General features: G+C 46.5%; 2 protein-coding genes across 4 annotated transcripts; one reads left to right on the top strand and one right to left on the bottom strand.

Annotated features, from left to right (window-relative positions):
- Nucleotides 1-26136: 26136 nt before the first annotated feature.
- On the top strand, nucleotides 26137-49401 carry MUC20 (mucin 20, cell surface associated). Of its 2 annotated transcripts, none has more exons than XM_004465840.3 (4): nucleotides 26137-26235; nucleotides 43012-44334; nucleotides 46839-46930; nucleotides 48992-49401. In XM_004465840.3, exons 1-4 carry the CDS (start codon nucleotides 26178-26180, stop codon nucleotides 49058-49060), a joined length of 1542 nt encoding a protein of 513 aa, XP_004465897.2. In that variant the 5' UTR covers nucleotides 26137-26177; the 3' UTR covers nucleotides 49061-49401. The 2 variants fall into 2 exon arrangements, with proteins under 2 accessions (XP_004465897.2, XP_004465898.2); XM_004465841.3 differs by having other exon boundaries at nucleotides 26138-26235; nucleotides 43081-44334.
- Nucleotides 49402-57837: 8436 nt separating this feature from the next.
- MUC4 (mucin 4, cell surface associated) lies at nucleotides 57838-118884 on the bottom strand. 2 transcript variants are annotated; one of them, XM_058295647.2, is made up of 25 exons: nucleotides 118753-118884; nucleotides 83558-91318; nucleotides 82652-82777; nucleotides 81425-81558; nucleotides 80398-80562; nucleotides 79261-79416; nucleotides 78075-78205; nucleotides 76400-76488; nucleotides 74499-74684; nucleotides 74171-74296; nucleotides 73287-73403; nucleotides 72677-72885; nucleotides 72055-72145; nucleotides 71438-71605; nucleotides 69927-70028; nucleotides 69377-69610; nucleotides 67670-67807; nucleotides 66078-66259; nucleotides 64335-64494; nucleotides 63188-63367; nucleotides 62710-62783; nucleotides 61547-61611; nucleotides 61215-61450; nucleotides 59421-59583; nucleotides 57838-58380 (listed from the first exon to the last, which is right to left on the bottom strand). In XM_058295647.2, exons 1-25 carry the CDS (start codon nucleotides 118832-118834, stop codon nucleotides 58185-58187), a joined length of 11271 nt encoding a protein of 3756 aa, XP_058151630.1. In that variant the 5' UTR covers nucleotides 118835-118884; the 3' UTR covers nucleotides 57838-58184. The 2 variants fall into 2 exon arrangements, with proteins under 2 accessions (XP_058151630.1, XP_058151629.1); XM_058295646.2 differs by having other exon boundaries at nucleotides 63188-63370; nucleotides 118753-118883.
- Between the last annotated feature and the right edge of the window lie 24743 nt (nucleotides 118885-143627).

Genomic DNA, 143627 nt, shown 5'->3' with positions numbered 1-143627 from the left:
AGAGGAACACACAGCGAATGGACACAGAAGAGCAGACAACTGCGGAGGGCGGGGGGAGGGAAGAGAAATAAATAAATAAATACATCTTTTTTTAAAAAGAGGCAATGAATAGGGAAGCAGATGTGGCTTACATGATAAAGCCTCTGCCTACCATATGGGAGCACCTGGGTTCGATCCCTGGGGCCTCCTTGTGAAAAAGAAGATAAAAAAGCATGCCCACATGGCGAGCCAAGTGCTCACGTGGCAAGCTGAGTGCCCGCACAGTGAGCCAGTGTCCGCCAAAGTGAGTCACACAGCAAGACAATGATGGAACAGAAGAGAGACGAAGAGGAGAGTCAAGGTGAAGCGCGGCAGAGAGAAGAAACTGAGGAGGCGCAATTGACAGGGAACCTCTCTCCACATCAGAGGTCCCCAGGATCGAATCCCGGTGAATCCTAGAGGAGAAAGATGATAAGAGAAGACAAAAAGAGAAATATATACAGAAGATCACACAGTGAATGGACACAGCAAAAACTGCAGGGCGGGGGAGGGGGAGGGGAAGAAGAAAAAGAAGGGAAAAAGGAGGCAATTAAGAAGCAGAGACTGATCTGCAGCTTATAGGCAAAAAACCTCAGGTGCCCTGGAGGTAGTGGATTAAGAGGAACTTTAGGACCTCCCGGGGGCTGAGTAAGGAAAAAAATCTCCCAGCACAGCCCAGAGTGAGAATCTCCGGGCCTTGCTAATAAAGCAAAAGAGGACACAGACAGGCTTCAATTGAAAGTTTAGACTCATCAGTCCTCATCAGGTGTTGGGGAGCATTGCTTGCCTCTGTGTCTCCTGGTTCAACTCACCAAATATACTGGCGGAAAGACTCTGAGTTCTGGGCTTCTAGGTTCTTGGCTTATGTCACATAAAAAATTTAAGGACATGCCATAAGGTAGGCAAGGGAGTAAAGAGTTTATTAAGAAATAAGAAAACAATAAGAGAACACTATCCCAGATGTGGACTGCGGGCATGTTGCAGAGCCTTTTAAAACCTTTACTCCCAAAAATCAACCAAAAAAAACCACCAAAAACAAAAAACCTTTACTCCTCCATCTTCATAACGTTAGGGAGGGGCCCCAGCTGTTTGCTGCTCTGATTGGTTGTCCCACCTGTCAGTTTTCAGGGAGCCAATGCTGAGGCCTTTTGAGGATATCTGAGGCTTTCCCTTGACCCCAAACTAGATTCTCATTCCAAATGGGATCCTCGTGGCCAGGGTCTCGCAGGATCCCTCAGGAGTTTTCCAGGCTGGGGGTCTCACAGCTATGTGGTCTGCCGGGCCAAGCCATCTTCCTTCTTTCCCTAGGCAAACATGCCCTATAGGTTCATAGGAATGACAGTGGTTTGTTTTTGTTGTTTTTTTTTCTTTTTCATCTTTTTATTAATGAAACTGCTCTAATATTAGTTGAAGTTATGAATGCACAACTCAGTGACTATACCAAATGCCATTGATTATACACTTTACATAAATTGTATGGTTTATGAACAATAAAAATAATAGGGTGGGGGAAGTGGATGTGGCTCAATCGATTGGACTCCCATCTACCATATGGGAGTTCCTGGGTTCACGTCCCAGGGCCTCCTTGTGAAGGCAAGCTGTCCCACACCAATGGAGAGCTGATGGCCCATGCCTGCGGAAAGCTGGTGCAGCAAGATGACGCAACAAAGGGAGACACGCAGATACGGAAGAATGTGCAGTGAATGGACACAGAGAGCAGACAGCAAGCAAGCAGCAAGGGGGGATAAATAAATAAAATAAATCTTAAAAAAAAATTGGGTGGGTTGGGAGAAAAATACACCAAATATGAAGTATAGTTAGTAGCAATACTTTGATGATGCTCTTTAATAATTCGTTATAAAAGTTTCACAGAAATGCAAGAAGTTTGTTGTGGGGTGATATATGAGAGACCTGGACAATGTTAAGCATGTTTATTGGGTAAGTCCACAATTTTTACTCTATACTTGTTGTTTATATATGTTCATGAATGAGTGATATACCTCAATAAATATTTAAAATGAAAAAAAAAACAAACAAAACCAAAAGGATGCACCTAGAGGTGCCTAGAGGCACAACTAAAATGGGATAAGCCCTACCAATTACCCTCCTGAGGATGAGAGTAGCACCCTGAAGCAGGCTAGGTTTACATCCTTATGAAACAGACATTTGGAAGGCTATTTCTAAAGGTTGCATATGCTGGCAATACACATCCTGTGTCTGAATTAGCTACCATAAAATATGTAAAATCCCTGGGAGCTACTTGACTGAGATAAATAATCATTCTTCTATCTTTAAATTCCCCAAAGATACTCCTTTATACGATTATCAACCTTAAGACTGGGTGTGGAGGGGGGAGGAGTGGGATGAAGGGGGTGGGGGGTGTATGGGGACCTCATATTTTTTTAATGTAACATTAAAAAAATAAATAAAGACAAAAAAAAAAAAAAAGACTGGGTGTGGTTGTATACCTGGAAGGACCAACATCCCCAGGCACGACAAAACCCAAAGTGGGTTGGACCCTACATAGTGTTACTACTTACTTACTCTTCTCTTAAATTGCAGGGCATCAAACCTTGGATACATCACACAAGAGTCAAGCTGCAAACATTCCTGCATAGCAACACCCCACCAATCAGCCTAAAAACAGTTGTTGCCATCAAACACCGCCCCCGAAGACAGAGGATAAGTGTAATTGTGAACCATTAGAAGGACTCAAATATTTTCTTAAAAGAACACCTGCTGGGGAGTGGATATAGTTCGAGTGGTTGAACACCTGCTTCCCATGTGCAAGGTTCTGAGTTCAAACTCAAGTACCTCCTTAAAACAAAACAAAAAAAAAACACTCGCATAGATAAGCTTATTGTTACTGTTATTAGTAATATTCTTGTCTAAAGTGAGTAGGCATGGCCAGTGTTTTCATGTTTTTAATTTTTATCTCCCAAATCTTGCCTGTAAAAATACATCTGTTCCTTCAACGGGCACAGCTTATGTCACCTCTGTAAAATCAATCTAACTGTTGGATTTGTGGACAATTACTTATCTCTAGTGCTTCTGGCCTGCTTTGGCGAATATTTCAAAACAAGGAATGGACTAGAAAGGCTTGAAGTACCTAATAAAAGAAATGCAAACTAGACACGGGACACTAAATTCTATTGATGTAACTAGGGCTGATCCAGATCTATGGCCAGTAAATTTATCCCAACCAGGGCATTATCTCATTTATTCTGATAAGGTTACTACCGAAACAGCCTTAGAACATTCTTATGAGTCAGATGATAAAACAAATAATCTAACTGTGAAAGAAAAGGACGGCCACTCCCAGCTTCGGGATGGAATAGTCTAGCTCATGCCAGGATATGGTAAGTCAGATAGCACCACTCACCCTCAACAGCATAACCCATCTCAAACTCGAAGGTTAGGACACTTGTCACCTAAGAATTGTAAATGCACCATCACTTTATTAGCTAGTGATTGGTTTGGAATTGGCTGGGTGACTAAGCCTGGAATATACTGGGTGGCCCCCAACAGGACCCACTGGATTTGTGGAACAAACTTGTTAACCTGGCTTCCCCCAGGTTGGATAGGTAGACGTACTTTGGGATTGCCTTGGGCACAGGGGACTACATATAGTTCTCTTCTGTCCACATAACAAATCTACCATTATTTCAAGCTAGATGGACTTGGTCTATTTTTCACTGGTATGATCCCCTAGTAGCAATCTTCATCCCCTTCATTGGAGTAGAAGATGTGCTTCCCGGGTAGAAGCCTTAAACACCTTTATTTTTTTTTTTTTAATTTATTTATTTTTTTTTTAAAGATTTATTTATTTATTTAATTTCCCCCCCTCCCCTGGTTGTCTGTTCTTGGTGTCTATTTGCTGTGTCTTGTTTCTTTGTCCGCTTCTGTTGTCGTCAGCGGCACGGGAAGTGTGGGCGGCGCCATTCCTGGGCAGGCTGCTCTTTCTTTTCACGCTGGGCGGCTTTCCTCACGGGCGCACTCCTTGCGCGTGGGGCTCCCCCACGCGGGGGACACCTTTGCGTGGCATGGCACTCCTTGCGCGCATCAGCACTGCGCATGGCCAGCTCCACACGGGTCAAGGAGGCCCGGGGTTTGAACCGCGGACCTCCCATGTGGTAGACGGACGCCCTAACCACTGGGCCAAAGTCCGTTTTCCCTAAACACCTTTATTACTCAGGCTAAATAACAGTTACCATAGCATAGCCCTAAAGAACACAGAAGTGATTTTAATGCATAAGGCTGTTTTCTAAAACTGAATGGCCCTAGATAGCTTAATTGTCTCTCAAGGAGGGTCTTGGGCTACAGTTAAAACAGAATGTTGTACCAATATCCCTGATAAATTAAGTAATGTCTCCTCTCTTTTAACCCATATGAATAATCAGATTCAAGCTTTATTCGCTCCTACCACTAGCTTTAGTTTCTATCAATTGTTCAGTTGGTTAACTGCAGGAATTGTTCCTGGTTAAGAATCCTCCTCCAAACAGGGCTTGCAGTTTTTCTTATAATAATTCTAACCTTTGTGCTTCTTAAATGTATTATCTCCTTGTGCAATCGAATATTAGTTCAAATAATTACCACATCTTTTCCTTATTCAGAACTTTCAGAACACCTTCCTACTCTGAAGCAAGTATCCATCCCTCTGAGTCGAATCAGTATTCTCTGCACATCATGAGTCAATGTTTCCATCAAACTGCCCTGTAGCTACCAAGCCCCATCTCAGCATGAAGATGCCGGATTGAGCAGTGCCCAAATTCCCAAGACAGGAAATGTATATTTAATCAGGGGGAATTTGTATTACTAGAAAAACCCAGTATAGCTTATATATTAAGGTATCATACTGAACCTTTGTAACCAAGGGTTAAGAATTGACAAATAATTATGATTATAGAATATTATATATATATAAAAGCCAAAGGTTAATATCCGAAAATGCTGAAACTGGTTGGATTTACCCTAGACCTGCTAGTATGATGATAACTCTATAAACAGGTATCACCTCTATTTATGGTTATGCAAAACTTAGCCTCTCCCTTGTGTAATTCTAGACTGAACTTACCTTTGTTTATGGTTAACCACTCCACCCTCTTGAAGATTAAAATTTGACTTTCTCTCTCTGTTAAAGTTACACAATTTTCTTAAATGGTTGGTCTGTGTTAAATGGAAGGACATAAAAGGTCTTTTGAAATAATCAATGTATGTAAAGAACAAAAAATCTGTGCCTTATCAGAATGGCTTCATCATATCCTTAATGGTTTAAAAAAATTACAGAACCACTACCATTTTTGAAGTTAAGTCTTTTCCAAACAATTTTACTAACTTATTTATCAGTGTGATAGAAGCCTGTTTAAATATAATGTTCGGACCTGACAACTTTTAATATTCTAATAAAACCCTTTAGGATATCTTTAATTGCAACCTGTTATAAAAGAATGTGTTCTTTCACCTTGTAAAAAGTGAGGTGCTAAAAAATGTATGTTTATGAGAATTAACATTATCAATATATTTGTATTTTAATTCACAATGGGAAAACATATTCCAAATCTGGAAACTCATAATGCTTGTATAAGCTGTGGAAAAGTTTAAATGGGGTGTTATTTTGACAATGTTTGAAGTTTTAGTCACATTTTATTCTGATCAGAATTTAAAGCAAAACAAAACTATGGGGACCAGGAAGAAGAAATTTATTCTGTCAAGAAAACTCTTTAAGTTTCTGTAGAAAATTTAACCTGACTAGTCAGCTTATTTAAAAAGCATAACTAACATGGAACCTAAAATAGTGAATGAGATTGTAATGCTCACTACAGAATTGTTGTAATACCCTGATGCATTTCGAAGTGTTTTGGGCATAAAAGAGAAAGGTATTTGTAAAGTCTCTTAAGGACTGGGAAATACATAGAAATATTAAACTTCTTCACCTGGGTAATTCCTACTGCTCTCTCAAACAATAGGAGCTCCCAACTTACTGAAATGTAGAACTCTGCCAGGTAAACCTGTGAAAAAGAAACATGCTAGTGAGCTAAGCCCTCATTCTCAAGGCTTGCACTCATATTTCTGTAAATGATGAAGCTAAACCTGTCTAATGCCTAAGAGTCATCCAAGAGAAACTCTTGGTTACTCAAATTGGCCTGCCAAACTCTCATCACCTTCCCTCTTAAGTGGGACAGGACTTCCAGGGATAAAATGTTCCCTGGTAATGTGATACTTAACTTCCAGAGATTTTTCCTGGCAATGCAGGACTTAACAACTCTCCAGGATGGACCTCCTGACAGCATGGAATTAAAGCAAAGGAGGGGAGAAAGAAAGAGAACAGAATACAGATTTAATAGCTAAGAGAGTTCAGGCAGAGTTAAGAGGTCATTCTGGAAGTACTCTTATACAGATTTCAGCCAGCAGGCAGACCAAAGAAACATTCCAGGCTCTATCTCAGAAACACTATAAAATTATTTCCTCAATGTAATGTGCTTATTTAAACCTGTAATTCTCAATTTGCTTATTGCGTTTAACTTTCAGAAAGTTTCTGAATTATTCCTATGCCAGACAAGCCCTGGAGTCCAGAGATCAAAATGACAACCAGCTTCCCCTCTACTTCATAATGTCAACTCCCCTTTTCAGCATGAAGGAGCCAGAAACACCTGACATCCAGATTATCTCCAAAACTGGGAATTTTACAGAGAGGGAAGAGTTGTAACTGAGGGCTAAGAATTAACCAATAATTATGATTACTAAATCACTATATAGATGCCTTTATATCATAAAATAGCAAAAGGGTAATACCTGAAATTACTGAAGCTGGCTGGAGTGGTCCCACCCCTGTAACCACCTCACTCTAGACTTAACCTCACTCTTGTGTGTGCTTACTATTGGGATGGTAACCACTCCACCCACCTATGTTTAATATCCATATGGAAAATTTGTGACTGACCTTTACTCTGTACTGTCCTGCCTCAGAAACTTGATCCCTGAAAATGATTGTAACTTTGTAGCTCTCCCTGGCTTGAGGTTGTCCCCTAGCTTGTTCAACCCCTTAATGTTTGTTTGTTTTTTAATTTATTAAAAGATTTATTTATTTGTTTAATTCCCCCCCCTCCCCCGGTTGTCTGTTCTCTGTGTCTATTTGCTGCGTCTTGTTTTTTTGTTCCCTTCTGTTGTCGTCAGAGGCATGGGAAGTGTGGGCGGCGCCATTCCTGGGCAAGCTGCACTTTCTTTCGCGCTGGGCGGCTCTCCTTACGGGGCGCACTCCTTGCACGTGGGGCTCCCCTACACAGGGGACACCCCTGTGTGGCAGGGCACTCCTTGTGTGCATCAGCACTGCGCATGGGCCAGCTCCACACGGGTCAAGGAGGCCCGGGGTTTGAACCGCGGACCTCCCACGTGGCAGACGGACGCCCTAACCACTGGGCCAAGTCCGTTTCCCCCTTAATGTTTGTTAATGAAGGATCTTTGTCCAGCTCCACCCCAATTATTCATAGCACCTGATGTTATAAAATTTCTGCAGCTCAGGGAGGCAGTTTTGGGCTGTCTAAGGCAACTGACCTCCTTTGCTTGCACAACTGTATAAACTTTTTCTCTCTTTGAAACCCTGGTGTCTTAGGAATTGGCTTTAAATACACATTAGGAGGAAAAAACCCACTTTCACTCAGTATCAAAATGCAGACAGAATGTACAAAAGTCTATAGGTATTGAAGGGCAGTCAAGATAGCTCTTGCTTTAAAATACCCCCAAAATATTCTTCTGTACAAGATAAACTGACCCAAGTTTGACCCAGAAAATATCCAGAACTCCTCCCTTTCTGGTCACCCCAGCCTCATGCCTAGTTCCTCTGGCAATTGGTGCCTCTGTCCAGCTCCTTTGACCTGAGAATACACAGGGAGAGGACACTTTGGACTTCCTCTAAACTATCTGCACATCGAGGCCTAGGAATCTTGGTTTTCATCCTTGGTAGTTTGTAGGTTCTTACTATTATCTTAGTCCTGGAGGAATTTGGCTTCTGGGGTGGGCTCGAGATAATGTGCAACTCTGGGGAAGCTGGGGCAGAAGTGGGAGCAGAGGCAGGCTAGTGGGACTTAGGAAAAGTCCTCTCCACTGCCAGGTTTCATTTTAGAGTGCAAAGTCAGGGTAATGGCCATCTAAGCAGTTTGCTGAAGGCAATCATTTGTCTTCCCAGGCTCCAGATATCCCAGAGAGTATGGATAGCATAATTTCAATCTGGCATGGAGCTCCTCTCACAAGCACTTGTGAGCAGAAACCGTGTCTTTATTTATTTATTTTTAAAGATTTATTTATTTATTTATTTCCCCTTCTTCCCCCCACCCCAGTTGTCTGTTCTCTGTGTCTATTGGCTGCGTGTTCTCTGTCTGCTTCTGTTGTTGTCAGCGGCACGGGAATCTGTGTCTCTTTTTGTTGAGTCATCTTGTTGTGTCAGCTCTCCATGTGTGTGGCACCATTCCTGGGCAGGCTGCACTTTCTTTCGCACTGGGCAGCTCTCCTTACGGGGTGCACTCCTTGTGCGTGGGGCTCCCCTACGCGGGAACACTCCTGCAGGGTGGGGCACTCCTTGCGTGCATCAGCACTGCGCCTGGGCCAGCTCCACACGGGTCAAGGAGGCCCGAGGTTTGAACCGTGGACCTCCCATGTGGTAGATGGACGCCCTAACCACTGGGCCAAGTCTGCTTCCCCTATGTCTTTATTAGTGCTTTCTTGCCCATACCATATCCCTCTTGGGATCCAAGAAGTAAAGTCCTGCAACTGAAGACCAAGAGTTTACCAGACAAACAGAAATATTTATCCAGCCTGGTTTCTTTCTACAATGTGTAAAGTTAACACAGAAGTCCCAGAGAAATGAGAGAAAGAGCAAGCCTTTTTAGCCTTTGTTTAACATCTCTGCCTACAAAAACTACCAGAAACAAGTTTCATAAACAAACAAAAAAAAAACATGTGGGCACATGGCTCAAGCTGGATTATCTGAACTCTTTCCCTTGATTTTGCACTTTGAACAAATACAGCAATGACCAAATAAATGAATTGGTACTTACTCATTAAAGCACTATGATGAGACTGTCATCTCTGCCTGCTAGACTCTGGGCTGCCTGTTTGCTGTCCTGTTCTATGCTTAGTTCTTTGGCCTTGCCTTCAAATTTATGGCTAGTTTAAGTCTTTTTAGTCTGTTGTTTTTTCTGCCTAAGTAAGCTGGAGGCAATTTCTGTTGCTGGCAAAGAACCCTGGTATATGCAATGAATAGGAAAAATAATCTACAAATTATCCAGTCAAATACTGACTTGAGCCATGGGCATGTGATTCATTTCACTTACCACACATATAATACCATGCTTGGGCACAGTTCCTGCCCCTGAGGAACTAACAATTTAGTTGTAAGGTAGAGCCACATAAATGAAATCTTCAGGTATAGCCTGTTTACTGTGCACCAGGCACTATTCTAAATTCTTTACACATATTGCCCATTTAATCCTCCCATGAAGTAGATACCATGATCATCTCCACTTTATAGAAGAAGGTAAGGCACAAGTGACACAGCTAGTAAGCAGTAAAGCCTGGACCAAAATACCAGGCAGTCTAGCTCCCAAAACTCCACTCTATGTTATACCAGAAGGAGTGAAAAAGACAGAGTCTAGAAGGAAGTGAAGGGGGAGATTGATGTGACCGGAGTGATCACAGAAGCCTCAAGCGCCCTCTTGTTTTGGAGCTGATTCCCAGAGGTTGGGTGAGAGTTAGATCAGTTGAAAGGAGAGGGAGGAGCATATTGGGGCCGAGGGCAGGGGTAGCACACCTGGAGCAAGAGCACAGAGTTGGAGTCCGAAACACTGTGTTTAAAGAACTATGGAACACATAGAGGGGTCTTTTGGAAGACATTCAAGGAACAGTTGGATAGTTAGGGACCTTGAATGCCAGGCCAATGACAATTACTTTGAGATGAGAGCCTCTGCAACTTTCACAGGGACTAACAGATGGGAACATTTTTTTTTATTATGTAAAATTGTAAATATATACAAAGATATTGTACCCATCACCCAGCTTCAGGATTTTTTTTTTTTTAAGATTTATTTTATTTATTTAATTCCCCCCCCTCCTCCCCCGGCTGTCTGTTCTCTGTGTCTATTTGCTGCGTCTTGTTTCTTTGTCCGCTTCTGTTGTCTTCAGCCGCACGGGAAGTGTGGGCGGCGCCATTCCTGGGCAGGCTGCACTTTCTTTCGCGCTGGGCGGCTCTCCTTATGGGGCACACTCCTTGCACGTGGGGCTCCCCTACGCGGGGGACACCCCTGCGTGGCAGGGCACTCCTTGCGCACATCAGCACTGCGCATGGGCCAGCTCCACGCGGGTCAAGGAGGCCCGGGGTTTGAACCGCGGACCTCCCATGGGGTAGACGGACGCCCTAACCACTGGGCCAAGTCCGTTTCCCCCAGCTTCAGGATTAACGACTCACAGCCAACTTCATTTCACCTACATCTCTACCCACTACTGAACCAAGATTATTTTGAAGCAAAACTCAGACATCATATTACTTTTTTTTTAAAGATTGATTTTTAAAAATTATTTCTCTTCCCTTTCCCCTCCTCCCCCAGTTGTCTGCTCTATTCTGTTCTCTGTGTCCGCTTCTGTTGTTGTCAGCAGCACAGGAATCTATGTTTCTTTTTGTTGTGTCATCTTGCTGCGTCAGCTCTGTGTGTGTGTGGTGCCATTCCTGGGCAGGCTGGACTTTCTCTCGCTCTGGGTGGCTCTCCTCACGGGGCGCGCTCCTTGTGTGTGGGCCAGCCCCACCCGGGTCAAGGAGGCCCTGGGTTTGAACCATGGACCTCCCATATGGTAGGCAGATGCTGTATCCATTGAATCAAGTACGCTTCCCATATTACTTTATCTGTACATATTTCAGTATATATCTCTAAAAGATAAAGGTTCTTTATATAAAAAATAACTGGAGTGCAATTAATATACATAAAATTAATAATTTCTTAATAGTAGGTAATGTTCAAATTTTCCCAATTCTCTCTCTTTTTACAGTTTATATATTAAAAAACCTCTTAGCATCCATACATTGTAATTGACTGATATGCACAGATGTACACAGATATATGTAAATATACAGTTATTCTGATATTCTTTTTTTACTCCTACCCTGCCTTGTTCCAAATAGGATTTAAAGTGGCCTATAATTTTCATATAATCTGGAGAGGGATAAACGTCAAGTGGGCAGATTCTGCCCTGGGAAGTCAGCAAAGTAGCTCTTAGCCCCACCTTGGGTTCAGCAACACTTCTGGAAGGAGATCTTTGCACAGGATTATTAGTTAGCCAGATGAAAATAAATCTTAAGAGAGAAAAAGGAGATTCCAGCAAAGGTCTGATCTAGGGCAATGAAGGTAGGGATGAAGAAATAAGACAAAACAAACAAAACCCCAGAAACTAGGAAGTGAAGTGGGCAGAATATGGTGATTCTCTGAGGATGGGGGTGAGAAGTCTAGACTGACTCCTATGGGTGTGTTACAGTTGGTTGCAGAAATGAAGGACATAGAAATGAGGACAGAAGAAAGGGGGAAAGAAGGAGAAAGGAAAGTAGAGAAAAGGGAGACAGGGTGTCAAGGACAGGAAGAAGAAAAACAAAACAAAACAAAGAAGCTCATTGCGTTCATAAACGCTGTTGCCTCCTCAGACATTTTGGCGGGTTTATAAATAAGTAGATGTAACCCGACTCGGTCATATTCCACCATTCATACTTGCACTTGAATTTTAACCATGTTATAGTATGTTTACCTACAAGCCGTTAGAAACTTTCACTAACAATTTTCTGAAATTTGGATCTAAAACTTTGCTCCCGTGCCTAGGGGATCGCAGGGATCGGAGGGAACGGCTCCTGGTTGTAACCACGCCCTGGAAAGCTGCCCGATGGACACACGAGAGCCCAGGGCCGTGCAGACCCGGGGAAAGGGGTTCGGGGTCCCGGGAGGGCGCCGATGTCGGCCCGACGCCGGGGTACCTCCCTCCTTCAGAAAAGCACCAAGCCCCAAACCCCGAGACAACTGCAATCGCAGCGGCCCGGGCGCTGCACCGCGAAGGACGCCCGCGCACCCCTCCGCGCTGCACCTTCCCGCCGCCTGGGGGCGCGCTCCTAGGGTTTCCCGCCGGGAGGCCAATGCTGCGCCCCCGGAGCGAGGCGTACGCTAATAATATATCTGTAGTTGTCCTGCAGTCCCCTCCTGAATCTTTCCTGTCCAGTTATTTGCATGCTCTCCTGTCAGCCACTCACTTGGCATTATCCTCAAGCCCCTTCCTGCCTTATACCTTTGTCAGACCTACAAGAAACCCCTAACTTGCACTACACTTGGGATACTATAGAAATATGCACAAAGAGACAGATTAGTTCACTATAAATACAAATGAGGGTTTAGAATTAACAAATATGATTACTAAATCATTATATAGATGCATTTTTAACTTCCAGTAAATTATAAAAAAGCCAAAGTTTGATATATGAAATTACTGAAACTGGCTAGACCCACTTCACCCTTTGTATATGGCCATTTCCAACCTGCCATTGTGAGGATTATTCCAGGCAGATCTTACCATTGTATATGAACATTTCTATTTAAAGGGTAACCACTCCACCTCCCTCTGTTCAATATTCATATGAAAAACCTTGTAACTGAACTTTGTTTGGCATCCCCTTCTCCCAGAGACCTGGGTCTCTGATCATGATTGTAACTTTGTGACTCACCGTGGCTTGGTACCTACCCCATCCAGCTCAGACCCTTAATGTTTAGTAACGAAGGAACCTGTGGCAGTTCCCCCCCCCCAGTTACCCATTAGCTCCTGATGTTATAAAATGTTAGAATTTCTACAGATCTGAGAGGCAGTTTTGGGGGCCACAAGGCCACCGATCACTTTTGCTTGCACAAACAAACACTCTTTCTCTCTTTGAAACCCTGGTGTCTGAGGAACTGGTCTTTAAGGTGTGGTGAGAAGAAATGAACCTGAATTTACTTGGTATCATAGACATGTTCTCCATTCTCTGGTAGGCTTCAGGCCTTGGTGAGGCAATACTTGTTTCCCCAAACAGTCCACTTTCCCATTCTCCATGTGGACTATTCCCAACCTTTCTCCCTTGCCCTGAATCTCTAACCGTATCACTGCCCCTTACTATCAGTGACTGATTTCATTCCCTACCTCACAGAGGAAATAGAAACCATCACAAGGGAACTCCTTCAGTGTCCCGCCACCAAACATCAATACACATCTGCACCACATCCGTCCTTTAAGTGACCCTTGAAGCCCTCTCCCTGAGATCCTGGCCCTCTCAGTTATGCTTCTATTCTTCTGTATGTTTAACTTCACCCTCAAGGGAAAGTGAGTAGAGGCATAACTGATAGAGCATTTAAAACAGGCGAAAAGTTTCCCCATCTTAAAACTCCACAACCTCTCTTCCCTCTCCAGCTATTGTCCTATGTCTCTTCCTCCTCACAGCTAAACTTCTTGAAAAAGTTGACCACAATTTCTGTCAACTATTAAATACTACTCACTTCGTTGTAATTTGACTTCCATTCCCACTCCACTGGAACTACTTTGGCCAGAGGTTTCCTGTGGCCAGTACAGACTGGTCACTCCAAAGGAGTCTCCTCAGTATGTATCTTCTTTAACGTCTTAGTGTTGAAACAACCTAACTACCATCTTCTTGCAACACTCTTCTCCTTGATTCCCTGCTGCTGTGCCCTTCTATTTTCACCCCCATGATTAGCTGTTCCTCCTGTTCAGTCTGTCCCTTGAACATTGCCATTTCTTGTGTTTCTATCTTGGACTGTTTACTCTTCTTACTCTACATACTCTCTCTGGTGGATTTCAGCTACTCCATGGGTCTGGATCCATCTATATATGGATGGTTACCAAAATCTATACTTCATTCCAACATGCTCCTGAACTTCAGGTTTGGATGGCCAACACATGACTGGACATATTGATGAGGTCATCTCACCCTGTCCTTTCAAGCTCAGTGTCCTGATCCAATCTAATTCTATTCCCTCCCAAATTCATTCCTCTTCCAATGTCCCATGATTGTCCACCCACCTTCTTTCTCTCTCCCCCTTTCTGCTCATGGGCAAGTCATTGCCAAGTGTTGTAAATGCAATTTTCAAAATATCTCTTAAATCTGACATTTTTTCTCTATGTTGACAGTCACTATCCTGTTTTAGTTCACAATCATCTATCACTTAGAATTATTTCAATAAACTAACAGGGGTCATTTTCTTTTACCACTTCCAATTCATTCTCTTCACAGTAGCTAGAGGAAAGTTTTAAAAAATACCATTTGACCTGTTTAAGACCCTTCAGATATTCCTTGATGTTCATTGGTATGGCCAGCAAGGCCCTCCCTTTCTAGCCCTGTCTTCCTTTCCACAGTCTTCTCTTACTTCTACTTTCCTGAATTTTACCCTCAAGCCATACTGAAATGCTTCACTTCCTTGATCACCAGGCATTGTCTTACCTCCAGGACTAGTTAATATGAAGATGGCCTGCAGACTAAGGGATCTAGATTCTGGACTTACTGTATCAGCAGTTTCCACCTCTCCAGACCAGATGCAGTTGTTTTTCTTCTTAGAAGTGTCCTTACAAAAGAAAGAAAGAGAGAGAGAATGAAAGAGAAGAAAGAGAAAGAAGGAAAGAAGGAAGGAAGAAAGGAAGGAAGAAAGGATGGTAGGAAGGAAAGAGTTAACAGCAATCATCTGTTACATAAGAGAGACATGATTCTTTTGGTTATAGGTGACAGAAACCTATGCCAAATTAGTTTATATAAAGAAGGGGGAGGGTATTGGGAGAATACTGGGGGAATATTTTATGTAATCAAAAGAAGAACAAAGAAACTACAGGGAAGGACACTATGGTGGTATAGAAGTAGGCTAAATGTCCTGGGCTTTGGATGGAGAAAGAATCCTCTGAGAGAAGTTGGAATCTTCATCTTGTGCTTCTACTGTGTGGAAAGCTCCAAGCACATGGTAGAAAGATCACATCCATAGGACTCTGGCAGAGGTAAATATAAAAGCAGATCAGATCAGAAAAGAAGAAATAAAATGGTCTCTATTTGCAGATGGCATGATTAATTAACATAGAAAATCCCAAGGGAGCTACAAAAGAAAACAAACAAACGAGAAACCTTTTAGAACTAATAATTGAGTTCAACAAGGTTGCAAGATATATGGGAAACGGACTTGGCCCAGTGGTTAGGGCGTCCGTCTACCACATGGGAGGTCCGCGGTTCAAACCCCGGGCCTCCTTGACCCGTGCGGAGCTGGCCCATGCGCAGTGCTGATGCGTGCAAGGAGTGCCCTGCCACACAGGGGTGTCCCCGCGCAGGGGAGCCCCATGTGCAAGGAGTGCTCCCATAAGGAGAGCTGCCCAGCAAGACAGAAAGTGCTGCCTACCCAGGAATGGTGCCAGCTGACGCAACAAGATGACGTAAAAAGATGACGCAACAAAAAGAAACACAGATTCCCATGCCACTGACAACAACAGAAGCAGACAAAGAAGACGCAGCAAATAGACACAGAGAACAGACAACTGGGGGGGGGGGGGGGAGGGAAGAGGAGAGAAAAGCAAACCAACAAAACCCAACCAAAAAAAAACCAAAACTTTGACCTAAGTTTTACAGCAATACAAAAATTAACACCAAATGGATCATGAACTTAAAAATAAAACATAAAATAAAAAGCAATTTGACCATATTTGGGAATGGAAGATGAATATGCATTATGACTGAGTAATTCTATTCCTAGGTAAACACCCCAGGAAAACTGTTGTACACATGTGGGAGGGGAAAGATATAAGAACATTTACAGCAACACTATTTATAATTATTGAAAACTGGAACTAACCCAAATGTCTATCAACAACAGAATGAGTAATTTGATGAACACTCTTATAATGCAATATTATGCAGTAATTAAAATGAATGATATAGAATTAAAGGTATAGAGAGAGACTTCCGGCAAGATGGTGGCTGAGTGAGCTTGCCTTGCCGTCTCTCCTGGGAAGAGGCAGCTGGGCACCGCTGGAGGTTCTCCGAGACCAGGCTTTTTCAGGATTTTTTCAGGGCAGGAAGTGTCTGGACATCGATTTGGTGGGAAGGTAACAGAAAGGACTGGTCTATAAGATATAATTTGGGACTTTTCAGGAGGGGGAGGCAAGATGGCGGCTGAGTGAACTTCCCGGTTACTAGCTCCTGGGGGGAATCGGCTGGGAGGCGTCGGAGACTCTTTGGGACCGGCTGTTTCGGGATTTTTCCTGGTCCGGAGGTGTCTGGACATCGATTTGGAGGGAAGTGAGCTTAACTAGCAATAAGAAATTGGAATAAGAAGAACAAAGTGACAAAGAGAAGATATAACACTTACGCAAAAACAACAGCTAACTAATCTCCAAGACTAGACAAAGAAGCTAAGGAACTGATTAAACCCGTCAAGAAAAAATGTTGACAAGACAGCAACAAAAATCTACAAACCAAACCAGTAATCAGGAAAACATGGCTGAATCCAATCAACAAACTGAAAATCAGGAAGGGGGGCAGGACTTCGCACAAGCAATGAAAGATCTCAGAACATTTATCACCGACAAATTTGATGAAGTAATGAAAGAGGTTAACAGCGTGAAGACAACACTTGGAGGGGAAATTGCAGACATGCACAAAAAAATAACAGATATGATGGAAATGAACACCACAATTCAAGAAATCAAAAATACACTTGCAGCAAATATCAGCAGACTAGAAGAGGCAGAGCAGAGAATTAGTGATGTGGAAGACAGTGCATTGGAAATCAAACAGATAGTAGAAGTGGTCAATAAAAAGGTAGAAAAAATCCAGATAGGACTTAGGGACCTGAATGATAACGCAAAACGCTCAAACATACGTATTATAGGCATTCCAGAAGGAGAACAGAAGGGAAAGGGGTGAGAAGGAGTGTTGCAGGAAATAATGAATGAAAACTTCCCAAATCTACTGAAAGAGACAGATGTACATATCCAAGAAGCACAGCGCACTCCACTGGTCATAAACCCCAACAGGCCCACCCCAAGACATATACTTGTCAAATTATCCAATGCTCAAGACAAAGAAAAAATTCTAAAAGCAGCAAGAGAAAAGAAAACCATCACATACAAGGGAAACTCCATAAGATTAAGTGCTGATTTCTCATCTGAAACGATGGAGGCAAGAAGGCAGTGGTATGATATAGTCAAGGTACTAAAGGAAAAAAATTTCCAACCAAGAATACTCTATCCAGCTAAACTAGCATTCAAAAATGATGGAGAGTTCAAAATATTCACAGATAAACAGAAACTGAAAGAGTATATCAACAAGAAACCTCCCCTTCAAGAAATTCTTAAGGGAATTCTGCAGGAAGAAAGGAAAAAACAGGACAGTCAGAGATGGAGGAGAGTGTAAAAGCAACAAGAAAGACAAAAATAGAAGGGGAAAATAAAATAATACAAACAAAATATAACAAACACAAATCCAACCAAAATATGGCTACCATAAATAACTCTCTAAACGTAATAACACTGAATGTCAATGGATTAAACTCACCTATCAAAAGATTCAGACTGGGACACTGGATAAGGAAATATGACCCATCTATATGCTGCCTACAAGAGACACATCTTAGACCCAGAGACTCATGGAGGTTGAAAGTGAATGGCTGGAAAACAATCATACAAGCAAACAACAACCAAAAAAAGGCAGGAGTAGCTATATTAATATCAGACAAAATAGACTTTAAATGCGAAACAATTGTGAGAGACAAAGAAGGATACTATATTTTAGTGAAAGGGACAATTTGTCAAGAAGATCGAACAATCATAAATATTTATGCTCCTAACAAGGGTACCTCCAAATATGTGAGGCAAACGCTGGAAAAACTAAGTGAAAGAATAGATGCATCTACAATTATAGTGGGGGATTTTAATACACCACTATCAACTCTGGACAGAACATCTCAAAAGAGAATCACTAAAGAAACAAAACATTTGAACAGTATATTAGAAGAGCTGGATCTAATAGACATATATAGATCATTACACCCAAACACAGCAGGATATACATTTTTCTCAAGCGCACATGGAACATTCTCCAAGATTGACCATATGCTAGGCCACAAAGAAAGGCTTAATGAATTCAGAAAGATCGAAATCATACAAAACAATATCTCTGACCACAGTGGAGTCAAGCTGGAAATTTGCAAGGGACAGAGACCCAGACTTCACACGACAATTTGGAAATTAAACAGTACACTCTTAGAAAAACAGTGGGTCAAAGAGGAAATCTCAAAAGAAATCAATGACTACCTTGAAACAAATGATAATGATAACACAACATACCAAAATTTATGGGATGCAGCAAAAGCGGTACTGAGAGGGAAATTTATAGCCATAAATTCATATATCAAAAAAGAAGAAAGAGCAGAAATTGAAGAATTAACTGCACATTTGAAGGACTTAGAAAAACAACAACAAAGTAACCCAACAGGAAGAAGAAGGAAGGAAATAACAAAGATAAGAGCAGAACTAAATGAAATAGAAAATAAGAAAGCACTTGAAAAAATAAACAAGACCAAGAGCTGGTTTTTTGAGAAGATCAACAAAATTGACAAACCTTTAGCGAGACTAACAAAGAAAAAAAGAGAAAAGATGCAAATACACAAAATAAGAAATGAGAAAGGTGATATCACCACTGACCCCACAGAAATAAAGACTATCATAAGAGGATACTTTGAAAAACTATATTCCAACAAAAATGACAATTTAGAGGAAATGGACAAATTCCTAGAAATACATAAGCAGCCCATACTGACGAAAGAAGAAATTGATGATCTTAACAAACCAATCACAAGCAAAGAGATAGAATCAGTCATTAAAAATCTCCCAACTAAGAAGAGCCCAGGGCCAGACGGCTTCACAGGTGAATTCTACAAAACATTCCGGAAAGAACTAACACCAATCCTGTTGAAACTATTCCAAAAAATCGAAACAGAAGGAACACTGCCTAATTCCTTCTATGATGCCAACATTACCCTAGTACCAAAGCCAAACGAAGACACCACAAGAAAGGAAAATTACAGACCAATTTCTCTAATGAACCTAGACGCAAAAATACTTAACAAAATACTTGCTAATCGTATTCAACAACACATTAAACGAATTATACACCATGACCAAGTGGGATTTATTCCAGGTATGCAAGGATGGTTCAACATAAGAAAATCAATCAATGTAATACACCATATAAACAGATTGAGAGAAAAAAACCACATGATTATATCTATAGATGCAGAAAAGGCATTTGACAAAATACAGCACCCCTTCCTGATAAAAACACTCCAAAAGATCGGAATACAAGGAAACTTTTTGAACATGATAAAGAGTATATATGAAAAACCTAAAGCCAACATTGTTTACAATGGCGAAATCCTGAAATCCTTCCCTCTAAAATCAGGAACAAGACAAGGATGCCCATTGTCTCCGCTCCTATTTAACATTGTCTTGGAAGTACTGGCTCGAGCACTGAGACAAGAACCAGATATAAAAGGCATTCAAATTGGAAGGGAAGAAGTCAAAATTTCATTATTTGCAGATGACATGATCCTATATATAGAAAACCCTGAGAGATCTACAACAAAGCTCCTAGAACTCATAAATGAGTTTAGCAAAGTCGCAGGTTATAAGATCAATGCGCAAAAATCAGTAGCATTTCTATACACCAATAATGAGCAAGATCAGGAGGAAATCAAGAAACAAATACCATTCACAATAGTAAATAAAAAAATCAAATACTTAGGAATAAATTTAACTAAAGAGGTAAAAAACTTATACATCGAGAACTATACAAGATTGTTCAAGGAAATCAAAGAAGACCTAAATAAATGGAAGAATATTCCCTGTTCATGGATAGGAAGACTGAATATTATTAAGATGTCTATCCTACCAAAACTGATCTACACATTCAATGCAATCCCAATAAAAATCAACACAGCCTTCTTTAAGGAACTAGAAAAACTAACTATGAAATTTATCTGGAATAAAAAGAGGCCCCGAATAGCCAAAGACATATTAAAAAAGAAAAACGAAATAGGAGGAATCACACTTCCTGACTTCAAAACATACTACAAAGCTACAGTAGTGAAAACAGCATGGTACTGGCATAAGGAGAGACACACAGACCAATGGAATCGAATTGAAAGTTCAGATATAGAACCTCATGTATATAGCCATATAATATTCGATAAAGCCACCAAACCCTCTCAACTGGGAGAGAATGGCCTATTCAACAAATGGTGCCTGGAGAACTGGATAGCCATATGTAGAAGAATGAAAGAGGATTACCATCTCACACCTTATACAAAGATCAACTCAAGATGGATCAAAGACCTAAATATAAGAGCCAAGACCATAAAGACCTTAGAAAGCAGTGTAGGGAAACATCTACAGGACCTTGTAATAGGAAATGGCTTCATGAATATCACACCAAAAGCACGAGCAGCAAAAGAACAAATAGATAAATGGGACTACCTCAAAATTAAAGCCTTCTGCACCTCAAAGGAGTTTGTCAAGAAAGTAAAAAGGGAACCCACACAATGGGAGAAAATATTTGGCAACCATATATCTGATAAGAGACTTATAACTTGCATATATAAAGAACTCATAGATCTCGAAAACAAAAAGATAAACAACCCATTTAAAAAATGGGAAAAAGATTTAAACAGACACTTCTCCAAAGAAGAAATACAAATGGCTAAAAAGCACATGAAAAAATGCTCCAAATCCCTAGCTATCAGGGAAATGCAAATCAAAACTACAATGAGATACCATCTTACTCCCATAAGATTGGCAGCCATGAAAAAAACAGTAGAATACAAATGCTGGAGAGGATGTGAAGAAAGGGGAACACTCATCCATTGCTGGTGGGAATGCAGAAGGATCCAACCATTCTGGAGGAGAGTTTGGCAGTTTCTCAAAAAATTATCCATAGATTTGCCATATGACCCAGCAATACCACTGCTGGGTATATACCCATCAGATCTGAAAACAAGGACACAAACCGATATATGTACACCAATGTTCATAGCAGCATTGTTCACCATCGCCAAAAGTTGGAATCAATCCAAAAGTCCATCAACAGATGAGTGGATCAATAAAATGTGGTATATACACACAATGGAATACTACTCAGCTGTAAGAACCAATACACTACAATCGCACATGATAACATGGATGAACCTTGAGAATCTTATGTTGAGTGAAGCAACCCAGGCATTGAAGGACAAATACTATATGACCTCAATGATATGAAATAAGTTAACTGCCTCAGAGAGCTAGAGTCTGGAAAAGTGGCTTACTGGAAATCGGAGGGTGGAGGAAGGATGTGAGTTAATGTCTGTAGGGGTGGAATCTGTGATGAGCTGGGGGTAAGTATGAGCACAAAGAAGGGACAAAATGGGGGTAAGGGGTTACCTTTGGGTGGGGTTTTCTGGGTTTGAGGGGGGCTGGGGATGGGAAGAGGGGTAATATGGTCCAAGAAATAGGTGGGAGGGAGGGGCAACATACAAACATGGGAGAGTGCCAGAAGTTCGTTGAGAACTAAATGTTGAGTAAAACGTATCAAAGTATAAGTAGGAGGGTTACCTGGTTAGGACGCTCAGGGGGTATGGTCTGATGCGGGACGGACTCCGGAGGGAATAGCTGAAGGCTCATTTTGCCAAGGTGGGTTCTACCATTGGGTGGGGTGGACCCATATCCTGGGGAAGACTAATGCCGTCGAATAGAGAGAACTGTATCTCTCGTGAGAAAGGACGGCTCCCAGGGCATTAGATTGGCAGGCGTTGTGGGCCCTAAGGGGAGGGGAAAATGGACGTGCAATGGATGGAACAAAGGTAAATAAGGGGGCAAAAGAGGAGTTATGTGAGAGTACACGAGGATGAATATAAAACAGCTAATATTACACCAAAAACATATAGGGGATGACAGACTAATAATGAAAACCATAAGACAAAACATAGGATAACTAAAAAATTTAGAAAACTGTACAACCTAAAGTATGGACCACATAGTAAGCACAAATGTTACTTTGTTTGAAAACTATAGTTTCGGAATCTGTACATCAGTTTCAGGAAATATGATATGAATAAGTTAAAAGATTATTGCTGTGGAAGGGAAAAGGTTTTATGGTGGATCTGGGGAAATACTGTATATTGTATATATGAATTTTGGTGATCTAAGACTCTTCTGAAGCTGACATTATGTTGGGATTCACTTTACGGGAAGTTTTGGATCACAGAGTGGTTCAACAATGGCAGCGGAGGAATACTGATATGGGATGTTATTGACAGGATATATATGGTTGACAGGGAGTTATACAGGGCATATGCCCAGGGTATATGGTAATGTCTATATATACTCATAGTGGAAACAATTAAAAACAACAGCTGGGGGGGTACTGGGCTCCTGGCCGGGGGGTCACTGTTGTGGGCCCTGGGAGAGCAGCGGCAATCCTCCAGGTGCAACGGCAAGAACCAGGAAGGAAGGAGGGCCCAACAGTGGGCCCTTGATACTAATGGCTACACTTTTGAGCCTATGCACCTGCAATAAGAACAAGGCCTAGAGTAGCATTGTGCCTGGGGGTTTCCTCCTGACAGCCTTCATGTTACTCAAATGTGGCCACTCTCACAGCCAAACTCAGCGTGTAGATGTGATGCATTCCCCCCAGCGTGGGACACGACACCCAGGGATGAGCCTCCCTGGCACCGAGGGATCACTACCACATACCAGCTGAAGAAGCAACTAGAAAATGACCTTGAATTAAAGATTCAATGCGGAACAGCAGAATATACCTGTCTACATATAATAACATGACTTCGGGAAGCGGTTTGACCTAATGTAAGGGGGAAATGGAAAGGAGAAATGAGATTATAAGGCTGTGAGTCTCTAAAAAAGAGTCTGGAGGTTGTCAGAAGGAATACCCCTATGTACAACTGAACAGAGTCCAAGAGACAGATAAGGTAGATACAACCCCAGGTATTGGTTCTTTTGAGGGATAAAGAGACCCACGGGTTCTATGGTCATGGCAGATGGGGTTCACTGCCATGACAGATGGCCCTTCTTTGGAGCTGGTGTTTCTGCGTGATGGAAATGGACTCAGAGGGGATCTCTTTTCACAAGACTTGCATGCTACTTTATTGGAATTGTAGTTGGTGCTGGGTTTAAGATATATGTAGGGGATTTGAATCTCTGGACTGATAATATGACACCCAGGCCCAGAGCCTCAACAGACTTCAGCTCCTACACTTTGACTTATTGGACTTAATCCACTCAGCTAACATGGAGTTGAAGAAGGTCAACCACCACAACATGGAGCCTAGAGTGTCTACAACTAGAAGCGGGAAGAGTGCATCCAGTACCCATGTGGAATCTAAGCCCTCACTTGACATAGGTGTGCAATGGACACAACCAATCCAATGTCCACAGAGAAAATGTGGAATGGGTGTGGGAACGGTAGCCATGGGGGCTGCTGGGTGTGGGGAACGGGAGGAAGAGATGAGATGTGGAGGCGTTTTCGGGACGTAGAGTTGTCCTGGATAGTGCTTCACGGACAATTACGGGACACTGTAGATCCCCCCAGGGCCCACTGGATGGAACGTGAGAGAGTCTGGGCTATGATGTGGACCATTGACTATGGGGTGCAGTGATGCTCAGAGATGAACTTACCAGGTGCAATGGATGTATCACGATGATGGGAGAGAGTGTTGCTGTGGGGGGAGTGGGGGGCGGGGGCGGTGGGGTTGAATGGGACCTCATATATTTTTTTTAATGTAATTTTAAAAAAAATAATAAATAAATATTTAAAAAAAAAAAAAAAAGGTATGGGCATGGGAACTTCTATATACCCTTCTCTTTTCTTGGAGCATTTTCACAGCCAGTGTTTCACTTGGATAAGTCCTACTCCTTTTTCAAGTCTCGTTCAGTCCCCTTCCTTTGTCCCTCCCTCTCATTGTCATCACTATTTGTATTGCAATGATCAGTTTGCGTATCTGTTTTACCACTAGACTGACACTTGGCTGATGCAGAACTGTGTCTGTCTTGTTCATTGTTATAGTGTCAGAGTTGGTTAAAATAGACATTCAAATAGTATTATTCAATCAATGAATGAATTTTAGGGATGTGACAAATGGTGGAAAGTTCTTCCAGTCCTGAGACCCCCTGAGTCTTTCTGTGTCCTCTGTAGCATCATTCAGAGGCAGCTAGAAAGGGAATGAGTATTTTCCATCTTGCAGTGTCCTAGAATCCTCTGACCTGGAAGGTACCTCAGCAGGTCATTTCATCCAAACTCCCACTGAGTTCAGTCTCCATCACAGCCTCCCCAAGAGCTGATTTTCCATCCTGGCTGGAGCACTTCCAGAGATTATCACTATACGGTTATGCTTTCAGCTGCTCATTACAGAAACCCTAATTAACAGAAACAAACAAATGGCAGTTTATGTTCCTCACACACCAAGAAGGCCCAAGGTAGGCCGTCTCTGCTTGTGGTTCAGCTGCTCCACAATGCCTCTGAGCCCAGAGTCTTTCTGTTCTCCTGCTCTACCAGCCTCAGCATGTCGCCTTTTCATTCGCTTAGTTCTTGTTGCTCATGGTTGTAGAATGGCTGCCACAGTCATGGGAATCACATCCCCTTAAAGTCAGGGAGAAGGGGAAGAGGGAGCACGCTCTCCTCTTCTGTTTGTCCCTTTTATCGAAAGCAAACCTCCAGAAGTTCTCCAGCATATTTCCACCTATGTTTCACTAACCAGAACTGTCACTAGTCTCCACATGAAGGAAGACTGGTAAAATAAGATTTAATTTTTCCAGCCTCTGTAGAGGAAAATGACAGGGTGTGGTTAGGAATAGATATTGAGTTGCCTCAGACCTCACTGTCTCCTTTAAAACAGAACCTCTGTCACATCTGGGACAGGAGTCTGGATGGGTCAAGGGTTATATCCCGTTCCAGAAAGTGGTTAGGCATTTCCCAATAGACCATAGGAGTTCACTCTACTTTTTACATTTTCTCATTGGAGATATTCTAGATGTAAAACCTCATTTCTATCCCCAAACTGCTACCCTTCAACATACTCCTTTTCTGTCAGCATTCCAACAATCCTGTGGTGTAGACAACATATGCCAGCTCTGAGGGGAAAGAGAGCAACCTAGCTCATTTTCCTGGCTGATGAATACTTCCTGGGGGCCTGAGTGTCTTCACTGCATTTTGGTTAAAATAACACTGGAATAGGAGCCAGGAGATTGAAGTTCTCACTTCAGCTCTATAACAGCCAAGCTGTGTGGAACTGGAGCTGTATGTACCTCAGAAAAATATGCTCTTAAAGTTATCCATTCCTGTGGGTATAAATCCATTGTCAGTAAAACCTTTTGATGAGTTAAAATGTGGCCTAACTCAACCAGGAAGGGTCTTCATCTTACAGGAGTCTCTTATAAGCAGAATGAAATTCATACAAAGAGAAAGAAAAAAGCCAGAAAACAAGAAGCTAAAAGCAACAAAACCCAAAAAAGAAGGGGGAGACCAGCAGATGCCACTAAGTGCCTTGCCATGTGGCAGAGGAGCCAAGGATCTCCAGCAGCTAGTCTTTGGGAAGAAAGCATAGCTGTGAGGATGACTTGATGCGAACTTTTTCTCAGCCTGAAACTATGAGTGAACAAATTCTTATTGTTTAAACTGACATTTCATGGTATTTGCTTCTATCAGCATAGGAAACGAAAACACCTCGGGTGCCCCTTGTCTTCCCTCGGCCTCAGTGTCCTTATCTATAAAATGGAACATTCAGACTAGATGTGCTCCAAGGTTCCTGCCACCTCTGTTATTCTGGTTTTCCTGATTCTGTCCTTCCCACACTGCTAGAATTCCCCACGCCCCTAAACTTACCTTTGCTTGGGTGAGCCAAGCAGCTGATTCCAAGCAGCTGCCTTGGTGCCACAGCCTTGCCCTCTACCAATGCCTGCTCAGGAGTCAGCTGGCTCCTCCCCAGCGGTACGAATGCCAGGTGAGCTGGCTGGGTTGGTTGGTATTAGAAGCCTGGGCTTTGGTCCCTGAAACACTTCTGTCTCTGCTTGTGTCTGCAGCCATGTGGCTGGTTCTCCTCCTGCTGTGGCTGAGCCCTGCCGCCCTGATTCGTAGGACAGGTGAGGAGCCACGCTAGCCCCTGCACTAGAGGTCAAAGGGGAGCCCGGCCTCTAGTTTCTTCCACTCATTCTTTTCTGTCCCTGGTAGGATCTCCTCAGGGCTTGTATTCATTAATTTGTTAATTGAATAATTCATTTACTCAGGTATTTACTAAGTCCCTACTATATGCTTAACGTGGCTTCTCTGTGTGTCCACCTTCACATTTACAAGATGTTCTTGAATGATCATCTGGGGAGGATGGTGCTTTGGTTGGGGAGATGGGGAATGTCCAGAGGAGGTTCCTGTGTGTAGGGGCAGCATGGGGCACTGGACTGTGAGCTGTGGGGGGAGAGGAGAAGAGGTGAGTGTGACGAGCCCAGATCCAGATGAATAGGCAGACTCACCGGGCAGCTGCCAGGCACCAGTCCATTCGGCTTGCTGAAACATCCCTGGAGATGCAGAGCTTCCTGGAGGAGAGAACTCTCTGCCATTGGTAGGAATACTTCTGTGGAGAGGGGAGCTTCAAGGGGCATACTTACGTAGCAATACATACGTTATTAAATTGCTTTATAAGCAGGGCTTCTGGTTAAGGGCAGGGCTTTGGTTTTGCTGAGTGGTGTCTGCAAGTTTGGAAACGCCACTCAGCAAAATCTTGGCTGAAGCCGGATTTCTGGGGACCATAGAGGAGGGGAGAGGCTGCTCAGAGTTCCCCCTTCCTCATCCTCCCCACACAGAACACATCCTCTTCTCTATAAAATCGTCAAACAGATCTAAAGATTATGCTCTAGAAGGGTCCCAAGCTATTAACCATGGGTTCTTTACCCAGCCCCATTTGAGCCTGTCCCTGGCCACACAGCTAGGACTTCTATTAGCTTCTTGGTTTGAAGGCAATGGGACAGACGTAAGGGAATCATTTGAGGCATCCTCCACCAGGAAGCCCTTCCTGATAGCTCACATCCCCTCTGATGAATTCCATCACTCTCTTCTCTTACTGCAAGCAGGACACTTTTTGCATAGTGTGAAAACGTTCTGTTTATCTGTAGTCGACCCCGTTAGACTGTGAGCTTCTGGGGGGTGTTTACTGTGTGTGTGTTGGGGGGAAGCAGGGGGAGCAAAATACATCACCATGACTGACCATGGTACTTGGCTCAGAGAATCACTCAATAGAATAAAATGAATGAATGAGTGAGTGAGTGAATGGGTGCTTGGTCACCACGGGGAAAGACGTCCCTTCCCTTCTCCTCCTGTCATTTTTCGGATGGTACCTGTCAGGATTATTAAGAACCGTAACACTCTCCTGGTCCAAGGACACTGTGGGGACTCTGGGAACCCGAGTTCAATTCAGATCTTTTTACATAAATTAAATAAAAATTATTTGGCACCAGAAATTCAGAGACACACTTCTTACCTTTAGGGAGTTGGAAGGCAAGACAGAGAGAAAGCAGAAACCATAACGGAGGCAGGACGACTGCTATATTAGAAGTTGAAAACAACAGGTTTTAAGACAAAGAGGAAAAGATGAATCCCAACTGGGAACATCGACAAAGCCCTCTCTAAATAGATTGACTTTATTTTTTTAAAAACATTTTGTTATGGAAATTTTCAAACATATACAGAAACAGATTAGTATAATGAGTCCAATGTAATGGTAATTTTGGTCAGCTTCAAAATTATCAACACTTTGTCCAAGCTTTTATTCCCCATATTTAAAAGCTATAACCGCAGAACTTTATCAGAACTAAAATAATTCCTTACCATCATTTAATGCCTGTGTTCAAATTTCCCCAATTGTCAAAAACGGCTTATTTGAATTAGGATCCAAACAAGGTCTCCACGTTAATATTTAACTGGCGTATTTCTTAAGTCTCTTTAAATCTGTATCAGGTACCTCTCCCTCTTTTCATGTTGAAGGAAAAGGGGTACTTGTCCTATAGCATTCATTACATTCTGAATTTGACTTATTGAATTCTTTAACATGTCCCGCTGTCCCCTGTAGTTTCTGAAATCTGGTAATTAAGGTCCAGATGAGAATCAGCTCACTTTTAGCAGGAATACTCTGTAGGTGGGGCTGTGTACTTCCTATGGCACCCCAAAGGAGATAAGTAATGTCTACTTGTCCCACCTTTTTGACCTTCCGATGTTAAAGTTGATCAGCCAGATCCTGCCTTTTTCTTTTTTTTTTTTTTTAAAGATTTATTTATTTATTTAATTTCCCCCCCTCCCCTGGTTGTCTGTTCTCGGTGTCTATTTGCTGCGTCTTGTTTCTTTGTCCGCTTCTGTTGTCGTCAGCGGCGTGGGAAGTGTGGGCGGCACCATTCCTGGGCAGGCTGCTCTTTCTTTTCACGCTGGGCGGCTCTCCTCACGGGCGCACTCCTTGCGCGTGGGGCTCCCCTACGCGGGGGACACCCTTGCGTGGCACGGCACTCCTTGCGCGCATCAGCACTGCGCATGGCCAGCTCCACACGGGTCAAGGAGGCCCGGGGCTTAAACCGCGGACCTCCCATGTGGTAGACGGACGCCCTAACCACTGGGCCAAAGTCCGTTTCCCAGATCCTGCCTTTTTAAGTCCATTATAAAAGTCCTCTATCAATCTTCCTCCAAGGGTTTTATTATTATTATTTTAGTTTTTTAAATTTTTTGAGGTATCAGTGTCAGCAGTTGAATCCCGGACCTTGCATGTGGGAAGTTGGTATTTAACCACGGAGCCACACTGGTGCCTCTGAGTTCTTTTCATTTGTTTGCTTGTTGTTGTTTTTCTTTTTAGGAGGCACCAGAGACTGAACCCAGGACCTCCCATGTGGCAAGCAGGCACTCAACTGCTTGAGCCACATCTGCTCCCTCTTTAATGGTTTTAGTGTCCACTGATGATTGTTGCTTAGACTAATTATTTCATTAAGGTTGCCAAAATGTGGTTTTCTAGTTCTGTCATGTCTTCTGCATTTATTAGCTAGAATTCTTCCAAAAAGAAGACCTTTCCTCATCAACTATTTCCTCATCAACTCTTTGGTTTGTATGGAAAAACTGGATAAACATTTGATTCATTTATTTATCATTGCCTTAGCAATTCTGTAAAGGTGGAATTTAAATGTGACCTTGAAGTACAAGGATGCTTTCTTCTAGTTAATATGGAAGGAAAGGATCTTCCAATTAGAGTAAAACTTAAGCAAAGTCTCAAGAGCAGGAGAATTCAGGGTGTTCAGAGAATGGCAAGGAGAGCAGTGTTAAGTGCAACAAGAGGGCTTTTGAGTGAGAGCCCTAAGCGTGGTATAGTGGGAAAAGCAGTGGAGAAGTCAGGAATGCTGGTTCTACTTCCAGCTCTGTCACTAATTCAAGCATGACCTTGGGCACATCACTTTTCCATTCTGAGTGTCAGCTACCCCATCTCTAAAATGAAGAGATTGCTCTAGATCAGTGACTTTCAAACTTTTCTGGCCACAGTTCATATTTGTGAATATACTCTACACTGTCAGTCAGTACATACATACATGTATATAAAATCAAACAAATTTCAAAGAAAAAACCGGTTTTACTCCTATGATATACAATGTTGAGGATATTTCCTTTTCCATTCCAGTCTAGTAAAATGAATGCTGGCCATGACTCCTGAATCGATCTTTGACTCATCAATGGCCTAGAACCCTAGTTCAGATGGTCCTTGGGGTTAATTCCTCTGCAGACCGTCTGATTGGTACCTGGTGATGACTGATGCTGGACCAAGCACTTGGGAAGAGCAACAAAGTGAAAAGGGAAATTAGCCATTTGCAGGAGGCTCTGGAGGTGACTGTGAGACAGGTGCCAGGCCAAATTCAGAGGCCACGGCCACAGCCAGCCCCATCCTCACCTGGAGAGGTTAGTCACCTGGGCCCTTGTTTACACAACAGGCTGGGCGGGCTACACCTGATTCCACAACCTCTCAAAGGCCTGCTTCTTGTTGATCTTGTCAACTTTGGAGGGCCTTCAAGTCCCCTAAACAAAGCCCCAGGCAGGTGCTAACTTAAAGGGAGGCAACTGGGAAGGTCAAGGTAACATAGAGGGCGAACACCAGCTACCCTGAGCCATGGTCCCTACCTGCCCAACGCCTTGCTGTCCCCACCTGTAAAGGAAGATGAGTCCCCTGATCCCGAGTGGACAGGCAATGATCATATAATAGTTCAGTTGAGTAACTTGAGGAATGGGGGCAGTTGGGGCTGGTGAGGCTGTTTTGTGAAGGAGACCATGGAGACCTCTCTCTAACTTTCTGGGGGTTTTCTCTGTCCCTTTTTATCACACTCTCTTCTCTTGAGTGCTGGTTTCTCTCTTACCTCCCTCCCTTCCTTACAGTCACTCCTCGGACTCCCTCCTTTCTGGTCTCCCTTTTCTGTCTGTCTCTCTTCCATCTCTGTCTCTCTGTCTCTCCCTCTTTAAATAACAGCTTTATTGAGAAATAATCCACCCACCATCAAATCCACCCTTTTAAAGTGTATAATTCAATGCTTTTTAGTAGATTCAAAAGTTGTACTACCATGATCATTATCTAATGTTAGAACATTTCATCACCCCATAAAGGAGCCATTAGTTGTCTCATGCAAAATTAGCAGAAACATAATATTGTCTCATGGTGTTCATTGTTTTGTGATGGTTACAGTGAACATGGGAAAATTTTCTTGAGAGTAGAAATAAGAACCCAGCACCCTTTAGCTAAGTCCTGTGCCTCTCTCCTCATTATTCCTTCCTGGGCCCCAGGTCACTGCCGCTAAGCCCGAATATCCCTGTCTGAGCCCAGACCTTGTGTCCACCCCCTTTTCTTCCCAGGCAGAGGAAGAGGCAGAGGCTCTTCCCTGGAGGGCTAGGACTGGCCTCTCGGGGATTTCCACAGGTGCAGGGTATCACAGCTCTAGGAGAGTGATGTTAGGGGGGTTGGGATCTAATAAACCCATCACCTTCCCCCTCAGACCTGCTGCTTCTCCTGTTTCTGTTTCTGGTTCCTTATCCTCCAGCCTCCTGGACTCCAAACCTCAGAGTCACCTTTTACTTCTTTCTGCCCTGGCCTTCCCCTTCAAGGTGCTGAGACTTCCTCGTTCTACTGCACGATGTCACTCATATTCATCCCTCTACATTCCCACTGCTGGAGTCCTAGGTCACCTCCTCTTAACCGGCCCTGCCCCAGACTCTCCCCTAAGTGGTCTCTGCCCAGGCAGAGCTCTGGTGTTGCCAGTTCCCTGCTCAAAGACCGTCTCTGGACCTCAGAGCTCTTCTTGTGTCTAAGACCCAGAGAGGGCAATGCTTTGTCCAACAACTCACTGCTCTTGGGTGACCATTCAGAGCAGAGCAGGAATGGAACCAGGACCTGCTGATCTGACTTTAAAGTTCCTTCCAGCCCTGAGAGTCTGTGACTCCATTACACTGGCCCAGCAGTGTCATGGGCACTGGGTTTCCTTGACACCCAGAGCTGCTTCTATCACAGTTCTTTCCCAGGTGCTTTCTCTGGCCAATGGCTGTGGATATAGCACTCAGGTTCTTGGGCCCTTGAGGGAGTAAGAGTCTACTCTAGGGCATTGGGAAATATATTTCAGAGTTTCATCACCTTCCCCATGGCCCAACTCCCCTAAGCTTCTCTAAGTCACCACCTCCCACTTCTGCTCCGCCCAGGCCCTGCCTCTGCCTTTGAGACCAGCACACTGACCCTCTTCCTTCTCCCAGCTGGTTCTCTCCCATCTCCATCCCAGACCCTCGAGCCTGGCTCTAACTGGGATGCAGAACTCCCTGGATGTTGAAGATGTGAGGACATTAGAGATCAGAGTTCTGACCTTGCACTGGGAGCTGTCTCCCGTAGGCCTCTGAGGGCTGGTCCCTCTCTCTAATGCTTGAGGATCCAGATAGGTGTGAGAGCCCTCACTCATCAACTCATTTATTGAGCATCTTAAGATGGATATATTTTTGAAGAGCACCAACTACGTAGCAGGCAATGTGGGAAAGCTTTACTATCTTATGTGGTCCTTACAACAACCCAGTGAGGTAGGATTATGCCCATTTTACAGATCAGGAAATTGAGGATCAGAAATGTTTTATAATTTGTCCTAGTGAAGCAGGTTAGTAAAATAGGGAATCAATAGATGGATCTGGAACATGGCAAAAAATCCACGTGGACATCAATAACCCCAAGATGGCTGCTGGAAAACCCTCCCCAAGATTCTTCCACTCAGAAGATTTCCTCCAGAAGCCAGGAGAAGCCCCGGATATTCCCCAAGGACTTTATCACTGGGCCCTCCCGGGAGAATGATGGGAGAAATAAGCAATCAAAATGGTGAACAGCTGGAACTCCTCCCCTGCCATTAGCAAAGGGGTGGGATAATCAAGAGTTCAAAAAGGCGGCACAGGGCCTAAGCTCTCTCATGCACTCCCTCACCTGTGGACCTGTGCCTGCCCTCAGTGTACCACTTTTGTCGTTTTTCCTCTGCCATGTGACCACACAAGTAAACTTGGGCATTTATAACTATAATGGGGAATTGTAGTCTGTAAATCAGTCTGCTTTATGATTTTTCACCCCCTTCCTCTCTCCTTGGGACCCCTGATCCGTTATTTTCTCCCATTTCTCTTTCCTCCCTACCTGAATAAATTACTGGCCTAACTCACCTGACATGCTCTTGAAATTCATTTCTGCAGCATAGTCAAGAACGTAGACAAACTCCCCTAACACTAGAGCACAGCACTCATAAACTATGTCTAAGGTCCAGAACTAAGTCTAGGGTCCAGATGAAACCCCGCTCTGGTGGGGGGGAGGTGAAATACCACCTTCTATGGCCTTCTAGGCCACAGAATTTGAGGGACTAAATATCACTGCAGAAGTGGTTCCATTTCTTCAAACCCAAAGTCAGTGGGTAGCAGTCACAGGGCAGGGTGCGCAGGAGGTGGCAGCGTGCCTGAGAGCCCTGGACGCCTAACCTGGTAGCTCCTAGCCGGCGCATTTGTGATCACCTGGCTGCATGCTGGGACTACCCAGGCCCACCAGGCAGGCGGCCCAGCCCTTCTCCTTGGGCTGGGGAAGCAGGAAGGTCAGTGAGACGCAGCAGGCACGTCTGCCACAGCCGGGATGGGCTCTCTCTGGGGCCTGGCTCTACCCCTTTTCTTTTGCTGCTAGAAGTGATAGTGAGCAAAAGTGTGTTCTTTTCTCCCAGTGAATCTTTAAAGCCAATTCCTGAGACACAGGGGTTTCAAAGAGAGACAGAGTTTATTTGCTTGCATAAGCAAAGGTCAGTCACTTTATTTAAAAATTTTTTTTTTCTTTTTTCTTTTCTTTTAAATCTTACATTCAAAAAATATGAGGTCCCCATATATCCCCCACCCCAAGTCAAGTCAGTCACTTTAGACAGCCCGGAAACTGCCTTCCTGATCTGCAGAAATTCTAATATTATATAACATTGGTGTGCTAATGAACAATTGGGGTGGATCTAGACACAGGTTCCTTCATTAATAAACATTAAGGGGTTGACCAGGAAGGGGTGGGCCCCCAAACCAAGGCAGTCACAAGGTTGTAATCATTATCAGAGATGAAGGCTCAGGGACGGGGTAGAGGTCAGCCACAGGGTTTTCACGTGGATCTCCAGCAGGAGGCTTGAGTGGTCACATCACAGCAGTAAATACACACAAGGGTGAGCCCAAGTTTACAGTAACCGTGAACAGGGGTGAGAGCGCTCCAGCGGGCCTCAGGAATGTCAGGTATTAATTTTGCTATTGGTAATAGAAGACGTGAGACAGGTTGGTGTAGGGAAAGGGAAGGCTTGGGTCACAGCTGAAGACCTGGCAGACTACGTCGTCGTAGCCAGCAGGCAACGTGGCTGTGAGACCCCGCCGGGACGCCCGAGGGATCCTGTGAGACCCTGGCCGTACAGAATCTCATTTGGAACAAAGGGAGTCAAATAGACCCAGAAGTTTGGGGTTTCCCAGGGCCCCTCTTCAAATACCTGTAGCAGGCTGGGCAGGGAGGTGAGGCACTTCCAGGGCTCGGCTACATTGATGGTCCGATGCGCTATACGGGGTGAAGCCAAATGCAGCGTAGGCTGAGTGGAGAGAACCCAGCAGGGAGGTCAAGGCAGGGGCTAAGTGGGAGGCAGGAGGAAAAGTCTGGGTCAGGGTCCTGGGTTGAGGAGGTGCTGCTGAGATGGCCAGACGCCTAGGCAAGTAACTGGTGCTGTCACCAGGGGGGGCAGTCTCCTTCCCTGTCCTTTGCCATCTGGATGTGAGGAGCTAGGACTTCTGTTTGAGGGAGATCAGAGCCAGCCTGGCACAGTTCCTGAAGGCCCAGGAAAGCCGCAGGCTGGGTGGCTCCCCACAAGCTGTCCTGTCCCAAGCCGGGCTGTGGGGCAGCCGGGTGCATGGCAGCAGGGCAGCTTGCCAGGCCCCTTCCACGGAAGGATGGGGAGGTCAGGCGGGTTTAGGGCTGGGAGTGTTGTAAAAAGACATGTAGTCTGGGGTCTACCACTCACCAACTGTCAAGCCTTGGAGGCGGGGGAGGGAGAGCTGACAACGGTTCAATACCTCTTACCAGGTGTTACTCAGGAGATACCCGCCCCTACGTGCCGAGGCATCTCCGTGTTTCAGAACGGAACGTGTGCATCCACTTATTGGTCTGTGGCACATCATCAGCTCATTGACTGCTGGGAGCAAGGCCATCTCGCATCTGGGCAGGGCCATGCAGAGGCGGCCCAGGGCTCCACGGCCTGCAGTTGAGCATCCCCTCCGAACTCAGCGGTGCTTCTCTCTGAACGGAGCCAGGACTGGCTTCTCGTATATTAACCCAGGGGCCAAGATGTTTTGTCTACTCGGTATGGGCCTGTTCTTATCCTTCTCTTGCCCAGGCTAAAGCTGCCATTGAGAATCCTCCTTCTTTAAAAAAAATTTTTTTCTCTATTAGAGAAGTTGTAGGTTTACAGACCAATCATACATAAAATGCAGGGTTCCCCTCTAGTATCCCACCACCAACTCCTTGCTTTGTGTGGAACACTTATTACAACCGATGATAGCACATTAGTATAATTGTGCTATTAATTAAAGCCCATAGGTTAATTTAGGGTTCACTGGTATACAGAGTAGTTCCATGAAATTTAAAAAAAATTTTTATTCTGTTAACATATATACAATCCAACATTTCCCCTTTTAATCATATTCAGATATACATATTTCATTGTTGTTAATTGCTTTCACCAAGTTGTGCTACCATGACCACCATCCATTACCACAACATTTCAATCATTCCAAGTAGGAACCCTGTACATTTTAAGCCTCAACTTCCCATTCCCTATCCCCACCCATCCTCTGATGACCTATATTGTAAAATCTGACTATAAGTTTGCTTTTTCTAATTGTTTCAAATCAGTGAGACCAGATAACATTTGTCCTTTTGTGCCTGGCTTCTTTCACTCAACGTGATATCTTCAAGTTTCATTATTTTGTTGCATGCATCAGGACTTCATTCCTTTTTTATGGCTGAATAATATTCCATTGTGTTTATATACCACATTTTATTTATCCATTCATTGGTTGAGGGATACTTGGGTTGCTTCCATCTTTTGGTAAATGTGAATAATTCCGCTAAGAGCATCAGTGGGCAAATATCCGTTCAAAACTCTGTTTCAATTCTTTTGGGTAACACCTGGTAATTTGCTACGTAGTTCTGTAGGTAGTTTTCTGAGGAATTGCCAAATTGTCTTCTACAGTGGCTGCACCATTCTACATTACCACCAGAAATGAATGTGTTCTATTTCTCTGCATATTCTCCAAGACTTATTTTCCATTATTTTAATAGCAGCCGTTCTAATGAGTGTGAAATGATATCTCGTGGTTTTGATTTACATTTCCCTGATGGCTAATGATGTTGAACATCTTTTCATGTGCTTTCTGGCCCTTTGCATAGTTTCTCTGGAGTGATGTCTGTTCAGGTCTTTTGCCCATTATTTAATTGTGTGGTTTATCTTTTTGTTAAGTTGAAGATTTCTTTGTATATGCTGGAATTTTTTTTTTTTTTTAGATACAGTGTGCTGAGGATTGAACCTGGGACCTCATATATGGGAAGATGGCACTCAACCACTGAGCCGCCTCAGCTTCCCCGAGTTGGTTTTCTTGTCTGTTTTCTTGTTGTTTGTTTTTGTTTGTGCTTTCAGGAAGCACTGGGAACTGACCCTGGGACCTTCCATGTGGGAGGCAGATGCTCAACTGCTTGAGTCACATCTATTCCCTATGCTGGATATTAATCCTTTATTTGACATGAGTTTTCCAAATATTTTCTCCCATTGTATGGTCAGGGGTTCTTAACCTTTTTTGATCCACGAATCCCTTTGCCAGTCAGGTGAAAACCACAGACCCCTTACTAAGTCTACACTATACTGTGTATTATTTAATACATATATCATACCCACACCAGCATGTCCCCAGAAGAATAATGTGTGTTTTTTGGTTTTTTAAAATTTATTTCTTTATTTCTCTCCCCTTCCCCCCCTACCCCAGTTGTCTGTTCTCTGTGTCTATTTGCTGCATCTTCTTTGTCCGCTTCTGTTGTTGTCAGTGGCACGGGAATCTGTTTCTTTTTGTTGTGTCATCTTGTTGTGTCAGCTCTCCATGTGTGCGGCATCATTCCTGGGCAGGCTGCACTTTCTTTCGCGCTGGGTGGCTCTCCTTATGGGGCGCACTCCTTGTACGTGGGGCTCCCCTACGCGGAGGACACCCTTGCACGTATCAGCACTGCACATGGGCCAGCTCCACATGGGTCAAGGAGGCCCGGGGTTTGAACTGCGGACCTCCCATTTGGTAGACGGACGCCCTAACCACTGGGCCAAGTCTGCCACCAGAATAATGTTTTTTTGAATTTCAATTCAGGCTCACAGACCCCTTGTTATGAACCCCTGGTGTATATTGCCCTTTCACTGTCATGATAAATTCCTTTGAGGAACAAACATTTTTTATTTTGATGAGGTCACTTTTATCTATTTTTTTCTTTTGTTGCTTGTGCTCTGGGTGTAAAGTTTAAGAAACCATCACCTTATACAAGGTCCTAAAGATGCTTTCCTATGTTTTCTTCTAGGGGTTTTATGATCCTGGCTCTTACATTTAGGTTTTGATCCATTTTGAATTGATTTTTGTATATGGTTTGAGATAGGGTTCCTCCTTTTTTATTCAAATGGAGATCCAGTTTTCCCAGGACCATTTGTTGTATTGTACATATTGAATGCCTTCTCATTTCTCTCTGGATATATTTTTCATCTGTTTTCCTTGTGATTACTATAAGATAAAATTTAACATACTAAATATGTAAAAATTATATTTGATTTGATACCAACTTAACTTCAATAACATGTATATATATTTTTCCTATACCCCTCTGTCCCCCACCAATTTTTGTGTTTGTTACCACTTACATCTTTGTACATTTTATGTCCTGAAACATAGATTTATCATTACTTTTTAGGCATTTGACTTTCAGCACCTGTGGGAATTAAGAAATGGAGTTACAGGGAAGTGGATATGGCTCAAGTGATTGAGCTCCTGCCTATCACATGGGAAGTCCTGGGTTCAGTTCCCGGGGCCTCCCAAAGAAGGGAGCTGGTATGATGGGGGAAGAGCAGCGATATGATGTAGCAAAGAGACACAAAGAGGAAGGACAATGAGAATCACAACAAACCAGGGTGCAGGGATGGCTCAAGAAATTGAGCACTTTCTCCCCTCTGGGAGGTCCCAGGTTTGGTTCCTGGTGCCTCCTCAAGAGAAGATGAGGAGACAGCGAGTGCAAACAATGAGGTGGTGGTGGGGAAATAAAATAAAATAATAAAATAAAATAAAATAATATAAAATAAAATAATAAAATAGTGGAGTTACATACCAAACAATACAATTCAAGAATACTGGAATTTACAATTACCTTATTAGTCACCTTTACTGCAGTTCTTTATTTCTTTATACTGCTTTGAACCACTGTCTAGTGTCCTTTTGTATTGCTTGTAGGGCAGGTCTAGTGGTGATGGACTCCCTCAGCTTTTGTTTATTTGAGAATGTATTAATCTCTCCCTCATTTTTGAAAGAGTCCTGTTGGATGTAAAATTCTTGGATGACAGTTGTTTTCCTTCAGCACTTTCAGTATTTCACCCTACCTTCTTCTTGCCCCCATAGTTTCTGATGAGAAATCAGCACTCAATCTAATTGGGGCTTCCTTGTATATAAAAGTTGCTTTTCTCTTGCAGTTTTCAGAACTCTCTCCTTTTCTTTGCCTTTGATAGTGTAGTCAACATATGTTGGGGCATATTTTTCTTCATGTTTTTCCTGTTTGGTGTTCTCTGAGTTTCTAGAATGTGCATATTCACATCTTTTGCTAAGTGTGCCAAGTTCATTATTTCTTTGATTATTCTTTCTGCCCTTTCCTCTCTTTCTTCTCCTCTGGGACTTCCATAATGTTTATATTGTTGTGCTTGATGGTGTCCCGTAGCTGTCTTAGGCTATTTTTGCTTTTAATATATTTCTTTCTGCTCCTCTGCTTGACTCATTTCAAGTGTCTTGTCCTCAAGTTCACTGATTCTTTCTCCATCAGCTCCAATCTGCTCTTGAAACCCTTCTTGGCATTTTTCATAATAGTTATTGTGGTCTTAAACTCGTTGTTCTGTTTGGTTGCTTTTTAAAATGTCTATCTCTTTGCTCAGACTTTTAAATTGTTCATTCATTGCTTTCCTGGTATCCTGTAGTTCTTTCTCTGTACTTTCTTCCATCTCCTTAAGCATTTTTATGAACTTTTTTTTTAAAGGCTTTGTTCAGTATGTCCACATTCTTTTCTTCTTTGTTGGCATTTCCTGGATTTTTATCCTCTTCCCTTGGATGGGCCATCATTTCCTGTTTGTCTTGTACTCTGTTGCACACTGTACATTTTAATATTTTAAAATGTCAGCTCTCTGGTTTACTCTCTGAGATGTCTGTTTCTTGGCTTTGTACCCAGCTGGTGATAAGAAAGAGATCTTCTTGAGCTTCAGTCCTCTCAGGAAGGTCTGCCCAAGGTGAATGCACGTGCAGTGTTTTCCCTGGCCTACTAGGCCCCTGTCTTTTCCTGGGCTCTTCTTGTTTGTTGTTCTGGAGCTCCCCTATGCTTCACGGGAGACAAACCTCCCTCTCCCAGGTATTGAAGCCAGCAGGCCTTTGTCCCCCTCTGTCCGCCTCTATCGTTTTTTTTACACTCTTTTCATCAGCTCACTCTGCTTGTGTCTGGAGGGCAAATTCTGGGAGAAGGGACACTCTGGTGAGGACTTTTCCAGTTCAGTCTTTCCTAACCAAAACAGGGCCAGGGCCCCATGAAAGGGGAACAGACTGGCTCCAAAGTGCCCTATGGATGGGATCAAAAGGGCACAAAAAACTTCTCTGATGCTCGAGCTTTCCTGGCCTGCCCGGCAAATGCAGCCCTTTAGCGAACTTTCCCTCACAGCCCTGAGGAAGCCCTTTGTTTTTAAGTCTCTACTGCCTCTGCCCCTGTGGGGGAGGGTGGAGATAATGGCTGCTGCTGCTTTTGTCTGGGGTGAGTCGAAACAATTGCTGAAACAATTGCTGTCCGCAGAGCCAGGACCCAAGGCTGATAGATTTATCAAATGAAAATACAGAATATCCAGTTAATGTTGAATTTACAGTTCTTTACTGTAATTTATCAGACTCTCCCTCCTGCTCTTCCCTGGATGCTCTACAGTGATCTTCTGGTCTCTGGAGTTTCAAGATAGTTGTTTCAGGCAGCTTCCGCCTGTTAAATAGTCATTGTGGTGGAAGGACTGAATCCTGGAGCTCCCTACTCAGCCAACTTCCCGGAAGTTATAGAATCCTCCTTCTTTTTCTTTCTGGCCAAAACTGAAATGGCACTCAACTTTTCCAGAAATCTGCACTGTCAAAGCTCTTTTGCACAGTAACTAAGTGTCACATGCAATCCTGAGACGGTCCCTGTCTGCTATTTGGGCTCCTGGATCTCTGGCAAGGCCTGACCTTCGGGTTCTGGGCTAGGTGCTTTCGACATACGTTAGCCTGTTTTAATTCTTACAACTATCCTGCACAGTAGGTATTAATATTATTGTCCTCTGGGAAACAGGCTCAAGTAGGCTAAAAAAGTTCCTCTAGGAGACAAGGTAGCAAGTAATGGAGGCAGATTCACACCCAGGCCCGGCTGACACTGAAGCCTCAGCTTCTCCTCTACCAAGACTGCCTCTTTGATGGGTGAAGAGTGCCCAGGTCTTCTGAGGCACAGATGAAATCATGTGACTGTGCTGAGCAAACTTTGAAGAAAAAATAATATCGAGCACCTCTTCTGAGTCAGGGCCTGGGCTAACATAAACTACCTCATTTAAACCTCAACTAGCCCTGAGAGGGAGGGATGGTTACTGTGTTTTACAGGTGATGAAAGCCGGGAAGCCCAGAGACTTGCAGCAAATTGCTCAAGTTTGGGAGAACTAACAGCTGAACTCGGGCCTGTGAAACTTTTCTCCAAACCTCAGCTCGAATCCATCCTGCCAGACGCACAAACTCCAGTGATTTCAGGAAGCAGGAGGGGAAGTGAAGTGACCAGAGGCAAGAGAATAGACAGTGGCAGGAGCTGTGGTTGAAGGCCTGAAGGTCTTCACTTTAACATTTAAAATGTTGCAAATGAAACCATCCCGCAGGCTGGACTCCTTGCGTCTGCCACCACCAGTGTTGGCCCTGCGCCCTCCAGCATGGGCAGGGACAGTGTGACGTGGCAACTGCCCAGGGGGACTGCACCTGGGCAGGGAGAGAGGCCTGTTTTCTCTGTGCCTGAGTGGCTCTCACCTTGGCCTCACATTGGACTTACCTGAGGGATTTTCAAAATACTGATGTCTTTGCCCATGGTCAGATTCTGCCCATGTGGTCACAGTCTTTGGGGTCAGTCAGCTCCCGGCTCTCCTTCCTATTAGCTGTGTGAACTTGGACAACTCCGCTGAACTTTCTGAGTCTCAGTTTCCATATCTGGGGGGAAGTTTGGTTTATCAGTCAGTCAACAAATATTTATTGCCAGGACTTGGGCTCTGGGACTGAGGATATTGGTGAAGGATTAGATGTATGTATTTATAAATGATGTGTTCTGCTTCACCTGGCTGGTGTGCAAATATGGTCACATACCAGTTATTTTTCCAATTTATTACTCGAGCACCTGAAACTCTTGCTAACAGGAAGTCTAGAATCTCCTTACTGACAGAAACCTTTCCAATGCTAACTGGCAGTCCCCATTAATTGTCCAAGGCCCTGGAGTTTGCTCACTTACGAAAGAGTCGATACTGCTTCCAAAGTGACTCAGAGAAAGAAATGGTGAATCTGATCACGCCATCAGCAGGCCCTAGTTTTTGGCTGTCTTTGCTTCTGCTGCCGGAACTAGCCCCAAACCACCTGATTCTTGTTGATGGTGGCAATGATGATGCTCTTGCTTGCCAGACACTGGCCTAGTTGGGCTCCTGCTTTTGCTTTAAGGTTGTTTGTTTTCTCTCTCTAATTAGGCCCCTGATGTCCCTGTTTTACCCTCACTTGGTGTATAACTCTGTGCCAGGCTGGCTGGGTCCAAGGGGCTTCTTGACTTGGAGCGCCTCTACCTTGAGCCCCATGTCCTGGAACTGGGTTTCTTGGCAACTCCACTTTTGGGTCCTGAGGCTACTTTTGGATTAATGAATCTCAGAAAAGACCATCTCGAACCATCAGAAACCCCCAAAAGAGAGGTCATATCTTGATCCCCTTCCTCCCAAGAGTAGGGTAAATACAGGATGCCCAGTTACTAGAATTTTAGGAAAACAATGAACGGAACATACTTACCCTAAAAAATTATTCATTGATTATCTGAAATTCAACGTTAACTGGATATTCTGTATTTTCATCTGATAAATCTATCAGCTTTGTGCAAAAGACTCCTTGGCCCACTTACAGAGTGGCTTCCCTCTCCCTCTACTAGGCCTGTCTTAGGAGAAGCTCCCTTTGTCAGGCTATTAAGGATTCTGCTATAACCTCCCCCTGGGTAATGAATGCCCACTGGTCCTCTACTCACACAACTAAGCAGAGAAGTTCTGCCTTATGGAGAAGTTCTAGCAGCTCCTCGCTAAAAAGGTTAAGTGTTTCCTCATCTGGATCCCTGGTACATTGTTTTTGTAGCCTGGTACGTTGTTTCTGTAGCTCTGCGGTTCCTTCCCAGGCCCACATTCAGGAGCAAGGTGAACAGGGGCGTGTAGTGCTCCTCTTTGCCGTGCTAGAGCCCCAAGGGCTCTGCCTGCTGTCCCCCCTTTTGAAGCAGTCACCACCTGTACTGTCTCCAGGGCGTCCTCTCCCCCAGTCCTCCCCAAAACCTCTAAAGATAAAACCAAGGCTTTCTTATGTTTTAGTGGTTTTCATTTCCATCGGGAAACATTTGTTGGATAAGAAAAGTGTTGGGAAAAAAACAAAGATTCATTCAGGAAATTCTGAGAGTCCTAGTGCCTGCTCTGCAGTTCTTAGCCTTCTACCTTCTTTGCTACCCTGGAAGCTGGATCATGGGCACAATGTATTCCCTCTGATGGCCTGCAGACTCATGATCAATGAAGCTTCTGGGTTTGCTTGCCTCAAATGGGTAAATTGGGTTTCCAAGCACGTATGCCAGGGCAACCCCAGTTCCACGGGTACCACACTGTTTCCTTCTTCCTTGTTTAATTAGATGAAAAATTGGATAAAACCATTCCCCTTACCCACCCTCCTCCCAGCAGTATCCAGGGCATAAACACAAGAGTAGGTGTGGAGTCAGTCCTGGCACTCAAGGCTTACAGAATTGGTTTTATCCAATGCAGGCCCCAGTTCCAGGAGATCAGACTCTTTGGTGACAACAAACCACATCAAAATGTCTGCTGTATCTCCAGGGCTCAGGACAGGATCAGAGGGAGCCTTCTGGGCCACTGACCTCACCGAGACCTCAGCCCCAGGCCACATCCTTTTGGAAACTCAAACCCTGAGCAATGAGACCGCTACTCGGACCTTACCCCTAAGCAGCACTGTTTCAGAAGCAGAGACCATGAAAACCAAGCCCATTTCCCCTGCAATGGAGACCAGAGCCCTCACAAAAACAATACCTTCCAAGTTCATGGTTGCAACCTCCACCCCTATGGAGACATCAGCAACAAGTGTCAGCACAGCAGTAACTGAGACATCCATGTTTGAGACTGTTACAGATAGTGATCTCACAAAAGTCATCTTTGATGCCCTCTGTACTGAGGGCAGCTCTGAACAGGCCCAGATGATCAAAATTGATGTCTTGACCTTGACTCACACCTCCACAGAAGCTGAAGCCCTGGCCTTGGAGGGAAGTGCCTCCCCTGACATCCCAGTTCCAGCCATTGCCACCTCACGAGCCCGGACACTTGAGATCATTGCTCCAGCTAAAGCTTTGGTTGCCTACATCATAGCCAACATGGAAGTTACCAATTGCAACATTACAGAAAAGACCGCTATCAGCCCTGGGACCTCAGACACAACTCACAGCCCCATAGAAGGACTGGAGGACCTGTCTACCCCTGAGGCCTTAGTTTCATCAGACTCCACTGAAGCCAAATCACACATCACTGAGATGACACCTTCTGTTGAGACCTTAACAGCCAGCACTACAGAATCAGCCACGCCTGATACCACAATTCAGACCCTACTCACTACCAGTAGGTCCACAGAAAAGGAAACAACAGCCAAGGCTACCACCTCCAATGGGAGTTTCATGATGATTAGCCTGCATCCCTTGGAAGAATCCTCAGCTCTCTCTGTTGAGGCAGCAAACCGTGCCAAGGTCACAGGAGCAGATCCAGTCTCCACAGAGGCTGGATCAACAATAGGCAAAGCTATTTCCTCAGCTGGGTTCTCAGCTACAGTCTATGGCCCCTCAGAAGTAGCCACCATCAAGAACTCCACCCCTCCAGAGCCTTTTACCACAGATAGCACAACCAACGTACGCCTCCCCATCAGCAGGAGCCCTCTTCCTTCTATCCATCTGACTACAGCCAACAGCAGCCGAGGAACAAACATCACCTCAGCAAAGACCCTGATGGCAGCCAGCACTGCCAGAGGGAAGCCTCCAACAGTCCTGCACACCACTGCCCTGACAAGGCAGACCACAAAATTTACTACAGGTAAGTGGTGTCCCATGTGTGATCTTCAAGGATTTGAGGTTAGAGTGTCCAGGATGTCTTCATGCTTAAGAACTACAGAGGAAGGAAGAATCCGGGGGCCTACTCTAAGCCATCTCACTGACATCATCTCTTTATGATCTTCTAATTGTTCTTGCCAAAATCAGTAATATACAGAGTTAGGGTGGCATATGGAAAGAGTGCTGAGCTGGAAGTCTGGAGAAATAGTTTGAGTTTTGCTCAAACTTAGGTTGCTCTTAGCAACCTAAGAGACTTTGGACAAATCCACCTCTCTCTTTCTGGGCCTCAGTTTCTCCACTGGTAGCTGGAAGAGATTGGATGAACACTAAAGTCCTTTCTAGCTCTGGCCTCCTGTAAAGTTAACTGTTGAGTAATCAATATGCATTCATTCGGCAAGGCCCCAAATTTTATTTAAAAGACATGACCCTCGTGGGGCAGCATGTGGACATCTGGTCTGAGTTGCTGCCCTCCAGGCAACTGGGACACCATGAAAGTGGGTCTCCCTGGATGTGCTTTCTGGAGTTGATACCATAGATAATGACTTAAAAAACAAACAAACATTGGATGAATGTTCAGGAGGTTAAAGTTATATCTTTGAGTCAACAGATACTTATCAGAACCTTCTTGGGCAACCCAGCATCACAACCTCTTGCACCCCAGTAGCCTCCTCCTCCATTTCCTTCACTCTTTCCTTATGCCTCATCCCTGTGGTTTCCTCATCCTGCCCTTCCTTTCTGAGGAGATGAAATAATGATGTTAATCACCCCAGCCTTACTGATTTTCTTCTGTTTCAGGCAGGGATGATCTAAAACTATTTCACAAGCAGGAAACATGGGCACTAGCTGAATGTTCTGTGTGATACCCAGCAGTGCACCATGAGTTTTCCATATGTTATCTCTTCTAATTTAACCTTCAAAACAGCCTTATGAGGTAGATATTATTAGCTCTTCTGATAGATGAGGAAACATTTAAAGATGGTAACTAAATTGACCTAGAACAATAGTGGTGGGATTCAAATGAAAGTCTGGTTCCAAAATTTATACTCTTCCCGTTGTACTCTGCATTTATTTTATTATTTTACCTTATTTATTTTTTTGAGGTACCAGGGCCAGGGATTGAACCGGGGACCTTATATGTGGGAAGCCAGTACTCAACCACTGAGCCACATCAACTTCCCTGAGTTGGTTTTTTCATTTGTTTGCTTTTTGTTTGTTTTTGTTTGTTTGTTTTTAGAAAGCACTGGAACTGAACCTAGGACCTCCCGTGTGGGAAGCTGACACTCAGCTGCTTTAGCATGCATAAGTCGTACCTGCTTCCCTGCTTTTATTTTTTAAAATTCAATTTATTAATATATTTTCTTTTTAAAAATTATTTGTTGATTGGTTAATTGTCACATGCTTTAAAATTCAAAAGGTACAAATGGGTATACTATGAAATATCTTTCTCCCACTGCTATCCCCTAACTACCCAGTTCCCTTTAACCAAGGTAACTAATGAAATCACTTTCTTATATATCCTTATAGACATGTAATGTGATATGGAAGCATATATATTTTTAAATATTCTCTTCTGTCCTCCTTTATATGCAAGTGGAGCATCAGTAAACACAGATCTCTGAGCTAAAGCTATTCTTTTAAATTATTATTATTATTATTATTTTTTAAGGCGGTAAGGGTTTGAACCCAGGACCTCATACATGGGAAGCAGGCACTTAACCACTTGAACTACATTTGCTCCTCAGTCTTTTAAATTATTTTTTATAGCTGATCAGGGTTATATTTTGTTTTCCATAATTTATTTAACCAGTTCTCTATGGATGGACATTTAGTTTTTTTACAGTATTCTGTTATGGCAAACAGTGCTGCAGTAAAGAGCACATTTCTCAAAGGCATGTTATTATTTGTAGGATAAATTCCTAGTAATGCAATTGTTGGGTCAATTTTAATAATATTCTGATAGGATGAAATGACTACAAGGTGGCAGATCCAGGCAAGCAGGTTAGGGCTCAACAAAAGAAGGAACTTTCTTACAGAGCAGCTAAACCAAGAAGGCTGGATTCAAAGACTTCTTTAGGTTGTACCAACATTGATTTGGAAAAATTGACCAAGGGCATCCCCTGAGAGAGTCAACATTTCCCAACAGACCCATCCAGCACCTCCAGGCCTTGAGAACACTAGATCCATTTCCATTTCTCTCTCCTCACACTATCCTTTTGACTTCTCCAAATGAGGGTTGTGCCTGTAGCCATCATTTCCTTCACTCTTTTTGGGAATATATTATAGTGGGCCCAATTGTGTGGGAGAGATAATCCTCTTTTCTCTTGCAGCAAGTACGTGTATCCCATTTGAACACAGTCATACTTACACTTGAGTGTGCACACATGGATGTGGGTGGGAGAAGGGAGGGAGAAGCAAGGTAGCACAATACATGTGAATCCTAAATCGGTTTGACGATGTTTTCATCTTCTTACTGTTCTCAATTTGCAGGTGTGGATGAAGGCTTCCTCCTCCTGCAGCTGAGGGTGGCCACCCCAGAAGACCTCACTGACCCCAGAGTGGCAGAGAGGCTCATGCAGCAGGCAAGTGGATGCAGAGGAGTGGAGAAGCATGGGAGGTCCTTGGGGATCCTAGAGGAATCTTTGCAATGTGAAATTTTTTTGTCCCATCTCCAATTTTCTCGTCAAAAATACTTATGGAGAGGTAAACAGGACTCTTGGTTGCAAGTAATAGAAACCCAACTCACAGTAGCTGACACAGAAAGGACAAGGTACTGACTGAGAAACCTAGAAGTGGTTCTTGAAGCTTCAGTTATGTTAGGATCCAGGAGCTCAGATATGACCGTCAGGATTTTCTCTTTCTCTTCCTCTCTTGGCTCTACTCCCTTCATTCTATGGCATCTCTCCACATATAAGGAAAGGTAGCTGTGATTCCAGCTTAGCAACCTCAGCGAAGAAACGCACATTCATCTCCCAAAATCCACACATCACACAGGGAAGGACTGTCTCATTGGCCTGCAAGGGCCACTGTGACTAACAACCCAACCATGACCACATGGAGTAGGCAGGACAGTCCCCAAAGGAAATAGGGGACTGGACAGGAAAAAAATCCATACATGTACACTCTAGATGAGGACCAAGATTGGGTTGTATTTGTACAAGTTGGGGAAATTCTCCTAAAACCTAAGACATTGGACAGAACATCTACTAGTGGAATTCTGGGGTCAGGGCTTTTGAGGATGGTGTGAATCACCGGAAGCTTAGGACAGGTCAACTCAGTGCAGATTTCACTGGCTTGGCCTCTCCCCAGCTCTATAAAGTATGAGATGGAGCACAATGTGATGGGCTGTGTCTAGGCTCCACTCACAGAGTGTGACTAGTGAAAACTCTGTGCACAGCCCAATGTGACTTGTCCTTTTGGTAGCGTGTACCTGTGAACCTCTCAAGCTTGCATCTAGCACCTCTCACATCTTGCCAGGGGCTCTGGATTGGTGTCATCTCTTGCAAGGATTAAACCTGTCAGAGATGCTGGTTGGGGTCTTATGCCAGGGGTAGAGTCCTGGAGCCTGGCTGGAGAGGTGAGGTGGTTACCCTTAGCAAATGGAGGCAGGGTGTATCCATTGCAAGTAGGAACTTTGTTGCAGACAAAACAAGCCTGGCTATAACAAGTGAAAGAGGGGTTTGTTGCAAGGTGCAAGGGTGCATAGAATCAAAGGATTGCTAGAGGAGCAGGCTTGAAAAACAGGTGGGAGGAAGGGCTGAAGGAACCCAGGGGCATCTGGAGACTAGGCAGTGGAAACATTCTGGCTAGAACCCAATCAGCTGCTAGCCGCTGTTGCTACTGGATGCGGCCATGGCCACTGGGCATTGTGCTGTCTGCACACACTGTTACAAATGGGTCCCTTTGTCTTTGGGTTACTTCTTTCAGAGTCAAAGTACCCGGCTGGGAACATTCAGTGAGCTGAGCCTGGTTGTTATACCCAGACCCCACGTGAAGGGGAGAGATTCTCCGAATCTCTGAAGTTCTCCTGGTGGTAGGGACGCCCAACAGGACTCCCAAAATGAGGAATTTCCTAAACATGGGATGGAGTTTTGATATTGGACAACCAAGTAAATTACAAATCCCCATGGCACATGATAATCAAGTAGTAAGTGCAAATCCTAAGTCGGAGTTGAGTGTCAGGCCTGAGCCCCCAAGCAGGAAACTATTTCAGGTGTCAGAAACAGGGGCCTCAGAAGCAGGTCAGGCAGCTGTGGTTCAGGATCCAGGCCACCAGGGAGATGGGTGTCAATTCTTGTTGGGAGCCACTGGCGGTGCAGGGCTCAGAGGTCAGACAAATGGTGAGTTTTGAAGCCAGATAGATCTGGGTTTGAATTTTAGTCTCTCTCACCCTGGCTGTGGGAACTCGGGCAAGTTACTTCATATTATTTTCCTCTTTTATAAGATGGAGTTGATAATACTGGCTTCACAAGGTTGCTGTGAGGCTTACGTGGCATAATGTGCATGAAGCACCCATGCCGTGCCCAGCCCACAGAAGGCTCAGGAAGTGCTGCTGCCTTCCTCATACTTTCCCTCCCACCATCTCTTCCTGTCCTTGGCCTATGGTGAGCTGGAAGTAGCCCCTGGTTCCTTTTGCCTTCCAGCTTCGCCGTGAACTACATGCCCACATGCTTCCGGTTCAAATCTCCCTGCTGCGCGTCAGGAGGGGCTAAGGAACGTCGACTGCAGCCAGACGTGACCCATGGGCGTGAAGGAGGGCAGTGCTGCTTACGGCCTGGGACCCCACCTGCAGACTTGAGCCACGGTACTGTGCTGGGATGTGCCTGGAAACTTCCTACTTTCAGGCGATCGGCTGCCCCAGACCCCTTACCCCATACTTGGCAGGGGGACCCTGGCCACATATGTCTGAGTGTGTGTGTGTGAGCATGGGCCCCCTGCTCCCAGAGGTGTCCTTGGACTTCTCTTGGCCCATTTGTAAAGGAGGACCTGATCACCCATCTGTCATCTGCTGTGTGCTCCCGTCCTGTATTAAAATTATTTTCAGTGTGGCCAAGAGGTTTTCTATTTGACCTGTATATTTTTTGACATTTTTACGATATAGGGATTTTGTGCATCCTCACTGCTACCTCCCTACTTCATGCTCTCCCAGTTTTGGTTTGGACCTTGATTACAGCACTGACTGAGGTTGGCCTTGGGGCCTGTTGAACTGTGAGCTCCTTCAGGGCAGCAACCAGACTTCTTCGTCTTAGGATCCCCTGAACCCAGCAGGGTGCCCAGCCTGGTGGAATTGACTTGAATTTCAAAATCTGGCCACAAGCAGATTTAAAAGAAAGCCTACAGTACTCAACCCTTCCTCCCACAGTTTACAGCTCTCACGTTACTGTTTCATTAAAATGAAACATGGTTTATTGGTTTTTTTTCCTACTGTAAAAGTAAAGCTTGCTTATGATTTAAAAATTTTGAAAAATGCCAAAAGACAAAGCAGATAAAGGGGAGGGGAAGAAGAAAACAACTTCCCCAATCCCACCCACCCACCTTTTTTACACAACTATTGTTTTTGCTTTTTTAAAAATGTAATGTATTTTTTAATTTTTTAAAAGGATATTTAGATTGCATAAATGTTACATAAAAAACGTGGGGGATTCCCATATGCCCTGCACCCTATCCTGCACACATTTTCCCATATTAACAACATCCTTCATTAGTGTGGTACGTTTGTTACAATTGATGAACATATTTTGGAGCATTGACACTAAGCCCTGGACTATAGTATACATTGTAGTTTATACTCTTTCACATACAATTTTATAAATTATGACAAAAATTATAATGTCCTGTATCTGTCATTGCATTGTCATTCTGGACAATTCCAAAGTCCCAAAAATGCCCCCCCCTCCCATTACACCTATTTTTCCCTCTCCCTGACCTCAGAACCTCCAGTGGCTACTGTCTCCACATCAGTAACAGTTCTTCCATTGCTAGAATCACCATAAATCTATAGCAGAATAACAGTAGGTCTACTCTAGTCCACTATTCATCCCCCAATCCTGAGGATTCTGGGATACAACTATTGGTAACATTATCTTCAATTACTTACTCAACCTCTCCACTTGGATGTCTAAGAGATACCTAACACTGAGTATGTCCAAATCCAAGTCTTGATTTTTCCCTTTAAGCCCGCTCTGCCTGTGTCTTCCCATCTTAGTTCATGTCAGTTCTTCAGTTGCTCAAGTCAAAATCCTCGACATTTATTTCTCTGTTTCTCTCACATTTTTTTTTTTAAAGATTTATTTATTTATTTAATTTCCCCCCCTCCCCCGGTTGTCTGTTCTTGGTGTCTATTTGCTGCGTCTTGTTTCTTTGTCCGCCTCTGTTGTCGTCAGCGGCACGGGAAGTGTGGGCGGCGCCATTCCTGGGCAGGCTGCTCTTTCTTTTCACGCTGGGCGGCTCTCCTCACGGGCGCACTCCTTGCGCGTGGGGCTACCCCACGCGGGGGACACCCTTGCGTGGCACGGCACTCCTTGCGCGCATCAGCGCTGCGCATGGCCAGCTCCACACGGGTCAAGGAGGCCCGGGGTTTGAACCGCGGACCTCCCATGTGGTAGACGGACGCCCTAACCACTGGGCCAAAGTCCGTTTCCCTGTTTCTCTCACATTTTAATCCATTTTGTCAGGAAATGCTAATGGCTCTACTCCATCAAAATATGGCCCACATCTGACCCCTCCTCACCATCTCCTCAGCTGCTGCTTTCAGCTGACCTGCCATTACCCCCACCTGGATGACTGCAGTATCCTTCTACAGGTCTCCCTCCTTCCACCTTTGTCCCCCACCTCAGTCAAGTCCCAATATATCAGTCATCTTTTTTTTTTTTTAATATAAAGCAAATCATACCACTCCTTTGCTCTAAACCCTCCTATTTCAAAGAAAAAGAAAAGTTTACACAATAGCCTGTGAAGTTGTGCGTGATCTGTAGCCCCCTCCCCTAGGCCTTTTTTTTTAATTTTTAAAAGTTTTATTGAGATAATAGAAATAATTATATATTATAAAACTTCCATTTTAATAATTTTAAGTGTGCAGTTGAGTGGCATTGATTACATTCATTTTTTTTCTTTTTTTGTTTTTCTGTACTTTTTTTTGTCTTTATTTTTTTAATGTTACATTAAAAAAATATGAGGTCCCATATACCCCCCACCCCCCTCACCCCACTCCTCCTCCATAACAACAACCTCCTCCATCATCATGAGACATTCATTACACTTGGTGAATACATCTCTGAGCACTGCTGCACCTCATGGTCAATGGGACACATTATAGTTTACACTCACCCACGTTCCACCCAGTGGGCCATGGGAGGACATACAATGTCCGGTAACTGTCCCTACAGCACCACCCAGGACAGCACCTCCACATCTCATCTTTTCCTCCCACTCCCTACCCCCAGCAGCCACCACCTGCTCCCTGCCCTCTAGCCACCCTGACTTCCTGGCTGTTTCTGGAAAGCATCGGGCCTGCTGCTGTCCAGGGACCTCATGCAGCTTGCTCAGTTTGCTTGGAATGCTTCTCCACCAGATCCCCACCTGGCTAACTGCCCCCCCACCTTCCTTCACATCTGCTGAATTGCCGTCTTCTCAAGAGATCTGCCCCACCACCCTATTTACAAATGCAGCCTTCCCCACATCCCATTTTGTTTTCCTTTATAGAACTGGCCACAACCTCACATAATACATATTTTATTTATTCATCGTGTTGACCTGTCTCCCTCAACTGGCATGGAAGCTTTGCCTGTTGTTGTATCCCTAGTCCCTAGAACAGTGCCTGGCACCCAAAAGGTGCTCAATAAATGTTTGTCATATGACTGGAGAAAGCTACAAAACAACTTGGGCTTGGCTCTGAATATTCGCCTGACCCCCTTCCTCTCACAGAGTGGGGCAGAATGACTTTGACAAAGGCGGCTGGACAGAAATCATCCACACGTTCTTCACGGCACGTTTGCTGACCACTTGTGGTGCGAGAGGGACTATGTATGTGCGTGGGGGATTCAGGACTGAGACACAGCTTTCCCTAGAGGGATTAGTAGGGGGGGTTGGAGGTGTGCAGAAACAGCAACCTGAAAGAACGTATTCACACCACATCTGACAAAACCGTAAGTCCTTAATACACAGAGAGTTTTACAAGGCAATAGACAAATACACCAGCAGAAAAATTAACAAATAGCAAGGACAGGCAATTCACAAAAGTAGGAATACAAATTCCCCCGCCCATGAAAAAAGATAGTTTGCTTTCATCAGCAAAAACAAAAAAAATGTAAGTTAATAAAGTGAGATATCACTTATTTCATGTCAGATAGCTAAAGATTTTTTAAAATTATAACATTCTGTACTGATGAGGGTGTTGGGAGAAGGGCACCCTTAAACACTGCTAGTGTGAATGTAAATTGGTACCACCTTTCTGGAAGACAATTTTTGATATCTAAAACCTTACAAGTGAGCATTCTTTTAACCAAGTAGTCCTAGAAATATACCTTAAGGCAATAACTAAGGATCTGTGCAAAGACCAATATAAACACATTCATTGTAGAACTACTTATAACAACAACTAAATAAGGAAGAAATACAGAAATTACCTGAGATATCCCAACATAGCAGTTTGATTAAATATACTGTTGTTTTATAGACTGTAGAAGTATTGTTGAGAAGCATATTTATTAACATGGAAAGAGGTTCATGGAATATTTTGTTCTCTCATTCTTAAAAAGATGAAACAGTCTTTTTCATGCCAAACCACCCTTCCTATTGCTGCCAGAGCTTTCTTTCCTCTTCCAAATCAAAGTGAGTCCTATTCCTACCTACCGGGCACAATACCCAGCTTGGTATATAAGGGTCTTCCTGATTGGCCAGTTTCCCCAGCTCTGTGTCCTATGGCCCCATCTTCCACAGCCGACATTCCTTCCACAGGAAACTTCTCACCACTATCCGGCCACACCCGCTTTGATCTGAAATGCTTGCACATCATGATTTCTCCCTCAGATCATTTTCCCTCCCCCTGGTCCCTTTACTGGGAAGCTCCTATTCATTCTTTTTTTGCCTTCCCACCCCCCAGGTGGTTTCCTCATCTGTTTGCTCATTGTTTTTGCTCATTGTCTGCTCTTTTTTCCCCTCGTTGTCTGCTCATTGTTTGTCTTCTTTAGGAGGCCCTGGCAACTGAACCCAGGATCTCCTGTGTGGAAGCGGGCGCCCAACTGCCTGAGCCACATTTGTTCCCCCTATTCATTCTTAGCAGCTCAGTTCAGATGGCCCCTCCTTCTGATGGCTTTCCTCAACTCCCTGGGGAGGGGCTGGGTTTCTCAGTCTCCTGGGCTCCCCTAACACTTTGTTTCTATTTCTGTTACAGCATGCAACATGCTATATTATAATTTTATTTACAAGTTTGCTAAACTGTAAGTGCTTCCGAACGAGCACCATGAATTCTTCATCTCTGTAGCCATAGAGCCTAGTACAGAGAGAGGTGAATGTCTGCTGTGTGACTGAGATGGTGGACCCATGAGCAGACATGGGAAAAAATGGGCAGTGAATTCTGAAAGTTAAGAAAATGGTATTCGGTGTTATTAAACACAGAAAAGTTAACCTGATGCAAATTTAATGATGTAATTGCTACTATGCTGCATGATAATTAAGAATGAATAAAGAGCAGTTTACATATATATAGAACCAATTCTTAGTTTTTCCTTCCTTGCTTTGTACTTCAAATCAGTGAGTCCCAATACAGTAGATAATTTCATCTTAATTAAGGACACACACACTTACACACAATGCTGACTACTGTTATTATTGGAGTCCAAAAAATGTAAAATATGGGATACGCCAGTCAGAAGCATTTGGGAATTGAAGTATATAATTTGCTTGTAGGTGACAGTGTGTGTGAGTTACTGCAGATAACTAAAGTTAGCAGAAGCAATTCCACAAACCAGCAAGAACCAGAAGTACCTGGAGAAAAATCACCAGCTATTTATGGTTCTAAAGGGGTGTGCATGTGAGATGAAGAAACCACGTCTTTCATAAAGACAGGGGTGGGCGTGTCCCTAAACGAGAGAGCCTGTCTAAAGTTACCCGGGACTCAGCCCAAACTCTGAGAAGGCAAAAAGGCGGGGCGGGGGAGAGCCACACCAAGTGCAACTTTCTGACAAGAGGCTCCAACTGAACTTCTGCCACAACCTGTCAGTCCTTTCTTCATCCCTCGTGAGAGGACTTGGCCACCCATTTGTGAGCAGTTGTTGCATCATAACCTGAAATCTGCCCACTTCCCTAGCAACAGCTAACAGCACAAAACCACAAGTCCGCCCACAAGTTTCTGCCAATCCCCAGCCGCCCCGTAGCCCTCACTCCTCCTGCTCTACCCCGCCCTCCTCATTCTCTATATAACCCACTGCACTTCCTTAATAAACCGGACTTGCGTACCAGACCTGGTCTCCGCGGCATTCTTTCTCCCCTCGCCGCGCGTCCTCCACGCCTGAGAGCCCCTCTGAGGCTGTCTGCCGCAGCCTCAGACGCCTTTGCAGCCAGCTGACCCCTCCAAACCCCCCCCCCGTCAGCGTCAGGGTGCAAGCCGCCCCAGCCGCAAGCAGTGACTGGGTGTGCCGCACATTTCAGTGACTGGACACCATTTCTTGGTATCAATAAATGTTTAAACTGTCAAATCATGGCAGTTATCTATTATTTGTCATCTTGGTCATTAAGTTCCTTACCTCAGGCCTATTGGGATTTTCTGGAAGGCTCCTCTGAGGGCGGGAAAGGGTGGCAAGGGAATCGACCTCCTGGCCAAGCACCTCTCTAAGCTCCCATTGCCTCCCCAGTGCCCACTGAGGGCATCCCACTTGGCTGCCATCAACTGAGGGGGTAGGGTGTCTGTTTTCTTCTCTCTGTCTTGCAAACCCATGGCTGGGACCCTGAAGAAAAGCTGGGTGCCAAAGTGACAATCCAAACCATACAGAGCTAAGGTGTGAGTTGATGGAATTTGGACTTGTGTCCTTTCCTAACTGTACCATTCTTGGGGCGGCATCTCCTGCTCAGCCAGAGGATGTGTCTTCCGTATGCCCCTTCTTCCTTTCTCATGACACCCCCTTCTCCTATATGCCTAGTTCCTCAGCCCTTGTAATTAGGGTTGCCAGATAAAATATGTGACACCCAATTCAAATTACATTTGAATTTAAAATATCCAATACATCTTTACACTAAAAAAATGTTGTGTATCTGAAATTTAGATTTAACTGGGTGTCCTGTGTGTTTATTTGCTAAATCTGACAGTCTCATTTTTTAAAAATTCCCTATTAATTCCCTATTTTTAATTCCCTATTATTATTTAATTCCCTATTAATTTGCATAGATGTAGTACCTTTGTTACAATTGGTGAAACAATATTATTATCATTGTACTATTAACTATAGCCCATAGTTTACCTTAGGGGTCACTGTTTGTGTTGTACAGTCCTATGGGTTTTTTAAACTTTTAATGCTAGTAACACATATCCAACTAAAAATTTCCCTTTCAGCCACAAATATGTAATTCAATGGTCTTAATTGTATTCACAATTTTGTGCTATCATCACCACATGCCATCATCAAAACGTTTGCGTCCCCCCAAACATAAATTCTGTACCATTTAAGCATTAATTTCCCATTCCTTACCTCCACCCTAGACCCTGGCAACCTGTATTGTAGTTTCCAAAGTGAGAATTTGCTTATAATTTTTTCACATCAGTGAGATCATACAATATTTGTCCTTTGGTGTCTGGCTTCGCTTACTGCACATCATGTCTGCAAGGTTCATCCACATGACAACCCTATTTTAATGCTTCCTTTCCCACCAGTGCCCCCACTTGGTGACTTTCCTTCAATTGTAGCAGGCCCTCAGTGTCCTCGTAGGTTTGGGACATCTTCCCTGCCTCTGGCAGTTTGTCTGTCACATACATTGTCTTTCCGCCCACCCTCCATTGCTCAGTGCCAGGAGAGGAAACTTAGCAAGGAGGAGGAACTTCAGGTTAGGGGTGGCCCTTGCTCCCCACTTGTTGCCTTGCCTTAGTTCCTTCTGGTTTCTCTTCCCCACATTTGCTGAAACACAGTATTTATGAAAATCATGTCTTCCACAGCATGGGTTAATTTCTCGCCAAGGGTTTAGGATGAGATTTAAACTAGTGTACCTTTTGGACCTTATGCTAAAAGGACCTGGAGTCAGGTTACCAAGTCCTCATCATATAATTTAGCCTTGGGTCTGCAATTGTCAGGGGTAAGAGCAGTCCCTCTCCCACCATCCCCGTTCCACATTTGCACGGTACCTCCCTTTTTGTTCTGTATTCCCTTCCTAGTAACTCTTGGACAATGTTCCCACCTACCTGCCTCACCCCTGTGCCACTTTATTCAATTCCTCATAAATGAATGCTGTGACCGTGGTTTTCTATTGAGACCTGATTACACTTCAGGGCCTCTGAAGGTGGAACCACAGCCCTGGGCACTAGGGGTGGTTTGCCTGCTGGGAAAAGCCACTCTCTGTGTAAAGCAGACATTCTGAAGTGTCTACTCTGATCAAAGATCATCTTTCTCTGACAATTTCCCACACCACCACTTAGCCACCCACAAGAGTGAGCCTGGCCTCCAGGAATGGTTCCTGCGACCTCCCTTCTCTCCCTATGGCTACACTTGCCTGGAATAAACTGAGCCACTCAGGTCCTCTCCTCAGGACAAATCCGTCTCTCGAATTTAGGACCAAGTGGCAGCTACGTAGTGTCAGCACGGAGCTGGAACTGAGATGCTCTAGATGCAGGAGTTGTGGACCAGTAATGAACAGATAGGTGTTGATGTCCTGCCTGCCAAGAGGAACAGGACGACGTGGAAACTAATCAGGCTGCTGGGGACAGATGATGTGGCTGTGGGACTGTGGAGTGGAGGAGAACCCAGAAGGGTCAGGGGGCCCAGGAAGAGACAGAGAAAGTGAACCAGGGACTGGGTACCCCGGGCCTAAGGATGGGGTGGGTGGCATGCTCCTTGAGGAAGCTGAAATGGCTTAATCCATTCTCCAGGGAACACTGGCAGTGGGCACAGGAGCCAGAACAGGAAAAGCCACTATGTCATACTGAAGCTTATCATTTTTGTGAAACTGATGGACAGAGATCAGCAAGGCAGGGAGGGGTCCTGGGAGAGAGAGTATGGAATCAGCCCTGCGGGCTTAGCTGGACCCTTCCCCTCAGAGGCTTGGCGTGTACTGGGGTGGGGAGGAGAGAGCTGATGTGGAGGTTGTGGCAAGGGCCCATGTCCCAGCTGCAGAAATGCAGGCTCCCGACACCGAGTGACTGAGCCGAGCAGGACTGGATCCAGCACAACCTGCTCCTCCGCCACACACCCAACACTTAATCCCCACCCCTGTGCTGTCTGCCGGCTGAGGGAAGGCCCTGTGCTCACCCTCCAGCCACCAGAGGAAAATCACCAATGGAGTTCATGGCTCTGGAGACACAAAAAGTCAGAGGGACTTTATTTAAATAGATTTTAATTAGAAGTAAACAAGAGAGTTTTGTGTGCAAAAATATTTTGGTTTTTAACTTAGAGCCATCACTTCATTAACTCCGGTACGTACGTCTGAGTGTGCGCGTGTGTGAACCCATGCCTGTGTGGCCTCTTCCTCTGCACCTCTGTCTAGCCTTTATTCATGCTCCTTGAAGAATCCTGAATTGTCTTCAATCATCTTCTTCCCTTTTCCAGTCTCCCCGAAGCATGGCGCCTGGAAGTCGTGGCTGGGTTTGAGGTGGGCTCTGAGGTGTCCTGAGCCACAGCGGCCCGGTGGCCTGAGCCCTCAGCTGCCGGAGTCCAGGGCGTAGGAGTACCCGGTCTGGGAGGAGCGGAGGAAGCGCAGCACCACGAAGGCCCCGGCCCCGAGCACCAGGAGGGCGCCCAGGGTCCCAAAGAAGATCCCGAAGAAGGCTCTGAGTTTCATGCTCAGGTGCTCACAGTGCTCGCCCCACGGTGTGTAGATGGAGAAGGGCACACAGCTGGGGACACAGAGCGGGGAGGGGGTCAGCAGCGCGGAGGGGCGCTCAGCCTCCCCACCCCTCTCCTCGTGGGGCCAGTGAGACGCTCCCGTCAGGCTGGGCTCCCCCGCTAACTAGGGAGAGAGGCCGCGTCAGCCCTGAAGCCGCGCTGAGGCAAGGCCACTAAGCAAAGGCTGCAGGCGGGGTCTTGGAAACGCACGTCTGAGTTCACCTGGGAGCCAGGCGCGCAGGGCCCGACGGGCGCGGCTGCCTAAGCAGAGCATGCGCAGTCCCAGCCCGCCGCGCCCCCGCCCGCGCCCGCCCGGGGAGCTCCGGGCCTGGCCTGCAGCTTCTGGCCGCAGCTGCTCTGCCTGGCTGCGGGGCGTGCGGGGGCAGAGTCTGGGGCTGAGGAGCGGGCGATCTGGGACTGCAGTGGGGGCGGGGTGGTCCGAGGGCGGCTGCACCCAGCCCTGGCCTGGGCAGGGCGTCACTGGTGTAAGAGACGGCCCGGGTGGCGCGGGCCGCCGCCTCCCCACTGACCTGCACTCCCCTCATGGGCGACCCTCACACCCTTAACGAAGGAACGACCAGGGCTCCAGTTGGAGAGGGCCTTTCTATCTACTCTTAAAGAGGGCAGACCTGGGCCTAGAAGCAAAACACTCGTTTCCTTTTACCCAAGGAAGAGTTGGGTGCCTACCCAAGACGCAGATTCAGGTGGGAGAGCAGAAGGGGCTTTGGCTTTGGAAGCCATGCCCTGCTATTTAACTTCTTGGGTATCTTGGACAGCTGACTTAGCCTCTCCAATCTGCAGTTTTCTCATCTTTAAAATGGTCAAAACAATACCCTGTGACTTGTTCAAGGGTCATGGTCACATAGCATGGAGCTCAGAGTAGGCATTCCCGCACCATCTTTCCCTTTTGTCTGCTTTTCTCTGATCCCTGTTCGCAGTTGCAGAGACCCATCTTATGTTTTCACTTGCCATGGGGAACCATGGCATAACTGGCCCCTTGTCGTATTTTGCCCACCACAGTCCTCCCACCTCCTGACACTGCCCCCCTCACCTGCAGCGGGCCCCAGTGGGCAGGTGCTGGCACCGGCCTCCGTGCTTACAGAAGCCCGTGCTGCACGGGGACACGCAGGTGAAGCCGCTCTGCGGGCTGTAGGCCAGGCGGTACCCCTTGTAGCCACTGCATCTGAAGTAAGTCTCCAGTGTGCTCACGTTCACTGCCAGGCAGGACACAGATTAACATGGAAATCAACTGGCTGGCACCAAATCAATTTCGTTCCATTTTCAAGGGTTAATCCTCAGAAATATTTGGAAAAGAACATGAATACATATGTTTGTGGATGTCCAGATTAGCATGCTTTATAATTAAACCAGGGTGGGTGGGTGGAGAGAATAGCAATGTGTAATAGGAGGAGGGCTGGTTAAATAAGTTAGTACATATCCTTCCAAAAGGAATATTGTGCGACCAGTAAACATGATGGAATAGAAAACATGACGGTTAAAAGCACGTGTTTGGAAGTTGGCCAGACTTGACTTGAAACTCAAACTCACTAACTAGTTGTGTGGTTTGGGGGAAATTTCTTAACTCTTTCAGCCTCAGTTTCCTTATCTTTAAAAGGAAACAATAATAGCAACTACTTGGTTGTGAAATTTAAATGAGATAATATAGGAAGAGTACTCTGTGCAGTGCCTGATATCAAAAACAGTGGTTATTATTATAACATTTAAAATATATAAATACATTATATTCAACAAATCATGATAAAATAGTATATCAAATGGGAATAGGTACATAATATACAAGGTAATAATATGTTCACAATTGTTTAATGAAAGGTCTTCCAGCAGTAGGTATGATTTGATCCCTATGTACGAAAAATAAAGTTCAAAAGGATATGTTCAAAATAGAGTTGTCTCTAGGGATTGAGATTACAGGTGCTTTTTTTTTTTTTAAACGTGTGTTTCCTAAAGTCTCTGCAAAAACACATTGCATTATATAATTAAAGTTGTGTGTGGGGGGGTGTTTTTGTTTGTTTTCTTTAAAAAAGACATAGGTTTGGAGGAGTTGTTTCCTTATCCTATTCAAACACCGCCCCCCCCAACTCCCACACACACGGTGGTTTTAAGGACTTTGATGTTGCGCCCTCAGGAGAGAGGGCTTCACCAGGATTCTAGAAGCCTTTTCTGGTCCTGGTCTGAAGTAAAACAGCAGCTTCTGCTGTGTTTGGAACAGTCGCTGCCTTGTTCTCTGCCCCATTCCGGAAAATAAAGTTGGTTCTTTCTTTTTCTCCTTGGTAAGGTTGCCAATTTGAGCATCAGGGATTGTCAGAACTGAAAGGGACCTCAGAAATCCCAGCTCATTTTCCAGATGGGGACGTTGAGGCCTGGCCGGGGGTGGGGGGGGGGGTGCAGGGCCACACCCTGCTTGAGAGGGTGCTCTCTGCTCCTGGTCCTGGCTCCAACTTAATATCCTCCAGCTGGAGGGGATGCCCTTGGTGAGGTTTATAAAGTGCAATAGCATTTTAAGAAAACCATTAGCAATCTCATTCAAAGAAAGTCGTTGGCGGCAATAGTTTAGGAAGACCTCTGTTGGAGGGATTGCCGAGTGAAACTACGCATGTGGATTGAGAGAGCAGCCTTTTTGGGCTCTTGCTCCTGAACCTAGAAAGCTGGTGGGTAAAATATTTAAAATTTCTTTAAAAAATTACAAGTAATAATTTAAAAATTAACTTGCATCTTACTTACTTTGGACCTCGATGGAATATTTTTCTGCCATGGGTTTGTGCGGGCTGAAGCTCTGGGAAGCTCCCCTCCACCCACCCCATCCCTTGGCTGACTCTGTACTCACGAGCCTGCTCACTGCGCACGTCTCCCATCGAGATGGGGCGGAAGAGCACGTTGTTCCTGGGCCCCTGGCTCCTGCTCCAAGTCCCCTGGGGGCCCGGGGGTAAGAATGCCTCCACCACAGCATTCAGCAGCTTGTTGTTCAGGAAGTCGATGACGGGGCCCGAAGGGCGGTACTGGAACTCAGAGATGACTTTCCAGCGTTGAAGGAAAACTCCTGAGGCTGGGGGGGGGGCAGTGCTGGGGGCGGGGAGCAGGGAGACAGTGAGAGGCTGAGGGTTGCGGGGCTGCGGTAGGGGAGACCCAGGGGAGACCCCAGGGGACAGCCCCACTTACACCCGTTCCACCAGGCTGTTCCGGAGAAAGGCCCGCACCTCCAGGGTCCCCAGCCTGTATGCCACCTGGGGTGGAGGATGGAGGGAGAGTGGGTGTCCAGAGGGGAGGGCCCCCTTTAAAGCATTTCTTCATCCCTGTTTGCTTTCTTCTTTGAACGTGAGCCCCAGGGCATCCAGAACGTTTTCCCTCATCTCTTCATCCCCACATTCTAGCCTACCCCAGCAACCCACACGGATCCCCACTGAATGAGTATTTGCTGGTGAGTGAAGGACTTGACTTTCTTTTTCCTCCTCCTCTGCCTTGTGTTACAAATGAGAACCTGAAATGAATGGCCCCGACTTACTTCTGATCCCTGACCCACCCACTATTCCCCATACCACGTGTCTGGTGGGTATCTGTTAGGTTTAAGTAAACCTAAGGGCTGGCCTGGTGTTGGGGTGTCAGGACGGCTTAGGAACTGGCCGTACTCACAGAACACACATTCTGGTGCAATGGACAAATGTCAACAGATTTTACCAGGGTGTCGAGTGGTATAGTAACAGTAGTAGCAGCAGTACTTTTTAGAACAAGTATTGTGTTTCAGGCACTGTACTAAATACATATATTATCATTTAAACCTTAACACAACCCATCGACCCAGGTACTATTATTATTCCTACTTTTACAAGTGAGACTAAATAATTTGCCTAAGGTCACAATTCCAGTAAGAGGTAGAGCAGGGAGTTGAATCAGGTGTTTAGGGCTTTATAGCTTACACCCTCAATAACTGTGCTCCTTTGCCTATGACTGAGGTATAGACAAGGGCATGGGAGCCAGGAAGAGGAAGCCCCCAGCTCTCTTTGGGAAGTCAGGGAAGGCTTCCGAGAGGCACCATGCCCTCTGGTGTTTCTTCTTTATAATATCCAACAAGTGCAGATGTTGAAGGACGCTCATAGGGAGGGGCTCGATGACTTGGCCACCTTTGACCCTGACCATGGAGAGTTGGTCATTCCAACCCTTTCTGAGGTCTCTGCCTGGGGGTTTCCCGGCCCTCCCTCCCCCAGCCACTCCTGGCAATCGAATCTAGGTGGGTGTTGAGATGCAGGACACAAGCGATGGCTCAGCCCGCTCCCTGAATCAGCCAACCTGCCCCCCGCACCCAGAGCCTGGCCTGCAGCACTGACCGAGGCGTTGACCTCTGCGATCGAGGCATTCTCTTCCTCACTGAGCAAAAGCTGGATGACTCTTGAGGGAAGCTCTGGAGATGGGAGAAGCAGATTCTTAATTGCCTCATGTGTTTACCCAGCCTCACCTGGGAAAGACCACCCCATACTACAGAAGGTCACAGGGGGAACCAGAGAAGTGGCTAAATCTCCTGACTTGCACACTTGTGTTCATTCTACTATGGGCAGGGGTCTCTGGCCCTCATCTTGCTGAGTGGCAAGATTTCCTTCTGTCTTTCCTCAGCAAACTGGGCAGCCCATGGTTCATGTGGAGACAGCTGTCACCATCAGCTCCCATGGCCTACATTTGACTATCACCTGAGAGAGATTTGGAATTCTGCCTTATGAGTTTGAGGAACTTAGCCTTGGGGGCCAGAGTCTCACTACCTTCCCCAAAGGATATGAGGGGTGTAGAGACGGTGGGCACATCTCGACGTACCTAGCTTGATGGTTGGAGTGAAGTTGTTCCCAGCCAGGAAGCAGCGGGTGTCGGTGAAAGCTGGGGGGCAGGTACAGGTGGGCTCGCAGCCCTGTGTCTGGGAGATGGAGCAGTGGCCGTGGTTGTAGCAGTAATTCACTGGACAGGACTTGTTCTGACAGAGGACAAAGTTCTCCAGAGCTACTGTGGGAGGAGGGAGGTTAGCAATGACATGTTTGGATCGTAGGGGAGACAGAGTCCCCAGCCCCTAGAAACCTGCTTCCAGGAAAAGCCTTGGCTTCTTGCCTTCCCCCAATGCCTTCCAATCTGCATTCTGCCTGTGAGCCACTCTGAACCCCAAACTATCCTTCTCCAGGCCTTTCCCTGCCTGGTAACCTTTTTTCCTCGGCCAGTTAGGTATTCTCCCACTTCTGCAGAGGGAGTAGAGTGTTAATCAGACCCTGGGCATCAGGGAAGGACCCATGAGACTGTAGGAGAAAGGCCCCCTAGCCTCCTTTCCTTGCTCCCTCCCTCTCTCACACCCTCATTTCCATCTCCTTTTCTGCCTCCATAAGACTGTGATTTTGCCCACTCTGGCCTCTGCTCAGAAGACCAAGTAGTCTCTGGGTTTTATTTGGGTGCCTGGGGCTTGGTGGAGCCTCTCTGTCACCTCCCTCATCAGCAGGCCTCCGTGGCTCGGAAGCGGGGGAACAGAGGGCTGGGAGGAGGACTCAGGAAACGAGGAGTTTCTGCCACCGGCCCCCATGGCAGCGCCTCCAGACGTCCCGAGTTGTGAGGTATAAAGACTGTGAGAGAGGAAGACCCCTGAGCAGCCTGCGAGCCCCAGCTTGCTTCTGGTTCCGAGGCCACCGCTGGAAGTCTACTCTTCCCTTCTCCTCCCAGTCCACCCCTTCTCAGGTCTTTTGTCCTGACTTTGCTTCCAGCTGCTTCCAGCTGCTCTTCCCCGGACCCTCCTCTATGCCTGTACAACCTCTTCTCCACAGCCCCACATCATCTGCCACCCTATTTCCAAGCCCTTCTACCCCCACCCACCTATAGTGAGCATTCTAAAGACTTGCTGGAAAAGGGAGAGAAATGTTTGTGTTGACTGTCCCAGTTCCTCAAGGAGCCACCTGTCCCCTCCCGCTAGGACCTGTTTCCAGCTCACATGCACAGTGACGCCCGTCTCCAGTCGTGTTCAGGGGGCAGGCTTCGCAGCCCTTCCCAGGATTGCACTTCACACCTGGGAAGCACTGCTCCTCACAGAGGCTCTTGGAGCGCTCGCAGTAGCGGCCATAGGTGTCTCCGTCACACTGGCAGGCGGCCACCTGGAATGGGGAGCTGATCACTGGGCGGCCAGGAGCTGAACCATTAAGGGCTGCTCAGCATTTCTGTGCTGGGATCTCTGGTCTGAGAATCCAGGGACCCTAAGCCCTTGTTTTAATTCAGACAGCATCTACTGAACACCTTCTTTGGCCATTCCTGGGGCCTACAAGTCCCTGTTTCAAAGGGCACATGTTCCTCCTGCTCATTCAGCCTCCCTGGGCCAGGTCTTTTATCCTGACCCCAGCTATCTGGCGCCTGCACCAGGATTCCAGCCATCCTTCTTTTTCACAACCCACTCACACCATATCTTCTTGCCTGAAAACCTTTCTAGAGTAAGACAGAGTCTAAATACGTACATATATACACGTGCACATACATGAATATTCTATCTCTAGGAAACCTGATCTCACGGAGACTGCAGGTAACTTGCTCCACCTCTCCTTGCTGACCCCGAGACCAGTGATGCAGAGATTGACTGCTCAGCGCAATGGAAAAGAGGCAGAAGCCAAAATAACGACACAGGAAATGTTAGTGGTTCCAAAAATCTCATCAAGTTTCATGGTCTTTTTTTTTACTCCTTCCTGAACTGATTCTGGAAAGCTCCCTCAAATGTAGCCTCCCCAGTACTTAGCTTTCTAATCTGAAGAATGGATATTTTGGGACATCTAAAATAACATACTGATATTAACCTGTTTGTCCCACTTTGTGCCTTTTCCTTTGCTGCCCCCTGTCTGCCCACCCTCTCAAGTCCACCCCTTTTAAGTAGTAATTTTTTTCTGTTCATGCTTCAGGGAAAGGGTGTATGTGTGTGTATGTCACATGCATGAATGTGTGAGTGTATATAAGGAGTGGAGGATGGTTGAGTGTTGCCAGCCAAACACTTTCCTTCCTGGCTCCCCCTTTACAGCCAAAATGAGCGGGGGGGGGGGGGGGGGGGGCGGGCAAGTGACTTGGTTAGAAACTCAAATGGAGAAGAATTTCCTCTAAATAGAAACAGAGATGCCACTTTTAGCTGGAGGGAAAGAGGAAAGACAGGATAAAGGAGCCTTGGGGTCCCAAGCTCAGAGGGGCCCTGCACATCTTATTCTGACACCATGATGATGAGAACATTCTAGGCAGATAGGACTGAATTAGCCTTTTATAAAAGGTTGCCTGTGTCTGAGTAAGGCCAAGAAGCGACAGAGAGACTCCCTAGGCCTGAAGGCTGGGAGGACAGAGCAGGTGGTAGAAACCTGGGTAGACTCATGCCCAGGGACCACTGGGGCACCTTCCTGCCTGATACCTCAATGTTTTGCACATAAAACTGGAACTGGGAATCGCTGGGGAACTCTAAGAGAGGCTGAGGTAGAAGTTTCCTGCCAGCCCAACCCAATGGGAACTTGGAGATAAAAATTTGGTTGAGCTAGACACAAGGAAGAGTTATATTTTTCACACACATGAGATTTTGGCCTGAGATTGGCATCTGCTCTACTCACCTCCCAACATATACATTACCCAGGAGAGGCTAAACTATACCATCCCTTTAATTCCCACTTCCTTTGCCCTGGATTTTGACATTCCCTTCCATGCTCCTCCCAACACTCACCTCAAGGGAGGAATTGCCCACCCAGCTGGTCTGGTTGAATAAACACTGGCTCTCTGCACTGCAATTGCAGACCACGGCCTTGGGCCGGAGTACGGATGCCAAGCCATTCTTGGTATTTCTTGCTAGAATCTCCAGAGTGAATGGTTCCAGTGACTTTGGGGTCCATAGCAATGTCCCGTTCTCTATCCAGGGGAAGACAAGATCATTAAGAGCTGGGACTCCTCTCCTCTGCTTGTCTGATACATCCTGTAGCTGGTTTTATGGTATCTAACAACCTGATTGCTGGTGCTGGACTCTGTCCCACCCCTTACAGACCACCCTCCCCATCTTATCAGGCGTTTCCTTGAGTAAGGCTGGATTCCTGGAGTGATCCTGGCCATGCTCCAAGCTGGAGGTAGCACCAGCCCAACTTACAGATTATAGGACAGAACTCCACAGAGGGGAAGGCAGTTTCCTTGTAAAAGACCCTAAAGGGCAAAGACCTTTAGGGTGCCCCAAAGACATCCTGGGGACATGGTAGATAAAGGCCAGGATCATCCTGGCACTTCACCTTCACAGAAGCCACTTCCCTTGCCCATCCCTCTCAATTCCTGGACCTTTTAACCAGCCACCTCCTCAGACTTCAGACTACAGTGAAACATTGATATACATGTATACAGACTCTTCTGCTAAAATGTGTCTTAAATTTTTTAATGAATTAGGAAAGTCTTCTTAAAACAGGAGGTTGAAAGGAGCTGATGGAGGAAATAGATGAGAACAACCTCCAGGCCATCGCTCTTCCAGAGAGACATCCAGTGGAGAAGAAAATCTCCTGATGCCATTGTCATCACTCTGGGAGTGGGATTAGACAGTTTTGATCTTTTTCTTCCGCCTGAGAGGATGCCACGTGGAACAAAAGGGGTGCAGAAAAAGCAGTACCTTCTTGTGTACAGATAAAGAAAATGAGGCGGAGAGGTAATCAGAGTTCACAACAAGGTTACTTAAGGGACTTGGTTTTGCAGAGAGGAGGTGCCGGCACCACTAGTGCTGACAACAGAAGGAAAGCTGCATCTCTCAGGCTTCGACTCTTTGACCATATCACAGGTACAGGCCTGGGAGCTCTCAAACCATCACCAAGAGGGAGAGACAATGTTTGCTTGGTCCCAGGACAGAAAATCAGATGAGGAAAGGCAGAGCTAGGGATGCATGGTTAACAAACATCGAAACAGTGAGAAAGGTATCAAACAAAGGCATTTGTATTTCTTTAAATCTTGTTTCTCATTAAATCCTTTTAATACATATAGAAATATTTAAAATTAGCACTTGTTCATTACAGTACTTGATTATTCTAACAATTAAGTGATTGAATAAAAAGCTTACTATTATATTGAGATGGACTGCTCTTTGAATTAGTTGTCCATGCCTGGAGTCAGTCTAACTAGCTGGCTGGATTGCCATAAACCTGTCACTATTATTCACTGGGGAACCTACTTGAAATACAGGTATCGTTCCTAAGAAATGCTGCCCCTGGGTACTCAACTGTAAACCTGGCAGTAAGTTGGCACAGGGCACAGGGCTTGGCTCTCACTTTATCCCCAGTCAAGCATTCTTACCAAAGAGTGTGAAGTCACTGGAGCGGTTTCTAAGGGTGAACATGATGTTCTCAGAGTCACTGGTATACTGGATCCACCTGGTCTGCCCTTTGTAGGCTTTGATCACATCCTGGCCCATGATGGAAGGTGGGTACTGATCTGAAACGTAAAGAGGAGAATCTGGGTCTGAGGCAGGACACTCTGGCTTACTAGCCTCCTCTCGTTCTCCCATCCTCTTGCTGCGTGTGACATTCCCAGGATGGTGAACTGCTTCCAGAAGCAGGGATTATTCTGTGTACCTGCTCTCATACCTATGCAGAGCAGATTTTGGTTGTGTTCCCCACCTGGCCAAATCTTTAGCCTCTTTTTCTCTACCTCTTCCTCAAACAGGGTTCATTTCAACTTCTTTGCTGAACACAGTGCTAGTCAGGGCATGGCACAAAGTGAATCAAAGAACAGGGTTATTCAGATCATCAGCTTGGAAGATGGCTGAAGACCATGAGGGTAAGACCTAGATGGGCACTGAATTTGACAGGAACTTAAGTCTTTTCACTGGTCTCTCTGTTTTGGAACCTTGCTATTCCCTTTTCCTTGTTTGTTCATTCATTCAGTCTTTTGACAAATTCTTACTGAGCACCTACTATATCACTAAGTGACTGTTCTAGGTAGTGAGGACACACCAATGAACAAAACAGAAAAAAATCTCTGCTCTTGTGGAGCTTATAGTTTTGTAGGGGAAAAAGAATAAGAGAGATAGGTATGAAAATTATAAAATGTTAGTTGTAAATGCTAAGGAGAAAAAACAAAGCAGGGGCGGTGAATAGGAAGTGTAAGTGGGTATGAAATTTTGGATAGGGTAGCCAAGAAAGGCCTCACTGAGAAGGTGGAATTTTTTTTTTTAAGATTTATTTATTTATTTCTCTCCCCCCACCCCAGTTGTCTGTTCTCTGTGTCTATTTGCTGCGTCTTCTTCTTTGTCTGCTTCTGTTGTTGTCAGCAGCACGGGAATCTGTGTTTCTTTTTTTTGTTGTTGCGTCATCCCGCTGCACCAGCTCTCCGTGTGTGCAGCACCATTCCTGGGCAGGCTGCACTTTCTTTCGCGCTGGGCGGCTCTCCTTATGGGGCACACTCCTTGCGCGTGGGGCTCCCCTACACGGGGGACACCCCTGTGTGGCAGGGCACTCCTTGCGCGCATCAGCACTGCACATGGGCCAGCTCCACACGGGTCAAGGAGGCCTGGGATTTGAGCCACGGACCTCCCATGTGGTAGGCAGATGCCCTAACCACTGGGCCAAGTCCGCTTCCCAGAGAAAGTGGAATTTGAATAAAGACTCAAAGGAGGTGAGGGAGTGAGCCTGTGGCTGTCTGGGGGAGGGGCATTCCAGGCAAAGAGGACAGCACGTGCAAAAGCTCAGAGATGAGAGGGCCCGGCATGTTTGAAGAACACAAAGAAGGCAGTGGAGCAGGAATGGAGTGAGTGAAGTGGGGGGTAGTAGGAGAACAATTCAGAGGCAACAGGGACAAGCCTGAATAGTGCCTTGAAGGTCATTGTAAGGACTGAGTAAATTGGGAAGTCATTGGTGGACTTTGAGCAGAGGACTAACAGGAGCAAAAGAATCCGTTAAGTGAATGAAAAAAAAATGGATAGCTTATAGGAATGTTGTGGAAGATGGACTCCTCACCTGCTCCCTAATCTGGAAATGCGTCCTTGGGCCATATGATACTTACTGAGAGTGGCGTTCATCAACTGGTATCTTCTAAAGAATGCTGAAGTGTGCAATCCAATGCTTCTGTTTCTTGTGACCAAGGTGTCGTAGGTGCAATGTGTATTATTGTTACACTCAGAGATCAAATTATCTTCTAAGGAGTTGTTGGTTAACAGTTGAGAGAGGAAGATGGGGGTGAAGTTGGAAGGCAGATGGTCGTTCCTCTTGCCAAGGAAGCTTGTTCCGTTGATTTTCCCTATAACAAATGAGGTATGATGGTGGTGGGACTCCAGTTATGTTTCTGCCATGCCCACCCTTATCTTCACTTTATATGGCTTGGGGAGAGTGAAGAGAGTGTGGAGGGACAGAATGGCTTCTGGCTTCTGGCCCAGTGATCCCAGTTCCAGTGGGTAAAGGTCCATCCATTTCCCTGTCCTGCCTTCCGGGTAGAGAGGCGGTTGGCATGGGGGTGGAAGGGACAAATCTCGGGTGGCATCAGAATCCTCAGTCTCCTGCCTCCCTCATCCTGGCCCTGCCCCATATGCCTTGAGGACACTGAGGCCCAGACTTACAGGTCATTCCATAGTGAAAAATTGTCTCCTCAGTGCTCCCTTGGGGAATGATGGAACCATTGGGCATCCTGAAGTCATCATCTGGATTGCCATTCCAGACCCCTGAGGGATAGAGTAGAAGGAGCATCAAATAGGTCATATTCAAGATGTAAAGAGTAGGTGGGGCCCTGGGAAACCTCTTTCTGTTGCATCTGTCCTCCAGGAGCAGGGAACAAGACCATGAACTCAAAATCTGGCCCCTCTGCTTTAGGGAGGGAGGGAAGAGGTTCGATGAGAAAATGGAGGAAATGGAAGAAGAGAAGGTATGTGGGCAGGTAAGGAGAAAGGAAAGGTGTGAGGGATGAGGGGGGTGGGGGGGAACAGGTATGAAGCTGGAGGGCAGGAGAAGGGCAGTTGCTTGCCTCCCTCTCTCTCAAAGCCCATTCTTTATGCTCACTTTAGGTTTAGTTTGTTCTTCTTTTTTCTAGTTCCTCCAGTTGTGAGGTTATGTCTCTGGTTTGAGATCTTTCTTCTTTTTAAATATAAGCATTTAGAGCTATAAATTTCCCTCTCAGCACTGCCTTTGCTGTATCCCATAAGTTTAGTGTGCTGTGTTTTCAATTTTATTTGCCTCAATATATTTCTTTTGTGATTTCTTCTTTGACCCATTGGTTGGTTAATAGTGTGTATAATTTCCACACATTTGTGAATTTTCCAGTTCTCCCTATATTTATTTCTAGCTTTGTTCCATTTTGATCAGAGAAGACACATTGTATGATTTCAATCTTTTTTAATTAATTGAGACTTGTTTTATGGCCTAACATATGTTCTATCCTGGAGAATGATCTATGTGTACTAGAGAAGAATGTGTATTCTGCTGCTATTGGATGAAGTGTCCTATATATGTATTAGATCTAGTTGGTTTAGAGTGTCATTCAAGTCTTCTATTTCCTTATTGACTTCTGTCTAAATGTTCTGTCCTTTATTGAAAGTGGTATTGTGAAGTCTCCTACTGTTAATGCAGAACCGTCTATTTCTCCCTTCAAATCTGTCAATATCTGCTTCATATATTTTGGAAGTCCATTATTAGGTACATATATATTTATAATTGTTATGACTCCTTTATAATACTTGGTGTTTTTCTTTGTCTATTCTTTGTTATAGTTTTTGTCTCAAAGTCTATTTTATTTGATGTTCGTTTATTTACCCCAGGGCAAGCTCATTCTCTCTCTCTCTCTCTCACTATTTGCATGGCATAGTTTTTTTCCATCTTTTCACTTTCAACCTGCCTGTGTCTTAATTCCCATTTTTAAGCCAACCTATTGCATGCCATTTGCTTTAGCAAGGAGGAAACTAAAACAAATCTCCTACTTCCCTGGCCTATTGTGTACCCTGAGGGTTCTGTTCCAAGGAGGCTGAGGAAGGGAAACTCAGCCTGGGATGTCCACTGGCCAACAGGAAAGCAAGCTGCCTTGCTCTGAGCTCCTGCTGCAGCCACTACCTCAGAGTCAGGGTTCTGACCTGCTCCTTACCCAGGAGGCCCTCTGTGTGGTGTTGATACTCCTCTGGGAGGCTGGAGGAAGCATGGAGGATGTTGGAGAGAGCCAAAACTGAGATGGTCACCATTCCATCGAAGTTGGCTGATACCAGAGAGCCATTGCGGGTCAGGATGACACCAGAGGTGTTGAATACCTCCTGGCCTAGAACATTGGGAGACAGATGAGGAAGTAACCAGCATTGGAACCTTTTGGAAACCAGGCTTGACAGTAGTGAAGGTTAACAGAGGGGATTCTGAGAATACTCTGGGACATCCTGGAGATGCTTTCTCTAAAGGCCTTAAACCAAGCACACAGAAACCCCTCATGGCCCATACCACCCCTTTCTTCCTAGGCAGTGAAGACAGAGGCTGTCAAAGGGGAGGTCTCACAGCACTGGAAGGGAGGAGAGAAATGAGGAGCAAAGGTTTAATATTCTCCTCCTGGGGTGAAGAAGCTGTTCGATTACTGCTGCTGAAGAGATAGCAGGGGTGGCAAGTACTGTCCTCCTGCCCTGCTGCTGCTGCCAACACTGCTTTCAGGACAGCTGGGCACCCCTCTGAACTCTGACCCAGGGAAGCAGGAGAGGTGGCCGACAGCTGTTCTCAGACTACCTTCTGCATCTTCACGGTTGGTTTCAAACGTCACAGTGTGGTTGTTGATCAGAATGTGGATGGTGTCATTGGGTTCAAGGGACCACTGAACCTGGAAGGAAAATGGAGGAGGCCTAAGTAAATGGGACCAGAGGCCCAGAAAGGAGGCACCAGAGAGCAATGCTCAGGGCTAGAAGCTGAGCCCGGGGGAAGAGGAAGGTGACAGAGCATGTGATAATGAGGTCATGAAAGCTAATATCTATGGAGTGTTTAACATGGACCACCTCTGCACTAGACTCATTTCTTTGATGATCTCATTTCAATCTCCCAATGGTCCTGTGAAGTAGGTAATATTATTAGCCCCGCTTAACTATAAGAAAACTGAGGCACTAAAAGTTAATTTCTTCAAAGTCACACAGCTAGTAAATGAGGGAGCCAGGACCCTAAACCTGCTACCTCTAGAGTTCACTCTTGAACCACTACACCAGCAATAGGTGTCGGCCCTCCTTCCTACCTCCCTTTCCCTTCTTCTTCTCCCTATCCTCTTCCTTGTTCTCTTCTTCCTCTTGGGCCTCCAACTGCAGGTCCCTAACTGACTCCCTATGGGGAGGTGCAGGGATGTCTTGGGCTTCTTCTCACTCACTGTGATGGGCCCCAGGTGGCTGGAGTTGTATTGAGCAGCAAAGGCGATGAAGTTGGTAGCCTTGGCTGAGCCAGTCTGGGCAGTGCGGCCCAACAGCAGGAAAGAAGAATTTCTGTCCCAGGCCCGGACCAGCAGGAAGTCCCCCAGCCCATTGAAGGTGAAATTGGCACCATCCAAGGTAGTGAAGTGGGGGTCCCCAAACATCCAGGCTAGAAAAAAGGTGTTACGCATTGGCATGGCAAACCAGAAGTAACAGCTGAGATTTCCCACCACCTCCCAGGCATACATCTGACCTATTAGACTCAAGCTAGAGTCGATGTTGATGGAGTAGAGAATTCTCCCTGGAAGCCTTCTTGCCCTTTTGGGCCCTCCACCTTGTCCATGTCTGCTTATTATCTCCCCATCCCTACCCCTTCTCTCTTTCCCAGCCCCATGTACAAAGTCCCTCCATTTGCCATTGGCACCACACTGGAAGCATCCTCACCTTCCCTGTGGCTACAGCTCTGTGCCAGGAAACTAGTCCGTCCCTGGCTCAGCCTCCTTATTCCAGAGGCTAACAGGCCACCCCGCCCAAGATGCTCTACCTCAGCCCTGACCCCAGCAGCCTCACCGAGGCGTGGAGGCCTATAGCCAGCACAGCTGATGCGAGGCCACCTTTGCTGGTACAGGGCACAAAAGAAGGGCTTGCTCCAGCGGCAGCACCAGTTCTGCGGTTCCAGTTCCTGATCTGTGAAGAAGAGGAGCATGTTGTGAGGAGATGAAGGAACTGGAGAGCTCAGCTGGAAGGTGTGGTAGGGCGGGAGGGTCTCATGGCAAGAACATGGCTTTAGAACCAGATATACCTCAGTCCAAAGCCTGCCCTGCCCAATGGCCTTGGGTGATTGACCTACCCAGTTCCTGTCTCCCTGGCAGGCTTGTTGGATTAGGCATAGTACAGCACATGCCTTGATGGGGGGCCTGGCACATGGTAGGGACTAAAGGAACTTCCTTTCTTGAAGGGTGGGGTGAAGTGCTCCCAGGGGAAAGGTTGTGGGTAAGTGGTCTGTGGACTGTGGGGGCCGCAATGGAACAGGGAGGGGGGTGGGAGGACACAACTACTCTGCCACCACACACATACCTTTGCTCTCTAGTTCCTTGGAAAGCCTGGAGGAACTGTCTCTAAGTCTTCCCCCAAACAGCCTGCTAATCTGGGTCTAGAGGGATGGGGTATATACCATGCCCCCTCCCCTTCTGTGGAAGAATGCCTCCCACTCTGGGCTGGAGTTATGCGGCCAAGTGGAGATGGGGCAAAAGGACCTATAGTCATAAATTCCAAGAATGTCAACTGGAAGCTTCCTAACTTTACAGACTGGGAAACTGAGGCCCAGAGAAGGACAGGACTGGAAAGAATGGGGACAGGAAGCTTCATTCTTGAGGGTCCCAATGCTTAGCATGGAACCCCGGGCTGGTCTTTGACTGCAAAAGTAGGGTTGAGGTCTCTGTGAACATACGTACCAAACTGCCAAATACTCTGCACTCTCCAGCCTTCACGAAGCTCTCCCCAGGGCCCATAGCTGCAGCACACGTTCCCTTGCCAGGAGGAGAAGCTGCACAGCTGCCTACTGCTGAGGCCCCACCAGCCTGCAACAAGTCCAGAAACACTCAGGCCCAGACTGGGGATGCCTCTGGTGGGGTAGGAACAGGGAACAAGCAGGGTATGGGGGATTCCTGGGAAGAAGCTGAGACACCCTTAGAAAGGACAGGTCAGGCATTATCAGAGGGGATGTGCATGGGCTTTTGGGGAGTAGTAGAGATACCCCAAGACAAAGGAATAAGGTGTCACCTATACTGATGGGCTGGAATCTCAAGTCCCATCGTCCCTGCTGCCAGGAGCAAGGGCAGGAGATCTGCCTCCAGTCCCAGCCCCAGCCGGTCCACTGAGGCTGCCTCTCCAACCACTGCAGGCACTTGAGACGGTAGTTGGGCCTTTCTTCTCTATGTAGAGTATAGACCTGCAGCCCCCGGAAGCCTGGGGTAGTGAGAGAAGAAAGGGTTATCAGAGGGCCTGAGGCCACAGACTCGGTTTTAGCTTTAGGGACAACCCAAACTCAGAAGTGCAACCCCGGTGCCCCACTCTCCTCTCTGGACGGTTTCCAGGGCTGGTTTGACCCAATACAGATTGGCAGTGACTCCTCTCAGAAGCCCCTTTGGTGTGAACTCCAAAAGCCATCACAGCTTGAATCTTAGGGCAAAAACCTAAGACAAGTACTAGGTAGAGATACCTCCCATGCACCCCAACTCAGAGCCAAATCCTGGCTCTGATCCTCAACCTACTCCATCCTCCACCTTCCTGTCCTGTCACTCTAAGCTCCAACATCTTCCCGTCCCCTAAACCACTTCCTCTTCATGCACCCTCTTCCTCAGGCAGTGACACCACCATCCACCCAGTCACCCCAGTCAGACACTTGGCTTTCATCCTTCACCCTTCTCCTCCAACACAGATATAGGCCAAAGTAGCCAGGACAGAGGCTGACACCCAGAGGCCACCTGGGGTCAGTGGAAGCCACAGAGAAGGTGGGGGCATCTGAAGCAGAGGCTTGCTCCATCCTCACCAGGCAGAGTAAGTATCCCCTATGCCCAGACATTATCTTTGGAAGGGAAAAGAAACCTGGAGAACTAACCCTGTTGGGGGATTGAACTTTAAAGAGACCTTTAATTGGTTGTAAGTTTATATACTGGCCACCTCAGCTACCTCAGATACGAAGAGGGACACCAGAGCCCAATGTGATCCGTTGTAAGAAGATAGTTACAATTTGTTAAGATTTTGAGTAAAATAACCAATTTATAATTATGTATTTGTATATCTTCTCTATAATAATATGCTGTCGGGAAACACATCAAACTCTCTCCCCCAGCATACACACACACACACACACACACACAGTGATAATGTGCCCCCTTGGTCACAAGCAGATGCATCTTGATGGGAGGGCCCTACTCAACACAGTGGCTCTCTCCACAAGATGGCACCCATGATTTGACTTAGCTTATATTTCCAATTACCATAAATTTTGCCAGAGAACTGGACTTTGACTTCACAATTTACATGGCTGATTTCCAATGCTAAAATGTCCTTTGTTCTATCACATTTTGGAAACTATAACTTGTTTTCCTTTGGGAGTTTGGGGCATTACAATGAGTTATGAAAGATGCTAAAATACTGGCCTTCTCACCAGAGTACGAGCTCTCTCTCTCTCTCTTTTTTTTTTTTTTCATATTCCTGCCTTGTAACAGTGTCCATCACTATGCTCAATAAATGATGAATGAATGAATGTCAGGCTGCTGGAACTCCTCGTTGGTTGATTCCCTTGAAGGATCTCATCTGGGTTCCCATCCCAGTCCTGGGACAGGACGCTTGCAGTAGTGTCCTAACTGGCCATTCATATTCCCACCTCCTACAATACCCCTGTCTGTCATCACTTTCCGGATCTGGCCCCCCATGGAGAGACTGTCTGGGTTTGGATCATCCCAGAGGGGAGACATATCTCCAAATGAGACTGTACTGTGTCTGAGGGTACAGAAGGTAACAGCTGCTCCCTGGGCAGTGCCAAGATCTGATTGCATCTTTTGGAGGTCATACTATGCTGATGACATCTTTAGGGATGGTAAAGATGCCTCGGTATCTGGAGTGGAAGAATAAAGAGGACTTGAGACCAGCTCAAATATGAGAAAGTGCACTTTTACCTGAGTTGGGATTCAGGAATTGGTCTGGACGATACTTCTTCCAATTTGGTTGGGATGTCAGTGGACTATTTTGGGAATACCCATCTCCACTGCAGGGAAGAGAAAGAATCTTAGGCCTCTGTCATACACAGGGACTTTCTTCTCAGTTGACTTGTTATTCATTCATTCAGTTAGTCAGTCAGCCAGTCACTCACTGTCCAGCTAGTCAGTCAGCCACCCCATCAGTTTGTTGGCTGGCTACTCAGCCAGAATCACTGGAGCCCAATACTAAGCAAGAAAGAAGAGATGGGTGGGGTAGGGATGGAGAGGCTCTAGTTTATTCCATGTCTGGATGTTAACTGCAAGAAACTGGCATGTCCACTTCATCATGAGACAGGAGTGAAAACAACAGAGTTCTGGCCTCCTTCTCGTTGGTTTTCCTTAAACTCAGAGGATTAGAGGGGGTGGAGTTTGGCTCTGTAGAGAACAGTACATTTTGATAGCTAAGGGCTAGTCTTTGGAGTTAGCCAGTCATGGATTCAACTCCTGATTCCAGCACTCACTAGCATGGCAAGTTTCTTAGCCTGTCTGGCTCCTGGTTTTCATATCTGTGTAAAAGAGATTATGGTAGTGGCATCTACCTTGTAGTATTGAGGAGTAAATGTAAATGCCTCAGAACTGAGTGAGGACCCAGTACAATGGGAGCGGCCATCACCCCTGCCAGACAGCACCATCCTTAGGCATGGGGTTCCCAGTACTGCATTAGGAAGGAGGAAAGTCTGGAGCAGCAGCCTCCAGGCTTGCTCTGGGCTTAGGCAGGTCACATGCTTGACACCTCCATGGGGCACACTCAAGATGGTGTGAAATTCCTCGCTCGTTGGATAATTCTACTCCTTTCTCCTTCACAGCATATCATAAAGCAAGTAAAGGCAATGTAATTATAGGAATGATCCTGAACATACTCCATTTGCATAGAGGAAAACCATTTGCAGCAATTACCAGTACCAAATTACACGAGTCTCCGAGTCTCCTTCACAATTCATCGAGTCTCCTTCACCTTCACAATTCATCGCTAATACACCAAGGTATGGAAGCACTGTGTCAGAGACTGAAAGACCTCCACATTTCACTCATCTACAAACTCATCCCTCCACTCTCTCCCTTCATCACTGACTCCACATAAACTGAGAAGTGCCTCTGGGTGAGTGGTTAATTCTCAGACTGATTAAAAGTCAGGGGAGCAGATTCTAGCCTCAGATGTCTGGGCTCATATGCCTGCTTGGCCATTTCCTCATTTGGGAAAATTACTTATCTATATGTATCTTAATGTCCTTATTTGTAAAATAGGGATAATAAATAGTATTTATCTCCTGGGACTATTATGATAATCAAATGGAATAGTGCATATAAACTAGTAATGTTGGCTGCTATCATTACAGTATTTGAGATGTTAAGAGAAGTCAGCTAATGTCAGTGGAAGTCAGGGAAGTCAAAGCTCTGGCAATTCTTACAATGCACAGGGACTGGGAGAAGACAGAGAATGAAAGAGCAAGACATGTGGTTTCAGTGGGAACAGGAGTCAGTGTGAGTCACTGGCATTCAAGCCTTGTGCTTGAATGTGGGGTGGGTTCCGTGAAAACCCTGCTCTGCACACGTCTTATTATCTGGTCGGTATTGACAGCCCTTCCCGTTCTACCTGGAGAAGCCCATGAGGACGGAGTTTTCTGGGCGCTTGGTCACGTCCCACTGCATACCACCACTTTGGTAGAGAAACAGGGCGTAGGACCTGCTCCCGTCCGTGGACAGGATGGCCTGGAAGGTGTTGGTCTAGGGATGGGAAGACAAGCATAGGGTTGCCTGTGAGAGATCTGGGGTCTCCTCCCTGAGGTCCCACCACCTACCCCACACCCCTGCCCCAACACACACATCCCTTGTTCCTAACCTATCCAGAGCAAAGACAGGGCTTTAAATGCTGGCAATTTGGGATTGTGTAGGGCAGCTTTTACCCTTGCTGTCAAAGCACCTAACATGGTGGATTTGCCTTCCTCGTGACTTATTTCCAGGGAGGAGAGGTAAAGGGCCCTGGTAACAATGGAATTAGAAGAGGAAGTTAAAGGAAACAGAGATTAATCAGGACACAAGAGAGCTGAGAGAGGCTAAATTAGCTTCCTCAGGGAGATTAAAGACATTGTCCAAATGAACCCTCAACCTGAATAGCGTGTGAGGACCCATAGTTGGTAAGAATGGAGGTTCTCTGAAGGCAGGACCCAACTAGGTGCCAAGCACTCTGCTTTGTACAGAGTAGGTCATCAATGAATCTCTGTTGAACAAATGAAGCAATGAATAACTTCAGACTAGACGTGAGGAAGAACTTCCTCACTGTGGGAGCTCTGAGTCCCCAGAGGGAATACTAGAGAGATTGTGGGGTGTGTCCCATTTCCATTGGATGACACTGTGATTAAGAGCCAGAGTTTGGAGTCAGAAAAACCTCTGTTCCAAACCTGGCTTTGTCATTTGCTAGCTGGGGGACCTTCAGTAAGTTGCCTACCCTCTCTAACCGTCACCTTCCTCTTCTCTAAAATGTGGATACTAATATCAGACTGAACCATATGGAATTGCTAATAGTCAACCATTTTTGACCTACAAAAATTCTGTTCTCTATGTTTCAACCTAATAATAGTCTCCTGCGCTGGACTGCCGTAAGATAATGTAAGTGAGGGGCTGAGGCAGGTCTGGCCTGTGGGACGTGCTCAGCAAACAGTGGTGGTGGTGTTTACTCAGTCGGCAGTCCTTTCTTGGGCCAGAGAGGATTGTAGAAGAGTGACCCCTGCTGGGGATTCTAGGCTGACTGACTTCCGGATAGTGCCCATTGGTCCACTTACCCCCAAGGTCCTGTGGGCGGGATAGGCAGGGGCGTCGGCCCACGTAATCTTTAGGGTCCACCTGGCTTTGTAGTACCAGGCGTTTGTGAACTTTTTAATCCAAGACTCCACCTGCTGCACTAGCGGGTGGTGGTCATTATGGAGAGTCTCATATTCCTAAGAAAGGAAGACAGGTAAGGGCAAGGGAATGGGAGCCTCACCTCAATACCCCAACAGAGCCCCACATTATGCACGGTGATCCCCCTCACCTCAGTCTACCCACGCTGCACATCATTCCCTCTCGGAGGCCTGCATTTTCACAATGAGCACCTCTGACCTTAAGATCAGTTCAAGGGAAGGGGAGGGAGTGGAGTATATGGGAATCCTTTATATCTTTTAAGTAATATTTATGTAAACCAAAGCTCCTTTAAAATTTTTTAAAAATTCGAACTAAAAAAAAAGAAAGATCAGTTCAAATTTTGGCTGCAGGGAAGCCTGGGGGTGTATGGAGTGGAGGGTCTAGGCCCTGAAATCCCCACCAGTGAGGACGTATGCGCCTCTGAACTGGAACATTTCCATCCTATTGCTCATGAACCTCGTAGCCCAAGCTGCCTCAGATACCGTAGCCCCTTGTGCACATTTTACCTCCCTGAGTTTGACTGGAGGCTCCTTGAGGACAGGTGCCATGTTCCTATACCTTTGGACCCTCTACAATGCCTTGTCCAAGGCAGAAACACAATATATATATTTGCATGCAGTAGCTTTCATTACCTGCGTTCACTGACTGGAAATATTAACCCAATCCAGGAGCACAGGCAAAGGTCCTAACTTGACTTAGCCTTGTTAGGCTGTACTCCCTACAACCTATAACCTAATTTAAAAATCAAATATCAAATTGTCAACTTATTCCTGTCACTTGCAGGCCTTCTCATGCATGTGCTGGGTTATTCCTGAGTCTGTGACAGTTTAATATTCCTTATCCCCTATAACACCAGTCCTCTCTACCCCCCACCCCCACCCCCCCCATCCCCCCATATTTAGGACAGTAATCCCTTAACCATCCTGAGCCCAGTATGCTTGGCACGTCCTCCACCTAGACCTTCTGTCTCTCCTTGCTGATGCTTGGAGATTCCGAAAGCCAGGCTTTGAAAAGCCCACCTGGTAAAATATGGTTCCTTGATGGCTGGAGAAATCAGCATCATCCCAAAATGGAGCCACCAGGGCCACAGGGTCCCAGTGCGTGAACTGTCTAAAGGGTGGGTTGGGGTAGGAGAAAATCTTGTTGTCTGATTCAGGAAAAATGATCTGGCCATTATCTGTGAACTGAGAACAAGGGTTCTTGTTAGTATTCAGGGAGGGAGGCAGGGAAGGAATTTCCCAGCCATGGGTCTGCTCCTTAGAAGTGTGGCCCCAAGGGCCTCCCAGGGTAGAACATCAGAGATGCCAGTGACCCCTGGGAGGCCATCTCATCCACCTCCCTGCCTCTTAGGTGGAGCCCTTTGCATAGTGATCTGACACAAATACTTCTCACCCTCATGACATTCCTCACCACCCAATTCCTTTCCAAGGTCCTACGTTTTGTTCCTGCCTCCCGCCCCGCCCCTGCCAGACTACAGCAGACCAGCCCTTTGGTAAATGCTCTGGGTTTCATCTTGAAGTTTGTACCACTCTTCTCACCTCCACTGCTGTTTAGGCTTCTCATAGTGTGTCCTGACCAAGCCTCCCTGGCTGAGAGCCTCAGGGGCCAGGATTGTCACTCCAACCCTACTCAAGGAGACATGGAGTACTTGGACCAGGAAACCAGGAAATAATTACAAAAAAACATCAACAGCATGAAATGGTCAAGTTTACCAAGTATAGCTTCTTTCTCATAAAAAGTCCGAGTAAAACACTAGAGAGCTTACGGGGCCCCCGGGTCTCTTTTTCCTGGGGTAATGATACACTTGTCCACAGGGGTCAGGACCCCTTGCCTAGCTGCCTGTCTTCCTCAGTTAGTCCCTTGATATTATGGAAAAATGTTAAGATTAATTGAGCCAGGGACAGGGACATAATAGGTGCCTAATACATTTCTTTCCATTGCCCCTTACTCTTGATCATGGGCCCTAAGAGATGTGTGTGCTAGACAGAAGCAGAGCCCAGAGAGCACAGGTCAGGTCCTGTGCTTCAGCTGCAGCCAGTGACTCACATAGAGGGAATCCCGGAGAGAGAAGCCAAAGGGGAAGCCAATCCGGGGCTTGAAGAGTGGCGAGGTAAAGTCAACAATCCTCTTGACAAACTCGTGGTCGCCAACGCTTGACCCATAGGGGAAGAGGGAAACACCTGGGCAGTATAAAGAGGAGTAGGAAGTCTTCATGGGCCTTGATTTTCTTTAGGGCTGAAAGAGATCCCCAGAGAGCTTCCCCCGAGCCCCTCCTCCATTTCTAGGCCCCTAGCATTCCCAACAGGCCTTATCTGGAGCCATGGAGATCTCCACTGTCTCCCTCACCACTCACATTTAACCCATCTCCTCATTTCCCTCCATGTACTGGGTTGAATAATGTCCCCCCAAAATTCATGCCCACCTGAAATTTGTAAATGTGACCGTATTTGGAAATAGGATCTTTGCAGATGTAGTTAGTTAAGATTAGATCATACTAGATTGGGGGCCCTAAATTCAGTATGACTGGTGTCTTTATAAGAAGAAAGAAATTTATACACAGAGGGTAGATGCATTCTCGACACCAGCCTCAACAGTACCATCCATAAAATGCAAATCTAACCATGTCCGCCCTGGTGCCCATTATCTACAGGATTCCCTCATGCTCCAGCTTCATCACCCTCAACTTATTTCTAGTAATTCCAAATGCTTTGGGGATCTCTTCCCTCTGCAATGCTGTGGGATTGATTTTCACTTCCATACCTTGTTACAGCTGCCCAGGACCTCCTCCCTGCCTGGAGTGCTTCCCCTCGCCCAGCTCCTATTCACATTTGCCAGAAAGCCTCTCATTCACTTTAACTCTACCCAAAAAGCACACCCTGTTTTTCACTGTGTGCAGTTATTACTCTGGGCTGATCATTTCAACTGCATTTACCAGGGATCTGTCTCAAGGCACTCTGTAAAATCCTGTTCACCTTGGAGAACAGAGCCTATTCTGAGAACAGGCTCTGAATGAGTCAGGGCCAGCAAGCAGGCAGAGACTGAGCACTCAGTTTCATGAATGTGCCTCTACAGAGGCGAGAAAAGGAGCAGTTAGATTGGCCATGGCTCATATGGGAGAGTAGCGCGACCCAGAAGCTAGAGAACTATTTCTCTGGAACTATCCCACATTGGAACCCATTGATAGATTCAAATCTAGCTGTGGTTAGAGTAGGCACAAAATCCATATCTAGATCAATCCCAGGGTGGAAAGGTCCCATCTGTGGCATCACTTACCTTTCTCAGGCTTTATAGGAACTGGGGGAGCTTTTGAGTGGGTGATGGCTGATGTACTGGGAATGGAGGTTTTAACAGCTGGAGAAGATGTCAGTGGTACTGATGATGCTGTACTCCTCTTACTGTCTGTACTCAGTGAGGTTGTGGTCATTCCAGGACATACACAGAGACAAAACAGGGAGTGCCTCATGGTCAAGGATTTGCCACATAGAAGAGAAAGCTAGAACCTTCTTGTCTCTCACCATGGGGGTGGGGACTTGCTTGAACTTGGAGTCATGTGTACACTCTTACATATAGATAAGAGATATTCTGCTGGAGATTAAAGGATGGGGTGACCATCACCACTGCAATTAACACACTTCATACTCTTTTTTGGGACAACTGTATCAAAAACCTAGCATATATTTAGTTCAGAGTAGCTTTTAAAGTAATTCCCTTTGATAACAGAGTAAAAAAAGCCATGAAAAGTAGACATCAAAGAAATATGAAATACAAGAAATCCAATATAGGAAAAGTGCATGAGGATGCTGATGGAAGTAGAGGACGACTGGGAAAGGGAGAGTAGTACCACTACTGTGAAGGGCTGGGAGAATGCCAGGACATAGAAAGGCCAAAAACAACAGGACAGAAAGAACGAGTGATGATTGAAGGATAAAATTGATACACAGAGAGCTAGGCTCACATGATTAGGAGAATTTGAAAGAGAAGAAATGAATGATACAGATAACAATGACGAAGGACACAGAACGACAAAATAATTAGACATTGACGGCATACCAGGGGCAGTGGTGATCAATGAGTCTGACTTCAGTTGAACAGAAAGGGTAGGACTTGACATGGGAAGGCTTACAAGATTGTTGGTAAAACCAAAAAAGGTGGGCGAAGGACTGGGGTTGCTGGACTCACCCAACTGGACGGTGACAGGGTGTCTGGTGGTGGGTTCGCTCAACACGCCCGGCGAGGAAGCCGGGACCTGGGTGGTTCCCGTCAAGGAGACGGAGCCAGATCCGACCGGAGGAACGGCCGTGGCCGTCACCTTGTCACGGATGTCGGAGGAGCTGGGGCTTGCTGCGAGAACTTCCCCGCGTGTGGACCAAACTGAAGAAGGAGAACGAGAGGTCGTGTCGCTCAGGGTGCTGGAACCGACCGCGGCTGTCCCTTCAGCTGCCCCAGTGGCCCCGGTGACTGTCGTTGCCGTCTGGGACCGGTGGCCGTCGCTGACTGGGCTTGAGCTAAGTGTTCTGACAGGGCTTGACGCTGACAGAGTGTGTGCCAGGGCTTGTGGAGAGGTGTGCCTGCCTGGTGTGGAAGGAGGAGGTGGGGATGTGCCCGGGGAGGCGCTGTCAGTCACCGGGGAGACTGAAGTGATGGTTTCGTGGTCACTGCTGGTTGCTTGACCTTGAGTCTGAGCCATGTGGGAAGTGGGTGAGGGGTCCTGAGAAGAGGTGCTGAGAGACGTTGAGACTGACTGTGCTGCTGGCTGCCCAGTTGTTGCGGCCCCAGAGGCCGAGGGAGAGATGGTGCTAGGGGAGATCACAGACGCATGTCCCCCGGTTGCGTGGGTAGTGTCCGGCGCGCTTGCTGCGGCCGACAACGCAGTGCTTGCGGGAGCTGTGTGGCCGTGACTGGAGAGAGCTGGCGCAGAGGCTGTGGTCCCAGCGCAGGGGAATGGTTGCGGCGCAGCGCTTCCTGAAGTGGTTTGGCTGGTTGCGGTGGATGGCGATGTGGATGTGGCAGTGGTGCCCACCACGGTCGTGTCAGTCAGCCTCAGGCCCGCTTTGCTGGTGTGAGGAGGAACCCCAGAGGTCCGTGTGCCTTGAGTTTGGTGAGCCTGCGAAATGGCTGGTGTGGCGTCAGGTGAGGTGCCGGTGGAAGGCGATGTTGCTTGCCTGCCTGGGGACCCCGGTGCTGAGACTCCAGAGGTGACCGGGCCCAGGCTGCTCATTTGGGAAAACGACGTGTCCCCTGAGGTTCCCAGGGTGCTGTCAGGGCGCGTTGGTGTGGCCCGCTGCTGTGTGGTCGGCGCCCGGGTGGTGTGGCTCTCCCCGGAGGGCGTTGGGCTGAAGCCTGTCCTTGAACCTGCGGTGGCTGTATCCAGACGACCACTTTCTGAGGCCCAGTGTGCACTTGGGCTGGATGAAGGAGTGGTGGGCGTGTCGGACCGGACCATGTGTGTCCCGGGGAGGCCTGATGCTGTGGTCGGGGACTCGAGGGTGGTCTGTGCGCCTTGAGTGTGCCCCCTCTCAGAAACAGCCGACGACTCCACAGGAGAAGGGCTGGCAGAGGATGGTGTTGAGCGCCTTATGGCGCCCGCGCTTGTTGAGGCATCTGGGGTGCCGGTGCCACTGGTACCTGTAGGTGAGACGTCCCCGGGATTGCCTTGGGTGGTGACTGGGCTGGTGGGGCTAGCCCCCAATGCTGTTGCTGGGCCAGCCCCATGGGGTGGCGACGTAGCAGAGGTAGGCGTGGGAGGGAAGGCGTGGCTTGTGGTGGGTTGTGAAGTGCTGGTGTCGGCAGGGGTCATGGGAGTGGTCCCGGTGGAGGGGAGGGCGGTGGGCTCCTCTGAGAGAGGAAGTGAGGATGCAGCTCTGCTGAGAGGCTCACCGGTAGAGCGCATGTAGGTCGGTGGTGTACTGGTGTTGGTGGTGGAAGCGGTGTTGGTGGTGGAAGCCCCTGACTGGACAGTGACAGGGTGTCTGGTGGTGGGCTCACTCGACACGCCCGGCGAGGAAGCCAGGACCTGGGTGGTTCCCGTCAAGGAGACGGAGCCAGATCCGACCGGAGGAACGGCCGTGGCCGTCACCTTGTCACTGATGTCGGAGGATCTGGGGCTTGGTGGGAGGAATTCCCCACGTGTGGACCAAACTGAAGAAGGAGAACGAGAGGTCGTGTCGCTCAGGGTGCTGGAACCGACCGCGGCTGTCCCTTCAGCTGCCCCAGTGGCCCAGGTGACTGTCGTTGCCGTCTGGGACCGGTGGCCGTCGCTGGCTGGGCTTGAGCTAAGTGTTCCGATGGGGCTTGACGCTGACAGAGTGTGTGCCAGGGCTTGTGGAGAGGTGTGCCCGCCTGGTGTGGAAGGAGGAGGTGGGGATGTGCCCGGGAAGGCACTGTCAGTCACCGGGGAGACTGAAGTGATGGTTTCGCGGCCACTGCTGGTTGCTGGCCCTTGAGTCTGAGCCATGTGGGAAGTAGGTGAGGGGTCCTGAGAAGAGGTGCTGAGAGACGTGGAGACTGACTGTGCTACTGGCCGCCCAGTTGTTGCAGCCCCAGAGGCCGAGGGAGAGATGGTGCTAGGGGAGATCACAGACGCGTGTCTCCCAGTTGCGTGAGTAGTGTCAGGCGCGCTTGCTGCGGCCGACAACGCAGTGCTTGCCGGAGCTGTGTGGCCGTCACTGGAGAGAGCTGGCGCAGAGGCTGTGGTCCCAGCGGAGGGGAATGGTTGCGGCGCAGCGCTTCCTGCAGTGGTTTGGCTGGTAGCGGTGGATGGCGATGTGGATGTGGCAGTGGTGCCCACCACGGTCGTGTCAGTCAGCCTCAGGCCCGCTTTGTTGGTGTGAGGAGGAACCCCAGAGGTCCGTGTGCCTTGAGTTTGCTGAGCCTGCGAAATGGCTGGTGTGGTGTCAGGTGAGGTGCCGGTGGAAGGCGATGTTGCTTGCCTGCCCGGGGACCCCGGTGGTGAGACTCCAGAGGTGACCGGGCCCAGGCTGCTCGCTTGGGAAAACGACGTGTCCCCTGAGGTTCCCAGGGTGCTGTCAGGGCGCGTTGGTGTTGCCCGCTGCTGTGTGGTTGGCGCCCGGGTGGTGTGGCTCTCCCCGGAGGGCGTTGGGCTGAAGCCTGTCCTTGAACCCGCGGTGGTTGTATCCACACGACCACTTTCTGAGGCCGAGTGTGCACTTGGGCTGGATGAAGGAGTGGTGGGCGTGTCGGACCGGACCATTTGTGTCCCGGGGAGGCCTGATGCCGTGGTCGGGGACTCGAGGGTGGTCTGTGCGCCTTGAGTGTGCCCCCTCTCAGAAACAGCCGACGACTCCGCAGGAGAAGGGCTGGCAGAGGATGGTGTTGAGCGCCTTGTGGCGCCCGCGCTTGTTGAGGCATCCGGGGTGCCGGTGCCACTGGTACCTGTAGGTGAGACGTCCCCGGGATTGCCTTGGGTGGTGACTGGGCTGGTGGGGCTAGCCCCCAATGCTGTTGCTGGGCCAGCCCCATGGGGTGGCGACGTAGCAGAGGTAGGCGTGGGAGGGAAGGCGTGGCTTGTGGTGGGTTGTGAAGTGCTGGTGTCGGCAGGGGTCATGGGAGTGGTCCCGGTGGAGGGGAGGGCGGTGGGCTCCTCTGAGAGAGGAAGTGAGGATGCAGCTCTGCTGAGAGGCTCACCGGTAGAGCTCACATAGGTCGGTGGTGTACTGGTGTTGGTGGTGGAAGCCCCTGACTGGACCATGACAGGGTGTCTGGTGGTGGGCTTGCTCGACACGCCCGGCGAGGAAGCCGGGACCTGGGTGGTTCCCGTCAAGGAGACGGAGCCAGATCCGACCGGAGGAACGGCCGTGGCCGTCACCTTGTCACTGATGTCGGAGGAGCTGGGGCTTGCTGCGAGAACTTCCCCACGTGTGGACCAAACTGAAGAAGGAGAACGAGAGGTCGTGTCGCTCAGGGTGCTGGAACCGACCGCGGCTGTCCCTTCAGCTGCCCCAGTGGCCCCGGTGACTGTCGTTGCCGTCTGGGACCGGTGGCCGTCGCTGGCTGGGCTTGAGCTAAGTGTTCCGATGGGGCTTGACGCTGACAGAGTGTGTGTCCCGGCTTGTGGAGTGGTGTGTCCGCCTGGTATGGAAGGAGGAGGTGGGGATGTGCCCGGGAAGGCGCTGTCAGTCACCAGGGAGACTGAAGTGATGGTTTCGTGGTCACTGCTGGTTGCTGGCCCTTGAGTCTGAGCCATGTGGGAAGTAGGTGAGGGGTCCTGAGAAGAGGTGCTGAGAGAAGTTGAGACTGACTGTGCTGCTGGCCGCCCAGTTGTTGCGGCCCCAGAGGCCGAGGGAGAGATGGTGCTAGGGGAGATCACAGACGCGTGTCTCCCGGTTGCGTGGGTAGTGTCCGGCGCGCTTGCTGTGGCCGACAACGCAGTGCTTGCGGGAGCTGTGTGGCCGTGACTGGAGAGAGCTGGCGCAGAGGCTGTGGTCCCAGCGGGGGGGAATGGTTGCGGCGCAGCGCTTCCTGCAGTGGTTTGGCTGGTTGCGGTGGATGGCGATGTGGATGTGGCAGTGGTGCCCACCACGGTCGTGTCAGTCAGCCTCAGGCCCGCTTTGCTGGTGTGAGGAGGAACCCCAGAGGTCCGTGTGTCTTGAGTTTGGTGAGCCTGCGAAATGGCTGCTGTGGCGTCAGGTGAGGTGCCGGTGGAAGGCGATGTTGATTGCCTGCCCGGGGACCCCGGTGCTGAGACTCCAGAGGTGACGGGGCCCAGGGTGCTCATTTGGGAAAACGACGTGTCCCCTGAGGTTCCCAGGGTGCTGTCAGGGCGCGTTGGTGTTGCCCGCTGCTGTGTGGTCGGCGCCCGGGTGGTGTGGCTTCCCCCGAAGGGCAATGGGCTGAAGCCTGTCCTTGAACCTGCGGTGGCTGTATCCAGACGACCACTTTCTGAGGCCGAGTGTGCACTTGGGCTGGATGAAGAAGTGGTGGGCGTGTCGGACCGGACCATGTGTGTCCCGGGGAGGCCTGATGCCGTGGTCGGGGACTCGAGGGTGGTCTGTGCGCCTTGAGTGTGCCCCCTCTCAGAAACAGCCGACGACTCCGCAGGAGAAGGGCTGGCAGAGGATGGTGTTGAGCGCCTTGTGGCGCCCGCGCTTGTTGAGGCATCCGGGGTGCCGGTGCCACTGGTACCTGTAGGTGAGACGTCCCCGGGATTGCCTTGGGTGGTGACTGGGCTGGTGGGGCTAGCCCCCAATGCTGTTGCTGGGCCAGCCCCATGGGGTGGCGACGTAGCAGAGGTAGGCGTGGGAGGGAAGGCGTGGCTTGTGGTGGGTTGTGAAGTGCTGGTGTCGGCAGGGGTCATGGGAGTGGTCCCGGTAGAGGGGAGGGCGGTGGGCTCCTCTGAGAGAGGAAGTGAGGATGCAGCTCTGCTGAGAGGCTCACCGGTAGAGCTCATGTAGGTCGGTGGTGTACTGGTGTTGGTGGTGGAAGCGGTGTTGGTGGTGGAAGCCCCTGACTGGACAGTGACAGGGTGTCTGGTGGTGGGCTCACTCAACACGCCCGGCGAGGAAGCCGGGACCTGGGTGGTTCCCGTCAAGGAGACGGAGCCAGATCCGACCGGAGGAACGGCCGTGGCCGTCACCTTGTCACTGATGTCGGAGGATCTGGGGCTTGGTGGGAGGACTTCCCCACGTGTGGACCAAACTGAAGAAGGAGAACGAGAGGTCGGGTCGCTCAGGGTGCTGGAACCGACCGCGGCTGTCCCTTCAGCTGCCCCAGTGGCCCAGGTGACTGTCGTTGCCGTCTGGGACCGGTGGCCGTCGCTGGCTGGGCTTGAGCTAAGTGTTCCGATGGGGCTTGACGCTGACAGAGTGTGTGCCCCGGCTTGTGGAGTGGTGTGTCCGCCTGGTGTGGAAGGAGGAGGTGGGGATGTGCCCGGGAAGGCGCTGTCAGTCACCGGGGAGACTGAACTGATGATTTCGCGGCCACTGCTGGTTGGTGGACCTTGAGTCTGAGCCATGTGGGAAGTGGGTGAGGGGTCCTGAGAAGAGGTGCTGAGAGACGTTGAGACTGACTGTGCTGCTGGCCGCCCAGTAGTTGCGGCCCCAGAGGCCGAGGGAGAGATGGCGCTAGGGGAAATCACAGACGCGTGTCCCCCGGTTGCGTGGGTAGTGTCCGGCGCGCTTGCTGCGGCCGACAACGCAGTGCTTGCGGGTGCTGTGTGGCCGTCACTGGAGAGAGCTGGCGCAGAGGCTGTGGTCCCAGCAGAGGGGAATGGTTGCGGCGCAGCGCTTCCTGCAGTGGTTTGGCTGGTTGCGGTGGATGGCGATGTGGATGTGGCAGTGGTGCCCACCACGGTCGTGTCAGTCAGCCTCAGGCCCGCTTTGCTGGTGTGAGGAGGAACCCCAGAGGTCCGTGTGTCTTGAGTTTGCTGAGCCTGCGAAATGGCTGGTGTGGCGTCAGGTGAGGTGCCGGTGGAAGGCGATGTTGCTTGCCTGCCCGGGGACCCCGGTGCTGAGACTCCAGAGGTGACGGGGCCCAGGGTGCTCATTTGGGAAAACGACGTGTCCCCTGAGGTTCCCAGGGTGCTGTCAGGGTGCGTTGGTGTTGCCCGCTGCTGTGTGGTTGGCGCCCGGGTAGTGTGGCTCTCCCCGGAGGTCGTTGGGCTGAAGCCTGTCCTTGAACCTGCGGTGGCTGTATCCAGACGACCACTTTCTGAGGCCGAGTGTGCACTTGGGCTGGATGAAGGAGTGGTAGGCGGGACGGACCAGACCATGTGTGTCCCGGGGAGGCCTGATGCCGTGGTCGGGGACTCGAGGGTGGTCTGTGCGCCTTGCGTGTGCCCCCTCTCAGAAACAGCCGACGACTCCGCAGGAGAAGGGCTGGCAGAGGATGGTGTTGAGCGCCTTGTGGCGCCCGCGCTTGTTGAGGCATCCGGGGTGCCGGTGCCACTGGTACCTGTAGGTGAGACTTCCCCGGGATTGCCTTGGGTGGTGACTGGGCTGGTGGGGCTAGCCCCCAATGCTGTTGCTGGGCCAGCCCCATGGGGTGGCGACGTGGCAGAGGTAGGCGTGGGAGGGAAGGCGTGGCTTGTGGTGGGTTGTGAAGTGCTGGTGTCGGCAGGGGTCATGGGAGTGGTCCCGGTGGAGGGGAGGGTGGTGGGCTCCTCTGAGAGAGGAAGTGAGGATGCAGCTCTGCTGAGAGGCTCACCGGTAGAGCTCACGTAGGTCGGTGGTGTACTCGTGTTGGTGGTGGAAGCCCCTGACTGGACGGTGACAGGGTGTCTGGTGGTGGGCTTGCTCGACACGCCCGGCGAGGAAGCCGGGACCTGGGTGGTTCCCGTCAAGGAGACGGAGCCAGATCCGACCGGAGGAACGGCCGTGGCCGTCACCTTGTCACTGATGTCGGAGGATCTGGGGCTTGGTGGGAGAACTTCCCCACGTGTGGACCAAACTGAAGAAGGAGAACGAGAGGTCATGTCGCTCAGGGTGCTGGAACCGACCACGGCTGTCCCTTCAGCTGCCCCAGTGGCCCAGGTGACTGTCGTTGCCGTCTGGGACCGGTGGCCGTCGCTGGCTGGGCTTGAGCTAAGTGTTCCGATGGGGCTTGACGCTGACAGAGTGTGTGCCCCGGCTTGTGGAGTGGTGTGTCCGCCTGGTGTGGAAGGAGGAGGTGGGGATGTGCCCGGGAAGGCGCTGTCAGTCACCGGGGAGACTGAACTGATGATTTCGCGGCCACTGCTGGTTGGTGGACCTTGAGTCTGAGCCATGTGGGAAGTAGGTGAGGGGTCCTGAGAAGAGGTGCTGAGAGACGTTGAGACTGACTGTGCTGCTGGCCGCCCAGTAGTTGCGGCCCCAGAGGCCGAGGGAGAGATGGTGCTAGGGGAAATCACAGACGCGTGTCCCCCGGTTGCGTGGGTAGTGTCCGGCGCGCTTGCCGTGGCCGACAACGCAGTGCTTGCAGGAGCTGTGTGGCCGTCACTGGAGAGAGCTGGCGCAGAGGATGTGGGCCCACCGGAGGTGAGATACAGTATTTTAGTCAAGTAATTATCATGATTCATTCAAATCTTTAAATTAATAGTTTGAAAGACAATATTTTTAAGTGGATACGTGACTTTCAATATACACACTGTAAGTACATTGAGTTTGTACATTGAGAATTTCAAATCAGAAATATAAAAATTATAGAGGTTATGGGAATGAATGTCTCAATATGTGATTTACTAAACACTATGAGACTTACAACAGTAGAGTCCGAATGATTGAAGAAATAATATATTATAAAGAAGATAGAATAGATTAAAGCAAGAGAGAACATAGTAAAAAAATGGAGAAAAAATCAGCTTGGGCTCCAGGAGTCAAATGATAACAGGAAATCCAAGTATGTATATGTCATGGGAATTCCAGAAGGAGAAGGAAAGGGAAAAGTTGCAGAAAGTGTATTTGAGGAAATAATGACTAAATTATTTTCCAACTCTTGTGAAAGAAATGAACTTACATGTCCAAGAAGTGCTGCATACCCAATCAGGATAAAACCTAATAGACCTACTCCTAGACACATACTACTCAGAATGTCAAATATAAAAGATAGGAAGAAGAGTCTCAGAGCATCAAGGGATAAGCAAACCATCACATACAAGGGATACCCAGTAAAATTTAGTGCAGATTTCTCATCATAATCCATGGAGGTGAGAAGAGAGTGGTTTGATATAATTAGGATACTAAAAGAGAAAAATTGTCAGCCAAGAATCTCTATGCAGCAAATTGCCCTTCATATGTGATGCTGTGTTTAAAATATTCTGAAATAAACAGAAACTAAGAGGATTTATAATAAAGAATCCCCCTGTGCGGGAAGAATTAAAGGAAGCATTACAGCCCCAGGGAAAAAGCCAGGAGAGAAAGGCTTGGCGGAGTGTGTAGAAGAGAGAACAAGCAGAAAGGACAACCAAAAGAGTAAACAGACAGATGAAAATAAGATATGACCTATGAAAGAAAAAGAATAAAATGGTAGAAGTAAATAATGCATTTACAGTGATATCATTGAATGTGAATGGATTAAATACCCAATCAAGACATCCAGTCTGACAAAATGGATAAAATAGTGAGTCATCCATATTCTGCCTACAAGAGACTCACTTAGACCCAAAGATACAAACCACTTGACCATGAATGGTTAGAAAACAATTCTCCACACAAAAAATAATGATAAAGAAGTAGCTATACTAATTTCAGACAAAATAGACTTTAAATGCAAAAAAAGTTATAAGAGATACAAAATACTATTATATATTATGAAGAGGGACAATCCACCAGGAAAAAGTAACATTCACAAATGTGTATGCATCTAGCCAGGGTGCCGCAAAATACATGAGGCAAACTCTGGCAAAACCGAAGGCAGTAACAGACATCTCTACAGTAATATTTGGAGACTTCACACACCACTCACATCATTAGACAGAACAACTAGAAAAAGATCAACAAGGACACAGAACTTGAAAAACATGATAAATGAGCTATATATAACACTGTATACTAAAGTTGCATCCCAAATAAATGGGTTATACATTCTTCTCAAGTGCTCATGAAACTTTCTCCAGGATAAATCACTTGTGTTATAAAGCAGGTCTTTATAAATATGAAAAGGTTGAAATGATATTAAGCACCTTCTCAGATCATAATGGAATAAAACTGGAAATCAATAATAGATGGGAAGGGGAGTAGATGTAGCTCAAGTTGTTGGACACCTGTTGGTTCCCATGTACAAGGTCCCAGGTTTGATCCCTGATACCTCCTTAAAAAAAAGTTATAATAATAAGAGATGGGAAAAGGGAAAATTCACAAATATGTGGAAGCCAAACTACACACTCCTAAACAATCAGTTTATAGAAGAAATTGTATGAGAAATTTCTAAATATATTGAGATTAATGAAAATGAACACAACTTATCAAAACTTATGGGATACAATGAAGGCCGTGCTGAGAGGAAAATGTATTGCCCTAAACCCTATAATAAATAGAAGAAAAGATAATTTCAAAGACCTAACTGAACACCTGGAGAAACTAGAAAAAGAACAGCAAACCAATCCTAAACAAAGCAGAAGGGAATAAATAATATGAGTAGAAACGCTCGAAATTGAAGAAAAAATTAAAGAAAATCAACAAAACCGAAAACTGGTTCTTTGAGAAGATCAATAAAATTGACAAACCCTTAGCTAGACTAACAAAGAAAAAAAGACAAGATACAAATAAATAATACCAGAAATGAAAGGGGGTAGTTAAGACTGATTCCATAGAAATGATAAGGATCATATGAGGGTATTATGAGAAACTGTATGTCAAAAACTAGACAACCTAGATGAAATGGTTAAATTCCTAGAAATGCACAAACATCCTATACTAACTCTATAGAAATACAAGAACTGAACAAACCAATCGCATTTTAAAGAGATTGAATCAGTCATCAAAAAAATCTCTCAACAAAGAAAAGTCCAGAACCAGATAGCTTTAAGGTGAATTCTACCAAGCATTTTGAGAAGAATTAACACCAATTGTTTAAACTCTTCCAAAAAATTAAAGAGGAGAGAAAATTACCCAACACATTTAATTAAGTCAACATCACCCTAATACCAAAGCCAAATAAAGACACTACAAGAAAAGAAAATTACAAACCAATCTCTGTAATGAACATAGATACAAAAATTCTCATCAAAATATTTGCAAATAGAATCCAATAGCTTATCAAAAGAATTATACGCCACAACCAAGTGGGATTTTGGTTGCAAGAGTTGTTCAACACAAGAAAATCAATTAACATAATATACCACATTAACAAATGAAAGGGGAAAAACCACATGATCATCTCAACCAATGCAGAAAAGGCATTTGACAAAATCTAGCATCCTTTCTTGACAAAAACACTGAAAGATAGGAACATAAGGACAAAATTCCTCATTATGATAAAGGGCATATATGAAAAACCCACAGCCAACATTGTACTTAATGGGGAAAGGTTGAAAGCTTTCCCTCTAAGATCAGGAACAAGACAAGAATGCCTACTCTCACTATTATTCAAAATTGTACTAGAAATTCTAGCTACAGCAATTAGACAGGAAAAAAAAATGGCATCCAAAGAGGAAAAGAGGAAGTAAAACTCTCACCATTCACAAATGACATGATCTTATATTGAGAAATTTCTTAAATGTTTACAACAAAGCTGTTTGAGCTAATAAACAAGTTCAGCAAAGTGGCAGGATACAAGATCAACATGCAAAAATCAGTAATGTTTTTGTACACTAGTATTGAACAATCTGAGGAGGAAATCAGGGAAAAAAGTCCATTTACACTAGCAACAAAAAGACTCAAATACCTAGGAATCAATTTAACCAAAGCTGTACGGGACCTATAGTTAGAAAACTACAACCAATGCTAAGAGAAATCAAAGAAGACATTTCATGTTCATGGAATGGAAGACTAAATATTGTGACGATATCAGTCCTACACAAACTGATTAACAGATTCAATGCAAAACCAATCAAAATTCCAACAGTCTATTTCACAGAAATAAAATAGGCTATTACCAAATTCATTCAGAAGGGAAAGTGCACCCAAATAGGTGAAAGCATTCTAAAAAAGAAGAGCAACATGGGAGAAATTTTATTACCTGACCTTGAAACATATTACAAAGCTACAGTGGTCAAACCAGCATGGTACTGACATAAAGATAGACCCACCAATCGATGGAATAGAATTGAGAGTCCAGAAATAAACCCTCACCTCTATGGCTTTCAACAAACCGACCAAAGCCATGGTAACACGACAAAACTCTATTCAACAATCACGTTGTTTATATTCAACAGATGGTGCTGGAAGAACTAGTATCCATAACCAAAAGAATGGAAGAAGACCACTCTCTCACTCCCTATACAAGAATCAACTCAAAATAGATCAAAGACCTAAATATAAATGCGAGGACCATAAAACTACTAAAAGAAAATGTAGGGAAGCATCTTCAAGACCCTGTGGCAGGTGTTGGTTTCCTAAACTTTACAAACTAAGCAGGAGCAACAAAAGATAAAATAGATAAATGGGATCTCCTCAATATGAAATACTTTTACGTCTCAAAGGACTTTGGTAAAAGTCCAACTCAATGAGGGGAAAATTTTTGGAAATCACATATCCAATAAGGGATTAATATCCATGATATATAGAGATACTACAACTCAACAATAAAAATACAAACAACCTGATTAAAAAATGGACAAAAGACTTGAATAGAAATTTGTCCAAAGAAGAAATGCAAATGGTAAGAAAACACATGAAAAAATGTTCAACAACAGTAGCAATTAGGGAAATGTAAATCAAAAGTACCATGACATATCATTTCCCACCTATTAGAATTTCCACTATTAAAAAGTCAGGAAACTACAAGTGTTGGAGAAGATGTAGAGAGACAGGAACACGTATTCACTGTTAGTGGGGATGTAGAATGGTACAGACAGTGTGGAGGACTCTTTGGCAGTTCCTGAGGATATTTTATATAGACTTGCCATGTGACCCAGAAGTACCACTTATAGGTATTTACCCAGGAGACCCAGAAGACCTGAACAAACATGCACACCAATGTTCAGTGCGGTGTTATTCACAGTTGCCAAAAGATGGAAATAGCCTAGGTGTCCATCAACCAATGAATGGATAAACAAACTGTGGTGTATACACACAATGGAATAATATGCAGGTATAAGAAGAAATGAAGTCATACAGCATATGACAACATGAATGAACCTGGAGGACATTATTTGCATGAAACAAGCCAGACACAAAAAGACAAACACTGCATGCTCTATTATAAACTATATATATTGTGTAAATTCATGAAGTTAATAACTAGAATATAGGTCACCAGAAAATAGAATGAGGTTAGAGAATTGAAACCTGAGGGTTAATCTTCGCAGAAGTGGTAAATCTTTGGAAATGAACAGAAATGGTGAAAGCATGCCCTAGCATCTGTAACTAGCAGTGCTATTATATGGGTATGACAGTGGTTGGAAGGGAAAGTCTAAGGACATATATATTACTAGAAGGAAAACTAAAAAATGTCATATGGAACTGTATAACATAGTGAAACCTAATGTGAAATATGAATATACGTAATTTACATATATGACTGTTTTTACAAAATATAAAAACAAATAAACCAAACTGAGATGGAAACAGAATAACAGCTATGTACAGCAGAGGAAACACAGATGAGGTGATGAGGTTTTCTTATTTGTCTATTATCATTATTATTGGAAAAGTGCTTTCATAAGGATCGAAGTGATGAATGCACAACTCTTGTGATTCTACCAAATACCATGGAGTGTACACTTTGGATGAACTGTGTGCTTTGTTAACATGTTTCATTAAAATTGATTTGTTTAAAGAAAAAAAAAAAGAGTGGTTGCTGTGGTTAAGGGGTTGTATGTCTCTCGGTCTTGGAGAAACCCAGACTCATGATTTATAATCCTTAGCTTGTCTCTGTGCCTTGGGTGTGACTCATTTGAGAAACAACTGATGACTCCTCAGGAGACAGTGCTGACGGGGACTGATGTGCTGAGTGCCTTGTGGGTTCATCTGACATAGGTGATAGTTGTTCTGTGTCCATGTGTTGTGGATGAAGGAACTGTGGCTACGAGTGTGTTCTTGGTGAATCACCTTGGTATCTGTTTTGCTTTCAAGCATTCCAGTGGTCTCTGTCTTGTGTCCAGTGAGTCTGGAAATCCACTACCGTTTTTTCTTATGGAGAGGTTGTCAGTGAGGTGGTGTGGTTGGCCCTCCCTCTTCCTGTCTTTGTTTGTTGTCTTTGTTATGCCATTGCTATGGAGGGTAATGCAGTAAAGCGTGGGAATTTGTTTGAGGTAGTTCTTCCTTCAGGGACACTACTTGTTACAGCCGAATGCATTATCAGTGTGTTTGGTACAGCTGAGTCTGTGCTATTTGGACCTCTCGTGGTCCCTAAAATGTTGTCACACCTGTTTGGGAGAAATGTGTGACAGGTGTTTGTGTGTTTGGCCGTACTGTGGAGGTCTCTGTAGTTATTCCTACAGTACCATTATATATTCCTAAAGTATTTGTCATAGTTGTACCTGTCAGAAGAAAATGACCCTTTGTGAAAACATGAATGCTGAGTCACAACCTTTTGCAGAGGTACTTATGGGTCACAGCATTTTGCATGGCAAAAGTTGGGCTAATCTCTTTGATTTGTATCTATAGGAGACAAGTTTGCCTCTTCTGGAAAAAACAATTTTATAAAAATCATTTTTCTAACTATACATATATGCATGTTTTAAGTATTATATACATGTATTTTTTTCTCAGTCATACTCCAGAAAAGATTTTAAACACCTATTGTGATTTAAAAATTCAAATGAGGGGAGCAGCAGATGTGGTTCAAGTAGTTGAGCGCCTACATCCCATATGGGATGTCCTGGGTTCAATCCCCAGTGCCTCCTAAAAACAAAAAAACAAACAACAAGCAAAAAAAGACAAAAAACAATTCAGGGGAGCCAATGTGGCTCAGTGGTTAAGTGCTGGCTTCCCTCATGAGGTCCCATTTTATCCCTGGCCCCAGTACCCCCCCAAAAACCAAAGCAAAATAAACAAAAATTTCTTTAAATACAGAAAATACACAGGAAAAGCAAATATCCATAATCCAGTTACCTAGTGGTGAATACTCATGATTTTTACACATAATCTACATTTGCATCTACATGCAAAATTTGTTTTTACAAAATTATCATACTGTTGGTCAGTTTTGTGTTAGCTTTTTCAAAATTTAAATAACAGCAAAAGCAATTCCCCATCACTATTTGAAATCAAAATTTTTAATGATTTCATAAAATTTGAGTGAATGACACACTGTAATTTAACCAATCCCTCATTGTTGAACATTGTTTTCAACTTCATACTCTGTGTAAAAATAAAATTAAATTTCTGACTACATGTCTGTTACTAAATCTCACAAAATGCTAGCCAGATTTCACCCCCAAATTTGGAGGATATGGCTTTAAATATAAGATGAAAGGACTATGTGAGACAAGGCACAAGGAGTCACCTGAGTGAAATTGAAGGTTTTATGGCCCAACTATTTTGTACATGTTCAACCCAATGTCCTGATGCATCTGGGAGAATGGCTGAAAGGATTCATTTATTTAACCATAGCTAAGGATTCTGCCAACACAGGGCAGGCACCTACTTATAAATAATATTGCAGTGTAAAATGTGCTAACATGTTGTCATCATTACAGATTATTTGGAGAGAATAAATGACCAGAAATGGAATTCTGTGCCTTCCTTACTTGCCCCACGTAAAACTTATAAAGCCATGTGCTTCATTCTCAGAACAGTGTCTTAGTTAAAAATACAAACACAGTTCATGTGTTTAAAAAATTCCGAAATGCCACATGTCCTAGCCACATATTTCTCAAACACCATGAAGTGGATAAATAGCTCTCTTCCATTTTCATAGCCCCTTTTTCTTCTTCTTTATCCAGTGCTTATCTCTATCAATTGCTCTTCTCAACTCATCCCCAGCCACATCCCCCCAAAACCTTTCAACACCCACCCTAGGAAGAAAATAGTGATCCTTTTCACCTCCTTCACCTCCACTATCCATCTGAAAAGGCCAAGAAGCTCACTGCTCCAATAGGACCTTCCTAAAATGACAAGGAAAGGGAGAATACCTGCCTGAACACACAGGCTGTTGACATTTGCTTAAATGACTTTGTTCGGTATAAAGTAATTGAGGGAAGCTGATTTGGCTCAACTGATAGAGTGTCCACCTACCACATGGGAGGCCCAGAGTTCAAACCCAGGGCCTCCTGACCCATGTGGTGAGCTGGCCCTCTCACAGCGCTGATACACACAAGGAGTGCTGTGACATGCAGGGGTGTCCTCCGCGTAGGGGAGCCCCACTCACAAGAAGTGTGCACCACAAGAAGCACGCTCCATAAGGAGAGCCACCCCGTGCGAAAAAAGTGCAGCCTGCCCAGGAGTGGCGCCACACACACAGAGAGCTGACGCAGCAAGATGACCCAGCAAAGTTAGACACAGATTCCCAGTGCCGCTGACAAGAATATAAGCAGACACTGAAGAACACACAGCGAATGGACACAGAGAGCAGACAACTTGGGGGGAGGGGGTGGAAAGGGGAGAAATATAAATAAAAATAAATCTTTAAAAAATAAAATAAAACAAAGTAATTGAGAGAGCACCCCTTCGTACAATAGCCTTTATAAGGACTTAAGTTTAAGGTGACTTGCTTTTCTCTGGAATAATGTTCGGGGGGGGGCTCATTTTATAGTCAGATACATAATTATTTTCCCCATGGACGATTCTTGGGAACCCCTCTGCCACCTCTTGGTTCCTTCTAATTAGAATACAGAGCTTCCCTTTCCTACTTGAGTTTTGCTTTTAAACTGGGAGTGAGAATGAATTCTTTCGGGGTCTCCAAAATCATGTGGGGATGGGAGGTCCGCGGTTCAAACCCCTGGCCTCCTTGACCCGTGTGGAGCTGGCCCATGCGCAGTGCTGATGCGCGCAAGGAGTGCCCTGCCATGCAGGGGTGTCCCCTGCGTAGGGGAGCCCCACGCGCAAGGAGTGCGCCCCATAAGGAGAGCCGCCCAGCGCAAAAGAAAGTGCAACCTGCCCAGGAATGGCGCCGCACACACTTCCCGCTGCTGACAAAGAAACAAGACGCAGCAAATAGACACAGAGAACAGACAACCGGGGGAGGGGAGGAATTAAAATAAATAAATAAATCTTAAAAAAAATTTTTAATTAAAAACAAAACAAACAAAAAAAAAATCATGTGGGGAGGACTGTGGCTGAGCTCAGGACACCTGGGCGAGCCGCTTCTCAAGGTGCCGCCACATCAGGATTGCCAGCATGGCTGAGAGATGATGAGGTGTAAAGGCCACATGCCTGGGGCCCAAGGTCCCTGTAGGGGCTCACAGACATGTTTTAATTTTAATTGCTTTTACAATCAGAAGAAAAAAATAACAGTGGGCAGATAATAATGAAACCAACACAATCATAAATATACCAATAGTCAAAAAATATAATTTCCCATATATATATATATATATATATATATATATATATAATTTTGTTTTGTTGTTGTTGTTTTTGTTTGTTTCAGAGGAAAAGGCCCAGGAAGGCAAAAGAACGTAGGGTCATAGTGCAGCCCTGTTGCCCAATGGCCTTGATCAAAGTGTAGACGCGGAGATACAAAGATAGGTTTAATGGTAGAAATTCATTGATGACAACCTTATCTCATTTTATATTTTACATTATATTGGTTGTGTTGATTTTTGCCCCAGAACTATCTTTGGCTTCCAAAATGTAAGATGTTTATTTAAAAAACCACAGAACTATCTTTTTTCTGACTTAACCCTTACGTTGATACTTATTTTTTTCCCCAGTATAGTTACTGAAATACAACAATGAATCTAGTTTTAACAAATTTGGAGCATTTGATTTTTTATTAAAACCTTTCTTCCATTTATCAAGAAATGTTCCCTTTAGAAATATGTACATCAAGTCTAAGACATTACTTCTAAAAGAGCTCTTTCCTCCAAGGTGACAGTAGCCAGTGTTTAAATACTTTATCAGAAGAAGCAGATTTCTTAATATTAGCCTTCAAAACACTCAGAGCCTCAATTTAACCTCAAAAGTAAAATTTTCAACGACATAACCTAGCTTAAAAAAAAAATCCTATAATGAGGATATCCTTTTCAAATGGGAAAAAAAATACCAATTTTTTTCAAGGAATCTAAAAATAAAATAGAATTTTAATTAATTTGATTTGATTTGATTGATCAGGCTTTCTTGCTAACATTGTCAAACACTCCTTTCCTTTTCAAAGCTGAGAGGTACAAAAAGTCAGAGACAATTTCCTCACTACAGAGAATAGCACACACATAGAAGGAAAACAGTTCCACAGACAAGAGCGCATCCCAGGTGGCCAGGCAGCGCTGGAACTAAACGAGCACTGGGATTAGTTCTGGCCAATAAAACCTGCTCCACATCAAAGGTTTAGAGGCTAGCCTAGGAAGGTAGCTTAAAGGGAAAATTTTGTGATAAGAATAAGGGATGGGGGTGCAAGAATTCCACAGAGAGAGGCACCTGATAAGGGCTGCCTCAAATTGTTTAAACAAATCCCAAGAATACAATGAGAAAGCCTCTTTTTAAATCACCACAGTCTTCCTCATGAAGAAAGCAAGGTTAGACTAGAATGTGAACATAGTACAAACTGTGTTAACTCCTTTCCACCTAAATTATAGCATTCACTATATTTTAATAATATAGCATATTAAGTTTCTATCTTTTTTTACTCATTTTAATCATCTTCCGTCATCTAGCAAAAACCTAAGGTGTGAGTGTGCCCACTCTAGTCCTGGTCAAATCATAATGTGATGATAATTTAATTGATTGCGCCAATTGTTTTCTTCAATTCAATTCCCAGGCAGAATGTTTAAATACCAACCCGTTTTGTTCTCAGTAAAGGACTGATGCACACCAGCTACAGCCAAAGCCGGAGTCAGCTGGTAGAGCTAACCATCCTCCTGAACATTCTTTCAAAGGTCTGCGTCTTCTAAACCTATCTGTTTCTTAGGAATCTGTTCTTTCTGGTTTTCATTAGCCCCCTAGCTGTTCTCAATTTTTTTTTAACCTCAGTGCTCACAAGTTCAGTTGGAGGGATTAACTCACAGATGGGACACATTCCCAGGGAAGAATTTAGGTATGAGATGAGTGCAGTTCCTGGAATTTACGGTAATCCCATCACTTTCTCTCCTTCTTATGGGAGCAATTTAGACTCTCAAGGGAGTGAGAGTGATTATGAATCAGCTTTAATGTATTAGCGAACAAGTGACTCATATGCAAGCTGTTATACTTTATTAATAGTAACTAATTACTGCTGACACACTTTTAAGCTGATGTGGATGAACCCATGGGTGAGCTGAGGAGCTGTGCTCAGAGGTCCTTGGACCTCTTACCCAAATGACTTACCCTTACTCAAATGACTGCTCCAACTTTGAAAGGGGACTTCCTCTTTTCAGGATTATGAGTAGACTTGTTTATAGGACTCTAATATCCATGTCTCCTTTCTTCTCAATAAAAGTGCAGAACTTGGTTTCTCCAAATAAGGTTTAGATCAAAAAACATTCTCTTATTATAAGATTCATTGTTAACCTTATTTCATTTTCCTAAGAACATATAAAGAGGACTGCTCTATCATCAGGCTTTGAGTAAACAGAAACTATTTACTTGCTGAACTCTCTGAATTTGTAGACCCTCCTCAATTAAGTCTTTTTAGTGACAGTCTATTTTTTAAATAAACGTTTGGTTGGTTTGTTTATAAAAGTGATACTGTTCCATTTCCAGCAATAAGGCAGAGGAGATAAGCCTCTTACTACAAAACCTACAAGTGCCAGATATGAGTTAACAAATGTTTTTTTGAAGGCAGAGTCAAGATCAAAAGAAAGAAAGGGAAACCCTCAGGAGTGAAGAAGTTGGAAAATAAGGTGGCAAGTGAATGCTCTCAGGGAATTGCTGGTTTCAGGGCGCTAGAGCTGAATGGGGGAGGAGACAAGTTCTTAGATCAGGACACAATAAACTGAGTGTCCCTTTGGATAAAGTGTCTCCACCTCAGTGAAAGGTGGATTAGAAAAATCAAAAAGGGGGGAAAAAAGAGAGAGAGGAAAGGAAAGCAGAATGAAGGATATAATAAAGTTAAAAATAGAACTTAATGATTTTAGAAACAACTGAAAATAGAATCAATGAACCCAAAAATTGTTTCTTTGAAGGAAAAAAAGGCAAACGCCTGGAAAGGTTAATTAAGGGGGGAAAAAAAGGAAAGAAGATAACAGAAATAAAGAATATTAGTAATGAAAAAGGGGATATAACTTTAGCAACAAAAAAAATTGAAGAGAGAAAACTGACAAATTTATGCTAAAAAATGTAAAAACTTAGATAGTTTGGACAGTTTTCTAGAAAAACATAACTTATCAAAAACGAATTGAGAAAGAAACCAGACACAAAGTACTATATATTGTATGATTCCATTAATATAAAGTGTAAATATAAATCAATTTATAAAGATGGAATTAGATTAGTGGTTATGTAGGGCTAGGGAAAAGATAGAGGGATTGAGAGGTGACTACTAAGGTATGTGGAGTTTTTCTTTTTTGGAGTAATGAAATTGTATGCACAACACTGTGATAATACTAAAAGCCATTGATTGCACACTTTGGATAGATTGTATGGTATGTGAATATATCTCAATAAAACTGCTTTCAAATGAATTGAGAAAAATAGAAATCTGTATGTAAATTATCTAAAATTGAATTAGCATTATTAAAAGAAATTTTCTGACCCTTTACCCACTCCCCAAAAAAAGACAGGCCAGGATGATTTCACAGGTCATATCTAACAAACAATCAAGGAATAAGTAATTCCAATTTTATGCAGACTTTTCCAAAGTTTAGAAAAAGAGAGAATGCTCTACAATTAATTTTATATGGTTGGTATAACTTTAATACTCAAACCAGACAAGGACATATAAGAAAGGAAAATGATCGATCAATAAATTTCACTAATAATATAGAGAGAGGAGCATTCTAAACAAACTATCAGCAAGTTAAATCCAGTACTGGATTTTTAAGAAGTCATCATGATCAAGCTGAGTTTAAACTAGAAATGCAAGATAATTATAAAACTCTATTAATGCTAATTGTCATGAAAACCGAGTAGAGAGAAAAGCATGATGATCTCAATTTCATAAAATTCAACACTCGTTCATGTTAAAATTCCTAGGAAACTAAAAATAGAAGTGAAAACTCCCTTAACCTGATAAATGTTATCAATAAAAACCCTATAGCAAACATCATACTTGCAGGTGAGACATTGGAGACATTTCCTTGGAACTAAGGAACAAGACTGGGATGCCAGTGATCACTGCTTCTATTCCTCATTAGGGTGGAGGACCTAGCCAATGCAAAAAAGGCAAAAATAAATAAAGAAATGGAAGATATGAGGGTATAGAGAACTTATTTTTAGTCAGAAAAGGAACAACAAATCTGTCATTGTTCACAGATGATATCATTGTGTACATAGCCCCACAAAACTTAGAAATTATTAGCAATGTTCTACAAAGATCAAAATTTTAAAAATAACCACATTCCTATACACTGGCAAAAGAAAATGTAATTTTTTTAAAAAAAAGACCATGTTCATCACAGTGACAAAAAATATAAAGTACCTAAGGAAAAAATCTGACTAACCAAAGATGTGCTTAACCTTTGTGCATTAAAGCTGTGCAATTTCACTGAAATATTACAGACATACTCATTACATCAATTTTGGAAAATAGAGGTAGCTGAATGCCCCAAATCCCATAAGCCCACTACCCTGACATCCACATTATTATGCTTCCTTCCAGGATTTTCTTTTTTTTAAGATTTATTTTATTTTACCTTATTTTTTTCTTTATTTAACCCCCATCCCGCAGATGATTCACTTGTCTGTTCATTGTTTGCTTGCCTTCTCCAGGAGGCACCAAATGGGGACCTCCCACATGAGAGGCGAGTGCCCAAAGGCCTGAGCCACATCTGCTCCCCTTGGGCTGCAGGGTCTGCTACCTTGTGGCCTCTGATCTTTAGGAGGCACCAGGACCTGAACCCGGGAACTCCCATGTGGTAGGTGGGCATCCAAGTGGTTGAGTCACATCCACTTCCCTAGGAATTTTTTTAATGCTTTAAAATGCGTATATTTGAATTTACCCAGTGTATATCCTGCTTTTTTAAACTCCTGGTATCAGGAGAATTTATATATCTTCACGATGTTAAAGACAAACATTTTGTCTCTTTGATGGCTTAGGGGTACTGGGCAGCTCAGCCCAACAGAAAGATCTCCTTTGGTGGTGGGCGGACGGTTGTGGTGACGCATAATAAAGTCTCCTGGCTGAGCTCTGGAGCTACTCAGTCCCCCTTCCTAGCAGCTGTTCCCTAACCTTAGAACTTCCATCATTACTTCACCTTCCCATTTCCCTATAAATAGGCACAGAAGCATAGGGCAGCTCCCTCTCCTGGAGCTCTTCCTTGTAGCCTGCTGCGCCCACCTCTCTCTCTGAGCTCAGGAGAATTCAGGGAATCATGTGCACTCTACTACTTCCCTGGATTTTTCCTCAAAAAATCTTACTTTATGCTTGTTCCTTATGTTGCTAGTATGTATGTGTGATAAAGGGAGTGTGTGTGTGTGTGTATGTGTGTATTCATCTCCCTTATGGGACACTGGACATAGCCTTTAAGCATTAAATAATATTCCATCAGAAAGATAGCCCACAATTAACTTACTGTTGACACTTAGGATATATCCAGTGTGTTGCTATTATGAACAAAGCTTTGGTGGATAATGTTTTGTTTTGTTTCATTATTTCAGCTCCTTTCCTTAAGAAACATTTCTGTAAGTGGAATTGCTACTTAATGCTGTCATAAAAATGGCTATGTTATTAATACATACTGCCAAATTTCTGTAAAGAAAAGTCGTGCTGATTTATAGCCCCATTAGCAATGTATGAGAGAGTGCCTGTTGCCCAACACCCTCCTCTTTGAAAATAATCTGTGCTTTGCAGTACGGATTTTAAATGTTGTCAGACAGGGCTGTGTCCTGTTAAATCTTCCTTTTAAATATTTATTTAAAGAGCTTGCTCTAAATCATGAACTCAGTTGATTAGAGTCTCCTGCTATGGTCAATAGGAAGAAAAGTGGACTCCCTGTTTATGACATGCTTTATTGTCTGGGGATGTCAGGGCAGTCTCAACAAGTCTCTAAATCTGTTAGATTTGTTGTGTGAAGAAGGAAGAGATTAGTAACTGCATAAAAACTACAGTGAGGGAAACGGACTTTGGCCCAGTGGTTAGGGCGTCCGTCTACCATATGGGAGGTCCGCGGTTCAAACCCCGGGCCTCCTTGACCGGTGTGGAGCTGGCCATGCGCAGTGCTGATGCGCGCGGGGAGTGCCCTGCCACGCAGGGGTGTCCCCCGCGTGGGGGAGCCCCACGCGCAAGGAGTGCGCCCGTGAGGAGGGCCGCCCAGCGTGAAGGGAGGGAGCAGCCTGCCCAGGAATGGCGCCGCCCACACTTCCCGTGCCGCTGACGACAACAGAAGCGGACAAAGAAACAAGACGCAGCAAACAGACACCAAGAACAGACAACCAGGGGAGGGGGGGAAATTAAATAAAAATAAATAAATCTTTAAAAAAAAAAAAAAAACTACAGTGATTGTATTTGATTTTCACCACCATTTAAATAAAAAAAAAACACTCCTTCAAGAGATTATTCAGTTACTTAGAAAAACAGTTTACAGTATCTCAATCTACCAAATTTGATTAGGTTATTCTTAAGAAATCCTAGGACTGGGGGTGAGTACAGGTACGCTACAGAGTTCTTTTCAGTAAGAAAATTGTTCTCAAAGGTTGGGTGCATCAGAATCCTTGGCGAGCTTGTAAACCTGCAGATCCTTGGGTGCAATACCAGGGTCTGATTCCCTTCGTCTTGGGAGGGGTCCAGGAATCTGCATTTTAATACCTACTCAGGGTGATTCTGATACAGGTGGTCCATGTAGCCCATTTTAAGAAACACTGGCCTTAAAATAAAATGATAGTACTTGCTCTTAAAATTTTTTGTAAGCCAAAACCATCTTATTGAAGCTGTAAGGCACAGAAGTTCGGGGTCTTGACCAAGCTTAGTTCTTAAGAATTTTCCCAGCCTTGTTCCTGCTGTTCAAGCTTTGTTGGAATGAGCTGGCCTTGTCTTTTACTAGAATGCAAATCAGGCTCTTCAGGTTCCATTAGATTGTTAGACAGCTGATGCCCGTTGTTCTCACCCACCCAAATACAGCATATTTGCAGAGCTGAGAGCTGGGAGATTTGAGTGTGAAGAGTTGGTATTTGAGAAAAGAGGTTTGTTCTCCCTCTTTTCCTCTCCTCTCCCCTTGACACTAAGCCCTGAGCATATAGCCACCTGTGTGACCTAGGCATAAGTTAAAGGTTAACAACCCCCTCCAGAGGGGAGAGAATGCATCGATGGTACAAATTATAATCTTTCCAAAGCAGTAAACATCCTTCTTACTAGCGTAGTAAAAACATCACCACACCCCATGTGTATGCTTCACATGACCCCAGCAGGAACTCTGTTCTCATACCCTATGGAATGTCCTTGTTCTGAGGCCCCTTAAATATATCATCACTCATTTTTCCATCTCTTTGTGGAGCACTAATTTCATTCATTCTTTGATCCGCCACCGTCAATGATTCTCTCTGTCCTTAAGTCCCAATAAAGCATATGCCTGACTAAATGCAAAGTGTAATCTTTGGTCTCCTGGCCTCATCAACTCGTGCCCTTCAGGGTCTGGGTTGTAACACTACCTCATTGGAAAGACCAATGAAGACCAGTGAAGCCACCTAATGATCTCCTTCTTTGTTCCAGAACCCTCTCTACCAGGAAATGCCTCTGCCTTCACCAGTCCTCTCTTATCCTGTCTTGGAAGAGAGACTAAATTTCCATTGAAGGGTTATCCTCTTCCCCCAGGCCTCAGTCTGCTGCCTGCCACCCTCCTTGGATGGATGAGTCCATCAGTTCTGTCTGAGTCTGAATGTCTCTGCACTCTTTCCATCCTTGTTGCTCCTTCTCTTTGGTGGACAATCACATTTAGGTCTCTTTTTGGTCTAAAATAAAAGTCCGTCATCCACCTTGTGTCCTCCTTGTCCCTATCTTTTGTTATACTCTCAAGCTTCTTGAAAGAGCAGTCTACACTCTCCACATCCTTTTTTTCCTCCTTCACCTGTTCTTAATCACCTCCTCCTTACACTCTGCTCTGTACCTCAATCATTTCACTGAAACTGCTTTCCTCAAAAATTACCCAAAGCCTCCTTCCTAATCACCAAAACTAATTTTCTCCTTAGTTTCCATCCTCATTGGTCTCTGTAAAACTTGGCACCATTCATTCAATCATTGAACAAGTATTTACTGAGCACCTACCTCAATATTCTCTTTGACCAGTCTTGCCTTGACATTTTCAGTGTACTCCCATCCTTGAAGCCGAATAATATTTCTCCTCCCAACACTTTCATTAATCCTTCTATTCTCTTTGCTGCTTCTCTTCTCCCCTCAGCCTCCAGATGAAGTCAGTATTCCAGGTGCCATCTATCACCCCTTCTCCTCTCCTTCTACACTCTCTCCCTGGTTGAATTGCATCTACTCTCATGCCTTACAAATTTATAATTCTACCCTGACTTCTCATGCATATTCCAGAACCCCTTTCCAGAAATTACCTGGACTGTTTTAGCTGGCTCTCCCAATAGCCTGTCAAATGCAATGTGCTCAAGTCAAATCTTTCCTTAGGGACGCGGACTTGGCCCAGTGGATAGGGCGTCCGTCTACCACATGGGAGGTTCGTGGTTCAAATCCCAGGCCTCCTTCACCCGTGTGCAGCTGGCCCATGTGCAGTGCTGATGCGCGCAAGGAGTGCCCTGCCACACAGGGATGTCCCCCGCATAGGGGAGCCCCACGCACAAGGAAGGCACCCCATAAGGAGAGCCGCCCAGCACGAAAGAAAGTGCAGCCTGCCCAGGAATGGTGCCGCACACATGGAGTTGACGCAGCAAGATGACATAACAAAAGAGACACAGATTCCTGTGCCTCTGACAACAACAGAAGAGGACAAAGAACACGCAGCAAATGGATACACAGAACAGAAAACGGGGGGGGGGGGGGGGGGGGGAAGGGGAGAGAAATAAATAAAAAAAATCTTTCCTTAAACCATTTCTTCTATCTTCCCTCCCTCCATTAATTGTAACAGCAGACCCCCAGACATCTAGGTCAGAAACCTCCGAGTCTTCGTTGATTCCTTCCTCTTCCTTCTTCCCAAAATCACAGCTGAGCACCAAATCAAATCATTTTCCCATCATGACCTCCTGTTCACCTTTCCTGTGCCATCCTCATTCTAACTACTGCAGCAGCCTCTTAACTGTTCTTACTGGTTCCAGTACACCCACTCTAACTCTGAGATAGCTTCCATCCCACCACTGCAGGGTTGATCTTCAGCTTTGTGGACCAGGAAGAATTTCTCCTATTGCTTCCCTAGCACGATCACTTTGAAAGAGTGGCTGGTATGACTGTCGTGGAAGGAGCTGCTCGGATCCAAAGGCACGGATCTAGTTGTCTTGTCAGACAGAGCAGGTGAACAAGTGACTGGAATTGCTCCTCACTCCCTCACAGCTGTGATAAGGATGCCAGAAGCCAGGGTCCTGAAGTACATCTCCTCAGAGGAAGCCATTTGGTTATGGCTGATCTTTTTCTTACTGTGGCTAAGAGAGGTGTCCAATAATTGTATCAATGGGTTTGTCTACACTGCAGGATGGTTTCTGTAATACGGAGTGACACTTACTGAGCCATTTCCACCATAAGGGTGGTTTAATCCTATGGTCTGTGGGAAACACTGTCTTCACTTTAAGTTCTAGAGTTGACACTGACTTTTTTTTTTTTTTTAAAGATTTATTTATTTATTTAATTTCCCCCCCTCCCCCGGTTGTCTGTTCTTGGTGTCTATTTGCTGCGTCTTGTTTCTTTGTCTGCCTCTGTTGTCATCAGCGGCATGGGAAGTGTGGGCGGCGCCATTCCTGGGCAGGCTGCTCTTTCTTTTCACGCTGGGCGGCTTTCCTCACGGGCGCACTCCTTGCGCGTGGGGCTCCCCCACGCGGGGGACACCCTTGCGTGGCAGGGCACTCCGTGCGCGCATCAGTACTGCGCATGGCCAGCTCCACACGGGTCAAGGAGGCCCAGGGTTTGAACCGCGGACCTCCCATATGGTAGACGGACGCCCTAACCACTGGGGTGGAAATAGGGCTTTCTTTTGTACCTTTTTCAGCAGGCACCTTTAGACTCTGTGAATAATAAAATGGTTACTACCTCATATTTGTGTAGTGTTTTATAGCTTTTCTTACTTAATAGTACCCCTATTTCACAGGTGAGAAAACTGAGACTGCAAAAGCTAAGGGACTTGCCCAACATCATATTCTTTGTAAGTGGCAGGGCTGGGTCTCAAAGATAACCACCAAGGCTCTGGTGACATGAGCTGCTGATCAGCTGTGGGACTGTCACCAAGTGGATGACCTACCCACAGGATGGGCTTTTCTAATCCTACCTCAGGAGAACTGTAAGTAAGGGAATGACCTGCCCTGTATGCTTGTCTCCCAGATGCAGAGGTGTTTCAGTCCAGGACAAGTTTGGTACATTTTCAGGGGCAACTAAATTAACCTCAGGATTTTTCTGCCAATTTTCCTCGTGTCTCCCTTTTTGTGATATATCCAGAGTATGATGTGATGGCTGTTGACCCCTTGGGATGAAAAGACTGCTGTTAGAAGACACGTGTGGGGGAGTGGATGTGGCTCAAGTGGTTGAGTGCCTGCTTCTCATATGGAAGGTCCCGGGTTTGATGCCCGATGCCTCCTAAAAACAAAAAAAAAGCAAACAACAAGCAAACAAACCAAAAAACCAACTCCAGGGTGGAGGGAAGGAATTGGGCTCAGTGCTTGAGCACCAGCTTTCTGCATACAAGGTCCCAGGTTCAATCCCCAGCCCTGGTACTCAAAAAACAACAACAGAGCAAAGCAAGGCATTGGTGTTGGGGACATATTGGGAGCTTTCTATAATTCTATGTATGTTTGTTTTGTAAATTCACAAAGTTTACTATACCTTTATTGTTTATGCATGCTCATGTATGAATGGTATATTTCAATAAAATTTTATTAAAAAAAAAAAAGACACGTGTGTGCTATCACCTAAAATGGATAGTGTTTAAGTTCTCTCAGAGGAGGAGCCTTCACCCAGGGACAGCAAGGGCACCAGAGCTGGCACCAAGGTGGGGGTACTGCTCACAGCTGGAACCTCCGTGGGTTTCCCTGCCACCACTTCAGTCAGACAGCTGTCTCAGCAAATGCAGCTGTTTGCATCGGCAGGTGGGAGATGTCCGGCAGTTGTGTTATTGCTCTCAGGGCTGCGAGGATGGCAGGATGGATGGTGTAATTAGGCATGTTCTCTGGTGACTGGCAAGTATGAGGAGCTGGTGGGTGTGCTGCTGATTCGGGTGAAGGAGTGGTGGCAGATGTGGCGATGATGGTGGCAGATAACATTCCCACAGAGTGGTGATGCCACTCCCTGAAGAGAAAACAAAGCCCGTGCCTTGCGTGCGTGGGTTGTGGGTTGTGGGTTGAGACCTATTCATAGCACCTGGTCTGTTTGTCTTGAGTTATTCCTGGAATTGGAGGTGAGGAAGGCATGAGCCAAAACACCCACAGGGTTTTACTTTTCTGCTTTTACTTCCTGATTGGTGGGGCAGTTGGCCAGGCTGTACCCAGGAGAGTGCTAAAAGTCTAGAGAAAAAACCCTGAGGCACAAACCTCCTTCCTGGCCTCGCCAGCTGCAAGGATCGCCTGAAAAGTGAAGAAGTTGCGGGAGGGAAGCAGAACCCCCAGCCTCGTCCTCACCCCTTGGAGAGCCCAGGCCTGCCTGTATATCAGCCTCAAGCAGCACAGCCCACATCGGCCTGGCACCGGACTCATCGCAGTAGCTGTGCCTCAGGACAGGGGTCCCCAGGGCCCTCAGCAACTCCCATAAAAGAGAAGGCAGGTTGAGGGGACCATTGCTCTCACACCTGGGTCCGAGCTTCTCTGGAAATCCCAGGCTTGAGCATGAGGACCCTGTTGCTTCCTTGGACAGTCTTGGTGACCAAAAACTGACCTTTCTGAGCCGTCTTTTGGCTGTGGGTGATTTCAGCCTTCTGCCCCTCTGGGGTCAGGGCTTGGGGGCCAGCTAGTTCTCAGAGCTGCCCCTTGGGGATGAGGGACTAGTGTGAGACGAGCGCTGCTGCAGGGAGTGTGATGTGGCACAGGTGACCACGGAGAAAGCAACTCCGGATTATGTGCCCACTGTTCTCTTAGAGCAAACAGAAAACCGTGACCAGGGTTGTGTTAGCTGGGTATTCTCTCTCCATAGTTACTAGAATGCAAGGTGAGGAGATACTAATTCAAAATGCCCTTAGGGTAACTGATCTCATAGTATCGTCAGCACCTAGCCTGGTATCTGGCATCCAGTAATTACTTCCCAAACATTTGTTCAATGAATTGAACTCACTTGCCTCCCACTGCCTGGTCTTTGATGTCTTCTGCTGAGGTTGGAGGGGGAATAAGGCTGTACTTGTTTCTCTGGTGGCCTTTGTAGGGGTCCCAGGGCAAGGAAGAGGCCCCATGATGGTTTCTGGCTGAGAGCTGTGGTTACCATGACAGCAGAAGGTAGCCAAGCTCCTAAGGGTGACCCTGCACAAGGAGGAGGGCATGCCTGACGCATATGGAAGCAGGAGAGACAAGCTCAAAGGTCCAGATGGTGGAGGCTGGAGGTCAAACTTCTGAGGAGGAATAGGGTTATAGCGTGAGGAAAAAGTGTGCTTGTGTACGTGATCAAAGCTGTGTTTTGACGCTTCTTGGCTTGATCCTGGGCCTTCTGGGGCTATCACCAGAGTAGCCAAGGTGTTGCCACACCAGCTTCTGGGGACAAGGGAGGTTGAGTGACCTGCGGCAATGTCCAAGGTGAAGAAAGGCTGGCACTGTTTGGGGTGAGACTTCAACGGGTATACTCTGAAGGAAAAGGTCAGGTGCCTGCTTTGGAGCAAGCTGGAGAGGGCAGAATATAAATTATTTCCCGTAATATTACTGACCTAGGCTTTTGAAGTCAGTCCAGAGGAGGTGGCTTTTATGGATGAGAGAAAAGGAGAACTTGGGAAAGAGGGAATGATGCTGGTGAAGTTTTGGATACTCAGTTTCCCTCAGAACACAGGTCAGCTACTGCTCTTTGACTTGAGGAGAAGGGAATCAAGCAGGAAGGCGATATTGTATTGACTGTTGCGATTTGGAGCCTGTTGCTTGCTTGCTTTTGCTGTGATTCTAGCCAGACATGGTGCTTCTGACACTCCCTAACAAGGCTTATCCTGAACCTGACATGGATGAGGAATAGCAGAATCTGGTGAGGCTGTGGAGTGGCTGCAAGTGTGGGAGGTTCTAGAGTCAGACTGACCAGTACTCTCTGTGGGATCTGGGCAAGTTACTTGACCTCTCTGAGGCTTGCGGTCCTTATCAATAAAACCGGGGTGATGATAGGAAGTAATAATACCATGCTCTTAGGGTGGCTGTGTGGATTAAATGAGGTCATCCGTGTAAAGTGCTCAGCCCCATACCTGGCTCAGTACATGGCACTGTGCACTGCCGTGGTCCTTGTCTCTACCCAGGTTCTAAGATCTAGGCAAAGGCAACCATCCTGCGAATGTATCCTTCCTGGGGCCGAGCCTCCACTTGCTGTTGCCTTTATACATGTCCTCTCCCGGACCTCCACTGCTGCCACCGGGGCCGAACCACAGCATCCTCTGCCTGGACTCCCGCAGCAGTTTCCTAACTGGCCTCCCATCTCATCCTTGCCCCCTTCCCATCTGTCTTCCTCACCATGTTCAGGGTGATCATTCCAAAGTTCAAATCTGATCATAGCACTCCTTTACCTAAAGCCTCTGCAACCGTCTGCCCATTAAGGTCACCTAAAATCCACCATCCACTCCATGGTTTTCAAGACCCTGACCAACCTAGCACCTGCTCCCCTCTTCTAAGTCCTCCGAAGGGTCAGGCTCTCTCCTGATCCACCATGGGCTCTTCCTCCTGTCTGACTCATGTTTCAGCCCCATATTCTCCACCCAGCTTAGGACCTGACCCTCCGGTCTCAGCTCGTATATACAGCACTTTCTCAGAGAGATCTTTCCCGCCTCCCTAATCTAATCAAAACCCCCCTACTTTGCTCTCATTGCACCTGGTACTTCATCAACATAGCACTTATCGCATTTGTAGTCGGGAGTTTTTCTGTAATTTCTTAATGTCTACCTGTATATTAGAGCTTGGCTGCAGGAAGCTGGGCGGTATCTGTCTCATTCTTCACTGTATACACCCAGTGCTGCCCTTGAACAGTGGCAGGCTCTTGGTAGGCAGGCATGAGATATTGGCTGAATTAAGACAGCTATGAATAAGTGAAAGAATGAATGAATATCTCACCAGGGGCTGTGAGTGCTTCTGTTCCTCTCGTCATTGATGCACTGGGCTGGTTTGGGGTTTGTTGTAAAAGATTGTGTGCTAGAGTGGAAAAGTAGTGAACAAGGAGTCGGGAGAAAAGAGAGCTTTGGAAGACAGGAACCATGACTCATTCATCTTAGTATCCAGAGTACCTGGAACAAGTAGGGGCTCAGCAAGTGAAATGAATAATTTCACTTGTCCAATGTCCAAGCGCTTTCCTATTCTCAAATCCCCAAAGCTCACTGTCACCTGTACTTTTGGAATCCAAACCTCAATGTACGTGGGGGAGTGTCTGTATACAGGGCAGATGTCTGTGTGGTCCTTAAAAAATGCATATGTGAAGAACAGAGTTTCCTGCAACACGGCCAGTGCCCTCCAGCTGAGTGCAGCTGCCATCGTGCAGGCCTCACGTGCATAGACACCCAGTTCTTGGGCCCTTTTCAGAGTTGCAAGGAAAATGATGATTATTTAAACCTTGATAAAGGGCCAACAAATTCAGTTCATTTCAATTGTTCCTTGGCATCATCCCAAGCCCTGGAATCCAACGATGACTGGTGCCTCTCTGCAAGGAACCCAGTCCAGTGGAAGGCAAAGTGTACATTCAAGGTGAAAGGCTGGGGCTAGGAGGAGAGCTGGCCTTAAGAGAAGTGGCTCCACGAGCTACATTATGTGCCTATTTGAAGCCTTTGACAGTGTCACAAACGAGAGAACAGACCCAGTAGCAAAACCACTTGTTTGACCACATAAAACGCCAACGGTTTTTCAGCCTCTCCTGGCAACACATACACAAATCACCTCGCACATCTACCCTGCCAAGCCAGCCTCTGCCTCGGAAGCCAAGCGCAGAAACCAAGGGCGTGGTGGGGATTGCCAGTCAAGGAACCGTGAAGCAGTGATGTCAGCTCAAGCAGAGACTGCGCGATGGCAGGGAGACAGCTTACGTGATGAGCCACGTTCCAAACGAGCCAAGCCAGCCCTCCAAGCCCACAGGAAGCCCAGGGGGGCTTTTTAGAGGTACAAGGACCCTTAGATGAATGGCAACGGTCCTGAGCACCCTGCCCCTCACCGTCCTGTCTTCCTCCCCACCTGTATAAAACAAGTTAGGGTGGCTCCCCTCCTTTCTACCAGGTGCTGGCTCATTTTAACCTCACAACAACCCTATCAAGCAGTTGCTTCTCAAAGATTTCATTTGGCAGAAAAAGACACTGAGACTCCAGAGCTAAGAGCCCTGTGCCTACGTTCCTGCAGGCAGACAGACCTGAGGTTCTGGGAGGTGGGGAGGAGGCTTCCCTCCGCGGCCCTGTGGCTGTGGACCTCCTCCCTTCCTCTGGGCTGGCTATATGGCCCAGTAACCTCCAAGCAACAGCCCAGGGTCAGCTCAGGGCGGTGGCCCATTGGTTACTGGGCCACTGATAAGATTGGAGACAGAGCCAACCTGCCCAGAGCTACCAGTAGCCACCAGTTTCCATTTGCTCCTTCCAGCCATCTCTGTCCTCCTCCCCTTCCTCCCCTTCACTCTCCAGGGCCAGGGCTTCTCCTTAAGGAAAGCCTTACCACTGCAGCTCCTTCCTGGGCACCCTGGGGCACAGGAGGCTCTGACACTTGGGGAGGGTCCTCCCAGCAAGGGCGGAAAAAGACTCTAAAGTCAAATACAGGCAGGTCACAGTCAGCCCCCATCAAGGAGGCAAGGGGGCAGAACTGTCAAGCGGGAGCTCGTTGGCAGGGGGAAGAGTGGGGCGGGGAGGGGAGGAGGAACCCACCCCTCTGTGACTGCTTTTCCCCATCAAGGTCCTCTGGATGCCTGTTCCAATCTGATACTTGGGACCCTAAAAAGACCCTAAAAACATCAACAACTTCTGACACCAACTGCCAACACTGCAGTGAGGCAATTCAATTCACTGCTGACTCTAATAATCCGGGGTTATTCTACAGGTTAAGGGCAGTCCTCTGTAAGACTGACGTTCAGGCATGAGTTCCAAGCTTAGGGGCCCTGACTACCTATATTTCTGGCCAACTAGCTGCAAATTCAGGGGTCCCACCTCCTCCGAATGACTCGGAGCGCACCACAAGTGCTGTACTTAGGATTACAGCTTTATTATAGTAAAAGGATGTCTAAGCAGCCAAAAGAAGAGACACAAAGGGCAAGGTCCGGTAGAGTCTCGAACACAAGTTTTGGTATTCTCTCCACTTGGAGCGTACCCCCCTCCCAGCACAGCAATGCATCTTATCAATTGTGGACAGTCAGGCAAGCCTCAAGTATCCCAAATTATATGGGGATCCTTTACGTAGGCATGGTTGATGGAATCAGTGCCCACATAGGTGAAGTCAATCTGCAGCCCCCAAACCCTCCCAAAGGTTGGGGAGGTTGGACTGATACGACACGGCTCAAAGCCCCAACCCCCTAATCACACGGTTGGTATTTCTGGTGCAGCCAGCCCCCCACCCTAAGACTACAGGTGTGGTTGGCTCCAACCTGATTTCTGGTTCACGTGTGAACCATCCGGGGAGGTCTGGGGTCCACCATGGATAAACACAAGGTTACTTCCCCTGTAAGTGGGGACAAAACCCAGCCATCTCCCAACCCACCCCATGTCTTCTCCCGTCCCCTCCCCCACACCTTTCCATTTCGTTCCCTTCAACAGTGCACGGTTGGAGCCCCAGGACATCTCTGCACTTCTTCAGGGTCATCGTGGGGACCCCCTGCCACACTGACTGCCCTTCATTCTTCACTCCTTCTCAGGTCATATCCCATCACCCCCATCTTGCTTTCCCTGCTACCTCCCACCCCAGTTCTTCCTCCTTCAGGCTCCCCTCTACACATCTGCTTCCCAGCTCCTTCTGAGCTAGATGACCCTACCTGGGACTGAGTGTGGGGTGGGTAACTAAGATTTTTGGGGTTGACTTTAAATCACAGAATGTCAAAACTTAAGGAACTTCAAGACCAGGAGGTCATGCCATTCATCGCCCCCATGTTTTACAGAAGGGAAGCTGGGGCCCAAAGGGACATAACAGGACTCAGACCCAGGGACCAGATCCATGAGTGACAGCCAGCCCAGGCCCTAGAGCTCCTAAATCAAAGCACTTTCTTCTACATCCCTCCATTTCCCTCCTCCCGCCCTGAGAGGCAAGACCCTCAGTGGTGGGCAACTGCAGGCTCCACAGCCCCCTTCTGGCCTGTTACCCCACCCTGTGAAGAGTGAGCATGTGGTGGGAATGCTGCAGGGATGGCGAGGTGGCGTTTGTTTCATTTGCTCTTGGTCAAGCTTTTAAAAAGTTCAAGGAAGGTAGAATGTCACTTCACGAGCATTGTGTCTCCTACTACCTGTGAAAGGATGGGCTCATTCTGACCCATTCCCCAAGAAACGAGAGCGTCCGCAGACCTGCTGGGGTGGGGAGGGGGCTGTGATCCTAGCTTTGGTTTGGGCTCCTGACCCTTCCACCTCCCCACCCTCCCCACCCTCCCCTGGGCTGCAGACCCTCCCCAGAAGACTCGGGCACCCGGAAATACAGAATGAAACCTCGGAGCCAGAGGGCAGCTTGGAAGGTGCTGGGAGAGGAACGGGGAGCCCTAGAGGGTCCCTTCTCCAACAGGCCACGTACAACTCGGTACCTGGAGGGGAAGTGGGGGTGTGGAAGGCAGCCAAGGCCAACAGCAGGACTGTAAGCCCTGCCCCGAAGGCATGAGTCCTCGGGGAGGCCTTTAAACCCAACTTCAGCGGCAAGAAACCAACCTTCCCCAGCCTCTCGGCTGCACCCTCATCCCTGCCTTATTTCTCTCTGCCCCTTCCCAAGGGAGTCTGCCTCTTGCCCTCCTTGAGCCCTTCCTTTCTGTTCTGCTTGTCTCCTGATTTAATCCGCCTCTCTATTCATTTTGCTTAAGTTGTCTTTCTCACCTGTCCTTTCCTATGACTCTTCTTTAGTTTTTCTTGTTTCTGCCACTCAGCGTTTCTGTTTTGCTCTCCTCTCCAGCTCTGCCCATCTGACCCCTTCTCTCCACAAAATAAGCCCAGACTCCCCTAATGAGTTCTCCAACCAGGCCAATCCCCCGCCTCCAGAACACCACTCAGCTCCTCTCTCTCACCTCTCCTCCCCGCCCCCCCATATCAGCCCACCTCGGCCCATTCACCCCGCCCCCCTCTCCCGGGACAGACCCCCACCCTCCTGACAGGCCCCCTGAAGCACGGCCGCCCCTGCCCCCAGAACGCTGCCCCCTGGGGTTCTACTTACCCTGGACCTCCGGCCAAAAGAGGGGGGAACACAGGCAGCTGAGGAGCAGCCAGGCCCCCCTCCTCCAGCGGGCCCTCCGCATGGCTCCAGAGAGAACCCCGCGGGCCCGCCCGGGGCAGCTCCTCCGCTCAGCCGCCGCGTGCGCGAGCGGAGGTGAACCTGTCCCGCGGGCTGCTGGCCTGAAAAGGTGTATTTCCCCAGAGGGGCCAGAGTATCAGCCAAGGGAGACAAAAGAAGGCGGGGCCCCACGCCAATCATCCTGGTCCGGTCTTTTCTTTCCTACCTCCGACCCCCCTCCCCCACCAGGAAAAAAACCTACCGATACACCCATCGCTGCGCTCGGAGTCAGCCGGGGAGCAGCCCGGGAGGGAGAGGGCACAGCAGGGGCGCACTGGGGACAGCAACCCGGTCTCACAGCAGATGAGCGCGCCACCCACTGCCTGGGTCCTGGGCCTCCCCCCTCCCTCCCCAGGCTGCCCCTGTCCTGCTGGAGTTTGGGGCTGCTGCAGTGGGAAGAAGCTGGGTCGATTTCAAGAAAAAGGGCAGGCAAGAAAGGAGAAGCTTCTGAAAGGGGAAGAAAAGAAAGGGGTTGCCTGAAGAGGGGAAAGGGAGTGAGAGTTGAGAGACCCTCCTCCCCTGAGGACAGGGGAGTGGGGGGGGGGGTGAAGGGGAGGGAGGAGTAGGCGAGGGAAACAGCTGTTGGAGGTCTTTAGAAGGGGGTGGTGGGCTTAGCCTATCTACTCAGTGCCAGGCACCTGGTAGAGCCTCGCCAAAAGGTGAATTCCTTCTTTCCAGGAGAGGGAGCTCTGGTCTGGGGTCCAGAGCGCTGGAGGGAAGCTGAGAAAGCGACTTGAGGGATCTGGGGACTGGTTAGTGGCGCTGAGGGCAGAACCTGGTGAATAGGGATCCGGGTGGGCCTCAGCTGGGCTCGTTCCCTCCGCGGGGCAGAGTAGACAGACACACCGAGCTAGGTTAGGAGGGAAAAGAGGCAAGAGACTGGAGATGGACAATCTCAAGCCTCCCGGAACTGCAGATATTCCAATATTTTATACCACCAGGATTCTAATGGATAATTGGGGTGAAGCTGGACACAGTTCCTTCATTAATAAAGGTTAAAGAGTTGAATGTGGTGGGGTGGTTAGAAACATCAGCGATCAAGATTCTGGGATAGGAAAGTACAGAGTAGAGGTCAGTTACAAGGTTTTCCATATGGTTATCAAACAGGAGAGTGGAGTGGTTACACACAAGGGAGAGGCTACGTTTTGTGTAAACGTAAACAAGAAAGAAAACTGTTTAGAATGACCATCATAATAGCAGGTCTAGGCTAAATCTGGCCAGTTTCAGCAATTTCAGATATTAACCTTTCGCTCGCTAATTTTTAAAAATAATTTAAGGACATCTATGTAATTCTTAGCCCTCAGTTACAAAGGTTTAGTATAATGCCTCAATAGTTAAGCTATACTGGGTTTTCTAGTACTACACTGGCTTGCAGTGTCCTAGGAGAAAGTGGGGGCTGCTCCTGGATTCCGAGGGCTCAGGACACCCATTTTGATCTCCTGGGACTCACTCGCACAACCGAACAGGGACAGAAACCCCAGATGGGGTGTGCTGGGCGGGGTTCTGAAGGTGAGGGAAGTTAGTTGGTATAGCTACGCAAAGGAGGGCAGTGGAGATTTTCCCCACCTTTGGTTCAAGACCCCATTCCCTGAGTGCAGGCTTTCCGGGGAGTGACCAGAGACCATGGAGCCCAGGAAAAGGAATCTCATTTCCACGTTGCAAGCAGAGCTGGTCCTGCAAGGGGGAGTGGGTGGCTGAGACTGGTAGCAGCTTGGAGGGCCATGAAGGCCCCGCCACCTAGTAACGCTCCGCCCCCACTGGCTACTCACTTTCTGAAGCTAAAAGTTCAGTTATAGCTGAAGTCCCAAAACTGAATCTTCCAGTTATAATGCAGGTCCTACAAAGAAGTCACAGGGTATCCCCACTCTATGTGGACAAGTTGATCCCATTCTTTTCCTGGGGGGGGGGGGGGTGTAGAGGGGAGGGGGGAACCAGAAAGATAAAGAGGAACTTCGGGAACGGCACCTGGACAAGATAGAAGGAGGGTATCAATGAAGAGAATTTACACAGACTCCAAGGTCCAATTTGACCTTCTAATCATTTTTCTGTGTCAGTTCTTGATGATGGGTTCTCCCTATTAACTTGCTGTATGCGTTGTTCGGTGATGCTCTCTGCTCTACAGTTTTCCATCTACGGAGGACAGAAATGCATTCCAGGTTGGACAAAAGTGAGAGTTGGACATTTTTTTGACCTAACGCAGATGACCTTCCACTTCCCAATGCAAGGAAGCGGAAGGCCAGAGGCACAGAGTGTTCTCCAGAGGCTGCTATGGTGATCAAGATGCCAAGGGGGCATTAGGAAAAACCTGAGCTTCATTGTGTGACCCGAGTCAAGTCACAACTTCTTTGAACCTTGTTTTCCTCATCTCTAAAATGGGATAATAACACCTACCCACAAGATCAGGAGGCTGAAATGAACTTAACAGGTAGCAGGCATTTGGCTCCTCATTTCAACCTGACATCATCCCTGAAGGTAGATACGATGAGGGAATCAGTCTCAGAGAGGTTAAGTAACCTGCTCAGAGTTAACTAGGAAGAGGAGGAGTCTGGATTCATTCCCAGATCCATCTCCATTCAAAGGACTTTCCTGTGTCCCTTTGAATTTTAAGGTATTTTTGGACCTGCTCAATGCTAATTCATCCTCTCCCTGCCTACCTCCGGTTCCCTTCTCTTTCTCCCTTTGAGCCCAGCTCCTTCTCAACTTGCCAATTTTCAAGGGTTGGGATGCTTCCAGTTGTCTATGATAAATGCCTCTCCTTTTATCTGGGGTGGATGGTGAAATAGCCATCCTTCCTTCTCCCCTCCCAAGGCTTCTGATGTGGACAGAGAAGGGGGAGAAAGGGGAGGAAATGAGTACATTCTGAGTTTTGCCAGAGCCTGGGTGGAGACCTCCTAGGTTTTCCTTGGGGGAAACTGCTGGGTTTTCACTGGGGACAGGAATCTGATTCCACGTTTAAGTTGATATCACAGTGGGCAAAGAGAGCTTAGCCTGGACTTGGGGTATAAATTGGAACAAGGACAAGAGTATGAACTTCTCACGTGGAAGGAAGGGCAGACTTGGCTTTAACAGACTCAGCCTGGGTCCTGGGCAGCAGAGTCAGGATCTTACAGGGAGATTTCTGTCCAAGACACCCAAAGCATGAGGCCCTACTTTTGGGGGTCCTCTAAATAGCTTACCTCCATATAACTTATGGCCTTATAGAACCCCATGCTTCTAATAAAGTTACTTCTGGTCAGATTTAAGCCTCTTAGACTGAGATGGGGCAGGTAATCAGGCATTTAAGTCTCTAGTTAAGCCTAGAGTGCCAGGTGCTGTGCATGCCTCATCTCACTTAATTCTGCCCATAATCCTGTGAGGTGCATATCACTCCCCCCATCTCATACATAAGGAAACTGAGGTTCAGGAAGATAAACACATACTCCTGTCATCACTGAGTCACGGGCCAGATTGGGCGATCAAGAGAAACTGGAGAGCGGGCAGGTTTAGTTCAGTGGTTGAGTGCCTGCTGGGAACAATGTCCCAGGTTCAATTCCCAGTTCCTCCGAAAAAAAATAATAAACATGTTATTGAATTGCTTTTTTTTTTAAATGCTAAAGAGAAACTGGAGAATGCTAACTACACTGGTCACTCTATACCCAGGCCACACAGCAAGGCACAACGTTGGAATTTGAGCCCAGGTCTGCCTGGCTCAAAAGCACAAGAAAGGAATTAACACTGGCCAAGTATTCACTATATGCTTCTGGCAGACAGGGAACTGCACACCTTCTAGAAAGGACTGGCTGTCCTTTCTCTAGCTGTTAGTACCTTAAGGATGCATCTCAGCTTCCAAGCTGAGATCCAGATTAAGCTCTTTTGGGGAGTAACCCTTGGACCAATGACTGAGCAAGGCAGTGGTGAGAGGACGTGGCCATTTCCACCCACGTGGGACTCCTCTAACAGTTGGTCCGTGCTCCCCAGAGCACCCCATGGGGCCAACAGAGACTTTGCAGTTTTGTCAAGTCTGCATGACCGGCTGATGGCTCCCCGGGCTGCATCCTGTCTCCTACCCTTTCTTTCACAGTTGTTACTCTCCTATAGATCTTTTCATTCCCAACTCCATCTTGGGTGTTTGCTTCTAGACCCATCCTGAGTCATTCACTTAAAAGCTGATAACCATTTTATAGATAAAAAAACTGACCCTCCAAGCTGGGATTTAGATCTAGATCTGCACACCTCCAAAGCCTGTCCTTTTTCCACTGCACCACACCTGACAATGCAGCAGAGAGGTACGTGGGCCTGGGGGGCTCGGCAGCCTGCTAGGCGTGGTCCCTGCCTGCAAGAAGCACGTATTCTGCTTAGGAAGACCAGGCCCCCAGGCTGCAAAAGGTGCAGACCGAAGTGATGACGCTGGAGACCCAGAGGCTGGATCTCCCAACAGGTGCTTGTTGGTGTTGGTGCCACTGAAGAGGAGGAAGTCAAGGAAGAATCCCCTTACCCCCCACTTTTGAGGCCTCATCCCCCAGAAGGAGCCCCCAGGCTGTGGGGAAGACTGGGGCCCTGGCCTTTGGGTCACACAAAAGCCCTGTCTTTCTCCCAGGATTGGGTTTCTCAGCCCCTTTCTCTCAAAGTGCCAAGCATTTTAACACCAATTAGCTCATTTCCCTTCTCATGTTACCTCTGAGAGAGGGGGGACCTAAAGCCTACCCAAGCAACATCTTCCAGGCATGGGGTCTCTGTGAAGGAGGGGCCATCCTGAGTGCAGGGGGGGGGAAGTGGGGGGGAGTGGGGGGGAGGGGCAGGCAGGGTTGGCTTAAGGCCCAGGAGTCTAAATTCACTCCATTTGTAGGAACTATAATCTCAATTCTAAGAAGGAAATAAAAGCCAGGAAGTTAGCAACAGTTCTAAATTAAAAACCCAGCATCCAGGCCCCAGATCTGTCTCCTATGGCTGGGCTTCCCTTTTTAAATCCTAAAAGGAGAAAAGAATCTCAACATAAATTTAGAACTGGAAGAGACCTGGGCAATCTTGTAGTCCCAACTGCCCTGGGTGCCCTGAGGTCACACAGCTGATGAGGGGCAGACCCAGGCCGTGAACCCAGGTCTCCAGGGCTCTCTCTGCTTTGCTTCACGGCCTCCCAGGCTTCATAAGGTGGCCCTGCCCGCTCCTGACAGCCCCGTTAGAACCTCAGTTCCTGGTTTTAACCCTCACCCCAGGGAACACTTGGCAGATGCTGTCAGTGGACCGAGTACTAAAGGACTGTCCTCTCCAACTGCAGGGCCTGACAGAGAACCAACCCAAGTCTAAAGTGGTCTTTTAAAATAAAGTTTTCTAGTTGTGTGTGTGCTTTCCCCCCCCATTATAAGAGTACTATATGCTCCTTATAACAGATATGGAAAATACTTAAAAGTAAAGAGAAGGAAAACATCATCACTGTTTCACCACCCAAGAACAAATGCTATTAATACATTCATAGCTTTCTAACCTTTTCCCCATGAATAGCTCATATACATAGTTTTAATCTGTAATATCATAGATGTAATTGTGTTCCTGGAATTTCACCTCACATTAAAACATAAACATTTCTTCCCATTATTATAAACACTACATTCACATATTTTCAAAAACTACCCAATATTCCTTGAGTGGACTGCTGTCATAACTTATTGAAGCTGGACATGTGGGTTGTTTCTAATTGTCCCTATTGGACATAATGCAGATATGAGAGGCTTTGTGTCTAAAGCTCTGTCTTTATTTAGGTGCATGTCCTGAAGCTGGAGTCAGGGCTAGAGGGTTGTGCTCAGCTGCTCTGACCTTCCCTCTCCTACAGCAGGAAGTCAAGGAATAAGAACCAGGTATGTCCACAGGGTGTGGGCTGTATTTTTGGACACTTGGGGTCCATTAGATCTCTAAATGTTGACAGTCTCATGATAGAGGCAAGAGCAACAGTGAAATGAGATCCTCACTCAGGTGGGTTAAGGATTCTGCAGGTGGGGTGGGAAACAAGGGGCGTCCCTCCAGGACGTCTCCCTGGGTGGGAGATTCAGCCGTGACCCAGGACCAGCAGCCACACCGCTCATTTGAACACCTGAATTTTCTCTAGAAAATTCTAGAGAAAGTGATTCCAAAGGAATTGAAAAGAGAAAAGCCACTTAGCCGGAAGGTTAGGGCATAAGGAAATAGAAACGATCCTAGAGGCAAACTCAGCTGGGGGTGAAGCTCCCTCCTTCCTCCCCCTGGACCCCGGAGAGAGGATCCAGCTGAAACTGGAGGAGGAAGTCAAGGAGATGGAAGAGAAACAGAGTCAACACCACTGAGTCCCAGCGGGCCCTGCTGCCCTGGTCACCGCGTGGGTGACACAGCACAGGTGGGGGGTCGGCACAGTTCCTGCGAGAACCTGCGAGCCATTTCTGTGTCTGGCACAGGGGATGCTGAGATGAAAGCCCTGGCCCTGACCTCACAGGGTCACAATCCAGAGGGCTCTAGAACAGGAAGGGCCTTTAATGGCAGGTCCTCTGGGTCTGTGGCCCCGGGGCGCAGGTGTGTGTTGGGCAATGGGGGAGGCTCACTGAGGGCGACCGAAGATCGCCTTGAAAAAGGTTACAGTGGATGATTCTTGCCACGTGACTAGCTATGGGGCAGTCCCTGAGCACCGCTGGGTCCTGAGGCAGGCTGGGGGACCAAGGGAAACTGGTAGACCACCCGTCGATGGACTTCCCAGGGGCAGGAGCCCAGCCCTGCCTCGTCAAGTACCCGTCCAGACCACCCCCTGCAGCGCTCAGGAGGGCTGAAGAGAAATAGGGAGAACAGAAGAGCCGGGCCTGGATGGAGGGTCCCAAACCCCAGGCCCGAGATAGGGAGGGGACCACAGGCCAGCCCCTCCTCCCCCGGAGCTGGTGATCTCAGCCCTGCTTTCTCAAGGGTGGACTCGCTGCAGCTGAGTGAACATATTGTCCTTCCTGGTTTCTTTCTGAACCCAGAGAACAGAGTAAGGGTGGACAAAGAGACAAGGACAGAACAATATATTTAAAACAAGAAAAGCCCCACCCGGGCCCCAGGCATTCCGCAGCGGGGAGTGTCAGCCCAGCTCCCCCACGGCGGGCCCCGCTGCCCCGCATCTGTGGAAGTTGCCGCCCGGGATGCCTTGCCTGTAGCCTGCACAGCCCAGACTCGACCTTTACTGAGAAAAGCGGTGTCTCACCTTGCACCACCCTCCTGAAACTGCTTCTTCAAGTGTGCTTGGAATGTCCTCTCTCCCCATCCCCAGTTCCCACCCACACCCCCCAGAGCTCTCAAGAGCTGGGATGGGCCAGAGGAGGAGGTAAGAGGATTATGATTAATAAGCCTGCGCCCGTGTGGATGCAGTGACCACAAGATTAGGTTTTCTCAGAAATGAGAGTTCAGCTTCGCGGGCTTGTCAGCCTGAGTCACTAGAGACTGCTTCAGCCCCCAGATCCCAGGTCCAGAACCTTCTGCCCAGGACATCCAGGAGAGGAGCCTCAGGGGAGCAGCCAGCGGCCTGCGGGCGGAGGGGACCCCTAGAAGACAGAGCACGGCTCCAGGGGGCTGACGAGGGCTTTGGGGTCACAGAGGACAGGTGCTTCCTAGCCGCACCTGCCTCCCCATCTGCATGATGAGAATAATAATTCCTATTAGCTGAGCACACAGTAGGTTCTTGACAAATGTTACTCACCCAGGGGAAGGTGGACAGGGAAAGAAAGGCAGAAAGTTGTTTGGAAGGGGAGTTGGGAGTTCTTCTGGGTGGAGGGGCCGGCACGGGGAGGTGAGAGGGCAGGAAAAGCCCTGGAAGGGGGCGGGGGGAGTGGGCAGAGCTTTGGACGCAGAAGGCTGCTGTCCCACCACAGCCTGGGTAAACCTGGGACGGCCAGCTTGCTTGCATCAGGTGAGGTGGTATCACTCATATGCAGAGGGGTTTGTTTCGTGCAATGACACATGTTGGTAAGTCTTCATGGACTGTAGTTTAGAAGATAGGGCTGACAGGCCAGTTGGAGAGAATGAGCTTTTAAGACACAGAAGCAATAGGACTGAATCAACCTACTGAAAAGTAGAAAATACAAGGACAAGTAAAGGTGTGTGGATAGGGCTCCTGCAAGCGTCCCTGGGGCATTTTTTTATTTGAAGGCTTTTTTCCCTTCTGAACTATCTCCCAGAGTAAAGGTTGCAGGCCCTAGGTGCCACCCATTCGTCAGGAATTCAAATTTAGTTTCCAATATCTATAGTAAAATAATGAATATATTCTTATGCATTACCTGATAATTAATATGTAGCGATACATTATATATAATAAAATTATTGTGTTATATATTAGCCTAATTTAAGTGTGAGATTGGATTGGCTTTTTTTTTTAAAAAAAAAAGGGCTTTAAAGCAGCGGAGCATGTGTAGCTCAGTGGTTGAGTTCCTGCCTTGTATGTATGAGGTCACAGGTTCAATCCCTAGTATGTCCTAAAAGAAAAAAAGGCTTTAGAAGTTTTCATAAGCTGTTTTGGCCTGGGGAGCCTCTAAGTGTTTGATTCTCTTTAAGGGACAGCAGCAGTCAGTTCCCAAATCCCTGGTTATCCTGATACATAAAATTAAGCCACCTGCTCTCAATTTGGTCCCTCCACCAAGAGCCAGGACCTTTCCCAGCTGATCCCGAGCCACAGGATGTTAACTTTCAGGCTGCAAGGACCTGGCTTTCTGCAAACACTGGCTATCCTGAAGGATCCCCCGATTCACACACACACACACCCCCGCTTCAGTCCCCCAACCTTCATCAGAGCAAAGATCACTGTCCTTTGCCTAAATACTGAGAACGGAAAACCCACACTCTGTTCTTTGGTTGGAACTGCTTCTCCTGTCCCTACCAGCCCTTGGCAGGAATGAGCAGCAAAATTAAAATTCACTTGTGTTTTCATCTACATCTGTGTTTCTGCATAAACGATCAATGCATTTAATAAACAACAGAGACTTGCTTCACCCTTCTCACTACCTCAAATCCAGTCTTTTATCAGATGATTGCAGCAGGTCAGGAGACCAGGAGGAGAGGAGCTGGGTGAATTTACAGGCTCCGTGCAGGCATCAGCCCAGCCCCTGCACTGCTGGAGGCTGGGCAGGGCCACCAGGGCAGATGGCCATTCCAATGAGGAGGCTCAGGGCTCTAGCAGCTGGGGACTCACTCCAAGTTTAGGGATGGAAGGACAGTGAGGCAAAGAAACCGGAGACTCTTTGATCAGGCATGGTACTTGTTTAATGCTTCTAACCTGAGACATGTGAGCTGTACTGGTAACTGACTCACCAAAATTCCCTGGAATGTGGGTAAAATCTTTTGGGTACCTGGCTGCGATCTGGAATGCCTGCTGGGGTGGCGTCAGAAAGGAGAAAAATGGGAGAGGAGAGCCTGGGAGGCCCGAAGGGGAATTCCAGGAGCCCCCTTTGTAAGGAGCAACATCTGCCTTCTTGCTGGGCTGGGCTGAGGGCAGGTGGCTCTTGGGGGGGTGCTCCTTGGGGGGTCTCTGTTTTCTAACTGGGATGGAGGCTGGTTGGTAGGGGGGCTTGGGTTCATCAAGGGGAATGAGAAAGAGAAGATAATCCAATGGGGGTGGGAACCAGAACATGAAAGTTGTTGTCTCGGTGAGAGGAGACTTTACGCAGAAACAGCCTTGGCCAAAACTCCAGCTTAAAAGGACACGGGGCTAGGAGGGCTGTGAAGGAGTCCTGATGCCTGATGGATGTAGAGGTTTTAATAAACTAAACTGTAAATGTGTGGAAAGGGATAGAGTCGATGGTAACACATTATAGTGAGCAACAGCTGAGTTATGAATGGGATTGTGACTGAAAAGGGTAGTCTAGGGATGTACATGTCAACTGAAAGAAAGCTAGAGAATAATCTAGGGACTGAATAACACAGTGAGCCCAGAGGTGGGTGAGGATTATACTTAATAGTACAAATGTAAGAATGTCCTTCTGTGAACTAGAACTGATGTACATCACTATTGCAGAGTGGTAGCAATGTGGAGAAGCACGGGAAAAATGCAATTAATGTAACCTATGGACTATAGTTAACAGCAATACCGTAAATTTCTTGCATCAATACCAAAGATGTACTTTGTTAATAATAGGGGGTATAGGAAAACTATGCCAAATGTGTGCTATGGACCATCGTTAGTGGTAATAGTCTGATGATGGTATCTCATAATCTGTAACAAATATTCCACACTGGTGTGGAGTGTTGGTGAAGGACTGTTATATGGGAATTCTTTTAATTTTTAAATTTTAAATTTTATTTTTAAAGAAACTTTGGATTATATAAATGTTACATAAAAATCGGGGATTCACATATGCCCCACTCCCTTCCCCACATTAGCAACATCTTTCATTAGTGTGATACATCTGTTACAATCAATGAACACATATTGAAGCATTGCTACTAACCATGCACTATAGTTTACATTATAGTTTATGCTCTATCCTGCACAGTTTTGTAGATTATGACAAAATATATAATGGCCTGTATCTATCACTGCAATGTCAAGCAGGCCAATTCCAATGTCCCAAAAATGCCCCCATATCACATCTATTCTTCCCTCTCCCTCCCCTCAGAACCTCTGGTGGCCACTGCCTTTATAGCAATGATAAAAATTCTTCCATTGCTAGAATAATAATAAGTCTATAATAGAATAATAATAAGTCTACTTTAGTCCATTGTTCATTCCCCAATCTTGAGAATTTGGGGATGGTGATGCCCGCTCTGTTCCTAATTGAGAGGGGGCTTAGATCCCATGAGGCAGATGGATGGAACAGCCTTGCTTGCAGTTGCAGGCGCTCTCTATTCCTTGGGTTGGCATTGTCCATCATCTCCTTGTTAGTTGTCCTGTATGAGTTGTTATATAGGAATTCTATACATATGCATGATTGTTTTATAAGTTCACAACTTCAGTAATAAAAATATAATTTTTAAAAACAAAAAAAAAAATAAAAATTATAGCCACTTTGGGGAAAAAAAGGATACTGTGATAGTGTAATGCTCTGCTGTCACTGTCTTGAAATTCTTAATATTTTTAAACAAGGGGCACCACATTTTTATCTTGTACTGGACCCCACAAATTATGTAGGCAATCTTGGCTTTACTGCTACATATGCTTTCCTTCAAAGTCACTGTGGTCTGCAAAATCATGCAATAAAACCACAGGACTTACAGGAAAAATGGGATTGGGAGACAATACTCAAAAACTTTGTCATGATACATAAAAAAATAGAAACCTAAAACTTTTTTTTTTTTTTTAAAGATTTATTTATTTATTTAATTCCCCCCCCCCTCCCCGGGTTGTCTGTTCTTGGTGTCTATTTGCTGCGTCTTGTTTCTCTGTCCGCTTCTGTTGTCGTCAGCGGCACGGGAAGTGTGGGCGGCGCCATTCCTGGGCAGGCTGCTCTTTCTTTTCACGCTGGGCGGCTTTCCTCACGGGCGCACTCCTTGCGCGTGGGGCTACCCCACGCGGGGGACACCCTTGCGTGGCACGGCACTCCTTGCGCGCATCAGCACTGCGCATGGCCAGCTCCACACGGGTCAAGGAGGCCCGGGGTTTGAACCGCGGACCTCCCATGTGGTAGACAGACGCCCTAACCACTGGGCCAAAGTCCGTTTCCCCTAAAACTTTTGAGATGATGAATGTACAACATTGTGATTATGCTAAAAACCATTGATTATACACTTTGGATAGAATAGCCAGAAACACCAGCTGTGTTCAGTGGGGAAAGCCTAAAGAGATTGAGAAGTGAGGAATTTTCTTGTTTGGTTGGTTGCTTTTTGTTTATTATTCTTACTAAAATAATAAAAATGCTTTAATAATGATTGAGGTGATGAACACACAGCTGTGTTTATAACACATACCACGGATTGTACACTTTAGATGAATTGTATATTTTATTAATGCATATCAATAAAATTAATTTGTTTTGAAAAAGTAAAAATGGTAGCAGTTTTACACATTAAATGGTTAAGAAATGCATAAATGACACAACAAATACAGCACTTTACCTTAAGAAAGACTTAAAGTTGGCTTGTGAAAATGGGTGCTGCAAAGGAGGCAGCTGTGTTAGTGTGAAGCAGTGGAAGGAGGGTTATCTGATTCCAGAGGTAGGTGACAGTAGCTCATGACGCATTGGGCAGACTAAGGTAGCTGGTAGAAGTTGGAGTGTGTGCATTTTTCATACTCCTACGTGGCTCAGTTTAGCTGGGTACAGTTTCCTGTACTCATCTAGTGTTCCTCATAGATGAAACCACTCATAAGAAATGTGATTCCTGTTATGCTCAAAGTGTTCCCTAATAGATCAATTGTGTTAGAACAGATTATTATTATTACTATTTTTTAGGAGGTACTGGGGATTGAATCCAGGACATGGTACTTGAGAAGCAGGTGCTCAAACACTGAACTACACCCACTCCCCAATGAGATTTGGTTTTTTCATCTGTTTCTTTGTTTATTTGTTTTTAGGAGGTACTAGGATCAAACCCAGGACTTTATATATAGTAAACAGGTGCTCAACCATTTGAACTGCATCTGCTCCCCACAAATTCATATTTTTGAAATAAGCATTATAGCAGAATTGACGTACTATTCTAATGTGTATGTATATTGACACTTACAGACTTCACAGTAATAATCCACTAGGCAGTAACTGTGAGAGATTCTGATTGAAGGAAGCTGTGCAGACTCAGCCTAAATGAGGGGCGTGGCTACTGAAAGGACCCACACATTCATTACAGAGGCTGCTCGTCCCATGTATTCCATGACTAAACTCTCAAAGCTTCCCAGAGAATCTGTGAATAACTAAATTGCTCTCTGATGGCTCCAGTCAGTTTGCTCTGGATAGAATGCCCAGTGGGCCCCTTGGCCAGCTGCCCATCTATCTGTTTAAAAATGTTTTTAAAAAGCCACTGTTTCTAGACAGTTCAGTGGTTTCTGGTCTGACACATAGAGCTTAAAAGTCATAACATGCATGCTCACCACAAGAGAAAAAAAAAAAACCTGAACAAACAGAAAGTCAATAACTCTTCCTTGATTCATTAGAGAACTGAAGTGCCAGAGCAAACTGGAGAGACAGGCAGCTGCGGAGAATCACAGCTTAAGGGAAGCAGAAAGGACTATTGGACCCAACCTCAGGTTGGAATACTTGAAGAGCTGAAGCTGAGTGTGAACTACTTTCAGAGCCAAAACTCCCAGGGGCCAGACTTAAGTCGTCCTCCCCTCCTTCCCCTTTCGTGAATTCTATTTCCAGCAATACCTCCCAATTTTCAGGATGAACACCGGAGAAAAAGTTGTGCTTTCAGCAGGAGGAGGGGGAAAGTCACTATTTTGCAATACGCCCAGATCTTTCTATTCTCCTTAACAACAGCCTTTGCTCAAAGGAAACTATTTTATAGAGCGTGACTGAGGCTGGGGCAGGGAAATACCCCAACTCCAGACCTCTCGAGTCTTCCTTTCTCACGTGAGGAAGGAAAAAGCTGAGAAGCACTTGTGAAGATCAAACCCAGGGGCACAGGCTCACTGAAACACTGAGACTTAATTTTAGGATTATGCATCTCATCTCGCACACTTTACCACCACATCAGCAGGGTTCCTGGATTGTAACAGGCTACAGCTGAAAGCACTGCAAAACGCAGACCCCTACGAAGGAGTGTCTAAGGAAACCCAAAGACAACAGGGTAGACGAAACAAGGACACCAGAGAAAATTTTAGCTTCTGACAGCTACAGTTACAGGAAATAGTAAACACAGTGTAACTCCTAGCAAAAACCACACTCAAGACCTATAAATCTTAGTTCCTTTAACCTGATACGTCATGTCCGGCTTTGAACAAAAAATTACAAGGCTTTACAAACATGTTTTTGTGGGGTACATACAGGTTCAAAACACTACACTCTACCCTCTGTACACCCAAAAAGACACATTCTTTCTATATGCAAAATACATTCCTTCCATCAAAATACCCCCAGAAGCCTAAGTCGTCATTTCAGAAACAGTGCTAAGTGCAAAGTCTCATCAAAATTGGTTATGGCAGGAAGTGGACTTGGTCCAGTGGTTAGGGCATCCGTCTACCACATGGGAGGTCCGTGGTTCAAACCCTGGGCCTCCTTGACCCGTGTGGAGCTGGCCCATGTGCAGTGCTGATGAGCGCAAGGAGTGCCCTGCCATGCAGGGGTGTCCTCCCATAGGGGAGCCCTATGCGCAAGGAGTCGCCCCATAAGAAGAGCCACCCAATGCAAAAGAAAGTGCAGCCTGCCCAGGAATGGTGCCACACACATGGAGAGCTGACACAAGATGATACAACAAAAAGAAACAGAGATTCCTGTGCCACTGACAATAACAGAAATGGACAAAAGAAGAACACACAGCAAAATAGACACAGAGAACAGACAATTGGGGTGGGTGGGCAGGCTGGGGGGGGGGAAGGGGAGAGAAATAAAATAAATCTTTTTAAAAAATTGGTTATGGCACACTAATGAAGGATTTTGTTTATGTGGGAAAATATGTGTGTGGGGAGGGGAGTGGGGCATATGGGAATACCTATATCTTTTTTATGTAACATATATGTAATCTAAGTATCTTTTAAAAAATTTAAAAAAAATTTTTTAAATTAAAAGTAAAACAGGATGTATAACAAGTGAACCCTATTGTGAATGATGGACTATAGTTAATAGTACAAGAATAAGAATGTTCTTTCATGAATTAAAAAAAATATGATGCTAGTACAAAATTTTAATAATAGGGTGGTATGTTGAAAAATATTCTGAATGGAAACTGTGGATTCTAGGTACGATTTTAATATTCTTTCATTTGCAACAAAGGTACCACAATAATGCAGAGTCAACAATAGGGAGCATATGGGAACACTGTATTTTTTCTGTAAACCTACAACTTCTCTAATAAAAAAAAATTTTTTTAAATAGCACATTAAAAAAAAAATGGTTATGGGTGTGGTCTGTCCTGGGACACAATTCCCTTCTGTCTGTGGATCTGTGAAACCTAGAGAACAAGTTATCTGCTTCAATATACAATGGATTGACAGGCAAAGGATAAACATTTCATTCCCATAGAAAAAAATTGGAAGGAAAGCAGGGGTCATGGATCCCAAACAATTCTGAAACCCTATAGGACATACTCAATTGAGTTCTGATGTCAGGTGGAAGGCAGATGTTAAGAGTGATGAACTTGGATCAACCTGATTGGGGTGGAACACATCTTAACTGAAGTAGCCTCATCAAAAGGTCCTACTTACAAAGAGTTCACACCCACAGGAATGTATTAATTTTAAAAACATGTTTTCTGGAATATATATACAACTCTAAACCTTCTAGGGTTCAATAGCAGATTAGAAATGGCAGAAGAAAAAAATCAAAGAATTTGAAGATAAAACAATTTAAATTAGAGAAGCAGATTTGGCTCAATGGATGGAGCGTCCGCCTACCACACGGGAGGTCCAGGGTTCAAAGCCTCCTGACCCATGCGGTGAGCTGGTCCATGGGCAGTGCTGATGCGCACAAGGAGTGCCGTACCATGCAGGGTGTCCCTTGAGTAGGGGAGCCCCACACGCAAGGAGTGTGCCCTGGAAGGAGAGCTGTCCAGCATGGAAGAAGTGCAGGCTGCCCAGGAATGGCGCCTCACACACGGAGAGCTGACACAACAAGATGATGCAACAAAAAGAAACACAGATTCCCAGTGATGCTGACAAGAACACAAGCGGACATAGAAGAACACGCAGCAAATGGACACAGAGAGCAGACAACTGGGGGTGGGGTGGGGAAAAGGGGAGCGAAATAAATAAAAATAAATCTTTTTAAAAAAACAAAAAACAATTTAAATCATTAAATTGAGCAGAAAGAAGAAAGGATGAAGAAAAGTGAATAGGACCTGAGGAACCTGTGTGACAACATCAAGCATACTAGCATACACATCATGGGAGGCCCAGAAGGAATAGAAAAAGAGAAAGGGGCATAGAGAATATTCGAAGAAATAATGGCAGAAATTGTCCCATGTTTATAAAAACATGAACATACTCCAAACATAAACCTAAATAGAAATATGCTGCAGTATATTATAATCAAACTCTCAAATGCCAAAGATAAAGAGAGAATTCTAAAAACCATGACAGAAGCAATATCTCAGGTACAAAGGGGCCTCACTAAGATTAAGTACTGATTTCTCATCAGAAACCATGGAGGTCAAAAGTCAGTGATATGAAATACGTAAAGTGCTGAAAGCAAAAACTTGTCACAAGAATTCTAAATTTGGCAAATCTGTCTTTCAAAAATGATGGTGAGATTAAGACATTCCCAGATATGCAAAAGCTGGCCCTAGCCTGGCCCTACAAGGGATGCTAAAAGAACTCTACAGAGTGAAAGGAAAGGACCGTAGATAATAGATTGAAGCTGCGTGAAAAAATGAAGATCTCTGGTGAGGTAATTATAAATGCCAACATTATTGTATTTTTGGTTGGAAGCTCCACTTTTTACTTCCTACAGGATCTAAAAGGCATACGCATAAAATGTGATGATAAATCAGTTGCTTTGGACTCATAATGAATAAACATGTAATTTGTGACAAGAACTACAATACTGGGGGAACAGAGGGATATAGGAATATAGTTTGCATATACTGTTGAAGTTAACTTAGTATCAAAGCCAACAAGATTGTTAAAGTTTTAGAATGTAGAAAGAAAAAAATAAAGAAAGAGAAAAAAGAGTTAGAATGTTAAATTTAAGCTCCATAGTAACTACAAATAAAGTATCAGAGACTATGCAAGCTCACAGAGACAGAAATTAGGCTACGGGCTGCCAGGGGAAGGGGCAGGAGAATTGAGGAGCTAATGCATAATGGGTGTAAGGTTTCTGGTTAGGGAGTAGGAAAGTTTTAGTAATGGACAGTAGTGAAGGTCCCACAATATTGTGAATGTGATTAATCCCACTGAATGATACGCTTGGGAGGGGCTGAGATGGGCAAGTTTATCTTGTCTATATATTCCCTTAAAAAAAAGAAGAGAAAAAATAACTAAAGAGACAATTACAGTTAAATGTAATAAGGATCTTAAATGAGATCTAGCCCTGGAGGACGAACGGCTCAAAGGGACATTATTGGGACATATGAAAAAGTTGGAATATAGCTGTAAGCTTTATATCAATGTTAAATTTCTTGAACTTGATAACTGCACTTAAGGTAGTTACATAAGTGAATATCCTTGTTCTTAGGAGCGTGATGTATACAACTTACGCGCATATTTTCAGGAAATGGATGGATGGATGGATGGATGGATGGATGGATGGATAGATAGAATGATATGAAATGTGACAAGTTTTTTAAATTGGTAGATTTGGGTGACTGAGGAGGAGTGGAAAGGGGTATGCTGGAATTCTCTGTATGGGGTTTGTATTATTTTTTAACTATCCTGTAAGGTTGAAAGTATTTCGAAATAAAAAGCTTTAAAAAAATAATCAGTGGATCCAGAAAGAAAAAAAAAATTTATGGAAGTGTGAAAAGTTTATAAAACATTGTTGAAGCAAAATGTTTTCAAAATGATTTATATGATCTCAACTTTTTTGTTTGTTTCTGTTTTTTAAAAGTTATATAATATGAAAACAAGTCTGATGAAATATACCAAAATGTTAGCATTGGCATTCTCTGAGTGGTGGGGTTATAGATAACTTTAATGTTATTCTTTTTGGTATTTTCAGCAATAAGTGTTTATTTTATAATTTTAAAAAGCGAAAGTTTTGTGAATTTTTAAAGTGAAGATTTATCGTTCCAAATCATCTTTCCTCAGGTTAGTATTAACAGGAGTTTGAATACCTTGAGAAGACACCCATTTCTGGCAAAGGGACAAAAGGAATCTCGGTGGGGAAGGGCAGGTCCGGAGGTGACGCCTGCACAGAATTCCCGGGCTGGGGCAGCCTCTGGCGTCAGCTAGGACAGTGCTTGCCCGAGGTTTGTGACGAGCACCCAGAAGGGGCGCTCCCCGCCCCCACATCAACGTAGGTGGTTACCAGCAGCAGTTTTTAAAATGGTGCATGTGCAGAGGATTGCAGGTTGAAATGTACAGCCCATCCTCATTATTCATGAATTCTGTTTTTGCAAACTCCCCTTCCCTAAAACTTATTTGTAACTCCAAAGTCAATGCTCACAGCACATTCGTGGTCGCTCGCGGACACCCGGAGCTGCAAAACATTCGCGTCACCCAGCACGCGCGTTCCCAGCTGAAGCGCAGCAAGGCGCTGCTCCGCCTGCTTGCTTCAGCTCCCATGCTGTAAACTAGCGTCTTTCTCACGGTATTTTCTGTGCCACGTTTTTTTGCATTTTTGTGCCTTTTGTTGGTGATTGCAGCGTTTAAAATGCCCCCAGGCACATGCTGAGGCCTGTCTAGCATTCCTAAGCACAAGAAGGCTGGGACGTACCTCAGAGAGGAAGTGCGGGGGTTAGATCTGCTTCATTCAGTATGCGTTATAGCGCTGTCCGCCAAGATTTCAATATTAATCAGTCAACATCATGTTTTAAATAAGGTGACTTGCAACAGAAACACACATAAAACAAGGTTATATATTACTTGACTGGTGAAAATGTTGTAACCAGAGGCTCGCGAGACCCTGAACTCGTATTTCCCCTAGGAGCAACGGTTCAATATTCGCTAGTTCAGTGTTAGTGGTGACTTTATAGAACATTACTACCACAAATAAAAAGGCTCGCCTGTATTTTTACGTGGGTTGTAGTTTAAAAAAAAAAAAAAGGTTTGAGAACTACTACCCTATGGTATCCCCAACAAAGCCGCCGGGCCCCAGCTGAGCTCTTTTAGTGTCAGGAAACTCACTATCTATTGTTGTGCTGGGGTTTTTTTCCAGCACAAACCGCTAGGCATTCTTCCCCGCTATATTTAACAAGCCCCAGCTCCTCATCTCGTCCAGCGGTTGGTCTGACTTCCACTCTCTGGACCAACCCTTCCCTCCTCCGCAGGGCGGCCCTTCAGTCTGGAGGCAGACACCGAGGCCCCCAGGCCCAGGCCTGCCTCCTCCCGTTCCCACTGGGCTCCCCAACCACCCCCTGCCCCAGGCTTCCAGGCCCCTGCCCTCCCGCCAGCCCCCGAGTCCCTATCAAAGTGCGACTCCCAGGACTGAAGGCAGCAGGCCAGGCCATTTTGCTCATTCATTAATCGTACATTCATTCTGTGATCATTAACTGAGCACCTGCTGCGTGCTGGCACCGTGCTGGGTGCAGGGCAGGCACCAGGAAGGTAAGAAGGGCCCGGCCATCTGCCCTCGTGGAGCGCCCGGTCGAGTGGGGTGAGACGAGTGGGTGCAGGTGGCCTTCGTCACCACACCACTGGGCCATGTTCAGCCACCAGGGCGGGCTGAGGGCTGGTGAGACATCTTCGTCCGGAGTCCGCAGCCTGCAGGAGCCAGGAGCGCCTTCTGCTTGAGCGGAGAGAGGCCAGCCTCTGCGCAGTGCCCAGGCACCGCCCGCCGCCTGCCAGCCTCTGCGCGCTGCCCAGGCACCGCCCGCCGCCTGCCAGCCTCTGCGCACTGCCCAGGCACTGCCCGCCACCTGCCCCTGGACTTCTTTGGGCCTCGGCTGACTCCTAGATGAGGCGTGAACCTCCAGCCGGCAGCGCAAGGCCACACTAACCTCTGCCCCCTCACCTGCCCCTGCCCAGAAGCTGCCGGTGGCTCCTGAGGGCCAGGAACCTGTGCCACCTCGCACAGAGGCAGGAGAATAAAGCACAACCATCCACCCGAGAGAACTGACTTGTACTGTTAAGCTCTGTGCTAGGCCTTTTTGCTGGTCACCTCGTTTGTCTCATCATGTTCTTTTTTTTTTTTTAATCTAGTATTTATTGACCACCACTATGTCATGGGTGTTTTCATATATTATCTCTAATCATTGGAACTTTTTGAAGTAGGTGCTACTATCCTGTATGACAGATGACAAAATTGAGCAAGAGGCTAGTCTTTTGTTCAGTCTCTCTTGAGCACCTATCTGTGCCAGGTATGGGACTAGAAGCAGAAGTGACAGTGGGGGGCAAGCCTGCCAGGCTCTGCCCTCATCAGTCTGGTCCAGAATGAGTTATTAAACAGAAAGTTAAGCAAATTTTTATAATTATGATGTGTGCTTATGAAGGCAAAATAGCATTCTAGGGACATTCAAGAGGGGCAATGGTTTTAGTTGGTGGTAGGCAGAAGGATGCTTCAAGGGGCTAAAGGAGGAATATGAGTTAGCCAGACAGAGGGAGGGCAAGGCTGATGTGAGAAAAGGAATGGCTTGTGCTAAGGCCCTGGGGTGGGTAGAAACTTTGCTTATTCAAGGGTCTGAAAGGCCCGAGGGATTAGAGCTGATTGGGCCTGAAAATGGAAATGAGACGGAGAGCTGGATAGGAGTCAGATCCTTCAGTATTTCTCTGAGCCTCCTGTGGGAACTGATTTTCTGCCCTTTACTAAGCCTCGGTCTATAAGTCTGGAAGGGATCAGAAAACCAGCACTGTTAACTATTTCCCTAAGTGGTGCTGAGGCAGGTGGCCGGAGGAGGATGCGCCAAGGAATACTGATTTAGGGTCCTACTGGCTATCTGAAGGACCTGTGCCTTTTCCTAAGAGGGGAAGCCTCTGAGAGCAAGGTCATGCAACAGGGTCATGCAGAGTCAAGATTTGAACCCAGCTCCACCTAATTCCAAAACCAGACAGACCCGACTCTTGCCTGAAAGGAAGATGACATGCTGGGCCCTCTGTCAGCTGGGTGCACCGAGGGCTGGAGGAAGCATCCTCCAGGTAAGGGAATGGTCTCCACGCAGCCCGATGGAGTCAACAGTTGACAATGCAGATTTCCTTCCCCTTTGGCTTGCAAAGGCCTCCCACGTCTCGCCCAAAGTGCCGTTGCATCCGAGCCTCACTTTGGCTTCACAATACTCTTTACTGTGAGGAAGAAAAATCTGCTGGGATTGTTCCCCAACTACCCTCAATGAAAGTGCTGGGGCCCAGCAAGGGGAAGCCATCTATCTACCTGACGGCCTACGGTAAGTGGAACAATGCGCTGGCAGCGCTGGGGCCGGTGGAGCTGGGCCGGGCTTGACAACCACGGCTGGCTGAGGAGCTGGGTGGCAGCGCGTGCACCCGAGGTTATGGGAGCGCAGCAACCCGGTTTCCTTGAGCCCCTGGGCACAGGAGGCCGGTGAGACCCCCTGTGGGTTTTCAGCCTAGGGGCTCTGTGCCTGGGCGCTGCTGGGCCCAGAGAGGCCTGCAGAGCGAGACCCCGAATGCCTCACCTCGGCGTTACCTTGGGCAGCGACTCCCCACTCTGCACCTCGGTTTCCTCGTCTGTGAAATGAGGTCGGACCGCCTGGGTGGGTCTCTGATCCCGGAGGGCGCTGGCACAGCCGACGTCCTGAGCCGGGGCCGCGGTGGTTCGGGTGCCAAGAGGAACAAGGAAGACGGGGACGCTGCGAGTACAGTTTCTGTCCCGCTGCTCTGAGAACTGGGTGGGGACCTTGCCCCGACAGGGCAGGCAAGTGGCAGGCCCACCTCTGCCCAGGCACGGGGGCCGAGGACAGCCCGGGGCTGCGAGCGCGGGCTCGGGGCCAGGCGGAAGGAAGAGGACGGGCCGCGGGGGTCCCGGCGGAGCCACGAGCCTTGGGGGTCAGCCCTCTCCCGCCACAGCCCACGGGGAGCTCCTCACAGCTGGGACGGGCCAGAGGAGCAGGGCCCCGGAAGGGGCTGGTGACAGGGAGTGGCTGACTGTAAGGGCACAGGAGCTTGAGGCCACAGCCCAGGGCTTTCTCACCTCTGTCCAGAGCCCTGGCACGGCTGGCACCGCCACCCGCCCCTTCTCCCCATCGGGGGGCTCGGAGCGTGTGCCTCCACCAGCGATGGCCTCAGTGCTCCATGTTCCCTGCGCTCTGTCCTCCCCTGCAGACGCCCACCCGGGCTGCGGCTGGACCACAGCTTCTTTCCTGGCTCTCCTGGGCTCTCGGCCAGCCATCCACTCCTGACTGATTCTCCTGGGTCCAGCCTGGGACTGCTCTGAAGGCCAGAATGCAGCCGGCCTGCGGGTTCCTCGGGCCTCCCTGCCTCCCTCGCCCTTCCTCCCCTCCCCCCTCCCGGACCCTCCAGTTCTGGCACCCTCAGCAGCTCCTATCCCGCTCTGACCTCTCGCCTCCCCAACACTTCGCTCCCTTCCTTGTCCTACTTCCCCTTCTTCTCACTTCTCTCCTCCCTCCTGCCCCTCTGGGTAGGGCTGGCCGTTTGCCCGTGGCTGAGATGACTGACCCACATGACCTCTTTGACTCTCGGCAAATTCAACATTTATGAGAGATCCACATTTCATAAAGCCGCGTGATTCTAGAGCTGTCCCCGTGGGAGGGGACAGGCAGCCTGCTGGTAACTGGCTAGGCCTGTCCTCTCAGCCCAGTAGGCCAGGAGTTTGGTCTTGTCAGTGCCCCAGAGATACTCAGCCTCTCGTGAAATGATTTGTGCTAGGCAAACCCACAGGACAACTGGTATATAAATCGGTTTAGTAACTTAAAGTACAAAACAGAACTCCCAAACTGGCTGGATGCTTCCATCTGCCTGAGTTATCCCACTCTCACCCTCCAATGTGGTTTATTCATTTTCAGAGGGGGCTGTCCCTTTGTCAGGAGCAGGACACTGGTGCTGATGACAGGGCAGCCCCTTCCCAACTTTTGAAGAGTCAAAGCTGGTGAGCCTGGAAGTGTAAGACCACATTTCCTCAGGCGGAATAGTATTCAGCGAGATGCTTTCCAAGAAAAAGGACTCTGGAAATTTTGGAAAGCACTCCTTATGTTACCCCCTCTTGGTGATTCAAAATATGCATTGAGCTTATCAAGGCTGAAATGAACAGTTCTACAAGAAGTTTTCCAAATGTATTTGACCACAGAACTGTGTCCCCTCCCATTCCCCAATACCATCTAACAGGTAACACTGGGCAATTGCCAAGAATGGTTTTCCAGGCCCCCCAGCCAAGGCCACCTCTGGTGAGTGGGGAGCTGGCGTCCCTGTGTCCCTCTCTCCTCCTTCCCGTCTGCTCTGCCCAGGCCAGCCTCCTGGCCCCCCTTTTTTGTTCTCCTTATTGACAAGACTCTGCTGACAAATTCTTTCTTTCTTTACCCTTGGTATTTGCATTGTCTTTACACAAGCAGGCCTTCCACACCCTGCTGTCAGCTTGGGGGGTCTTTTTGTGCTTAAGAAGACTCTGTACTAGCAACAGGAAGTGGAGGGCAGAAATGCTATTTGAAAGAACAAGTTAACGAGAATCAAAGAAAAACTCCAAAACTATGGGTACCCTGTGCTAATAAAGAGGCAGATGTACTTGAGGGATTTTAGAAATACAGGTGTAGTTTTGGGGTGAGGTCTAGGGAGAACAGAATTGCTTTGAATTTTAAAGTGAACAGAGTCTGGAGTGTCAGGGGTAGTCTAGGAGGGAGAGCCAAGAAGCAGCCTTGGAAAAGGAGAGGAAGCCAGATTTAACAAATAAAAATATAGAACGTCCAGCTGAACTTGAATTTCAAATAAACAATGAATAATTTTTTATTATCTTTCCCATGCAGTATTTGGGACATGCTTATACCAAAATTTATTTTTTTTTATGAACCGGGTGAAGCCAGGGGAGGCCAAGGTGCTGGGGTGGTGAGAGCCCTGGGCAGGTCAGTGGAGGACTGCTGCCCTGTGTGCTACTCAGGTGGTGGCCGGTGACCTGCAGACCTCAATCAATATTCCACAGGCAGGTGAGCCCTTCAGGGGGTGCGGGGGCAGGGGTCAAGGAGAGAACGGCCATGTCTCACATTGAGTAGACACAGGGGCAGAGGAAAGAGCAGAGCTGCTTTGTGAGCTCGGAGCCCAAGGAGCCATGAGGCAGGAAGCGGAAGCTGGAGGTCCCAGGAGACCACCACCCTCCCCTGGGGCTCTCAGTGAGTGGGGGAGAGCCTGGGACTTGCCAAAGAACACAGAATCTTGTCGCTAGACCTTGAGGAAAGCATGATTCCAAATGATGTTTGGGATATATATATATTTGCCTATGTAACATGCTACATATACAAATATGTGTATGATCTTATCCATTACATGTTAGTTTTACTAGTCTTACACTCAGAATCTAGTGGAACCTTATTGTTAGCCTGGTTATCCTCATGAAAGGGACCTCAGAAACCAGTTATTTCAATGCACTCATTGTAAAAAGAAACAGAGGTCCAGAAAGGCAAAATGACTTGTTCAATGTCATATGGTAGTGCCAGGACTAGAACTCCCTGCAGTAACCTCAACTCCTTCTGCTAGTCTAGATTCTCTCTCCATATTCGAAAGAGTTAACATCTCTATGTCTCAGTTTTCTCATCTATAAAATGGGGGCAATAATAGTATCTGTTGGGATTGCTGTGAGGATTAACTAAAATGGTGCAGGATTAGAAATGTCTGCTACTAAAGGTTGGCAACTTTTATCCTATCTGTTGACACCTGTGCTATTTCAGTCCTCTGAGAAACAAATGCCAAGACAGGATTAGACATGCAAAAGATTTATTAGAGGAAATGCCTCTAAAGGAAAAATGCGGGGGGTGGGGGTGGGGGTGTATTAACAATCTAATGCAGTGTAACAAGTTACTCCAAAACTTAATGTTTTAAAACAACAAACATTTACTATGTTACACAGTTTCTGAGGGTCAGGAATCCAGGAGCAGCTTGGCAAGGTGGTTCTGAATCAGGTTCTCTCACTGGGTTGCAGGTAAGCTGTCAGGTGGGGTACAGT

This window comes from Dasypus novemcinctus, chromosome 4 (assembly GCF_030445035.2).
Source record: "Dasypus novemcinctus isolate mDasNov1 chromosome 4, mDasNov1.1.hap2, whole genome shotgun sequence".
Taxonomy (NCBI): Eukaryota; Metazoa; Chordata; class Mammalia; order Cingulata; family Dasypodidae; genus Dasypus; species Dasypus novemcinctus.
The sequence above is the reverse complement of the archived record's forward strand: the minus strand, read 5'-3'. Positions and strand labels throughout refer to the sequence as shown.

Coding starts and splice junctions, on each gene's coding strand:
- MUC20 (XM_004465840.3), top strand. CDS start 26,178: ATGTGGCTGGTTCTCCTCCTGCTGTGGCTGAGCCCTGCCGCCCTGATT. Junction 26,236..43,011: donor CGCCCTGATTCGTAGGACAG/GTGAGGAGCCAC, acceptor TATCCAATGCAG/GCCCCAGTTCCAGGAGATCA. Junction 46,931..48,991: donor CAGAGAGGCTCATGCAGCAG/GCAAGTGGATGC, acceptor TTTGCCTTCCAG/CTTCGCCGTGAACTACATGC.
- MUC4 (XM_058295646.2), bottom strand. CDS start 118,834: ATGCGGAGGGCCCGCTGGAGGAGGGGGGCCTGGCTGCTCCTCAGCTGC. Junction 82,778..83,557: donor CCCTGTCACCGTCCAGTTGG/GTGAGTCCAGCA, acceptor CACTGAGTACAG/ACAGTAAGAGGAGTACAGCA. Junction 64,495..66,077: donor TGGGCAATTCCTCCCTTGAG/GTGAGTGTTGGG, acceptor TCCCCATTCCAG/GTGGCCGCCTGCCAGTGTGA.